The following is a 105,026-nucleotide window of genomic DNA, read 5'->3' as shown; positions in this document are numbered from 1 at the left end:
CTGAAAAATGATCTGCGGACCGTCCACCCCTAGGGGGAGACCGTCCACCTCACAAATTTTTGGAAGGCCGAAAAGTGTCCAGAAACATTATGGGTCGGGTCGGGTGACTAGCGGACTGTCCGCCCATGATGGGGAGACCGTCCGCACCCCGGCCGAGGCTCACCGGCAAGTTCGCTGCCGGCGATTCCGGCCATGGTTTGGGATGTGGTTTGTTTCTAAGGGTTCCTGGGAGTGTAGGGAGTTTATTTTGGTAGCTAAAACCCACATGCATTAAGGTCTCAAAGCTCTAGGCCATCAATGGTGAAAGTGCTCTAGGAGGGCTTCATGGCTTGCAACCTAGGCCAATGGGGAGTAGATCGGGGAGGGGATGAGCTTACCGGCGATGGGTGGGACACCGGCAAGGGCTTCAAGATGAGGTAGAGGGCTTGGTGAAGCTCGAGCTCGTTCTCCTTGCTTGAATCTTGAGGAAGAGGAAGGAGATGGAGGGAGAAGCTTGGAGAAGCTCCTAGCTCCAAGGAAGAAGATAAAGTTGAGGTGGTGTAGCTCGTCGGCGGCGAGGCTCCGGCGAGGCTCCGGCGAGGAGGGGCTTCAATGGTGGAGGAGAGGGTGGTGGAGCTTCTCCATGGCTTTGGTAGAGAGAGAGTGGAGTTTGAGTGAATGAGGAGAGAGGGAGAGAGCAGCGGGTGCTCTAGTGGAAGAGATGCTCGGGCTGACGCGTGGGCCCGAGGTGGGGGTACGTGGCGCTAAGTTTCTGCGCATTGGACACGCACGGAGGTGCCCTAGCGGACCGTCCGCGAGTGGGGCGCGGACCGTTCGGGGGTGTTGACGTGGCATGACTTGACTTGGTCGTGGTTGACTAAAAAGAGGGTTGTGCTGATGAACTGAGGACCGCCCGCCCTATAGGGGGGACCGCCCGCCCTTATAATTTTGAAAGGGCTTAGCCCTAAAGTTTATCACTCCTAAGTGCAATTTAATCATGGTTAATGCTTGATGATGCACATGATGGCATGCTTAACCTTTAATTAGTTTAGGGATGTTACACCATCCTTTCATATTTTCATTGTGAATGTGATATGATGGGTTTAGCAACTCTATAGCTTGGCCCCTAAACTTTGCCAATAGGATCATTTTGTTCCTCAAAGCTCCAAAAGCGTTGATTTGGTCCCATAATGTACGCACTTATTAATATAACTCAAATGAATGTGAAGATGTGGCATGACAGTTAACATTTAATGCGGATGCTGGCATTCCATTGTGTTTACTTGCCTGATCCATGCTAAAAAAAATCAAGGGGTTGCTTGCCTTCCTCTCTTTGCAATCCATTACAGCATCTACCACTCCACTACACATCCACGCCGAGTGCTACTTTTCATGAATTTGAGCCGTACTCCTATACTAGTATTTAGAGGCCAAACTTGCCATTTTTGAACATGGAGACCAAAACTGAGCAGCAGTTGGCACTTGGCAGTTGTTTACAAGATGAGAGATTCATCTAAGGATGGCAACGGGTCGGGTTCGGATCGGTGGAGTCTCCGTGCACCCAAAATCGAAACCCGAAATCGAAACCCGAACCCGAAACCGATTCGGGTGGAAATCCATCACCAAAACCAAACCCGCGGATACCCGAAACCCGAATGGATACCCGAAACCCGCAGATAAATATACACATATTCACATGAATAAACAAAATGCAACAAATAATAAATATTTTCATGACTCAACTTTCAATAAATTTAATAGTCTAAGTAAACAAATTATCATTAACATATTATAAAACATGAGTTTTAATTCCAAATAATTTATTTCGGATATCCATTGGATATCCACGGGTGGAAACCAAAACCCGAAACCGAACCCGAACCCGAACCCGAACCCGAACCTGAAAACCGTGGGCGAAAAACCAACACCAAACCCGAAACCCGAAAAACCGAAACCCGCGGATACCCGCACCGAACCCGATCCGCTGCCATCTCTGGATCCATCCGTACCGTCAACTTCCAGGAATAGCGAGCGGCACGAAGATTAATAAAACTGCGTGGCTGCGAGAAGAAAAGGACAGAGCGGGAGTGAGTTACGATGCGGAATGGTCAGCTCAGCTCGCGACGCATCCGACCGTTTTTCCGCCGTGGCCACCGCCGCGCGCGCGGAGCGCTCCACGCGTCCGTCCGGAGCCAGGCGTCCTTGCTTCTCCCCGCCGGCGTCCTCGTCCACCCGCGCCCGGGCTCCTATTGGTTCCTCCTTTTCCGTTGGTAAGGATCCCCCTCGCTTGCGTGGATGCATCGTTCGATCGTCTACTTCTGCAGAATCGTTTTCCCTGCCGCCGCCGCCGCCGCTACCCAGATCCAAATCTTTTTTCCCCTTCAGTTTCTGCTAGTACGGGCACTCCAATCCGTGCAGCTCGTCGCGGATTCATTTGCCGCGCGGCGGGATTACTGGCTGCAGCTGATTTTTCCCAGCTTCTTTTCCGAGTGTCAGGTCCTCGAATGAAGCGATGGCATCTGATGTAGGAGCCTCTAGCTTCCGGGAGCTGTACGGAAACATCCACACCCCCGCGGTGCTCACTGGCGCCGCGTTTGCGCTCGTCGCCCTCCTCCTCTCTCTCTCTCTCTCTGGCTCATCCTGCAGCACCTCAGATCGTACAGCAACCCAGCCGTAAGTGCAAGGGTTTTAGTACTTCTTTCCATTAGTACTTCACATCCCAAGAAAGTTGTGAACCCCTCTAGCCTGTCAGTTGTTCGGTGAAATGTCTCAAATGTAACCGAGGCTTATGGCTTTATTGTTATCCGTGTTGAAAAATTGCATTTTTTGTTTGTCCTTGCTGAAATTCTGCAGGAGCAGAAGTGGGTCACAGCTGTGTTGTTCATGGTGCCTGTATATGCCTCTGAATCTGTAAGTAGAAGCTCCACTTGTTCGTATGCCTATTCAAGTCGGGAAAATGCTACTGGTAGTACTAGGTTTGCATTCAACAGCAAACTATTTTGACAAAATGTCAAGTGTAGTTCTTCACGCTTCTAAAACAAAATTTCAGCGTCGAATGGACTTTTTTGCTATCTTGCTTCAACCAGGATGTTTTGATTTAGGATAATCCTCTTTTCCTTATACTTCATGGTACTGACATGAATTGATATCCCATTCCAGTTTTCAATTCTTTTCAGATAATTTCACTGTGGAATTCGAAGTTCTCTCTGGCTTGTGATATATTGCGGAATTGTTATGAAGCCTTTGCTCTGTATGCCTTCGGACGATACTTGGTTGCTTGTCTGGGTACTACTTCCTTATCGTACATTATCTGCGCCTATATCTCATTCTTCTTCTCTTTTAGAACTAGTCATTGTAGCCTTGTGATGATCAACTACATATCATGCTGCCAACTGTGTCATTCCTCTGAATTTGCTGTGGCATTGTGCTTCAGGTGGCGAACGGCAAGTGTTCAGGTTGCTTGAGAACAGAAAAAGGGAAGAGCTAACTGAGCAGTTGCTCAACGGTCAGGACAAGGCACAAGCTCAAAACCGAAGCAGAGTGCGCAGTTTCTTTTGTGACCCTAATGCTCTGGGAGAGAACTTGTATACAATTATAAAATTCGGTCTTGTGCAATATGTGAGCTCTTCTATAATATGTTCCCTCAGCCAGCACTGGCAAATAACGGCATGCCATAACCTTCTTTGACAAAATTGCAGATGATTCTGAAGACACTATGTGCTTTCTTGGCACTGATTTTGGAGCTTTTTGGAGCCTATGGAGATGGTGAATTCAAGTGGAACTACGGGTAATTCTGTTGTTTGGTTTTATGTGTTACTGAAATCAGCAATACATCTAGCTTTAGCAAACTAGAGATGGGGTCAGGTGATCTGTATAGAATTTTTATTGCATCACTTTCAGGTATCACGGACAGAACCTTCTTTCAGCTTTCCTCTAAAATAAATAAACTAGACTTCGCTTTTAAGTATTTTCTTTATAGTGTGCAAATATGATATGCTTCACTATTATGCAATTGTTATGTTGTTTTCTAACAATGTGTTATGCTTTCATATGCAGATATCCTTACATTGCTATTGTCATAAATTTCAGCCAGACATGGGCATTGTACTGTCTTGTCAAATTTTACAATGCAACACATGAAAAATTACATGCAATAAGGCCACTAGCCAAGTTTATAAGCTTTAAGGCCATTGTATTTGCCACTTGGTGGCAAGGAGTCGGCATAGCAATCATATGCCAAACTGGGCTCCTGCCCAAAGAGGGCAAAGTGCAGAATGCAATACAGGACTTCCTCATTTGCATTGAGGTAATCTTGTCACCTCACTGTGAACTATCTTTTCCTCTGTTACTTCAGCAAAGACTCTTATTGTTATTCTCATAGCTTTTCCTCTTTCACTCGAGTCAAAGTCTATTATTATTCTTGTAGATGGCTATTGCAGCTATCGTGCATGCCTATGTCTTCACTGTGGATCCATACCAACACATCCCTGTACTTGATCATGGGAAGGTCACATGTGAGGAGAGTAAAATGGAGGTGAAGGTAGATGTCAACGATGATAGGAACAGTACACCAACAAGTAAGAAGAAAGATACCCATGCTGAAGCTCCGGGTACAAGCATCAAAGAGAGCGTGCAGGATGTTGTTCTTGTTGGTGGCCACCATGTAATTGATCAGATATAATTTTTTTTATATGTTGGCTCCTGAATTCATCATGCGTAGCAGATAACCATTGGCTTGCTGTGCAGGTTGTCAAGGATGTTGCCCTCACTATCCCACAGGCAAATTGGACCTGTGGAGAAAGGTGTCGAGAAAGGCGTTGGGAAGATTCAGGAGAAGTTCCACATCTCACTGAAGCCAGGGGACAAGAAAAAACCTGAAGTTGATGTTGAGGAGCACATGACTGAGAATGTGGTGGATGGCAAACCTGTCACGGTCGACGCGGAGGTTGAAGTTGAACAAAAGGTGCAAGATGACAGCGAGGATGGCAAAACTGCTGTGATCGAAACCGAGGTGGAAATCCAAAGAACAGAGAAAGATACTAATGAAGTGTAGCCATCCTTGTTATGTACTGCTAACTCAAAAACATCAGAAGCTTGGTAGGAACTGGAAAGAACATGTACATAGTTTATGTACTCTTCCCCCTCTGTTTTGGGATTTGATCATCGTCTGTCTTTTAATACAGTGGTTAGAATTACATCCAACTTATGGTCCATTACTGCAAAATGTACATACAGATAACAGAGCCGTTCCTTGATCAAGCATTCAAAGTTAGATAAACACGTGATGCCCATCCTATACAGCAATAATGCTATTCACATTACCGTACAACACAAGCACACCGACTTGTATGCAGCGGTGCCCTCAGTTTGCCCCACCGCAGCACAGCTCCGAGCAGCACTCAAAGCATCCAAGGCACGCGAGGGCTGCACAGGCCTGCATCATGACAACTGCGCACTGATCGTTCATCTTGCTGCATGCCTTGATGAAGCACATGCAGCAGAAGCAGTCAGCCACGCGGCTGCAGCAGCCGACAGCCTTCTCAAATATCTCAAACTGCTCATGTGGTTTGATGTCTCCAAATCCTGTTGTCAGGTTCTCCCTTGTTGCCGTGACATCACCAAATCCAAGTGTCAGGCCACGAAGTGGCATCGCTGACCGCTCATCTGGGCTGCTTTGTTTTATTGGTTTATTCTTCGCCTGATCAAATACAGAAATATTAGTCACAGATTCTAGGGCCTGTCTAGCTTTGTTGGGCATAGAATGAAACATCAGATTGGTTCAAGAAGAAGTATGCTTCCAAGTCTCAGCATAGAAAGTTCGTCTACATGAGAAGGTGTGGATTTAAATCTTATGATTCTCAGTTCTTGGGAAAATTTTAACTTCATACAGCACAGTTGTAAGTCCATATTTTCAAATGGGCCAATTAAAATGTTTAAGAAATAGAAAATAAATGTCCTAAGCTAGGTTATGTACCTATCATTTTGTAGTTTGCATTCTTAATTAACTTGGATTGACAATAGCAAAAAATAAAAAGTTAGTTGTCAAAATATAACTCTTGTACAAAGCATTCTACCTGTTGTGCTGGATCTATTTTGTCCAAGCTAGTTTGAAGTAGGACCATGCGTGTGTACTCAGAAGGAAGGCTATTATGTATGCTTAATTTCACAACCTGTAAATTGGAGCAAAAGAAATGTGGAAAAAAATAATTATTATTAAGTGTAGAGAAGAATAAACAAACAAAAGGACATAACAATTTTTTGTTATAATATCTACAAAAGGAGGGTGATGTAACTATGTTATCCAGCAGCTTGCGACAGGCTGCAGCAACTATACATGTTGGCAGATTATAGCAGTGTATGGAACGGTTCCAGTTACATTGCATGGTGACCATATTTTGCTCTTGAAAAGAATGAAAAGAAGGAAAAAAAAGAAACAGATAAGGAAATAGCTGATCAATACAATAGTCGCAAACTTGCAACTCCATGATAGTGATTGCAAGGAACCATATGACTATTTCAAAGGATTAGCAGTTCAGAACTATTAATACCTTACATAAAGGCAATGGAAGAAAAGAATTATGAATGTTTCACAGGTAGATGTGAAGCTTGTCAAACCATCACCTTAGATAAACTTGTTAATGGCTCATAATTTTACACATGAAAATATTTATACGATGATTTTGGTCATTCTCTCACAGTTGTAATAATTTATTTTTTAGGATGTTAAACACTGCCCAAAAACAACCACATCAGTCAATCAAAACTTTGTACCCTACTTGCAGAGCTTCATTTAAGGACCTTGAACCGCTAGCTGATGTAATTTTAAAATTAGCCTGCAATAAATTCCATTACCTTTCTCTCGAGCTCCTTGTTCTCCGAAAGCCATGCTTTTGCTGTGAGAAGATCCATCTGTTGCTTTGCCAACAACTGAGATTCAAACAGCCAATACAACAATCACAACAAAGTCTTTGAGTCCCAAGCAAGTTGGGGTAGGCTAGAAGAAATCTGTTGTTTATTTCAAGGGTTAATCTCTCATGCCCACTGCAAACTTTAGTTCAAGGTACAATGGATATGCATAGAACTTCAGTTATGTGTCTAAGTGTGCCAGGAAAGGCAATGGTTTGAACAAATCAAGTCAAATAAAAAAACTACTTTTATTCATTTAGTGTTTCGTTTGGTTACCTTGGTTAATGTTGATATTGTACTAATCCTTAACTGGACACTTGAAATGATGCATAAACAGATGAGTAAGCTGCTTGCAATATTATGTTTACATTGTTACACAGTTACACTCTCAGGGTCAAGAAGCCACTTCAAACTGATGCAATTAAGTTCAGCCTTAATGTCCAGAAAAAAAACATTCTTTGTTTTGTACAAAGGTCTGTACCAGTAAGAACACAATTGAGAATCAAAGTTACTCAGCCACCTCTATTTGTGTATTTCATTGCCTGCTGTCCGTCAACAGCTCAGAGTAATTGTAAAACCAATCAACTGAGTGAAAATAACTAAATAAAGAGAATGGAGTATCTTACTTTGTCAAGAGGTATATCCTTTACATGGTGGACTTTCAGTTCAATTGATATCTCACTCATATCAGCCAAGTGACCCTTGGCGATAAGGGTCTCTGGAAGCTTGCCATGGTACCTTCCAGAAACACAGAGTGGATATTTCGCAGATACATCTGGAATGTATTCAGAATCCACCTGAATGGAAAAGAAAAGCTTGAATGTAAGAAACATATATTTTCCAGATAGGGTAACTAATGTCTTAAGATATAGAGACAGTTCACTCAACATTAATGAACTGCTTATTGCAATGATAAGGGCCTAAAATGCATGCATCTGCAAGGTATTCCTTGCTTCTCAAAATAGCTGCACAATCTATGGGATTCATTGTAGAATAGTTTACTCAGCTTTTTGCTATCCTCTTTCCAGCCTAATATATCAATTGGCATGGACAGTTTGTTCCTAGTTGATCTGTGTGCATGATGTAATTGAACTAGTCGATTTAATCTTACATCAGGACAACAGCAGAAAGGGTGGAGGACATGGATTGCTCTTTCACAGGCACCAACAGAACAGTTAAAGTAAACTAAAAATTACTCACCTCAAACTCTTGAATATGCTTTATAGCATCAATGGAAATATTCGATACTATTGTGTTTGAGGCTTTCTGGAACCATTGAACCATTCGACCCTCAATTGATCCTGAGGTGAAAAAAAAGTTTAGCTTTACAAATTTGATTAATCCCTATAATCTGTATAGTGTATTTCAGTCAGCATATTTGATATGCATTTAGTTTTGCTGAACAAGATTCGTTAATGCTTTTTATTTTGATCCTAGATTTGCTGAATTTAATGGAAATATAAAAAGATATCAGAAAGCACATTACACGAATAAGAATGGTAGTAATGTTGGCAGCCAATTAAATAAAAATATTTTTTCGCAACAAAAATCATTTTATCAGTAGCAGAATCAATCCAAACTTTTCATAATGCAATTACAAATCCTTTTAGTTCTAGCGAATTGGGTTAGGCCAAGTTTTGATCATGCAAGAGTAAAATAGTTTCCATAATCTTCATTTTTGCTCTGGAAGAAACCAAGATGGGGTATTTGAAGTTATGTTCATGTTATCTTCTACTGATAAGTGATACCTGATCATCTAGGCAAACTACAGCAGGGAATGTCAAAGAAGAAAGAAAACCTAAAAGTTAGGACAAAATAATTAGAGCATAATGAAAGTTTTGAATTTTCATTACTAGATTGTGTGTGCTTCCAAGATAAAAGGGAGAAACATGTAAATACCTGTATCAAATGCAGCAGCATAGTGACCCTTACCAATTGATGCCAACATCCTCAAGAAATAGTGGTTGCAATATGAACCTTGTTTCCGGTCAAATAAAATGATTAGAAAATGTATCAGACAAGTAATCAGCAATTATGTAATGAAATCAAATTTTATGCCCAACAAATGTAGAGAACAAGAAACAACATCATTATTGTGCTTTAGTTCCTTCACAAGAGTTAAGGACTACACTTAACAAACTTTAGAGACACAAAAGCAATCAACTTAAACAGTGTATATTTTGAATTTTGATAGAATAATGTTGGACTGCAGACTAATATCTCATTCACGACTCAAGAAAACAAACAAAGATTTGCCAGTATAGCTTAGCCTGACCAGTTGAGTGATACATAACCAGAAATAATATGAGATATTACCTAGTCCAAAAGTAGAAACACGAGGAGACTTAGGTCCTCTATTCACGAGCTGAGTTTTCACAGTATGGCAGATATTCCGTTCATCATCAACTGACCCGTCGGTAACGAGATAGATTTGTGGAAGAGCACCATGAGAATTTGATAGCAAAGTCATTGCCTTATATCCAAAAAAGAGGGAAAATATGAGCCACAATGGTGACATTAATCATATGACAAATGATAACTTGTTATAATCTTCATACCTCACTCAAAGGATGCATGATGTCAGTTCCACCCTGAGCAACAAAGTTTAAGTCCATCCATTGGATAGCATTTTCTATTGTTTTATCATTTACTTGCTCCAAACATGATGAGAATGAGTGAAGCTCATCATTAAATGCTATTATGTTGAAAAAATCTCCTTGAACAAGATCAGAGAGAGCAGTAGCCATGGCATTCTTAACACTCTCAAGTGGTTTTCCTTGCATGCTTCCACTTGTATCAATGATATAAACAACAGCCTTTCTGAAGACCTATCAGATCACTAAAATGAGATATATTGCACTAAAAGGGTAACTTTATGAATATAAAACGGGGGATCACATAATAAATCTTATTTCATATTGAATAAATAATTGTCCGCACCACTAAATCAAGTTACTGTGTCCAAGAAACGAAAGATTTCAAGCTAAGGTAAAAAATATATCAACATGTTTGACAAACAAAGCACCAGAAATTTAGAGCTATCTGTGTTGGGGGGGAAAAAAGAGGTAATTTTGCATTCAGCTTGCTAGAACATTGTACCTAGTACCTACTGACTTTACCTCAAGGAAAAACCATTTCTAACCATCAGCTGTTATCCACTAACAAATGTTTACACATGATGCTACGACAACAAGACAATAACCAAGGAAGAGCAACTACCTTTCTGTCCTCATTCCTTCCAGGTAAAAGAAAAAGGCAGAACATGTCTCTGTCATCATAATCACGCAATGTTGAGGGCTTCACGAGAACTCGACCAGACAAATCACCAGAGTAAACCTACAGGCATGACAAAAAGATAAGTTGGGTAAAACTAAAAGATTTCATTCTCATCTCCACTACAAGTATTAGTCAAATTGGAACAATCAACTCCGCAAAGCATCCATTTCAATATTAGCAGATAATTTTCTTTCTTGAACTGGCAGCAAAGCTGCCGTTATTGTATTATGAAGGAAAAAGGAGGTGTACATTGCCTTGTCGGACAAGCCAGTAAAGAACCAATAAAGATAGAAACCGGGAAACAAATAAACCACACAAAACTCACACAATACAAGAATGAACATAGCACAGGAAACCAGTAGACTTAAAGGCCTGGTCATTGATCAATAAACAGAATAAGGATAAGACTCTCACTGTATGAAAACATTAAATGACCTGCAAGTTATCATAAAATTAATTTTTTTTAAGAAAAAGGAGAGACCTTGCATGTAAATGTATATACCTGCCAAGAATACATATGCTCAACTTTACATACTGAACAGCAATCATAGCATAGCTTTGGTCACAGTATCAAGGTAAAATTACGTCAAGTATGCCATTTGCATAGTTGTTCTATTCAAACCCCAGAAGACATGCACGACGTCCAAGTCTTATGCTCATCATACATGGGAAGTTGATTAGAGAAGTCAAACTAGAAGTACTTCCAACTTCACATCTTAATAAATAAAACCCATTATGCTTTCGATATTTGAATGGCCACAGATACAGGACTGACAAAGAGGCAAAGAGCACAAGCATAAACAGAAATATCAAATAGGTATAGGTAATCCAGAAAAGGTGTGGGGTAACTTACAGTATATGTGAAGGTAAAATCTTTGGTTGACCAATTCTCAACAGCAGCTTCATGCAGGAAAGACAATTTCTCACTCTGCCTGCCTTTTTCCTGAAATTGCAATAAGAGGTCATTCTGTAATTATATGTTGCGGAGGTTCTCCTAGTATCAGCAAATAGCAGTAAATACTTGATTACCTTCAAGGGGTGGCTTGTCCCCTGCAAAATAACCTCTTTACTCACACCACTATTAACAGTCAACTGTATTTTCTCCTTTTTCATGAAAACCTTTGGCAAAGGATTCACAAACTGTGGAAAACGAAAAGGAACTTCAACAGAAAACTGTCCATTGTCATATAGCAACTTCTGTGACCACCTGATTGTGGCAAAAATATCTTCTCCGCCCCCGACCTTATCAAATAAAAAAAACAAATCAACAAAGGCCAAAGTGGCTGGTAGAAGCTTGAAACTTCACAAGGTAGCAGTTGTTGAAGTGCATAGAAGGTACCTGTGGTATTGTCAAGGAAAACAATTCCTGTTTCAAGAGACCCCCACTCTCAGGCATGGAAATCTTCACAGCACTGTTATCCTCGGTATCAATTACATGAGTATTGTACGATCTTTTTCCAACAGTAACCTCAGCGCCTAGAATTGAACCCTATTAGTGAAATTATTCTTTAGACTGTGACCAGCAGAAAATCACATGAAGAATTGTTTCAGATAATATAAGCATCGAAGACTACTGCCAATAAAACCAAAGTAGCAAAGATATAATTTTATTAATTAAATCATTAGATGTTTACAGACATGGCATGTACATTTCTTAATATTCAAGATTCTGCACAGTATGACTTCAGTGTACCAACATCAGAATGTAGAAGAGATATTATACCAAAGAGACATCAACCTAATAGGTTTTAGTAAATTTCCTGGAGAAAACCAAGCTTCTATCCAAATTAATAGTCCGTCGTATGACTTCAGTGTCTCTAAATTACAGTTGAAAGTGTGCATTTCGTTTAGGCAGAATAATGGATTCCATCCAGCAAAGTAATTGTCCAAACCCTGTGCTACAATAAGTAGCACCAAAGAATGCAAGTGACTTCGTCAAGTGAAAGCATCTGCTGGAAAAGGGTACAGGTGTACAGCGACAGCTATTCTTTTGCAAGTCCAAGCCGTTATGTCTTTCTTGTTGCTTATCTTCTCGCATGGAAAGCAAGGAATGGGTCTTGCTTTGTTGCGAAACTATGCTGGAATCCACTGGCAACAGAAAGGCAGAGCGATGGCCCCGTACAGCATGCCCAAGTGTCACCCCCTAATGCTCCAACGAAATGCAGCTCAGGAGTAATGACATGATGGCAGAGAAGTAGGTCCTGATATTTTTTCCGGGAGCACAGTCCAAATTGCATGATAGTGCACAAGCTAAATCGAGGGGCCCATCCACCAAACCGGAATCAAGCTGCCGGGGCGGGCACGAAACTCAATGCTAATCATTCCAAGGCCTAACCATACCCAAATCTAGCACAGCAGCAGCAGATTGAGGAAAAACAGATCGGTCGAGAACGAAAGCAGCAAGGGGTAGGAAGACGGCGGATGATGGACCTGGTGTCCCATGGGCACGACGACGCGGCAGTGGCACGCGCGGCTGCGCGTGACGCAGTGCACCCACCAGCGCGCGCGCAGGGCGACCTCGGCCGTGGCGCACCCCCCGGCGACGCAGTCGACGCGGAGGTCGACCTCCCGCATCTGGAGCGGGATGAGCGCGGGCGGGTCGAGGCGGCCGTAGACGTGGGGCTGGTAGCTGGGCACGTCGGGGCTGTCGACGGCGCCCGGGTCGACGACGACGGCGTACGCCATGGGCGCCGCGGGGAGCAGGTGCTGCAGCCACGCGCCGTGCACCGCGGCGGGGTCGTCCCGGTCCATGCCCTGGGGCGGGCGCGGCGGGGGCAGGCCCCCGCCGCCCGGCAGGACGAGGCGCTTGGTGAGCTTGAGGCCGTCGTCGACCGCGCGCGCGAAGGCCTCCTCCGCCATGGCTGGAAGCGGGGAGGGGGGCTCGGCGCGGGGGAGGCGTGGAGCAGGAGGTGGGAATGGCGGTGGGCGGGGGGGAGGTTGTGGATCAGCTAGCCGCGGGAGGGGAGGAGCGATGGCGGAAACGCAAGTTGGTTTTGGGCGTGGTTTAAGGGAGGTAAACTAATCCAGCTGGGAGAGTGGGGGAAGGAAGACGAGGCGAGACCATGTGGGAGCGGTGAGCTTACCAGCCGGGCATGGAGATGGATGGAGCCCTAGAGCTTACCATTGGCCCATGGACTGATGGAGACCTGTCGTTTTTCTCGTGCTCCCATGGATGGATGTCGTCCACGCACCCAATGCATGATGGCGCGATGGCAATGGGACGTTTTCGCAGCTTCTGCGGTGGACTGCCAAATAGCCTAAACTATACTCCCTCCGTTCCAAATTATAGGTCGTTTGATTTTTTTGACATTAAGTTTGACTACCCGTCTTATTCAAAAAATTTATGCAAATATAATCAAATTTAAGTTATTTTTGAAATACTTATATTAATAAAGCAAGTCACAACGAAATAAGTGATATTTTGCACAAATTTTTTAATAAGACGAGCGGTCAAATTTGGAGTTGAAAAAGTCAAACGACCTATAATTTGGAACGGAGGGAGTAGTATTATTCATTTTAAACCATAGTTTATTTTACTCTTAATATTCAAAAACATCAACTACTTTGATGTCAAATTAGTTTTGTCAACTTCACCAGAAACATACTCCGGTGATTTTGATATTGCAGTTGTTATCATGATTTTTTTATAAAACAGTTAAAGACAGAAAAGCTTAAACAAATGGAAAACTAAAGTGAAATGGAATAAGGCAGAAAAAGTAAATGAAACGCGGGTGTAGCAGAAAATATCTATCCATTAATGTGCATATTTAGAGAGGGCAAAGAAGAAGAAGGGTGAAGCTAGGGGAGGTGAGGTTACCAGCGGCTCGCGGTTCATTTCCCGCGTGCGGACAGAGAACGGGCAAATCTCGCTGGTCTTGGTCGAGCTTCTCGGTAGTACGTTTAGCGAGATTGCCCGTCGTCCACACAGCACCACTAATTTTATGCTCTTTTTTCCAGCGTGAGCGCGCGAAATATTGCTTATCGGATTCCGATTAAGATTACGACCGATGGATCAGAGAGTCATGGTTGCTTTAGAAACAATAGAGATAGAGATTATTAAATAAGTTTATTAAAATCCTCAGCTACTACAACATCAAACTAAGCTTATCGAATTTACCGTGAGCACGCGCTCATACTTCATTGTGTATCATTTGATATTGCAATCATAATTCTATTTTTTATAAATAGTTAAAGTAAAAGAAAAAAACTTAAGAGAAGTGCAACGCCGTTGCAGCAATATTCTATCCCAACGTGCACATTCGGAGAGGGGCAAAAGAAAAGCAAACGTAGTGCACTTGAAAGGGACGGTGACCGGTGAGGTTACCGTAGACCTATCATTTTCTCGCGTGTGGACGGAACGGAACGGAACGGACCTACGGCCCCGCCTCGCCTCCCGGCATCGCTTCCGCTTCGGCTTGCTCTCGGCCGGAGAGCGACCTCGTCCCGTCGGCAGGAACCACGCGGGGCCCAGGAACCCGTCCGCAGAGCTCCCCCGGAAGACCGCGGGCCACGTCACGCCGCCCTGGACGGATGCGGTGGCCGGTGACTGGTGATGGGCTCGCGCGGCCGGCGGGGGCGAGCAGGCGCAGATCAGTTATAACGGCTAGTTTGGTGGGCCGCGTGGCGCGTCCAGTGAGGCTGCGGTTTTTTTATTTTTTTATTTTCGTTTTTTAAAAAATATATATTCAATTTGGAAATTTATATGAATATACCCGGCAGCGGGGCGGCAGGGGCATTTCTGAAAAAAAAATTGTGGAGAAAATTGCGCACAGGTCTCTGGGGCAGGCAGCTGCGCGGCCGGCCCCCAGGCCGCCCGGCCGTAATTTTTGTAATTTATCCCTTTTCGCGAAAGAATTTCACATATGTGCTCTTTTTGTATCTTTTTGCAGAAATAGACCCTGAGGGTCGGCGCCGAGATAACACGTCTTGGCGCCACAGATCACGGCGCCGAGGTGCCACGCACGCACAAACAATCTAGTGAATCTTCGAACTTGCCTTTAATATTTTTGGATCTTTTCAGGAGACTAGAATACTGTGAACCACACATGAAATATAACGTTAAGAATTAAGAACTAAAAACTGCATTACACAATGTAAACTATAGGAATTACATCATAATACAACGTTAATGAAACACACATCAGACATGCAGTGGCATGGCAGAACACGTTGCAACTACGGTAAACAGATTCTGAACTAAGCTAACATGCCTTAGGTAATTTTAAAAAAAACACAACAAACACAACGATGCAGCATGTCACTAGCACTAGGTAGTCCTAGTAGCCATACCCCCACGTAGCAAACTGCGTTGAGCCTTCTTCGCAGTATCCACCCATTGCAGGTGGTGCAGGCGGTGGTGCCGGAGGGGCAGGGCCCTTCTTCTTGTGACAAGGGCAGTTGCAGTAAGGAATAGTGCATGGTTCATCCTGTGAAGCGGCAGCATTGCTGGTATCATCATCTTCGTCGTCTTTGTTACCCTCGCTCACTTCCTCGTAATGGTTCACCTTGCATTCCAGATCAAATATCTTTATCTGGAGGTACTCGATGAACTCCTGAATTGAATCAATTGGTGCAGGATCGACCCACCTGGTAAACCACAGTTTTCTGGAGCATCTGAAGACTGCAAAATAAATTTCATGTAAGGTGTCTCAATGAAGATAAAGAAATAAGACAACCGAGTATTACCCATGTGTGTGGGCATTTGAAGAAACGCCGACCGCCATCCATCCCGTCGGTGCACATCTGCACTAAACAGTCCTCACCATGTCTGCATTTTGGCCATGGTTCTCTACGTTTATCGTATTGTCGAAGAGGAGTTTCATTGGTAAATTCACTCTTGTGCTGTGGCGGAAACTCAAACACTGGTTCCGGAAAGGAATCAGGTCTAAGAGGCCCCTCCCATATTATGGGGTCTCCCTTTCTCCCCCATTTTCCTTTCCCAAAACCGTAGTAATTCTTCCCGCTAGACCCACCTCCAGACATTGGGTATACAATGAGCTTTGGTGTTTGAGTGCTGCTGGGAGTTTACAAACTTTGGAGTATTTATAGGCACATAAAGGTCTGATACCCGGAGTGTGGAGTGTAAATGCACTTGAAAAGCCTACATAACAACACAGTGAAGAGGCTAGCTGACTGAACACTGAAAAGGCTAGATTCAATTCTCGAACTGACTACTCGATGCATCTCTGTGCATGCAGAGCATCTAAGTGCATGCAGACTCACAGCACTGCATCGCTGCCGCTCGGTCGATCGTGCCTAGATGCCGTCTTCCCCACTACACACTACAGACCTTCGCCGTAGAATGACAGTTCCGTCGTCCTCGCCCGAGAGACTGCTTCGAAGGTGAGCTGGTGTGGTTGCTGTGTTGTCATATTTTTTTGAAATGGTGAAAGGGCACTGCTATTGGGTTGTCGTCTTTTGTCACGTTTGTCTGGGCAAACAATGCGACATATGGGAAACTCGTGATCGCCGTGCTGAGCAGTGGCAATCTGTTATCTCGTACTCGCAGCTAGATACACTATGGTCCCTATTTTGAGCTATACGAGCGTGTCACAAAATTTACTCTGTATGCGGTAGTCGTCATCATCGTCGGCGGGATCTCGGCCGCTAACTCCTCCTGCACTTAACTTGTCCTTCATTAAATCACGAAAAAAATTCGCAAGAACTTCCCTTATTTCACGAGAATTATAGAACCCACAAACATAACAAGTTCACATCAATAATATATATAGAAACAAATGACAAGTAAACTACCACAATCATAAACAACCATAATCCGAACAGTCGAAACAGTCCATAATAACAATAGAGAAACAAGTGCCAACAACTAACCACCCCTATCATTCCGACCTCTCTTACGTTGTGCGTGTACGTGATATGTAGGGTAGCTATGACGGTCTGGTGGCCTCATGTCTCTGGAAGGACGGCGTAACAAAGTCACAGGTGTATGCAAGCTGGGATCATCGTCCTGGGCAGGCGTAGCAAACAACCGTGTAAAGTCGTACAAGGAGGCCGCGTCGTTGTCTTCAGACCACCCTACAGATCAAAAAAAATAAGCAACATTCAATAGGTGAATGCAATTCCGTACAAATTATACTACGTACCCTATGTTCCAGGTGGTGGTGGTGGTGGATAGGAAGAAGCTCCTTCATATCCTCCTGGTGGCGGCATAGGGTGATACGAAGACGGCCCCACTCCGGTGAACTGTTGTGATCCTGAGTATAAATAATAACGTATGAGCCTTCGACCATAAAACATAAGCAAATAAAATTATGCACCACATATTTACCTAAAGTCCCTCCAGCTGGTGGCATAGAGGTAAACTGGGTTCTTTGAAATGGAGCCCCTTGCGAGGCACTTGGCCCTCCATAGGGCTGAGAACCGGGGTACTCGTACCCTGTGTGGAGTCGTATTTAAATACTGCACATAAACATACGGATCGGTAAATATCACACCATATCTTCGTATTGTCGGTGGTATAAGGGAGGCTGCTGTCATGCGGGACCACAAGAAACCGACGTCGACGCTTGCGACGATCCGTAGGAATCCTCGTACTCCGTCCGCGTACCAAAGGCCTGAAGGATGCCTCGGGCTCTATCACGTTGAGTGGTCCAGGCCTCGAGTTGTGCCGGCATGCTCATCGTAGACCCGCCATGAATCCTCATTATATTCAGTGAGCAATCTAATTCAAGCAACCTACATGCCTCGAACTGCAACCAAAAAAATTTAGTATACAAATCTTAAAAGATCGAAAATGCCGTCAACATTTACTCACCGCCCCCAGCTAATGCCTCATCCCTGTGTCGTGCATAGCGATCCTGCGAAGTCGCAACATGCGGGTGTAGATGCATGTCAACATACGTCAAACGTCAACGAGTCTTCGGTTCGTACTAGGTCAGATACGCCCGAAACGAAGGCTCAGTGTGTGGACCGGTATCCTCAGCCAACTGCTCGCCTGCATCATCCCACGCAGCCACCCATGGTTGTAATCTAGTGACCCCCATTATCGAGAAAGGATGTCCAGCCCTTGATAAACTGCACGTTAAATAGAAATTAGTTTCATATTATTAGTACATGGGGACTTATACATTTTTGTTACCTATGATCGTGGCGCTGAACATGATCCAACGCTGAAGACACAGGGAAAGACTGGCGTCGACCGAACTGCATCATGACTCTATCCGGGTAGTGGGCCTGAACTGCAACGTCGTATATCAAAGCCCTGGTCCTGTGTGCACACCGAAAATATCACAAGCGGTGCACGTGCGGCTATAGCCGAAAGATTGTATGGCTCCCACACAATGTCTTCTGGGGTCAATCGATCAAATTCGGCAACAAACTCAGGATAAAACCGCCGGGTCTGTACATGTGCCCATGTTTTCTGCAAAAATAAAAATTATGTGTCCATAAGAAAGGTATTGAGGGAACAATGTATGACCATAGTATGCATAGAATATAAATTTTTATCGGGTCCATACCTGTCGAGAGTACCAGAGAGTCCCCATGGTGGGTCTGTCGTCTTCCGTGTCACCGTACATATCCGGCTTGTACGGTGACTGGTCAATCATGGGACGACCAATAGCAATCCTCTCGTAAGACCAAAGCTGTAGCAAAATTGGGCACCCCGTTAGGACAGCATTCCTATCATTCTGCCGTGATGCCTTGCAGAGTCCACGATATGTGCATGCAAGAACCGCTGATCCCCAACTATATAAGGATATGGCATCCTCATCTGCATCGGCGATCTCCTGTGCGTAGGGCAGAAGCACCATATCCACACAGTGGCCGTGTGAGTTGTTGAACATGATGTACCCAAACAACCACAACAGGTATGCCTCGAGTGATCTAGTCACGCTGTACTCATCAGCATCGGCTGCCAACAGATCCGGCTGCAATGAAGTACGAACATTGAGAATAAGAAACACATGAGGTATTTCAAAGCCATAAAATACATCAACATATCGTTTTGTACGAAATTGTACCTGAAACTGTAGGAGCAATGACTTGGAAGGGCCTTTCGACTGTGGGTGCTCATTTAAATCTTCAAGATCAATCGTGGTGGCAACACCTGTAAAACGTTCCTCAAGATCCTCCAGCCACGTAGAAGGTACCACGCGGGGCCCGACAGCGTCTCCGGTGATAGAAAGACCAAGCAGCATCGCAACGTCCTGCAAGGTCGGTGCCATCTCCCCACAAGGGAGGTGGAACGTGTGTGTCTCAGGTCTCCATCTATCAACGAGAGCTGAAAGTAGAGACCTGTCTAGCTTCACCAAAGCACTCTCAGCAAGACGAGCCACAGTGAGAAGACCTGCCTCGCTCAGCCTGCATCATATAGTGCACAAATGTTAATATATTATATAATGAAATGTATAACGGATAAAAGCAGAAAATAGACGACATATCACCTGGGCACCCATCGTGGGTCTACAGGAACTAACTCTGCAGGTGGACGTGGACGCAGCACGTTTAGTTCTTGGTGCCGAACCTTCGCAAGAAAGGACCAGTGACCCGAGTCTATTGTTGGGTCTAGCAACGCAGGAGTAACCCCGGTCATACCTACCACGTAAGATCAAAACAATACAATACAATCACACACATCTAAATATTTCTAATAGTTCTTTATATTTCCTAAATAATTTTTAAGATTTTCTAACAATTTATAATAATTTCTAATTTTTTCTAACATTTTATAAATTTTCTAAAATTATCTTGCAATTTTTAAGACTTTCTAATACTTCTCTAACAATTTTCTAGTATTTTCTAATATTTAATCTAGCAATAATCACTACTAACATTAATTAATTAGATTGCTAATGTACTATATCAACGCTAATCACTACAAGTAACTACACCTAAATGTACCACTAATTAGTGCTAATAATAATTAAACTGATTGCTAATCTACTGTTTCAACAAAATAGTTTCTATAATTTTCTACAATTTTCTAACATTCTCTACAATTTTCTAACATTTTCTATAATTTTCTACAATTTTCTAATATTTTTTACAATTTTCTAATATTATCTTGCAATTTTTTTGATTTTCTAATACTTCTCTAACAATTTTCTAGTATTTTCTAATACTAAATCTAACACTAAATGTACTATATCAACGCTAATCACTATAAGTAACTGCACCTAAATGTACCTCTAATCACTCCTAACAATAATTAAACTGATTGCTAATCTACTGTTTCAAAAAAAAATTACAACAAAATCTATTTATAAAATGTAGAAAATTTTAGTTACCTACAGTCGCCAGCTTGAAAATCCGGCAGAGCTTCGCCGATTTGACTCTCCCTCACCCCTCCTCTCCCTCTCTTTTCTTTTTTTCTGGATTTTTAGTGAGGCAAATGAGGGAGTGAGGGGCAGCCAACACCTTATATAGGGTTGGGGAGCGGTCGCCCCGCAGCCGGGCGGCCAGGGCCGGCCGCCCCGCTGCCGGGCGACCGGCCCCAGGGACCTGCGCGCAATTTTCTCCGCGAATTTTTTTTTCAGAAATGCCCCTGCCGCCCCGCTACCGTGCGGCCGGGACCGGGCCGCCCGGCAGCGGGGCGGCCAGGGTATAGTCATGTAAATTTTCAAATCGAAAATATATTTTTTGTAAAAAACAAAAATAAAAAAAACCGCCAGTGAGGCTGGCAGGAGAGCGAGAGCCTCCTGGACCCGGCCCCTCGCTCGGGAGAGCGAGAGCCTGCCGCGACCGCGAGGCAACGGCCAACCTGGTCGAGATCAACCCGCAGCTGCTGGGGCGCTCGACCACGTGCCGGCGTGAAGGTGAAGACAAGTACAGGCTGTTTCTTTCTTTGCTTTTTATCAAAAAGAAAGACCATGCGCAGAAGGCTGGCTACAGCAGGCCGGCGTTGCAACCAGACCCTGTTGATCCGGGAGGCAAAGGCAAATGATCAAGCTCTCCACCGTTACCATTCCTCCGCATGTGCTCAGATGGCCTGGCCCTGCGCCCTCACCCACTGACATCCATCTCCATCATCCAAGGCCCCGCCTGCTATACTGATGTGGGGATTCCCTCCTCATCTCTGCTATCCAGAAATTTTAGAGCCTTTCTGGTTTGTTTCAGCCACGCCTCGCGCTCTCGTGAAATGCAGGGGTTCAAAATAGAATATCACTTTGAAAAAGTAGTACAAAATCTTGAATTAAAAAGGATTGGAGGTGCGCCTAAGGGTCACCTCTTTACACCCCTAGTGAAATGAATAAATTTTGTCTCCGTACAGAGTCATATATAGAAAGAGCTAGCACAACATATATATATATATATATATATATATATATATATATATATATATATATATATAATCATAATTTCTTCATGCATGCGACTTCGTATGAAGAGAAAAAATTGTATAAAAAATAATTAATCTCGATGAAATCTATCTATAACTTTTGACCTTTCTTGAGGCAGCTTAGTTATTCACCTGATTCAGTCATTCTACATTTAGATGAAAAAAAAAACAACGCAAATTTGGCAGATACATGTTAGAAACTTAGCTATAAATGAAAATGAATTAACGAGGCAACAAGCTTAAGACTCAAACTATGCAGCCTCATCTGACAATGCAACAACGCACCAACTGAACCGTTGGGTTCCACCTCTCCTTGAGAAATAGTAATGCGCTATCAAGCAGTAAGATGTGGGTCTGATGTCACTGTTGTCTTAGAATTAAACTTGGACTATACTACTGTCAGATTTCTTGGACAATAGTGTGGTGACCTAGCCATACAAACAAGGGCACTTGGTTTAACGACATTCAGAAAGGATGCAAGTAAAGACACACATCGAAAGTCCCTACTCAAACTCTTGTACAACATTTAAAAGCGTCATCTTCATGCTAATGGCAATACTAGTTTATATATATGGGTTGCTCCTGTAAATTCAAGACATAAGACTGCATTTACTACTACAGAAAGGAGTTTTGATCCTTTACATTTGTCCCCGCAAATATAGGACCCGAAGAGCCCTTTAGTCCCGGTTCCAAAGGCTAGGGGATAAAAGGGCTCTTTAGTCCCGGTTGGAGCCACCAACCGAGACTAAAGGGTCTAAGTATTTAGTTCCGGGTGGTACCACCAAACCGACCTAAAGGGTTCTCTATAGTTTAAACCAAAGTGCATAGTTTTTGGGTAAAATAAATCAAACAATAGTTTAGGGGGTTATTCAGACTTTGACTATAGTTTAGGGAAATAATTTAGATTTTTTTCCTTATACCTTATTCACTAAAGCTAAGGTACGAAAAAGTTTAAGCACAGTTCGCAGCCTTTGGATGAACCTTAATAATGCATGTATACAATACAAGCTGTGACTCCATTAGTCCCAATCCCATTGCCTTACCAAATAAGAGTAAGCATGTAGCTGTATTGGTTTTTAGAGTTTTTGGAACAACAACGCCAGTTTCGATGGATTGCACCACGACCAAAATCATAAAACACAACCTCTGAAATGTAAATTGTGGCATCACATCACATCAGTGGCGGACCTAGGATCGGAACTTAGGGTATGCCATGTCATAACTTCAACATATAATTCGGTATTCGGTATAATCTAAAAAAATCGATACACAACAAAAAATTCCACGAACAATTCGGTATATAAGCACTTAGATTCAATACTTACATAGATTACAATATAAGTAGTAGAAGCACACTAAGTCCTAGAAAAACATAAAATAAGCTTACAAACCTATAATAGTTCAAAGAGATTACCTAATTTCTTCTTATCAGGCTTACGCTTCTGTCGGTGTCCTGACCCGGGGGGTCCGGATCCCGACAAGTAAATGCCGCGTGTTTCCTCGTCCCAGATATTGATGCAAGAGGCAACACAGTAATGCACGGGTTTATCCTGGTTCCGGCCACGGGGCCGTACGTCCAGCAAAGGGGGTGTGCGAGTGCACTGTATTATCTTGCACCCGGAGTGCTTGTAGTAGGGGGTACAAGCGAGGTGAGAGAGGGAGGGAGGCTCCCAAGTCTCCGCTAGAAGAGGGGTTTGAACGTGGTGAATAACGATGTCGGAAGCTAGGAGCAGGTGCGTGTGCTCTGAGCGGTAGATGTCTAGAGAGTCGACCGACCTTTTTAAGGGATGCCCGCCTCCTCCTTTTATAGACACAAGGAGGGGCGGGATACATGAGTAGGGGAACACGGAAGTCGCCGTCTTCCCCCGAATCGTGGGGGTGCAGTGGTCAAACACTGTAGAAAGTACACTATGGGGCATGGCGTTGGGCGTGGCGATCGTCTTGGCCATCGTCCTTGGTCTCGCGGAGATCGCGCCGGCGTCCTGCCAACCCCTATAGGCGGAGTGGTCATCGCTGTAGGGCGTACAGTTCTCCAAATGTGGCGTTCCGTGGGCCCTGCGGGTCAGGATCTTGCGTACTCCAGCAGCGGCGGGGCACGCGGTGGTCCCGGACCCCCTGGACGGAGTGCTGTCGTGCACACTAGGAGGTCCGGGAGACACGTGGAGGTCCCGGACCCCTCGAGGGGGGGAGGTCCGGGCTCCTGGCTACGAGTGATGGGCGTCCCTCTCCGAGGGGCTCGTGGTGACACCGGACCCCCTCCCAAGCAGGAGGTGGTCCGGGGCCATACGTATGATGAGGTAGAGTCCGGTCGGCCGGAGTTGGCAGAATAGTGCGGGGAGCAGTGCCGGGCACGCTCCGTCCCGCGTCGCAGGTCTCATAGTATCGCCACAGCGCCCGGGATGGCGGAGCAGCGACCGGAGTTGGCAGATGGAACTCCGGTCACAGCCATCGTGGGAAATGGCGGTCTGACACCGTCTATCCTGAGCACTGTGAAAGAGTGGTTGTCACTTAAAGCCTCCGTACGACGGGCGGGTGAGCTGCAGGGCTGTTTGTCCCTTGCGCTGAGGGGTGGCCTCGAGCGAGGCGAAGATAATTCGCCCGCTCGAGGGTAGGTTCGCTACCCTCGAGCGAGGCGGAGATGATTCGCCCGCTCGAGGGTAGGTTCGCTACCCTCGAGCGAGGCGGAAATGTGGGGCGCAGTTGAGGGGTCTCGATGGGAGCCCTCGAGCGAGGCGGAAGCCACCCCGCGGTCCGAGGGGAGCGTGGATGGGCCGCACCGTGTCGGTGGGCCATGTGTTTGGGTTTCTTTGAGTCCTTTCCTTTCTTCCAGATCAGAGGGAGGCCGTGGGCCTTTGTGGGCCCAGTTGCCTTAGCATGTGTTTGCATTTTAAAGCGGTCTTAGTACCCCGATTAGGGTGTCCCTAATCGTGGTACCCGACAGCTTCTTAACTATTAAGTTGTATGCATCAATCAATTCAACCCAAAAGCTTAAATTGATGGGAAGATGTGGACAATTCACTTATACTTTAACACTCTCCCTCGCGTGTAGACTCTGCTATGCCTCAAACGTGAAAATAAGAGTCGGTTGCAATTATTTTATTTAATCGCACCTGCTGAGGTTTGAACTCGAGACTGTCAGACCCAGGGCAGCGGGACTGCTCACAGACGTGGAATATTCTAGAGTAAGGAATAACACATAGATACACCTTACCTTTCTTGTAACTACTCATACGGCAGTAGGACTAGTTGATGTACATGGAAACTACTCGACCTCATTGTAGTAGGACTCTAGTAGTACTCGGCTAGTACTTTTCTATATAACCCTGTCCTCCCAGACTATATAAGAGCGGGCAGGGATCCTTCCAAAACATCTCAACACCTAAGGCAATACAAACGACCACACAGAACGTATGGTATGACGGTCTGAAACTGTCTAAATCTTTGTGTTCCTTGCACCATCGCGTTATGATCTCGACGAGTCCGTGCCTAAAAACAATCTCCTCGAAATATACCTCGGAGAGCTTGGCAGTAAAACACCGACAGAGACCTCTGACTCTGATACCATATTAAATTGCATGTACCAACCAATTCAACCCAAAATCTTAAGCTGATGGGAAGAGGTGGACAATTCATTTATGCTTCAACATTAAAGTCCATGAAGTATTAATTATATCATCTTCATCCACTCGAAGAAGATATCTCACTTGATGAATGTGTGTAGACAATCATTCAAAAGACTATCTCCCATCTTATTTCTTAGCTTAATTTTTGCTAAAATCAATGACCAATTTTAAAAGATTATAAACCATATCATAAATCTTATTTCTCTCAGTTTGAACTAGCTTAACTGAGAGATAACCATGATTGGTCAAACATTTGAAGTTGTTCCCATGTCTACTATCACCAATATAATTGTTAAGTTGCAATTTGAATTTGATCAAATCTAAGTTAAAGAAGTCATTAGGGTAAAAGAGGGTTGGCTTAGGGTATGCCACGGCATACTCTGGCCACCCTTTGGGTCCGCGCATCACATCGAACATGTTTCAAGCATACATCCACCCAAAGCGTCTAAAGCTCCATTTGAATCCAAGTGCTAATAGATGAAAGTGTTTAGCTAAGAATCAAAAATTTTAATAAAATTATAAGTGCTAATAGGTGCTAAAATTTAGCACTCAATTTTAACACCAGACGAGAGCCCATGAAAACAGAGGGAAAAGGGAGAAAGGGTCGATTGGACCGCCGGTTCATTGTGGGGATTCAGTTCCTGCTACAGTATTTTTGGCTCATATTACAATGTCGTTTCAAAGGGCCAAGGCCCATCATGACCATGGCCCAATTACTCAATTAGCCCAGCAGCTCCACACGGATTCGGCGGCGACGTCGATTCTCACTAGGCAGAGGCGCGACAGGCGGGCCGCGGCTCCGAGGAAATCGCACCTGGACCGAGTGGCGGACGAGCTCTGACAAGATTCAGAACAGTTCCCGGCAAGGCGGCAAATGGAGCCCCAGCCTCTCCAACGCCTCCACCTCCAAAACCCACCGATACGCATGGGCTCGAAGCCCGGCCCATATTAGCCCGACTCGAACACGGCACGGGCACGATAGCCGGGCCGTGCCAGGTCTCATTGTCAACCCATGGACGCGTCCAAACACGGCCCGAAAAAGGGCGGCCCGATCGGTCCGATGGGTAGCACGATAGGCCCGTTTGAATACTATGTTATCCATTATCAAACCCTATTTAAACATTTTCGGACCGCCGGGCTGCCGGGCCAAACGGGCCGGCCCGACCCGATTAAATCAATTTCGGGCCATGCCTGGGCCGGCACTTCAGCCCATGGGGCAGGCACGGCACGACCTGTTAATATTTTCGTGCTTAAACGGGTCGTGCCTAAACGGGCCGTGCTTAGACGGGCCCGTGCCGGGCCGGGCCGGGCCGCCCGTTTGGCCACCTATACTGTAGCGCTTTCCTCTCCGGCCTCGCTCCCAAAGCTCTCGCTGCACCGGGAGCTCATCGAGGCCGGCGATCTCCCCGCTGCACTGCTGTGCGCCGGCGTCCCGCTTGTCCTCAAGTCCGCCTGCGCCATCTTGGCAGCGTCATGCCAGGGCACGCACGCAGGCAGGCGCGCATTGCCACGACCAGGCATTGTCCGACGACATGCATGCAGTCACCACCAACACTCGTGACACGGAAGCTAGCTAGACCAAAAAGCAGGCACACTGCTGACTGCCAATATCCATCAGAATTCAGAACCCATCATCCCCATTCATCATCATCAGGGGTAGCAGCATCGATCGATCTAAAAGCAGCACGCGCGCATGCAACCAAAAAAAAAAAAGAAATATGCTCTATAAGTCTCTCCTCTCCGATCGTCATCATAGGCACAGGCAGCAGCGCGGGACGCAGCACGCGCCGCCGCCGCAGCTGGGGCAGGCGCTCGACGACGAGCAGCAGCACCGCGGGCAGGCGCAGTCGCACGAGCAGCGCGGGCACGGCGCGCAGCACCCGCCGCCGCAGCACCCGGCGCACACCACGCGGCACCGGCAGCAGCAGCAGCAGGAGCAGCACGAGGCGCAGAGCTTCCGCAGCTGCGCGCCGCCGCAGGAGCAGCTCGCCGCCGGCGACGGCCTCATCGTCTTCAGCTGGAACGGCGGGCACCCGCCGCCACCGCAGCAGCAGATCCACGACAGGTAGCTCAGGCAGCTCTTGGCTCTGCATATGCGAGTTCATGCAACGCGGTTATTACGTTGTTGTTAGTTAAATGGTAATAACCCAACCCAAGCGACGACAAACAACAGTTGGTCCATGGAAATCATGATTGTGAAAGACAAGTTCAGGAATCATTGAGCTAATTATGGTAACGCGCGCTGAGTTGCTGTTTCTGAAAAAGTATCATGTTTCATTAGCTATAAATCAGTGCATGCAGGCAACGACAAGTTCAGCAATTATTAAGGTGATTTGCTAGTGAGCTGATCGTTCTGTCAGTGTGACATTGATGACGACAATTAAAGTAACAAAAGGACAAGTTAATTGTCAAAGTCTGTACAGTGGGGGGTGGGGGTGTGGTGTTGCAGATTATACTTGAGAAAAGCTGGCAGCGATAATCTGATAAGGCTGTTCTTAATTCTAATGCAAGCTTTTTGAAACGATTTTTTTTAAACGAAATTCTAATGCAAGCTTAATTATAAGCTGGTACAAGCTGCTGCTGCTGCTTCTAAAACGCTGGGAATCATATACATTCGCAGGTGGCCTGGCCAGAAACTTGATACAAATTGAACTGAATATGCACTTGCCTTTCAAAAGATGGACACGTTGTTTTCTTACTGAACAACAGATATAGGTACCATTTTTATGCTTTCTTTTTTTCAAAAAAATAGCTGGTGTTAGTTGTATATATATGTCTTATGCGTATATATTTTTTATGCCTTCTGCTATCTAATAATGATAGTAGAATTAGTAAGTACATACTGATAGTAGAATTTGTTGTGTGCCAATTTAATTGTTCCTTTTCATCTGAACTGATAATTAACATGATTATATGCCGCAAGAATGAACCAACAATAATATTTTTTATGCGAACAATAAGAGCCAACAATATTAAGAGCTGGGAACATAGAGGGTGTGTTTAGTTCGCGAAAAGTTTGCGAAAAAGTTACTGTAGCACGTTTCGGTTTTATTTGGCAACTATTGTCCAACCATGGAGTAATTAGTCTCAAAAGATTCGTCTCGTCATTTACAACCAAACTGTGCAATTAGTTATATTTTTTAACTATATTTAATACTCCATGTATGTATCGTAAGATTCGATGTGATGTGCGTCAGTGAAAAATTTTGTGAACTTTTCGCGGAACTAACCACAGCCAGAAATTATTACCTGAACTTCTTCAGAAACTGCTGAGATTGCTCATTGCTTCGTTTCTCTGCCTGACTGCTTTTAAAGAGAGATAATAAGAAAATGCACCATTTATGCTAAGCTAAAGACAAATTCTCAACCTGAAAATCCATACATCGTTATGAATGGATCGGGGTTTCTTCCCACAAACTCATCAACCCTGCAAAAAAATATCAAAATGCAATTAGCAGATTTGACTTCTAGTTATTTAATTTTATAATTCAAATAAAACTAACGGCAATATATTTTTAAGGAATTATAATCGAAAAATTAACCCTTCATGTAATTTGCAGTGAAAACTAGCTAGCTATATTTTTGCTCTGAGCTTCTGCTTGTGAATCGCTTGCACCTAACATGGTTATCTTGCGTCTATCTAATCCTATGCATCCACGCATAGACTCACTTGAATGGAGAATATGCTAGCTCCGAAGTGTGATAAGAAAATTCATCAATTCAGCCCTGATCTAAAAGTAGTTTTTCTTGTGAAAACACTAGAGGATCCGGAGTAACATTTTTTTTTTGAAAGCATCCAGAAGCACTGAGGAGTCATGTAAGATTTTTGGACGCTCATGCTGACCGGACTCAACGCAGACGAGGCTGCCCGAGTAGTCTCGGAACACGCCATACCGAGGACGCACACCACCACACACGCGCACACACCCAGCACACATGCACACAGCCTCGATACCCAGGTGCGGACGGGGGCTCGAACCCCCGCCGGTACGCTCCCATAGTTACCGCTACGCCAGAGGCGCATCCGCCGGAGTAACATTTCTGCAGCTTAGGGGTTGTTTGGTTCCAGAGACTTTTTTTAAGTCCCTGGAACTTTTTAGTATTTATAAGTATTAAATAAAAGTTAATTATAAAACTAACTGCAGAACACTGGGGCTAAATTGCGAGATGAATCTAATGAGGCATATTAATCTATAATTAGCGGATGGTTACTATAGCATCACTGTAGCAAATTATGAATTAATTAGGCTCATTAGATTTGTCTCGCGAAAAAGCACTCAGCTGTCAAAAAATATTTATAAACAAATTTTATTTAATAATATAAAATAATAAGATTCCTTTTGATGTGATAGGGACTTCTGAAAAAAGTTTGGTTCCAAACAGGGCCTTACTCTTTGCAGCATCTGGAGGCAGCGTGGACCCCCTCAATGGAACTTATTTCACCCTGCAAGGAAATTAAAATTAGTGTTAGCTCCGGTATAATAATATTATAGTATTGGCAATATAATAGTAACACTGTGCATGCAAGTAAGGGGTTGTTTGGTTCCAGGGACTTTTTTTAAGTCCCTGGAACTTTTTAGTATTTAGAAGTATTAAATAAATATTAATTATAAAACTAACTGTAGAACCCTGGGGCTAAACTGCGAGACGAATCTAATGAGGTATCTTAATCTATGATTAGCGAATGGTTACTGTAGCATCACTATAGCAAATTATGAATTAATTAGGATCATTAGATTCGTCTCGCGAAAAAGCACTCAGCTGTCAAAAAATATTTATAAACATATTTTATTTAATACTATAAAATAGTAAGATTCCTTTTGATATAATAGGAACTTCTGAAAAAAATTTGGTTCCAAACAGGACCTAAAAGGCATGTGTGCAGGCTGTCAACTTTTCAGGTCCTGGGATATTTTAGACACGCAGCACACATTCAGTCAAAATAAGCCCGTGTTTAGATGCAAAAATCAAAATTCCAAATTTTTTTTCCGACACCTGCATGGAGACTTAAATCTAGACGAAATAAAAAACGCATTGCGACTGCTGCCTGTAAATCGCGAGACGAAACTAATGAACCTAATTAGGCTGTTATCAGATGCTAAATTGCTACAGTAATGCTACAATAAATAACCTCTAATGACGGATTAATTATGCTCATTAGATTCGTCTCGCGATTTACAAACGAGTTCTGTAATTATTTTTATAATTAGTCTATGTTTAGTACTTTAAATGTAGAAAGATGTCTTTTTAAAAATTTTACAGAGCGCAACTAAACACGGCCTAAAGCCGAGCGACGAAGAAAATCAGAAGAGATGCTGCGATCGATCTTTACGGCCATACGCCAGCATTCGCATCAATGCGACAGCGTTCATATGGAAACAGCATATATTACCAAACAAAAGACAGACCAGACTGCTGATGACTATATGTAAGAGCAAACTATAACAAAAAACACTAGCATTCGTGGTGGATGGAGCATCGATTGCTTGTACTATTTGAATAAAAATTTGCAGCACATTAATTAATCACTGCCATACGCTGATGGCACGTAGAGATGGCCCCGGCATGCAAGGCTGTGTTTTTGCAGGCTCATCGGGCAGTAAATAGTGTGTTAATTAACAATTATTTTGCAGGGCACATTATTTTATACACCCCAGAGACAGTGAGCAGGATTGGCAGACGAGTAGTAGTTGGCAATCTGGAGCATAGTCCCAATACAAAATCTCACAAGCAGCTCAGTGTCGTGCAGGATGCGCTGCTGACCGATCGATCAAGCAACTTTACTCGTCCCGTGGAACACACAAATACTCCGTTTAATAGATTAACATTACGGTAATGGTAGAATTGCAGAAAAAATGGGTTGCTATAAAACTCATGTTACCAGAGTCAAGTACCGATATTGCAATTATTATTTCTTTATATTGCGCAATGGATTGCATGAAACATGATGTTAATGTTGTGGTGAGAATTTTCCATCCCCGAATTGGATATCAGAGTCATTTATATACATATTTTTCTAAAAAAATTGCAAGAGTAGATTATCGATGTCATTACAACTCTTACTCCCTCCTTCCCCGTTTATAAGGCATGGTAGAACATGACACGGTCTTCTAAACAACACTTTGACCATTTATTTATCATATATTATATCACTTTTGATTATAAACTTATAATCATTGTAAACTATGTTTGATTATGAATCCAATCATATGAAATTTGCATTATAAAAATAAAAATTTAATAGTCAAATTATTGGTCAAAGATGAGAAGGTTTGAATCTTGATATACGTGTATGCCTTATAAACGGGGAAGGAGGGAGTATTTATTTAACAATTTTTTCTGATGTTGCATGAAAATTTTTGGGTACCTCCTGTGTACAGTATAGTATCTCTAGAACGTAGCGGTCACGCCTACATGATTAGTCAAACCGGCTGCCGGGGGCCTAAGCTTAATTTAAGGAAATACAGGTGGGATTATTAATGCATGATCCGAAATCAGAAGACCTTCTATCTTCTTTTTTTTCTTCTTTTGGAAAGACCGACCTACGATCTTGTATCTTCTTCCTCTTGTAGATCGATTAATTAATCCCAGCTAGTATATATAGAACCCTTAAACCCTAGCGAGAACAAAAAACTTGCACTCCTCCAAGTAAAGGGTCTCCAAGAGAGATGCATGGGCGCCGTGGAAATGGTACTAGTAGTAGGCAAAAGGAATAAAAGGAGCAGGGGTTAGCCTTGACGCGCGCGCAAATCCATGGTACGATCCGCACGTGCCCAGAGGCGGAAGCCCCAAGCCATTTGGTAGATTAAAATTAAACTAACATTTGGAGCTAACGGTCATCTCTCAGCTCTCGGTCCCTGGAACGAACTAGTAATTTCGTTGACCACCACATGCTGCTTTGTTTAACTATATATCTACTATCCATCTCCATTTTTATTTTTTATAAACCAGAAATGAAAAATAGTTATGCGGCGGAGCAAACTAGTATAGGAACACGGACACACAGCATTTGGGGACAGGACTCGTCAGGAGCCGGGGAGGACTGAGGAGGGAGCGGACACACAGCATTTGGGGACAGGACTCGTCAGGAGCCGGGGAGGAGGGAGGACAAAGCAGGCATGCAAAGATCGGAGGAGGGCGCAGCAGCACAAGAACACGAGCATTATTGTTGCGTGGTGTGTCGCAGTGTGCGTGATCGATACAGTATTCCCAACTAGTGTCTGCAGGCGGCACTATATATATATATATATATATATATATATATATATATGTGTGTGTGTGTGTGTGTGTGTACCTCGAGGAAGCCGATCTCCCGGTGGAGCGCGTCGACGGCGAGCTGCAGGCGGTGGCGGCCGCAGGGGTCGGGCGAGGCCGGCGGCGATTTGGGCCTGGGCGCGGCCGCCGTCGCAGCCATCAAAATAAGTCACTCCGCCCGCTTCGTGCTGGGCAGCTGCCGCCTGCCGGACGGCCGGCCGCCGGCAGATACGCAATCGAGAGGGTGCGGCCGCTAGCTAGCTGCTGGATGGAGGTGGACGAACGAAGGACTGGCCGGCCTGGCGAGCGCGTGATCGATGATTGATGGGGCGACTGAGAACAAGGGGGCCGGGCTAGGGAGGAATGATGATGGAGCTAGCTAAGCTAGCAAGCTAGCTGCCGGCCGCCGGCCTGTATGCCTGCTGCGAGCAGCGAGGCGAGGCGAGGCGGGATTAAATGGCGGTGGTGGAGCGGCGAGCTGCAGGCGGGCACATGGAGGGAGGGAGGGGGAGAGAAGAGAGAGCCTGGTGGCTAGCTAGCTAGCTAGCTGCTGGGGATGGTGGATGGCGGGTTGCCGTTTCGGGCGGCAATGATGGAGGGGAGAGGAGGGGAGGGGCAGCGCCAAGCCTACTTCGTTCGTTTCCGGAATACTAGCCTTGGCGGAAAGGAAGGGAGTATTGCGACTCAGCGAGCTAGAATCTAGCACGATGAGAGAGAGAGGAAACGTGAAGGGTGGCAGAGGAGAGAGAGGATGGGGCTTCAAAGATTGTCGGGGCCGGATAAAGACCGTCGACAGTGAAGAGAGCAAATGAAGTAGCAAATGTACTGTTTGGCACTGTAGACGCACTGTAGACAGTAAATATGTGAGGGGGCGTGGGAAACGAGGAGGAGGAGCAAATTTGCTCTTGCCGTTGTGGATAGCCTAAGAGAGACTAAAACTAACATGACACCATTTATGATATTTCGAGTGATTTTGGTGATCGATTGATAACACAATCAATGGGACTAATATAATTATTAAGATGATCATTCTTAGCCTTTTAGGTTCAAATGATGACAAAGAGAAGATAGACAAAGTTAGGCCCGAAGGGCCGCCCCTACGGGGGTTCCGCTACCCGGTTAGCGGACGAGGGTCGAGGGGGAGCCGCTCCTTGCGGGTCTCAGGGTAGTGCCCCGAAAGCTCTTCGGTCCAAATGACAAGAATTGAAGAGACCGTGAAGAAATCCAAATCAAAGGAATCAAGACAGAGATACTTCAGTAGCACCGGAAGAACCGATGCTATAGGCATCGATGCATCCGATGTTTGTCGGATGATCCGATGGCTTGGCTTTTGATGCAAGCCTGTGAGGCACCAGTTGAACCGACGGATCCACGAAAAGCATCGGTGCATTGGGCATACTATGTTCCAGAGACGATGTAAAGTGCCCAGAAGAAGATTCTTCAGCACCGGATGAACCGGTGATGCATCGGAGCAAAACACCGGTGTAATGACGTCAGCAAACAGTGCGTCAGAAGCTAAACGGCTACTTCGGGTCTGAGAGTGACCGGATGAACCGACGCTATCCCAGCCAGAGGCATCGGTTCATCCGATGATACGCATATTTTCTGCTGACGTTGGAGCAACGGCTACAAGACTTGGTGGCCTATATATACGCCTCACCCCGGCCATTTGAAGTTTGCTGGAGTTGCTGGACATCCCACACACACCCAAGAACATCTCCAAGCCATACAAGAGCATCAAGATCATATCCTTAGCTCTTAGCACACTTTGAGAGTGTTGTGTAAAGGTTAGCTCTTAGTGAGTGTGATTGCAAGGCCTTGAGCCTTTGTGTTGTGGTTCTCTAATGAACCAAACAAGAGCTTGGTGCGCCGGCCTCCTTGGAGCTGCGAAGCTCGCCGGCAACGTCATCGACGCTCCGACTTGGTGTGGAGCGGCGACGACATCTTTGTGCGGGGGACGTGGAGACCCCCATCCTTTGTGGAGAAGTTCCTTAGTGGAACCCGGAGCCAAGGTGACCGTGATTGTGTTCACGGAAAAGATTTGGTGGCCGAGTAGCAATACTCTTAGTGAGTGCTACAACAACGTGGATTTATGTGTGCTTTTGTGGCTAACCGAACCACGGGATAAACACCCGCGTCAAGAGTTTGCTATCTCCTATCCCGCTCTTTAAGCTTCCGTATTTAATTCTTGCAACCTTTGTGCCTTTACTTTCATAGAATAGTTTCTTGTTAGGAAAGACTATAGGGTGCATAACTCTTTTGGGATAGTGGTTTCACACTAGAACAACCTAGTTGCACATCTAGATAGCTTGAATTAGTTTAAGTTTTGTGCAAACTAGTTGGCGCCATAGGTCAAGTTTTTATTAGTACCTAATTCACCCCCTCCCCCTCTTAGGTTAGAGCACCCGATCCCTTTCAGAGCCGGTGGCGGATGGACGGGCAATGCAGTCCAGGCCGCGCCGGTGGGCCGCCCCTCCCGGGGACGACGGTGTGTGTGTATACTGCTGCTAACCCAGCTACATGCGGCGCCTTCAAGATTGTCTATCATCTTTCAAAAAAAAAATGATGGTTTGTCATCTTTCAGAAAACAAAGTGAAAGTGCATTTAGGCCCTAATGAGTTTTGGTGAATTGAATGATAACATAATTAAAGGACTAATGTTTTATTTGAGATGTCATGAGCAGGAATTTATTTGTATTTCATTATGTGTATTGTCTCATGTATCAAGGAATTAAATAAAAGAGAGCTTATTATTGAAAGTCAAGCATGTTGTGATGAGAAATGAGAAACAAGTATTCATGCAATGACAATATACGGTTTCTATTCATGGCTTGAGATATTTGAAGAATATGTGAGATATAAAATAGTTGAAAGTATTATTTCAAGGCTTCATGGAGTTAAACAAAAAGAGATGTGCTACATATTGGTCTTATATTTTGAAGCTTGCAATGCTTGGTATATTATTATCAAATCATGGTTACAAAGCAAGACAAGCACATTATGAAGCAAATATAGAAACAAGTGCTCATGCATTATGTGATGGTTTTTAAATATGGCTTATCCAAATGAAATATGCTTTGTCTCAAAGGATCAAAAGTTCTTTATTACAATGCAAGACAAAGAAATGAAGATACAAGAATGAATTATGGAATTCATTGTTGATGTGCAAGCTTAAACTCAACATGGCAAGGGTAAGTGATGAAGAAGCTAACCGAGATGACTAGTACGAGGGACTAAGCAAGCTTTGGTGAAGCGACGGCTTACCATGTGTGCAAGTGTTAAGGTGAAGTGCTAGTATCCGTGGGGTGTTCGAAGTATCATATCCAAGTCTTGATTGAGAGAAGCAATGCAATGCATCAAATATTTTATTGGAGTGACTTGAGTATTTGAAAGGACCTTAAGATGCCTAGAGGGGGGTGAATAGGCAATCTGCAACTCAAAAACACTTAAAAACCTGTCAGACGCAGACTCAGCCCGGATACTCTGGGTATAAGCCCGGATACTCCGGGTTTTGGGGTCTGGAGTATCCGGAGCTATAACCAGAGACTCCGGGTAAGAACAAGCTGAAAGGAAACTGCAGAAATTAATGTATGAAAAGTAGATCGAGCTATAAGACGAGTACCAGGGGTTCCTTAAGGTTGATATCCAACAAACAAAACTCACTAGAAACTCGTAAATGAGTAGATCGAGCTCAAACCCTAGAAAAGAAGTCTCACAAGCAAATAGCAATGAAATCAAGTAAATTAACACGAATGAGACAAGGATTTGTTTCCCGAAGTTCACACCCGAATGTGCTACGTCTCCGTTGAGGAAGGATTCGAGAGACGGTGCTCAAGAACCCCTATGCTCCTCTCCCAAGGGCGAGATCACCTCTCAAGCCCAAGGTCACTTACTATGGATTCCTCGACGAGGAATAGAGCTTAAAAAATTCTTGTGCAGCTCACAATCGAGATCGAGCTGTCACAAGCACGACTAGCCGTGTAGGAACCCAAGGCTCCAAGAGTAACAAACTTGAATCCACGGGCTTGACCAAAACCAAGTGCTCAAGAGGTGGGAATGAGGCTCACTAGCACGAATCCTTACTCTTGCTTGCTTCTCACTCAAATCCCTCAAAGGAATCACTCGAGAATGAAGAGAGGGGAGTGAGAGAGCTCTCTTTTGGCTTTAGGAGAAGTTCAGCTCGAAAGAATGGCAAGAGTCAGAGAACTGAAGGAGGGGAGGGAGTATTTATACCCCTTGACCCAAAAATAGCCGTTGGGCGAACAGTTACTCGGAGACTCCGGGTATATGCCCGGAGACTCCGGGCAACCCTAATTTTTTAGCCAGTGAACAGCACCCGGACACTCCGGGCAAAGGGGTCCGGAGTATCCAGCCCTATACCCGCAGTATCCGGGTTAGGTAGGATGAAAACTCATGTTTTGCTCTTTTGAGTGTATTTTGTGGCTAACAGGTGTTTGTCTAGGTTCTCTTGAGCACAAGATTTAAATCGAAACCCTTGAATCAAGTCCCTCTTGATAGTACGGCATCCCTATACTCAAATTTCAAATATAAAATCTAATATCATGAGTACACTTAAACACCGCATTTTCATTTCCTTTTTGGGAGGCTATACGTCATCACTTGATTCACCTATACATATTCATCACCTGCACACATGCTCAATTACACAATTAAATATACATGTGTTTTGTCATTATTCACCAAAACCCACTTAGGGGCCTAGATCACTTTCAGTATTCAAGGACAGTTTTGCAAAATGATTTGGAGCTCTAAGTCACTAGCTCAAGTATGGATTTGCTCAAGGAAATGTTGTGCAATGTTGGAATCCCCAATGGTGAAGAAAATCAAAGTATGGCAAAACTGAAGTAATTCAAAACTCAAGTGGTTGAATTGTGTTTGATACTTAATCTTGAGTGTAGGTACGCCGTACTATCAAGAGGGATGCAACATTGATTGATTGACATGGTCAAAAGTGCTCATAGGTCACCCCAAGTGAGAATCCTGAGAGAAAAACCCCTGAAAACTAACTTTGTGCTAATTGCATGATCAAGTGTAGACTTGGTAGACCAAGTAGAGTACATTAACATAGGTTTGGGCTTCTCTGGCCCAGACCGGTCTGACCAGTCTGGGGGACCGGTCAGATCGGTTTGTGGCTAACGGCTAGTTATTTTAAACAGACCTGTCTGACCGGTCTGACCGGTCTGCCTGACAGTTACAGCGGCTAGTTTCAAAGTGTGGGGTATTTGTACCCCTCAACCCCCTCTTGCGTGGGCTGCTAGTTCCCTGACCTTTCTTGAGCTCTTAAAAGCATTTTTTGACCAGCTAGCTCTCCCCAACACTCTTTGTGAGTTAAGCCTTCTAGATTGCATATCTTTAGATTGGGTTGAGAGATTGAGTAAGTGTGAGATTGTAGAGCATTGTCAGAGCTGCATTTTGAGCAGCAAGTGAGCAACCATAGCTTGAGCACTCGAGATTTGTCAAAGCTTTCAAAATTCGCATTTGTTATTCTTGGAGGTTCGCCTCCTAGACGGCTAGGCGTCGCCGGCTAGCTCCCAACGTTGTGGTGAGCAGCGGCAAGTCTGTGCGGGCGTAATCTTGCCCCCTTGGTGGAAAGGATCAAGATAGTGGAATCGGAAAGTGGTTGAAAGAGACTCAACTCAAGGGATCGAGTTGAAAGAGACTCACACCCAACGAGTTCCTCAACAGAGACGTAGGATTCACGGCGGTGAATCTGAACTTTGGGAAATAAATCTTTGTGTCTCCATTGTGGTTTGCCTCACTACTTTGTGTTCTAGCAATTTGTTTTATAATTCCGCATCGATCTACTTTGGTGTGTTGTTTCTGTGTGTGCAGGGACTTGCAATACATTCATAATCACCTGTAGAAACACTACATCAAGTTGTATTAGTGCTAGAGCTCGAGGAGGGGAGAAACTCTGATATTTGTGCAGGTTCTGCAAGTGACCGGTCTGACCGGTTGGTCTATTTGTTCAGCATCCAAGTGTTAGACCGGTCTGACCGGTCTGCCTGACCGGTCTGTGTGCTGACAGTTTGGTTTAAGTGTTATAATTTGTAGAATTTATTGAAACGACTATTCACCCCCCTCTAGGCGACATCCAATGTCCTTTCACAAAGATATGGTTTGTCATCACACGGTTCCTTACTTCCTTTCGATCATCTCCGTCTGTTGTGATTCCTATGACTACAGCCAGGCTTTTAACAAACTAAAATCCACAAAAACCATTTTTACTTAGAAAACTATGTTTTCTTTTCTTTTCTCTAGCTAGTTTAATTAGGGATAAAAAGAACTGGTTACTAGTAAACTCAAAATAACATGCGTCAACCAAAAATCTGAGCCACTTTTAAAAAAGAGTAAAGTCCATTGGCGGTCCCTAAACTTGTACCGCTATGTCATCCCGGTCCCTAAACTTGCAAATCGACCGTTTAGATCCTCAAATTTGTTCATCTGGGTTATCTCGGTCCTCAAACTTGTTTGACTATATCACCTCGGTCCATAAACTTAGAAATCACCCGTTTAGGTTCTCAAACTTGTCCAGTTGTGTTATTACGATCCCTAAACTTAATTTTGAGTCTCATCTGGTTAAAACAATACGATTTAAAAACTTTATATCAGAAAATAATTCATAATTTTTTTATATAAATATTTTTATAATTGTTTAGGGGCCTAAATATTGTTGTAAGTCTATAGATTTTAAAATTTAAAATTAAATTTTGGGACACTAAACGACTCCAAATAAAAAACTTTTCAACTATAAAGTTGTAGACTGTGTCGAGGGCTATAATTTTAACATAAAACTTATCTTCATTCGAGTTCATATGAAAAGTTATAAATTACTTTTTAATATAGAGTTTTTAGATCACCTTGTTTTGACCCAGATGAAACTCAAAAACAAGTTTAGAGACCGGGATGACACAACTGAACAAGTTTGAGGACCTAAGCGGGTGATTTCTATGTTTAGGGACCGGGATGACACAGCCGAACAAGTTTGAGGATCTAAACGGTCGATTTTCAAGTTTAGAGACCGAGATGACGCAACCGAACAAGTTTAAGGACCGGGGATGGACTTTACTCTTTAAAAAAACTTGTGTTTCTCAAGTTGAAGCTAGCTTTCCTCTTTGTTTGCAAATATGGTTCCTAGCTAGGTTTGATGATGATGATGATTCATATGCACCGTGATCATAAATAGACGATACAAAAATCAACAATAAAGAATAACTACTGGGAATAGGTTTAACTGAAGTCCTCATTAAATAAAACTCATTTTTTGTAAACTTGGTTTATAATCTTAAGATCTGTAGAAACCACTTAGACATCTCAGCCCACTCGCATAGTAGTTATTAGCTCTTCACCACTAATACATGACCCACTTGTCTTTCTCATAAAGTTTCTTGATTCTTGTGTCACAGCGGCTGTAAGCCTATAGCCCGCATCTTCTCTCTCCTCCCCTTCTTCTCCAACTCAGTATTCAGTCTGCTTACATCCTGTTATTATTTTTTTTTGAAATAGAAGCAGGAGCACTGCTATGTCATATTAGAAGAAGAAGAAGCAAGCCAGTTCAGTACAGTGTTGTTATTACACAAAGCAGTAGGAACTCGAGACTCTAAGACCCTCTAACAAGCACTAAGAATGCAATTATCATGAAAGAAAGGGAATCACTGGCCCGCCACAAGTGAGCTTCCGAACTGAAGACTCCACCTTGATCTCCTGCAGTACCCAAAATATGTGTGAGGAAGTGTGCTCGAAAATGCGCCGGTTTCTTTCTTTCCATAGACACATCTTGTTATTATACTTGCTCTAAGTATGATATGATAAACGTCGGGGCCAGTATTATTGTAGCAATTGACCTACATACTAGTGCTTCTAACTCGTTCCAATGAAATGAATTCTTACCTTCCGCGTACTAGGATATACATCTATTGGATAATATCTGTCATCATAACTTATTTATCGACACATCATGTGAAGCTTTAGAATCAAGATGGTGTGATAAAGAAAGGAAAAGCCGTAGAAGTAAGCGGAAGAGCTTGGAGAGGCGGAAAGTATATGCATGGAAATGGGGAAGATGTTATGTAATGTACGGGCGCGCTTTGCTAGCGCGTACTCTAGCTTTATCTTTGCGAAGAATCTTTCTTGGTCTCGGACCGTACGTCCGTACCTCTCTCTCTCTTTTGAGGAAAACAATAACCAATTTACCTTGTTAGATCTTGTCGGTTAATACCCTTCACTAGGAAATTGGGAGGGATTGGAGGAGTTTTGCCTTATTGAGTTATTTGGGATTTGATCCCTCCCAACTCTCTCCATTAATCCTCTTGGATCCTCTCCAAACCGAACGAGCCCTTAGTTGTGAGATGGACACTTGATCGATCAGGAGAAGTCTACTCATGGGCTATGTGTGGTTCGTATATTTAGTCGGGAATAATGTGCCTAGTACTCCTCGCCGTGACCACCTCTTCTCCGTGTCGATGTAGAGAGAGAGAGACCCTGCCCTCGGTATGCGGACTGCGGTGGTAGCTTGATTCACACCATCGATGCCGTTCGAGGACAGAGACAGCACAGGGGAATCAGGTCGAACCTGAAACTAAGGCCAGATGATCAGTGTGGTGGCCAAAAAAGCCAAAGCAACTTAACGGGGTCAGCTGGCAACAGATCGATCTAGTTGTAATATATAACGGCTGGCACTGAAAGCAGGCGAGGTGATGACGGCATGGCATGGCATCTCCCGGGTCCGGCTGCGGGTGGTGCGCAAGCATTCAATGCACGCAGACAGACTCCAGATCCCGGTTCCATTCCATCGGCTGATGATCGGGGGGCCGCGCCGGCCGTACTGGCGCGCGCCCTTCGATTACCGGTAGACGTAGGAGGAGTCCTAGTAGATTTCTGAAGCATGAGCATGCGTGCCCGTACCTGGATGGAACTGCAGCCATGCCTGACACTGACAGCCTGCCGCCGCTAGCGCGGGCGCGGCGGATCCTCGTTGCTAGTCGCTCCTCCGGCCGATCGCTCGATCCACCACCAAACTGTGTCACGCACGTGACCCGACGGTGCACGACGCTCGCTCTCGCTCTCGCTCTGAACCCCACGTCGTCGTCCCCACCACAACACAGGGCTAGCCACTGTAGCTAGCTCGTTATTTGTTCCAATTTCTCTATCTATCGAAATAATAAAAAGAAAAACCTTTACTTGACGACGACAGGGAAAGAAAGGAAGGGGGAAAGTGATGGAGAGGGGGAACAGTAGTCGTGTCGTGGCTTCCGGCGGCTTCCCCGTCTTTTTTTCCCGAAAGATCCTGAACCTTGCGGTTCGGCTTATATTAATAAAAAGAAGAGAATTGACTCTGTTTATAGATAAACCGGGCCCAAAAACCGCACAAACGAAATACAAAACCTACAACTACAGCACCTACAACTAGCAATACCGGCCGGTTGGATTGGGACATCAACCGGGCCACACTCGACTTTGGCTCGTCGGATTGGGACATCGACATGAGCCACAACAAGGTCGGATTGGGACATCGACCCGAGCTACCACAGCTTGCACTCCACCCGGTCGGATTGGGACATCAACCCGAGCTACCACAACCTACACTCCGCCCGGTCGGATTGGGACATCGACACGAGCCAACACAACCTCACATCGGCCGGTTGGATTGGGATATCAACACGCGCCGAGCTCAACTCATCTCCAACAACTGCTCGGTCGGATTGGGACATCGACCCGAGCCTCAACTTACTCTGCCTTGTCGGATTGAGACATCGACACGAGACTCACCAAAAAACCCCGCTCAGTCGGATTGGGTCATCGACGCGAGCCACCACACAACCACCAACTCTTTTTTGTTTTTTCAAAGTTGAAAAGGAAAGGAAAAGAAGAAACACCCTTGATGCAGCTAGCCGGAAGAAGGCGAACCACCATGTCGGAAATGCCTAGCGTCGTCTTCAGGACGAGCCACAAGGGCACATCGACGCCAGCCCAAGAAGGGTTAGGTTTTCACCCGCATTAAACATGGCACGGAAGGATGGTGAGGTATGAGAGAAGACGCCTCCAAGGAGGGAACGGTATCCGCAGATGTCGTCGTCCAGGTTTTCACCTTGAGCTCTCCACCGATCCCACCAGAAGCCGAGCAGAGATGAAAGAGACGACCGGCGCCGCAAGCTACGCCACCACGGCGCCCAAGAAGCGCCTCCGTTCGGTAGATATCAGCCACATCACCATGATGTCTTTGACGAACAACCGAGCAAGCCGCCGCCGGCCACGTCACCACGACGTTACCAGCACATCTCAGCACGGGCAGCACAGACTGCCGGAAGAAGCGGCTAGGCGCCGCCACACCGTGAGGCACGGAGCACTCGGGCACCGCCGCCACCGTCGACGTGCGCCGCCATCTAGGCCTATGCTAAGCAGCCGCCGTGTGGAGGCCCGAGCGGCAGTCGCCCAAGGCCTGCACACCGCCGCCGTCATCCAGGGCCACAGCCGGCCCCGCCCACCACCGGAGCCACGTCAGGGGCACCAGCGACCCCCTCAAGCAGCCGAGGAAGGCAACGAGCGGGAACAACCGGAAAACGCCAGGAGAGTGCAGATCCGGCCGCCATCCGTGCAGATCCGGCCAACTCCGGCCAACTACCTAGGTGGTGGAGGCCTAGCTCCACAGTCTACTGTAGTAGGACTAGCGCCTCTGCCCCTGCATGCATGCGAGCAGATCAGAGGCGTGCTGCCCGTTCCGATCCAACGGCCGGCCGGGCTGACTGTTGGATGCGGGGGCGGTCGCCGTAGATCGCGTCGTCGTCGCATGAGGCGGAGGCGGAGGCGGCCTGCGGGGATCGATACGAGATACTGAGATGGCGGGACGCAGGATCCTCTGCGCGCGGGATCGAGGGAACGCGCCCTGCTTGCGCTGCGACGAGGCCGTATGTATAAGGCCTCCTCCAAAGGTTGAGTCTGCTTGTAGCTACAATAAAAAATCGGTACAGTACCTCAACACAGTACATTGTAACCTGTACATGAGAGAGAGAGAGGGGTTGTCTCTCGCGCTAACCGTTGGAGGAGAACTAATAGGAGCCGCTAGAGCGTTAGGTTATCTCCAACCATTCCCCCCATCCAAATCCCTCCAAACGTACTATTTACTATATTTTACTACCTCCCTCCAAAAGATTCCTCCCCCTATAACTCCTTCTCTCCAACCATTCCCCCCATATCTATTCCCTCTATATACTATCACTCATTAACTAACTATTTATTTATCGTTTTTGAATTTAAAAAAAATCATACAATATTTGTACTGTCATAATACGCATTATCATCATGTTACGGGGCTCAAACAAGATTAATATCATGAAGAAACGGTGTGATTAGAGATATAGGGGGAGTTGAAACTCACTCTATATATGGAGGGAGTTTCAACTCCCCCCGTATATAGGGGGAGCTGTGGGGGGAGCCGTTGGACCGCTCGCTCCCCCCAAAGCCCCCCCTACGTAGGGTGGGGGGCGCTTTACGGTGAACCGTTGGAGCTAGCCTTAGCCTCCACAAATAAGAAAAAAGAAAAATAAAAAGAGAAGGGTATTGTGGTCATTTATTTTTTTTGTATTTTAACAACTAGATGAAGCTGTTTTATTAAATATTTTTTAAAATGGCTTCAGTTTTATCAGAGAAGCAGCTCCATTCGAAGAGCTAGAATCAGAGTCGTTTTTGGAGCTGCCGGAGCTCCGCCAAACAGACGTAAAACGAAGACCTGCTGTGTTTCCGGTTCCGGGTGCTGGAGTCGAGATCATCGCCAGAGATTGATATCCAGCTCTAAGTGCGGTGCGGTGCATGCGCGCGCTCCCTGTACGTCCCGCCGCCTGCTCTCCTGGCCTCTCACACCTGAGTACCTGACTCTCCCCGTACGTACGTCGTCTGGCACGTCGCGACGTGGAGGCACCTCCCGCCGCACGCCACGCCGGCCCAGCTCCACCTGCAAATAAAACCATCATGCATGTGCAGGCTCGCTGCCCGTTCTTCCGTCTTTTTTGTTTTGCTTCTTTCCCTGTGTCGCGGCACTAGACGTACTACGGATCCAAGTCGTACCGTATCTTTTCCTGGCACCTTCCGGGCCCAGGTGATTTGGACTGCATGCATGTATCTCCATCACCATCCATCACGCGCGTTTGGACACATTGACTAAATTTCAATATTTACTAGAACAGAATGCAGACTAAAGTTTAATTCCACCCAACTAAATTTAGCCCATTATTAGTAGTTAATCCATAAATAAAACCCATCTAATTTGGACTAAGACAACCTGCAAGTTGTGAAAAGACCAAACTACCCCTCGCTATGTGTACATGCACATGCAGGCATAACAGCAGCGAAATTCAAGGGCAAAATTGATGTTTCAATGTGTGCCGATCCTATCTACGTACATCAATTTTGTAAGATTTAAAGTTAAATCCATAGATCTAAAATGGTATGGATTAAAATTTAGTCGACTAAAATTTCGTTCATCAAACGAGGTCTAATAATGAGCTGCTGGTAAAGTAATCGAGTGGTGGGCACCTGCACTGCACCCACTGCTCCCCGTTTGCCCCAGCTGACTGACTCCTTGGCCGGACGTACTGTGCGCGTGCCTGCCCCTATCTAGCACCCGCTGTACTGCAACAAACGAAAACGACACAAGGGTGCCTGTACTTCGCCTTTTCCATGCATGCATAATTGCATCTGCTGCTTTGCTAGTGTTTTGTTTTGGAGGATCTCAGCTCACCACCGTGAAAACAAACAGAGAATGGGTCGCAGTAACACCAAAAGAAGAAGAACTACATGCTAGGAGAAGAAAAAGGAAAGGAGGCCAAGCCCGAACGATATATATATATATATATATATATATATATATATATATATATATATATATCAACCAAAATATTAATAAATAAAGAAAACCAAGGAATTACAGCCTCAGATTGCGGCAGGGGTTGTGCAGTATACGTAATAGAATCCTCAACCCCGTGAACAAAAAATCACTACGTAGTGTCGTACTCCATCGACGACATGAATAATCTACCACCTAAATTTACATCTCGAACGTTTTTAACACGATCCAACCGGGAACCAGCAACCCATGCCCACACGCACACCGTTAAGAAAAATGAAAAAAAAAAGACTACTACAGGCTAGTACTCCTATTTAATTTACCTCGCTACGCCTACGCTTTGGGTTGCGCGGGCATGTGCCACTCCCAGAACTCCTTGCTCTGCCCGGCCGGCGGGCGCCTCCTGGGGACGACGGGGACGGCCGGCCTCTTCGGGGACCTGGCCACCGGCCTGTCCTGCTTCTCCCTCCGCTCGCCGTCCCTTCTCCTCAGGGGCGAAGCTCAGTTAGACACCGTGGTTGCCTAGGCACCCAGGCAAAAATTGAAAAAGCTTGTTAGCAGCAAAGTTTCACCGTTAGTGCACCCCCCGTGGGCCACAAGCAGGCACCCCCCCATGGACCAATTAGTCAATGAGCTTTCAGCCACAGGCCAAGGCGCAGACAGCAAGGCCCAAAGCCCACCAAAAAAAGCAGGAAGAATGCTTCTCGAAGGAAACTGGGCAGAATACGGAAGGACGTATCTTGCTCTGTTCTTGCGCTTGCAGATTGGCGTCTTTCTTCAGTTCTTCTGGTGCTTTCCTTTTCGCCAGCCGCGCTCGTCTTTTCGCCTGCCGCGCTCGCGCGCTTGGCCGACACGCGACGCGGTGCGGCGACCTCGACGCAGGCGCAGGGCACGCAAGCCGCACGGCCGCAAGGCAAGCCCGCAAGCAGCACTGCAGCACGCAGCAGCAGGCAAGGCATCGCCCGGCCGCCCAGCGTCTGCAAGGACAGGGGTCAAAGGGCGCATTTGGGAGTAAGCAAGAACTTTAATCCCTCATCTTTTCTCGCTAATTTTGTCCCCAAATTGAGTTTGGATAATTCCTATGTTGTGTTGTTTACTCCTATAGGTTTAGGAACAGCATGTTACATTTTAATCTAGGGTTTCTTTTTTCTCGGTCATGACAGCAAGCAACTAAAATCCGATTGTTCTTGCAAATGATAGGGAAATCATGGAGAAGTATTTTAAAAGAAAAGCACCAGAGCTAGATAGTAGCATCAATCCACGAAATTTATGTGTGGAGGATATAAATTGGGAAGAAGAGATTAAATATGATCCGGGCTTAAGGAAACAAATTGATTCTTATCATCCTAATCAGAGAGAGAAGGTGAGAAGAAAATACTTAGAGAACGGGCCTTGTCAGCCTCGCACATGCAACTTTCCTGTTTCATATATTGGAGACAAGCCAAGAAGATTTATTCCGGAATGGTTTGATGAGTTTGGAAGTTGGCTTGAGTATAGTGAGTCCAAGGGTAGAGCATACTGCTTTTATTGTTTCTTGTTTAGAGAAAAGAAAGATGCAGGATATGAAGCATTTGTTGTTAATGGTTGGAATGGTTATCACAGGAAAGATAGGCTACGACTACATGTTGGTGATGTTGGTGGCCTGCACTTTGTTGCAATGAAGAAGTGTGATGATTTGTTAAGGAGGGAGCAACACATAGATGTTGCTTGGAATCACCACTGTGAAAAAGCTAAGAGGGCTTATTTTACACGGTTGAATGGATCAATTGATACTGCTAGGCTATTGCTGAAGCAAGGATTGCCTTTTCGTGGTCATGATGAGTAAAAAAACTCCAACAATAAAGGGAATTTCTTGGAATTTTATCATTGTGGCAACCGTGAGAAAACATAAGGGCATAAGCAATTTTTTAACTCGGATTTCAATGTTGTTAAATGTGGTGGGTGGTTCAGCAAAGAGAAGGGATATGATTAGAGATATAAATCATGAACAAGTGAGGAAGGCCTTGGGTTGTGGGCAACTTGAGACGGGGACAGGGTTAAATCAAGAGCAATGCCTTCAAAGACCCGGAGATACTCGTTGGAGCTCGCATTATAAAACTTTTAAAAGTTTGGTCAGCATGTTTCCTACAGTAGTTCAGGTGCTAAAAGTTGTGGAAAAAGATGACAAGGATTGGAGAAATAGAGATCAAGCATCAAATCTTCTAGTCTATTTTCAATCTTTTGACTTTGTCTTTTATTTGCATCTCATGTTAACTACATTAGCAGCCACAAACACTTTGTCTTTATCATTGCAACGCAAGGACCAAGACATTGTGAATGCCATTGGATGTGTAAGATCAACTAGACACCATTTGATTAGCCTTAGAAGAGATGAGTGGGGTAAATTGTTAGATGAAGTGAATGAGTTTTGTGCCATGCATGATATTGGTACATTGCAAATGGAAGATACATACATTGATCCCCAACAACCTAGGAAAAAATCTGGAATTACAAATAAGCATCACTATGAAGTGGATTGCTTTAATGAAGTTATTGATTGGCTAGTCCAAGAGCTTGATAGTCGTTTTAATGAGACAAGCTCTGAATTGCTTGTTTGCTCGGCTGCATTCAATCCAAGAGATTCATTTGCTGATTTTGATGTGGATAATTTGATGAGATTAGCAGAACTATATCCTGATGATTTTAGCTTTGATGATTTGAGGGAGCTTAGACACCAATTGTGCCTTTATATTGCTGATGTACGAGAAGATGGTAGATTCTCCAACTTAAATACTATTGGTGAGCTTTCCCAGAAAATGGTGCAGTCAAAGAAGCACCATCGTTATACATTTGTTTATTGGCTCTTGAAGCTTGTGCTAGTATTGCCTATCGCTACTGCAACGGTAGAGAGATGTTTTCATGCCATGAAGATTGTGAAGACTTGCTTAGCTAATCGCATGGGCGATGAGCACTTGAGTAATAGGCTTATTTGCTATGTGGAGAAAGAAATACTGAAGAAAGTTACCAATGAGGCTGTGGTTCGACGTTTTATGAACATGGAAGGAAAAGATCGCAAATATGATATCTGAAATGAAAGGTATGCAACGCATATATTTTCAATGGACAATTCTATAATTTCTTAGCTACAACTTAACTTGTTTGTTCTCTTTTATTTAGGGACCGGGATTTTGGAGTCGGATCATATATTTTGGTTATGATTATGGATTTATCAAATGGCATGATCAATATCACTTCATTTTGTTAAATGGTAGATAATACTATCACTTATTCATATTTATTACCCTATCTATGTTGAGCTATTGATATCAAATGTTTGGTAATTATGCCATATAGCTATGATATATTGTTTCAACCATAGCCGCATGTCAATATATCATCATGCTTACGGTAAAAATAGTGCAATGGTGCACCCCCCACAGATTCGCTCTAGCTTCGCCCCTGCTTCTCCTCGCCCTCTCCTCCTTCCTCGCCGCCTCCTCCTGCGCCGCCGCCGCGTCGCCGTCGCCGTCGCCGTCGCCGGTGACGGCGAGGAGCGGCTCCAGGTCCTCGACGACCCGGGACATGTCCGGCCGGCTCTTGGGGCTCCCGCTGAGGCAGCGGTAGGCCACGAGCGCCGCCCTGTGGGCCGCGGCGGCGGGGTATGCGCCCTCCAGGGCCGGGTCCATGACGCGGCCCAGCTTCTGCGGGTCCTTGAGCCACGCGCGCATGTGCTCCACCAGGTGCCGCTCCCGGCTGGGCCGGGCCTTGTCCACCGCGCGCCGCCCCGACAGGATCTCCAGCAGCACCACGCCGAAGCTGTACACGTCGCTCTTGGCCGTCAGGTGGCCCGTTAGGATGTACTCGGGCGCCGCGTACCCGTGGGTGCCCATCACCCTGGTCGACACGTGGGTGTCGTCCCCCTCCGGCCCGTCCTTGGCCAGCCCGAAGTCCGACAGCTTCGCCTCGTACTCCTGCAAAACCCATCACCATCATCATCATATATTTTCAAAGCCATCATCATAACTAACGTTGTGTTTGGATTAATCTTGGGCTGATTTAAGGCGCGGTACACCCCATTCCGCTGGGCTGCAGCTATCCCGCCCAAATCACACTGTGCTTCTCTTTTCATTTCCTTTTAAGATAAGCAACTTTGTGGCACCTGAAGACTTTTCCAATTTAAAGGGAGGTGGTGGTTGGCACTGGCAGGCACACACACATGGAACTAACAAAAGGTGAAGAATCACATTTGTAGCATTGTGAACAAGCCGCAACCGGCCGAGACTCAAAAAGGGAGGACTGGAACCACCCAACTGCTTCTCTGTATCGCTGCTGATCAATTCTTCTTCTTCTTTCTCGCAGAAAGGAAAGGTAGTGTGAAAGGATGTCAAAAGTAGCATCTTCAAATTTGCGGTGCAAATGAAAGGAGGCTGGCTCTCTGATCTGATCTTGTCAGCTAACTCCCACGACCACAAGTGACCTCGCCGCCGCAGTTGAAAAGTAGCAGCGGACAGTCGTCGCTACAAGGAGGGTAGGTTTACTAGTAGTACTAGGAATCGATCTACCAGGTCAAACTACTGACGCAGCAACGAACTTGAAGGCTCGTTTTGGACTTTGATCGATGGGAGTTGATTCATAAGTCAACGTACATGCATACGGCTAGCTATAGTTGGTGCCTGGTGGCTGATGTTGATTCGTTGTGAGAGAAAAATACTGTTGGCTTGCTGGTGGCTGGTGCTGATGTATTGTGAGAGAAAAGTAGTGCTGGCTGGCATGTGGCTAGTGCTGATTTGGTGTGAGAGAAAAATACTGCTGATTGGTTGGTGGCTGATACTGATTTAATGTGAGAGAAAAACATTGCCGGCTGGTTGGCTGACAAGCCAGCTGAATAAAGTGATATTTTTTCTCAGATCCGAGAAGAAAAACTGTAACTTGTCCCATCTTACTATTACTAATTGAAAGCTCGTTTTGAAGCCTTCTGGTGAAGCCACCCAGGATCCTAGGTGGACAGTCTAAAAAAATAGAGAAATTCTACAAATTCTCACAAAAATCAGAAACATCCGGCCATCAATTCGGAAACTCTAATCATAATAGCTATTGGATCTGTTATCATTTTTAATAAATTACCCACCTTTGTCATTATGAAAATAGACTAAAGTAACATCCTAAACATGTATCTAAATTACCCACATCTGCCATTATAAAAAAATAATCTAAAATAACCCCCTAATCTTCATGTAAATTACCCACTTATACCATTATAAAATAATATCAAATAACTCCTAAATTTTCATATATATTATCCAATGATAAGATAATAAAAGTTAAAATCAACCCCAAATCTGAAACAAAATTATGTTATTATAATAAAATCTTAAAGTGCATCAATATAAAATTCTAATTTACTATTCCTATCATTATTAATACATTATTTATGTTATTATTTATATAAACATATATACTAACCATAAGGTGTTTGTCACCATATATCATATACAAGAGAAGAGATAAGAATACCAATTTTCATGTTGTTCACGTAGCTCAAACAAAGTGTTCATTTAAACACATATCAAACGTATATATATAGGTGTGATGCAAAGTGAGAAAATTGTTAGTAACTAAATCTATCACATTTATTACAATTATATAATGATAAATATGTATCTTTGCAGTATTGAATTAGAATATTTAATTGGTTAAAAAGAGCGTGAGATAGATAATTATTAGATATCTCTAACTAGCTCGTGCAAGAGCACGGGTTGATAGACTAGTGTGTCTAATTAAAGACAAATTAAATTATATAGCAGACGGGAGATTGTATATGCACATATTCAATTTTATTTACTTACGGGGTTGAGCAGGATGTTGGATGTCTTGAAGTCGCGGTAGATGACGGGCTTCTCGGCGTCGTGAAGGAAGGCGAGGCCCTTGGCGGCGCCCACCGCGATGTTGAGCCGCGTTGACCATGACAGAACGGGCGGGAACTCTGAAAAAATAAATGCAGCCAAATGTCAACGGTGCTGCGCATGCAATCTTCACTAATACTCCCTCCGTTCCAAATTATAAGTCATTCCAAAAATTTTGAAGAGTTAAAGTTTTTTAAATTTGATCAAAATTATATGACAAGATAATAATATTTATGATACTAATTAAGTATCATTGGATTCTTTGTTAGCTATATTTTCATAGTGCACCTATTTGATGTTATAAATCTTTATATTTCTCTCTATAATTTTGGTCAAACTTTAAGATGGTTTGACTCTCCAAATTTTTTGAAATGACTTATAATTTGGAACGGAGTGAGTACGGAGTAGTTTTTTTTTTTTTTTGCCGTTGGTGTTCGACTATACCACAAATGGATCGGTTAGAGAATGCACGCACCAGGCACGGCAATTTACTACGGCAGCGGCCATTATTACGAACATGCGTGCGTTAACAAAATAAATATAAATACTAGAGCAAAGGCATAGTGTACTAATTATTAATGCGCGCATGGTTGGTGTATGATGCAGGAAAATATATGTTACACATGGAGCAAGCTGCGACACCGATCGATATGTATATCTTGCTTTCTTGCGCTGTCAACTGTGATGCTTGCTTGTCCCCGTGCAACTATATCGCTAGTCTACTAACATAGTGTTATATATAGCAGCCAAGCGTCTGGCTCAGCTTCGACATCTACCTCACCCATCTCGCTAGCTCGTGTGTCATTTCAACAGAGGTAGTTTTATACGTTTCAAAAAAAAAAAGAGTAGTTGTGGACTTGTACTAGGAGCTAGCAAGAGTAGTTAATTGGTGGAGAGGAAAACGGAGCGTAGTACAAATGTGAAACCTAGCTAGCTTGTCCACGGATTCCTTACCAATTTCTTCTTCGTCGCCGTCAGCGCACAGGAATGCAAAAAAGGCAACCAACTGATAAAGGCCCACAGGAATTAACCAAGGGCGGCCCCAGCAGGCAAACGCCGCTGTACACGCAGATAAAGTCAACAGGGGCTCGCCCCGTTCGTGCAGGACTGGTCAACCACCACCATCTTCTTCTCGATCGATCTGGTACTAGTACTAGCTATAGCTCTCGTTTGGTCCGTCGTCGTCCCTCTCTTCATTTCTCCGCTCCCCCATCGCTAGCTCTCTCCTTATTGCACGCACGCACGCCCTCTTTTATTTATTCCAAACAGTGCCTGCGTGGTTGCTTTGTTTGATTTATTACCAACTAATGATCCACCGGTCGGTTCAAATTAGCAGGCAGTGCGAGCTAGCTGGAGCTAGCACACACACATGAATGCGTAAAGATCGTCGATCCGTTGGTCGATGAAAGGCTATTTTTTTAGCCGTCCAACCATCGTTTCCGTTGACAACGTGGTCAAAATTCAAAAACAACCGGCTAAGCTAGTGCAGTACAGCCAAGTAAGCAAGCTAAGCTGGTCTAATCAGTTGGGTGATGCGTGCGTGCGTGGCTCCAAGCCTACCTAGTTTAATTTCGTCAGCTTGCCTGCTAGCGAACGGCGTGATACATACCATGCATCATCCTCCGTTCAGCTGACGTGGCACGCATGGCCCAACAACGGACAGTAGTTTTAGTTAGCTAGATAGATAATGAACCGTACCACTGCTGCTGGTTGTTAATTATTTGTTGATGCATAGTGCTAGCGATAGGCTACCTCAGATTAAGGGTAGTTTATATAATACGCACGGATTAGTAGATGCATTACTACTCCTATATATGAGTAGATGCATGATGATACTGTAATACTACTACTACTAGATTACTGTGTTACTAATAACCGATACTGCTAGCTAGATATCAGCAGGGGGCAGGAATAGTCGATCGTACAGAAGGAATACTAGTACTCACTCTTGAAGAGGTGGTTCTCGAGGCTGCCCTTGGGCATGTACTCGTAGACCAGCAGGCGGTGCTCCTCCTCGCTGCAGTAGCCCACCAGCTTCACCAGGTTCGGGTGCCGGAGCTGCCCCAGGAAGATCACCTCCGACTGCAAGCACGCACGCACGCCATTGTTATTGCTTGCTCCTTCCGATCCTCACACATCATACACAATACAAGAGCACGTACCAGCCACTCCTTGTGGCCCTGCGTGCCCTCGGGGTCCCAGAGCTTGACGGCGATCTGCTGCGCGGGGAGCCCCGGCTTGGCGCCCTCCGCCACGGCGCCCCTGTACACGGGGCCGAACCCGCCCTCGCCCAGGAAGTTGCTGTCCACGAACCCCTGCGTCGCCGCCTTGAGCTCCCCCACCGTGAACACCTGCAGGTTCGACCCCACCAGCGACACCGACAGGTCCTGGTCCGAGCACGTGCTCATCACGTCCGTCACCGACAGCCGCTGCTGCAGCAGGCCCCCGGCCGGGGACGACGACTGCTTCGCCGCCGCCGTCGGCCGCGGCCTGGGCCGGACCTTGCTGCCCCCGCTCCCGGCCGCGCCGCCGCCGCCGCCGCCGCCCATCAGGCACCCGCCGAACAGGAACCGCCACGCCGACAGCTGCTTCTGCTGCTGCTGCTGCTTCTTCTTCTTCGCCGACGACGACCTCGCCATGACTGATCTATATATCTCTCTCTACCTTAATTATATATATCTACCACCACACCATGCAAATTCGATTCGAGCTCGCTCGCCCCGATGGATCGGATCCCACGCCTCCTCCTCAGCTGATGACCAGCGCGCCGCAGCGCTCGGCGATCGATCCGTTGCCGAAGCAAGCAAGCTAATAAATCTGCAGGCGCTGGATGGAGGCCGGATCGACGACGACTGGAATGGAGTAGCAGTCGAGAGCTATTAGCTGCTGGCGGGGGGAGTTGGGAAGAGGCGGAGGAGTATTTGTAGAGGGGGGCGAGAGCTAGCTACCAACCCTGCCGAGTAAATGGACGACGACGACGCGCGACGAGAAGAGAGACCATTTCTCCCGCGCCCGTGCTGCGTTCTCAGCCACCGGTAACACGGGATGGCATGGACGGATACGGCCGGCTCTCCCCGCGTTGAGGTGCTCGAGGATCGATCGGCTTCCGTTCCGTTCCGTTCCGTTCCCCGCCGGGCCCCGGGTGACATGTCGCCGCGCTGACCGTTGACCTGACACCCAACGCCTGCTTGCAGGCATGGATCTAGTATTCCCATTTCCTTTTTCTCTTGTACTTTTCTCGTTTCCTTTTTTTTTCTTTTCTCAGAGCGCTTTTCTTTTCGGCTGCTGGTTAAGTGGGGTGTTCCTCTCTCTGTCTCAATTCTACCAGATTTATATTAGTCTCGACGTTTTAACGGAAACTTTGAAAAAGAAAAGGAGAAAGTGCAAGCAACCACGTCAACAAGGCTATTCTAGTACCACTACTAGGCCATGTTTGGATAACATCATAATTTTTTTTTTCACAAAAAGACGAATGCATGCATGGAGTACTAAACGAAATTTATTTGTAAAATCTTTTGATAGGTGTAACTTTTCGAGACGAATCTAATGAGCCAAGTTCCATCACGATTGGCTACAGTAACAATGCTACAGTACTTCCCCCTTTTTTTCAAGGCTGTTAAATGCTTGGTGATAATCTTGCATGTTGATGGGAAATCTGATGTTGTTACAAAACCTTTCCTTTGCAAATGTATATAGAAAAAATATCCACATTCAGCAGCCACTCATCGATCCTGTCCTACCATACAAGCTCAACTTGACGACGAGAACTACTAAATCGCAGTAGCCAAAGTCTGCAACAGAAGCAAGTTTATGTGGCGAATTCGTTGCCATGAATATAAATGTGCCACATGGCAAGTTTACCTTAAATCTGTTGAACCAACAAAAAAAAAGTCAAACCAAAAACAGGGGGGACTTGCAGCCTCAACAAAACCACCAGCCATTTTTAGGTTTGAATACTTCACAAATGCTGACAATTACTTTTTCAAAAGAATGAAATACTGACAACTAGTATCTTCTTTAAGAAAAACATTTTCTGAATAATGAATCTTTCTAAAAGAAACAATCAGCAATGATCCCATATTATGATGCTGAAACATGCTATATGCCCCTAGTATATGTAGGAGTGCAATGTGTTGGCTCTTTATAAGAAGGAAGAAACAACCTTGTCCGGGCTTCGCTTTTCCACAATTTTAGTCAGCCTACAAGATACAGAAGCATCATGAGGATCAGACGAGATCAAAAGCAAATCAACCGCAGGGCAGACTGTAACACCCAAGTGTTAAACTTCGGTTTCACTAGCTAACTAGTGACCAAATTCTCTCGGTTACAAGTTGAGTCACAAATCGATTCAAAACTCGATTTCAAATCCTGGAGCCAGCGGAACCCGGATACTCCGGGTATGAATCCGGAAATTCCGGATTTACCCGGATACTCTGGATATTCTTTCGAATACTCCGGATCTGGAACTTTATATCTCATTGTTTTGGTCTTTTTGCTGTTCCTAAATGTTATAAAACGTTATTTCACTCTCTCCCGTGCTCCCTCTCACTCTCTCCCGTGTTCTCTCCCTCTCTCTCGTGCTCTCTTTCGCCCCAAACCCTAGAGACCCAAAACCCTCCCTCTACCCTTGATCCAAGGCCAAGAGAGCTTCAATTGGGTGGTGGATCATCTCTCACGCGTGCTCCTTCCCTGGGCGGCTTGAGTTCAAGCTCTTGGTGCAAGGAAAAGCTCGCCCCAAGGTAAATAAGCTAGGGTTTGGCAAGTCATTTGTTCTAGTGGGTTTAACTCGATTTCCTCCGGTTAGTCGTCTTCTTATGAATCACTCTACTAGGGTTTAGGAGGGTTTCGATTTTTTTGGGTTGGTTTTGCTAGAAATCACGATTTCAGTTTTTGGGGCGAAAAATGTTGTCGGGTCCGGAGACTCCGGGTATAAGCCCGGATACTCCGGGTTTTTGACACTCCAGGCGAAACTCCGGGTATAGCCCCGGAAACTCCGGATTTGGGAATCCGGATATTCCAGATTTAAATCCGGATATTCCGGTTTTTGCAGAGTCATGAACGTCGGGTTGTATGGTTAGTAGTATTTGTAATCGGTTAAGGTTTATTTCAAAGTTTCAAATTATATTGCATACATTCTCATATCATATGCATACGTATAGACACCGCTGCTGAAGGAGTCATATACGAGGTGGTTGCGGAGCCACAGGAGCCGCAGGGGTAAGCCCCGCAGCAGGAGGATCGTGGGGAGCAAGTCCAAGGCCTATCTCACCCTAGCACTGAGCCGCAGACTCAAGGCAAGCCCCGGTGCACATCCTAATATTTTAAATTATGTCATCTATGTATATGTCTCTAATATTTGTGCATTAGGTTTAGGAATTGGTTGAAACCTAGTTGCATGATTCCTAGTTTTTCTTGGGCCTCATACTATTATGAATAGGTCGTTAGCACTGCTATGCTTAATAGGGCTCGATAGAAGTCGAGTGATAATTCTGTCACTCGCGAGATATAGGATGTCACTCCTACAGTATGTGCTTTATTATATTCAAGATGGAAGGTAAGGGATGGGAGACCGGATGGGGGAAGGTATAGCCCCATCTGTGTTGATTAAGGACCGTTCCGTTGTTGGCTGTGCTGATCGGGGATTGAATTGTACTATCCGCATGCCGGGAGTAGGAGGTAGTCGAAACCGGCAAGCCGAGTACTACCTTACTTCGAAAGTACAGAACTTCATCACCACCCATTAGGGCGAGTCGAGTAGTCGCGGAGAAATGGGATGCATATGTTTACTTTTGGTGGTCTCACGTTGAGCTCGACTGACTATATGTAGGTGGGGCGGTTCTGTAGTTCGTGGCGGGGAGGGGAAAGGTTGGTGCGTGGGGTCCGACGGGGCTTTTGCGTGCCGTGTTGGTTAGGTTCACCTTGAAAGGTTAAATCGGATCGATTCGCCGTGTCTCGCGGTCATGAGGGCTCTGATCTCTTGGTCACATCGTAGCAAGGAAATTGGAATAAATTGAGATGAGATGTGGACTACTATTATCAAAATTAATGGTTTGCTCACCATGATTGTTGTAGATTTGCAAAACATTGGAGCTTAGTAAATTGATTATTCTATATTGAAGCTAAAACTTGGGAATAAGGACTCACTTGTAGTTGCGTTTTTCCGCAAAAACAACCACCGGCCAAAAAGCTTTGCATGTCTAGTTATGTGGGCTAAGTATACCCAATGGTCGGGTAAGCCTTGCTGAGTATTAGTATACTCAGGGTTTGTTGCCACCATTATTTTCAGGACAGACAGAAGTTGACTTTTGCCCCTGCTGTACTAAGTTCATCCGCCGGGATGCAGAGGGGTGGGAGGTGGTGGAGCGAGACTGAGACCCCTAGGTTAGGAAGTGGTCGGTTGCACACTTTAGGGCAGAGTGTGCAGCTCCTCAATTTTTGTGACTGACCGGTCATGATTAGTCAGGGCTTTTGAGGGCTACTGTAGTTGTAGGTCCTAGTCTAGTTGAATTTCAGTACATCGGATGTAAATTTTGTAAATTATGCAACTTTTGTAAATTGTGTGTATATTTGAACTCGGATTGTAAAACCTAATGTTTTATACTCCTATAGTGTATGTATTTTTAAGTATCATGTTGTGCTTGTACCATCTGCGCCCTCCTTCGTGTGGGACTTCCGGTGTTGTTTCGATCGGGACGTGGGTTGCGAAAGAATCGCCAAATTAAGCCGTTAAGGTAATGCGTCCGATGTGTTCAAATGACAGCCATTACGCTTAATTAGAGTTTTAATTTGACGGTTCCGTCACACAGACAGCCAAATCTAGACCTTGAATTCCCCATCTCGCATAAGCTACACACAGACAGACAGACGTACTTGACTGCAGAAGTGGAGGTCCATGTCAATCGGAGCCCCGGAGAGGAATTCAGATGCGCAACCAAGGTCGTTACAGAACAGAACAGAGCGCCCGCCATTGCTCGATCCCGCTGCTCTGTTTTCCCCTATCACTTCACGAAGCGACGAGATGCTCGTGGCGCCTGGATCTCCACACGCGCACGTAGCGAATTTGGAGAGGAGGAGGAAGAGATTTTATTTGGAGGGAGAAAGTGACAGGTTGCCGTTCGTTGCGCCCAACCCTGAAATGGGAGGTGAATTAGGTTTCCAGCAAGAAACCGTTTGGGAACAAGCCAGAGAACGGCTGATTTCTACGGGTTTCTAACCTGTCCATCCATCCATGATCCGTCTCTCTCTCATGCTGTCGTGCAAGCGTGCGTTGTTGGGAATCGCCCCCTCGCGAAGGTGGTGAGACCTAAAGGTCCGCCGAAGAATGTGATGCCCACTAACGATCAGAATCGCCGTTCCCTTTTCTCTGTTGAAAAATAGGGATGCAAACCAATCTTAGAATCCGAAGATTCCGGGGATTGATCGGAGCCATCTTCCCGAAGGATATGACAAGAACATTAGGGATGCGGCGGGCGGCTCGGAAGTAGAGAACACTGAGGGCGATGCCATACGAAGCCTACCGAAGGTGCCCACCGAAGGTCGCCAAGTGTCATGAAATATGTGATCTAGGTAGGAGTGTACAAGTTGAACTGTTTTACTTAGGAAAATTACCAAATACCCCTGATGTAATCTCTTAACCTCTGAGGAAACCGGAGGGGCATTCTTGGAATGTTATAATAAGGTTGTGGGTATAAATACCCCTTTCCACCCAACATTGTACTGAGAATTATAGTGGAATTTATTCCTCTGTGCTCTCCACTTTGTCCGAAGCTTTATTTAGGGAGTTTCATGGGCACAGTTACCTAGACTGAGAACTAGATAACTGTGCCAAATGAGTTTTATGGTGATGAAACTCTCCTCATATCCCATGAAACTCTGTCATTCTCTCTCTTTACCATGTCAGCAAAAATAATAATATTTAATGTCATGAACAAAGCACCGAGCACATTTGATGGTGTAGTTCATTCAATAGCCGAGATGGGCCGCGGAGAATTCATCATCAATAGAGAAAAGGGCTACTATTTGGTCTGCCGTCTATTTCCATGAACGATCCAAGCTCCCCCAATGTCTTACCAAAGACCAAGACATGTAAACCTAGGGTTACCTCTATTATATTCATGTGTTTTATTCATTATTAATTATGATGTCAGAGCACCCTCCATATTTCTGTCTGCCTTGGAATAGTGATAGAGCAAGCGCTTTGGTAGGTGCAACCACAGCTCAGACTCTCTCTCCTGTGATCTCACTGATGTAGTGATGCTAACCACACATGCTATTCTAGAAAACAGTAGTTCTTTAAATAAACCCCCAAAAAACACAGGAGGAACATAGTACGCGCTCATCATACCTTTTTTTTTTCCAAGCCCCAAATCCTGATGCTTAAATTTTACTTGGTCTACTTATATTCCCTTGCGTCAGCAATGCAAGCTATAGATATATCATCATATAATGGACAAAAATATGTGCAGGGAGAATGGAAGGAAGATTGTTGACTTTCGTATCCTTTATGAGTTTGTTAAATTGGAAGTTTGGAACACACCAATGTCGTCAGTGATGTTATACATGCCTGCTGATCAGCACCAAACTACTGTATTTTTTGTCCCATTTTGCCGCCTAGAAGCAAGCGCGCTTGAAAATCTTCGCTGCGATTTAGTCAACCACTACCCTTCTGCTTCCATGTTCTTTTTTTTTCCCGGTAGGCACTAACTAGTAGTTTTTTTTTTTGAGCAGTCGCACTAACTAGTACTTGATAATAGCGTATATGAACCCATGAGGAAACACCCCTAGTCACGCGCAACTTTTCTTTCACTTGACTAATCCCAAAACTAACGATCTACTTGGCGTTTAAGCCTTCAAGGTCTCCGTTTCAGTTTTCCATTGTACTGTGCGCCTATAGCTGAGGAGCGGATCGGATAGGCTCTATCTTGTTCAGGTAGTACAAAACAAAAATATCAGCATGGCCAGGAAATAAATCATCAACTCGCCTGCCATTTGGACTTGTGTGCACAAAACTAACGACTTTTTTTTTGTCGAATGCGCAGGAGAGCTGCACATCTTTTTTTTTTAAGGCCTTCCGGCTAGCTTCAATGATTCACTAGAATTGTTACATCATTCACCAGAAGTTGGAGAATAGACGGAGGTGGCTCCTCAGCCCAAATTACAGAGTCTTTCAAAACCATAGCTAGCCTAGCTAACTCATGAGCCACTGAATTACTCTCTCTATTACAATGGCTAATTGAGATAGCAACAAACTCCTTCCAAATCTGTGAGCATTCATCCAAAATTGGAGCTGACGCCGTCGCCGAGAAACCACCATCTAGCATTGTATTTACCACTTCCAAACAATCCGCCTGAACTTCCAGTCGATAACAGCCGATTTGCTGAGCTAGTAGGAGGCCATCCCTCAAAGCAGAAACTTCAGCCATAGCTGCATCTAAAACATGAGGCAAGAAGCTGTGAGCAGCTGCAATGAATCCACCCGAAGCATCTCTAATCACAGCTCCCGTGCTTCCCGAGCCGGTGGTCTCCTGGAAAGAGCCATCAACATTTAGCTTCAGAAAACCCACCGAAGGTTTCACCCACCTCTGATTAACAGCAGCATTCTTCTTTGGTGCTAGAGCATTCTTCTTTGTTTTACAGAACTAAAGACTTGCCTTTCATGCTTCAATCATCGGTTTACCCTTAGCCGCCGTCACATAACCGCCGCCTCTGACTATACCCGTCAGGCCGTCACTTTTTTCTCTAGACAATACTATCGACTATCGTTAACGTGTGCCTACGTGCGTGATCGTTGTCATGCTGTTGATTCAGTTTTTATGGCAGATAGTCATGCAGCATCTTACTATTATTAATTGGAGACTCCTTTTGAAGTCTTCAGGTGAAGCCACCTAGGATCCTAGGTGGACAGTCTAAAAAATAGATAAATTTTATAAATTCTCACAAAAATTAGAAACATCTGGCCATCAATTCGGCAATTCTAATCATAATAGCCATTGGATCTGTTATCTTTTTCTAATAAATTACCCACCTTTGCTATTATGAAAATAGACTAAAGTAACCCCCTAAATATGTATCTAAATTACCCACCTCTGCCATTACAAAAATAATTTGAAGTAACTCTCTAATCTTCATGTAAATTACCCACTTATGCCATTATAAATAATATCAAATAACCCCCTAAATTTTCATATATATTATCATTTATCAATGATAACATAATAAAAAGTTAAACAAACCCAAATCTGAATCAAAATTATATTATTACAATAAAATCTTAAAATGCATCAATATAAAATTTTAAATTACTATTTCTATAATTATTAATATATTATTTATGTTATTATTTATATAAAAATACTAACCATAATGTGTGTGTTACTATATATTCATGTATAAGAGAAGAGATAGAATATCAATTTTCATGTTGTTCACATAGCTCAAGTGTTCAATTAAGTACATATCAAACATACATGGTGGTGTGATGCAAAGTGACAAAAAATTGTTAGTAATAACTAAATCGATCACATTTATTACAATCACATAATGATATACATGTATCTTTACAATACAGAATTAGAGTATTTAATTGGTTAAAGAGACCACGAGATAGATAATTATTAGATGTCTCTAACTAGCCCGTGCGGGAGCACGGGTTGATAGACTAGTATTAGGTCAATGTCCAAGAAGACTAGTGCTCACTGGAGTTAGGATGCATGGTTTAGGAGAGAGGGAGAAGGAAGAAATAGTGCGGCGTCAAGCTATCCTGATTCCCATTATTTCACACAGATCGGTTAGAGAGCACCACTTTGATTGTTCTGTAGCATTGTGGGACGTAAATTTTTAAGCGGTCAATTGCCACTACACGTTCGTGGAAATATCTACCAGAGAAGTTTCCTAATTAAGTTGCTGAATTGACTAGAGTTCGTCTTTGTCATTGTCAGTATGCCATCTCGAGAGATCGTTTACCCCGGTCCTTGCTCCTGCTCTCTGATTTTTAATACTATACTAATTTGGATCACAAACAAACACCTTGCTTCAGCATGCAGAGCTTTCTTTTTTTGTGTGCTCTCTGCAAATTGACTGCATAAATATGTTCAAGCATCAAATCTTCAAGACAATTCTGAATAGGAAAGACAGTTCTGAATCTGACCTGTACTGATGTTGCTAGAGTTTACTGCGTACTTTTCTCAAAGAACGGAGTTGTCGATCCCAGGAGTTTTGATTTACGTTGCAATGCACTACACAAACCCTGAAACTTCGAGACATTGATTCGAGTCAGCAGAGACGGAGAGACGATAGGGGAAAAAAAGACAGAAACTTTTAGTTAGCTTCCCACTCGCACAGAAATATGCCAGCAGCGTTTCATGATTATACGAAACACCCACAGCGACGTGGATGCTCACTTTCGAACTTTTGGTGTGCATGCTTTGCTGACGTGGATTGTATGCTCGTATTTTGCACGCTCTACAGGACACACAAACACAGGAACACATCAACACCGTAGAGGTCGTGGGTTGGGTCTCTTTTCCTGAAAGAGGGCGAGGCAAACGTGTGAACGTTCAAATGGCAGAAAAGGGGCGTCATTTTTGGGGACAATGCAAATAAAGTCGCGAGCTAGCCGACTACTCTTCCGGGGAATCAAATAAAAGCCACTGGTTAGATCGAGAGAGCATTGGAGCTGGCCGACATTCGAAGCCGAACCTCTCAGAAATTCAACCTGACCGGTCGGTCAGACATCAATGGTCCTGTGGCTCTCGCTGCAGCGCAACAGTGAAATATCTTTTCAGGTAACTTTTCTTTGCTGCATCTCTCTGCCATCGAGAAGGCCAACACGCATGAGAAGAGCCCGAGGCTCATTTCTTTCGTTTATCACGAGCCGGAAATTAAAAGAGAAGAGAAACCTGCGTATGAATGCGCTCTTTGAAAACCACGGCTACAGAGAGAGAGAGAGAGAGAGAGAGAGAGAGAGAGAGAGAGAGAGAGAGAGAGAGAGAGAGAGAGAGAGAGATGCAAGTGGATCGGATCAGGACTCGTTCCTAAGTTCTTAACTTCGAGATAGTCGCACGTAATGACAGATCGCGGCCAAATTATTAAAAGCTTGCGGCAAGAAGGGGTTTCGTTCTAGCGCCCGGAAATAATATTCCAATTGCAATCATATATATAGTGTATCATACAAAATGTACTTTGCATCAACGAAGTAGGAAGTTGGCTGCTGGACTGTATTTTAGATAGCTTGATCTTTGTCCTTGCTGCCTGCTCTTTTGTGTCTGTCCAACAAATCGAAGTTGCCACGGATAAGAGGAGGGGGTGCCGCTGTCAACGAACGAACACGAGGTGTGAGCCCGGCGGACCAAGTGGGCTCTAGAATTGCCGAGCGACCGGAATCTGACAAGCAGCAAGGAGCCGAGGGAAACAGCAACAACAACAACAAAAGCTGAAAACTGCTGCACCTGAAAAGGAAGGCAAAGCCGGCCGATGTTTCCGTGTGCACACTCAACTTTACGAATTGACCGTGCTGCGATCACCCGGAAAATCAAAGGGGGCAAAAAGAAGAAGGTGCCTTTATCTAGGATAACCTTGATCAACGAGTGCAGGCTGCTCGTGTCACCACGAGTGGCACGCGCCAAAGAAATTCAGTGACACTATCTATCCTACGAGAGCGAAGACCTGCCGCAACGCGTACAAACTTATGCGTGCAGTTAGAGCGCTGAACTTGAGGATCCGTTGACGCTCCCGTTCTCATCAAGTTTTTGAAGGATGACGCGCAGCTCTTGAAAATGCAGGGAGCCCTCGCAACTCCACCGGGAACCCGGGCGGAGGTTAATATGAACTCTGCAGTTGACAATAACTAGCAGGAAACGTGATCCTTGGAAGATCGGCGCGTGGATGACGCGAGCCACATCTGCTGAGGATCCGTGTCCTCTCCCCGAAAAGGCAGGGGGGTGTTGACGACGACGGATCATGGATCTCTGGACTCTCTGGTGCGCGGCAGCCGGATTCGTCGCCGGCGACACTCGCCTCACCCCGTGATCTCATCAGAAATTCAGAGTTCGTCAGGAGTCGACTCAACTGCACGTAAAAGATTGCCGCAAGCAAGCAAGCAGCGCTGGCAGCTGAACTTGTCAACTATGTGCGACGTGAAACGGCGCCGCCGCCGTCCTCGCCGGAGGAGGACGATCACACGGTTCCAGGCTTACGCTCACGTTACCATCAGCATGACATATACCTATCAACCTATGGCATGCATCACACTGGGCCGGTTAACCTTTTTCCTTTTTTTTTGTTACCTGTACTTTTTGCTACTCCCTCTATTTCAAATTATAATTCGTTTGATTTTATGATCATGAATTTAGCCACTCATCTTATTTAAAAATTTATGTAAAATATCGATTTTTCATGTGGTAGTTTGCTTTATTAATAAAAGTATTTTTAAAATGATTTAAATTTATTATGTTTGTATATTTTTCAATAAGACAAGTGATAAAATGTAGGATAAAAAATCAAATGAATTATAATTTGGAATGGAGGGAGTAGTATTTTTTTTACACTTTATTAATTCTCTGCTTCTTTCCCTTCATTTATTTCATCATTATTATTACGGCATATGGAGAAAGTGCCTCGTGTATCAAAGTTGGCACGTGGATTTGTCCGTGCCGCCATACGCGCTCTGTTTCGTAATTCTCGGTCAGAGAAGAAAGCCTAGTAATTCTCGGAGAAATTCCACCAGCTGCGTAGCTTTTCCTCTACCTTTTTTTAGAAAGCTTTATCCTTTGGCTGCATCTTCCATTTTTCGTCGTGTTTCAGGCCCAGAATACTGAAAACAGCAACAGTCAGAAACATGACGCCCTGCATTTGTCACAGAAACGTCTTCTGAAGCACAAGGAAAATACGTAACAGTTTATTTTTTTCTTCTGAAAAGCTAAATACGTAAACGTAACAGTTTTGAGTTTGACGTTCCGGTTATTAAAGCAGCATTCAATCAGTGTGGAGGACATACTAAATTCTGGCCCAGTCACTTGTGCCGCCCGATGTACTTTAACTGAATTCTCAGCCCATTGGATTGTGCATTCCAAGTTCCAAATAGGAGTAGGTCCTAGAACCATACGAGAATGGTTTAGTGGGTAAAGTTCTCCAATATTGATAGTTCATGGGCCAAATGTGAAAGGTACAGGAGTCCAAAGGCGCAAAACGAACTAAATGATTCTTTCTAAACTACTACTAGCTGCATTTTGCGGTGGAACTCTAAAGGTTGGGCGGAATAGAATAGACATGTGGCCTAGGACGGTCATGATGCAGTGGAAGCATTCTAGTAGAAAAGTGTTGGATCAGCATAAATTACAAACGTGAGATTAGCAATCGAAATAAGCTGAAGAGCAAGCGCACTGAAAAATAAAATAGCAAAAAAGCCAAAAAAGATGCGCGACGCCTGAGAGATTCGAACTCTCGCGGGGAAACCCCATGTACTTAGCAGGCACACGCCTTAACCACTCGGCCAAAGCGTCGCTTGGTGTTGTACCATTCCTCGTACTTCTATACGTTTTGTAAATCAACGAACCATCTTCGGTATCGACTCTCCCTGACAACCCCACACCCCCGAAACGAAGCGGCGAAACCCCACCAGGCACAGCCGCACCAACCATGGACGCCGGCGGCGCACGTCCATCGGCACCGTCGGCCGCCGCCGCCGCCGGGGCCGGGGCCGGGGGCGCCTCCGTCGCGGACGAGCCCCGGGACGCGCGGGTGGTGCGGGAGCTCCTGCGCTCGATGGGGCTCGGCGAGGGCGAGTACGAGCCCCGCGTCGTGCACCAGTTCCTGGACCTGGCCTACCGCTACGTCGGCGACGTGCTCGGGGACGCCCAGGTCTACGCCGACCACGCCGGGAAGGCCCAGATCGACGCCGACGACGTCCGCCTCGCCATCCAGGCCAAAGTCAATTTCTCCTTCTCGCAGCCGCCGCCGCGCGAGGTACCAAACCCACCCAGAATTCCACCCTCGCTGTACCCCAATTTTGGTAAATGGGTTGGATCCTCCGTTTAATCTTCCTCTTCCCGCGCGTAATTGTTGCTCTCGGCATAGACTGTTGTTACCACGGTTGAGTCCACGAACCCTAGTTGTTGTGTTGCCCGTGTAGTTGCAGCTTAATTTTGAAGTAGTTGTATATTGGTAGATTAGCGGGCAAAAGGACCTGTGATTTAAATGGTGCCTTCTGCTTTTGTGAAAATTACTGACGAGATTACCCACCCACCCACCCCACCCCACCAATCTCTCTATTGTTGAAGTTATATCTATTTAGTTTGGATGAAATCATGTGTTGAAGTTATATCTATTTTATAAACTGCCCCCCCTCATTTCCATGGATAGGCGGAAATTTTATCGCACTGCATAGGTTCAGATATATGATCAGAAAGAGGATGCAAGTACTTAAAGCCACATAGATCAGAGACGACAGCGTAATGTCATAAGAGAAAATGCAGAAATTCTAGATGGGACCATACAATCAACTATTACAAAAAGCCATGTTCTATGTTAAATTGTTCTATGAATGTGATAGTAAGGTTTTGAGAACTGGTACATCTTCGTCTAGTCTAAAATAAACTATTTCTTTCCAATATGAGTTATTCTTTAGGTATTGTTTGCCTGTTTATGAGGTTTCCTGTTGAGTACTCATGTCAGTGGAAATGTGGGATTGTGCTTGTCATTCGTGTCCTGCATTGTGGAGTATGGTAATTTTTCTGCTTCCTATATTTGCAAAAATTTAAATTACTAAAAAAATACTGGCCTTACAAGAGGAGCATGTTGGCTTGAAGTCCTTCAGATGAGAGAATGCCAATTGCTATATAACATGCTCATGCTAGATTAACTTAAATGGTGTAGCTCAAGATGAACTGACCATACCTAGTAAATGTAAGTTCCCCATGTAAAGTTGAACTATTCGTAATCCTTTAAGAGGTATAGGTGCCTTTGCTGGTTAATGTGAGCCGTGATAACCTAGTCCAAGACTAATTATAAGTTGGCATATTCCCATCTAACACATACCCATCCAATTAATTGCATTTCTAAGTTTTGATTGATGTCGATGATGCCTAGATCAATATTGGGAGGATTGAACCTTTATGATTAATGCACACATGTTTGAATGCTCAGCTGCATTAGAGTATTCTATTTTGTTTGTATTTCACATTTTCCTCTGTTAACTTTTTTCTGTTGTATATTCACTATGGTTATTGAATTGCATCTTGATACAGGAAGATTATGACTAACTAAAAGTCTAAAATCATCTATCTTTTAATGATTGCCTCTGCATCCTTAAACACCATCAAAGACTAATAATATGTATTATATTCACTACGGTTGTTGAATTGCATTATGATACAGGAAGATTATGATTAACTGAAATCATGTATCTTTTAATGACGGCCTCTGCATCCTTAAACACCTAAGCAGCACGGATACGGATACGTGTATCGGTATCGGAAGGATACGGATACGCGGATACGGCAATTTTCTAAAAAACCCGATACGCGGATACGTTTTACTATTTTTTTAAATAAATAAATGAAGAATAATACATATCAAACAGCACGTTCGGCTGGACTGAAAAGCAGCCAGCTGAGCTGTTGGACGGCAGTAGCTGCAGCTACAACCCAACAAATAACTCACCCTTATCTCTCTCACCCTTATCTGTTCCTCTTCCCTCCTCACTCTCTCTCACGGTCCCAGCACCCTCCCTCCCTCCTCGTGTCTCTCTCTCTCCCTCCACTACCTCCTCTCTCCTTTGCTCCTCCGCCTCCTTCTTCTCCACTGCGGTAGGCCAAGCAGCAGCAGCACAGGCGGGGCGGTGGTGCACGGGCGGACCGGCGGACCGCGACGCGAGGGTGGACCGCGGCGGGGCGGTGGCACTAGGGCGGATCAGGCGCGGCCGGCCGGCCTCGATTCGGCCTCTCCGGCGAGTGGCTGCCGGGCGCTGGCGAGGATGGGCACGGGTGCGGGCTAGCGAGCCGGCGCCGCCGCGCGCGGCCAGGCGCAAGGGGGCGGGGATGGCCGATCCTCCTCCTCTCCGCTGCCTACCCTCCTCTCTGCTCGGCGCGGCCTCCGCCGCCGCCGGATCTCCCCCTCCCCCGCTGCCTACCCTCCTCCTCCTCTCCGCTCAGCGCGGACGGCCATGGGAGGAGCGGAGCAGCACGCGGCCGCGGGCGAGCGGAGCAGCGCGGACGGACCGAGCAGCGCGCGTGGCCGGCTCGTCGCCGTTGGATACGTATCCGTTCGTGAGTTTCTAGCATCACTGTTTAGGGATACGCGGACACGCCGTGGATACGTATCCCGGCCGTATCCCAGGCGTATCCGTGTCGGATATGTATCCGACACGGGATATGCCCCTTCCCTACCGTATCCGTGTTTCTGAGTTAAACACCATCAAAGACAAATAATATGTAGAATACTAGAACTGCATTGGACTAGTATGCTTATCATTTTGTTGGATTTGTAATTCTGCCTCTTGGTTATTTCTTGTGTTCCCAGATCACAGCAAATGTATTATCTTCATCATAAACATATGACAATTGACAATGCTATTTTTACCTTTTGTTCAGGTTCTTTGATGAAAAAAACATTGGCTGACCAATTCCTTTTTTATTTGTCAGTCAACTATCTAGTAGATATCAAAGATCATTTTACTATAATATTGCCTGTCAATAAGTTCCTATGAACCAACAGAATCGAATGCTTTTATCTGGCTATTCATTGATAAAGTGGCATTATGGATATGAACTTAGGCCTAATTCCTATTACTTTAGCGGGATTATTCGTGACTGCGTATTTGCAATGTGTTTTAGGTACATAAAAAATATACTATCTTTTTTAATGCATTTCTGGAATATTCATGATATCAACCACACATTTGATTTTTATTTTTTGTTATGCATCATAAATGGCATCACTGAAGTAAGGATACTTATTGTCGTGGATTGAAAAAAAGGGAGCTTGGAAAATATCGAACTAACATTTGAAGCGAGTAGCTTAATTTCATTCTTGCTTAGCTCATAATGAATACTCCCTCCAGTCACAAAGGAATGTTTTGGGATCTGCATAGTCAACAATTCAGAACTTTGGCTAGCAATTTCATTATCTATATTTGGATTGGCCTTGAGAAGATGGCATGTGAAGATTTGTTTTTAAAACTACTTTAATTCTATTATAATTTGCTAAATTCAATTGGTATAGTAACAACAGAAAGTAGTGTTTGATCAATTTTTCTTACAAGGCAATTCTTCCACAAAGACAACTTGACCTTTAGGAAACAATCTCTAAATTTGGGAAAGAGTTCTCATCAGATACAGAGCAAGAAAAGTATAAACATCAACCAACAGCTGAACCCCAGCAATCAAAACAATCTTTTTGCTGTCAAATTTAACAAACGCAAGTACAAACTTTTTATCTGCCTGAAGTCAAACTTCTATGCAGTCCAAAAAATCGAATCATTGTTAGACTCATTCAAGTTGTCCTAATAGAAAATCCGGAGCACTTCAGTCGATCTTTAGAGTTCCCATGGGTCATAAGATATTACCTTGTTTCTATTTTCTTGAAACGATAACCTCAAATGCCACATTATGTTAGTTGTCCAAGTATCTTGGGGTGTTAGATATGTTCATTTGCCTTGAAATAAGATGTGATGCTAATACACCATATTACACTGATCTCATTTGTTTTCTTATGTTCCTAGAACAGAGAAAGCCATTATTAATAAATCTAGTTGCGAGTCAAGCCTGTAGTTCTGATGTGATATTCTTAAGTTATTTCTCCTGTGTCTTTCTGTGTTGCAGGAAGTGGTTGTTGAATGTCGTAAGTTGAGGGTTTCGATGTGTTAAACCAGATGGGCTGCTGGTAGTTCCCTTGGTCCTATTAAAGCCCTTCATACTGTAGTGCAATCAAGATGAAGTAGTCTTCTGGTACCTGACACTGTGTTAACAGTCTGCGCAAAGACTTTGTAATTTCTTTGTGATCTCGTAATGAGATTCAGATTCGCCTAATCTGGAAAAAGAATTGAAAGCTTACTAGTGTTGTAGTGAAACACTGGAACTCATGTTTTGGTGTTTCTTCTGTGGTTATGATCTATTTAATATTTTGACAATTTGATAATAGGGTTAGTATTAACCTTTACTTGTTTCATTGGACTCCTGAAAAATTTAGCTGACCTAGTGTTATATGTAGAGTACATATGCACAACAGTGGTTTAGGCTAACAAGTGATTTCCTATTCTTCATAGGTTCTCCTTGAGCTGGCACGCAACCGGAACAGAATCCCGCTGCCTAAGTCGATCGCTCCTCCTGGTTCAATTCCCCTGCCACCAGAGCAGGACACACTGTTGGCTCAGAATTACCAACTCCTGCCACCATTGAAGCCGCCACCTCAAGTTGAGGAGACAGAGGATGACAACGAAGAAACCAACCCTAGTCCAACCCCAAACCCTGGAAATTCCAATCCGAACTACTCCCAGGATCAGAGGGGTAATGAGCAACAACACACTTCTCAGCATGGTCAGAGGGTTTCTTTCCAACTCAATGCCGTGGCAGCTGCCGCTGCTGCGAAGCGTTCTCGGATGACCATTGACCAGATGAACATGGGCTAACCGTTTGTTGTCAATTGGATCGTAGCATCTCTTTTCTCTTTCTACTAGTCTGCTTTTTTTGAAATTAGTGTTACATTGGTATGTTCTTATTGAGTAGCCACGAGATGTGCAGTACAGCAGCTGCACAAGTTTTCGGCCTGTAAGCACGTCGCCTTTGGAAGGGAACTGTGCTAGTATTGTATGCTGTACCTGGTTCACTACTCACTAGTCACTAGAGGTTAAATTTCTACTGGAATGTTATCTGGGCCTGCATGCTCTTTGCATCGCCGTTCTTCTAAGTAAAATTATCTCAAGAGGGCAAATCCTCAGTATTGCATGCCATGTTATGACGGCATCAAATTGTGATTCTTATCCATGAACAAGAAAGAACAATTCTAGCACCAATTAGACATGCAAACCGAAGTTTTTTTTCACTAATAACTATTTATCTAATAACTTGCCGGTGCTGCCATACTTGCTACATGTGTTGTCACATAGCATTGTTTATACTTCAATACTCTCCCTCGCGTGTGTAGACTCCATGGCTCAAATGTAGAAATTGAAATCAGCTGCATTTTTTTATTTAATAGCGTCCACAAGACCTCTTTCGTTGATATGCTGCATAAATCAATTGGTTCATCCTCAAAGCTTAAACTTATAAAAAGGTTGACAATTAACTTAAGCTTTAACGTGTTACTCTCTCCATTCGAAATTACGGGCCGTTTTTGTTTCTCTAGATACATAGTTATTGCTACGCATCTAGATATATATACATAGAAAAATTTATACACCTAGAAATGCTAAATTGGTCTATAATTAGGAACGGAGAGAGTATGCTTTAACTAGTGGTAGGAATGAGATTATATTATGCTTATTAGGAGGCAGCACCCGGGGCCGGGAGAGACCTTGAATGTTCCAAACAAGTTATTGTTGATCGAAGTGTGCAATCCAGTACTGTTTCTCCATCTCCATGTACAGTACAACACATGAGAGTCCTTTTTGTCGATCGACGGTTCTGTTCAGCGTATATGTACATGTAGTACTGACAGTTAAATTAACACTATTCGATCCAGGCAAGCAGATTAACACGGAGCACTGCAAGCACACCCGCCGTCGTACTTGCTAAACTGGTGATACTTCAAAAATGAGGCGTGAAGTGCATAGGGCAGAGAGAATCAACAAAGGAATCGTCGATCTGTACAAAAATGGCCACTGACAACTGCAGTAGCTTTCTTCTTCAGAAACAACGGCGAAGGTGCTCGACTGATTTCGCCGTCGCTTCCCGTACACCGCCGCCGGCCGGTGATGCCTGAGACAGTGAGACTGGCCCGGCCATGCAGGCGACATCAGCAACGTTCGTTCCCTTGCACCTCACGCGCTGCCACAGTGCACGGAGGAGATGATACGTCGTGTCGATGTCGATGCCATGGAAGCGCAGACCGGCTCCAGAGGGCGGTCCGTCAGCCGCTGCACGCCGGCCGCCACAGCGAGCAGAAGGACACCGGCTGCCCTTTCCACCGCAGCGCCACCGCGCCCGACGCCGACGACATCTCCCACCCGCCGTCGTACTTCCTCAGCAAGGACTTGGCCGACTCCACCGCCTCGCCCCCGAACGCCGCCTCCTCGAACCCGGCGGCCGCCATGCGCTCCCGCCACACGTCCCTGCCCTCTCCCGCCGCGTCGGCCGTGACGGACGTGCCCGCCTCCGCCTCCAGCAGCCGCCTCTCCTCCCCGTCCCTCCCCTTGAACGCCGCCGACGTCGACTCCAGGAACCGCCACAGCAGCTCCAGCCTCGCCGTGAACTCGCCCGCCGCCGTGCCGTCGCCCCCGGCGTCGAGCTCCGACAGCACCACCAGCTCCGGGTTCAGGCCCCGGACCTTGCTCAGGATGTCCGCCCGCTCGTCGGCGGTGGCGTGGCCGAGCCGGAACTGGAGGCACACGACGAGCGCCTCGCCGGGGCCCGCCAACCCGCGCACGGAGTCGAGGGAGACCGCGCGGCTGATGGCGAGCTGCAGGTTGATGGACTTGCCGTACCGGATGAGGTGCGGCGAGAAGTCGTAGCCCGGAGGCGCGGCCGAGAAGGGCGCCGGTGGGGTCGCCGCGGGGCCCGCGACGGTGAGGCGGACGGAGGGCGGCGCGCGCCCGCCGGGCAGGCGGGTCAGGGACTCGAGAAGCGTCGGCCACTGCACGCCGTGGGAGACCCCGAGGTCGACGACGTGGAGCGCCCGGGGCTCCGCCGCCGCGGCGGCGGCCTGCGCGATGGCGGCGTTGGCCAGCGCGTTAGGGAGCGCGAACCACGGGCTCACCTCGTGGAACCTGATGAGCGACGCGCGGAACAGCCGCGGCTCGGCGCCCGCGAACGCCGGCGAGGGGCACTCGCAGGGCGGCACCCGCACGGACGCCGCGGCCGCCGCGCCCACGGCGGCGGGGAGCCGGCGGGACAGCGCGCGCAGCCCGTGCGCGGCCAGGCGGTGGTTGGCGTCGCCGGAGAAGGAGGCGAGCTCGCCGAGCACGTAGAACAGGTGCTGCGCGCGCGACAGGTTGCCGGCCTCGACGGCGGCCGCGCACGGGTACAGCAGCTGCTCGGCCCACCTCGTGTCCCGGTCGGATCCCGCTCCGCCGCCCTTGGAACCGCCCTTCCTGCCGCCGCCGCCGCCACCTGGCCTGTCCTGCTCGGCGCGGCGGCGCTGATTGCTGACGCTATTGTTGGAAGCTTTGTGCGCCGGAGACTTGCGCTTCTTGGATGGAGGCTCCGACGGCGACGACACCGGCGGAGACGCAGTGCTTGGGGAGGCGTGCGCCAGGGGCGAGCTGGTCGTCGTCAGGGGCGCCGGCGGCGAGAGCGTCTGCGCCACGACGCTGCCAATGTCATCCTGCTGCGCCTCCGCGGGATTAGACCACCACCCATAGCCGCCGGCGATGTCGACATCTGCGGCGAGGAAGGAGATGGAGTCCTCGAGCCAGTCGAAGCCGTTGGTGCTCGTGGCGGCGGCGTTCTCCGGGTGCTCCTGCTCGTGGCAACTCATGGGCTTCATGCATGCAACCTTGCAGGAAGATATGTGCATGGACATGCAAGCTTGGAGCACTGAATTGTCTTGGATCTTTGCTTCTTAATCAGGCCTCGCCCTGATTTGTGGAGCTTAATCTAGAGGCTGAAGAAATTGATTGGAGGTTAAGGGGGTGAGGAGCACAGATCAGTGGGCTTTGTTTATGCATTTGTGAGATTATTTTAGGGTTCCGCCCTCGTGGAACTGACATATTCCCTGCGTTTTGGTAGCATACGGCTCTGGGGTAGTGCACCACAGCATCTCTCTCAAGATTCTGCGCTTGCTGCAAGTAACAAAAGGACCCTGGGATTCTTCTATTAACTTAAGGCTTGAATTTGAATTTTGAACTCCAACTTCTTGTGCTTCTGAATTACTCGTATGCTTGCCCAGGCAAATATGACGAGTGAAAATGTAAATAAGGTCATGAAAGAAATTTCCTTAGTGCTTCATGCTCTGATTCGTTTCCATTTCTCCAAGTTTGACCTTTTTTTTTCTATGACTAGGATCCATTCTAAAGCCTTTAGCTGCCTTCGGTCTTAAAAAGTTAAAAAGGTTTATAGTTTTGACTGAGATACCTCAAGCCTCAAGATATATGTCACAACCCTTGATTATTGGTTGTTCTGTGACGATTGTAAATTTGCATCTGTTGAGACATCACAGCTGCTGGGAAGTGTTGAGACCGCAATGCTTGACAAGCAGTTTAATGACGTCATTGCCGTCCCCATTGGATGGGAGCTCAACAAGGGCGGCTGTCACAGCATTTCGGTACAGGGATGAAGAGTTTTGGTTTGGAGGGCGACAGGAACGACTGCTAGTTGTTAGTTGGTATGCCTATAGCTACTTGTTCATTGGATCCATACTGAATCTCAAATTATTGGGATCCAAATGACACCATCACAGGTGCATGTGGCCTGCAGTGGGGACACCAATCGCTGCACTGCAAAGGCTTATACTGCTTCTGCCTTCAGCGATCACCCTTTGTTTACTTCTTGATGACAGGCGGGATGATCTCACATTGGTCTATCAGCGGTCGACAGATGTTCATCCGAATAGCTGCGTTACGTATTTTAGTTGAATCTCGCTGTATTCTTGTTGATTATTGATACGTCTAGACCCCCAGAATTAAAGAATAAAGCCCTTCCCAGAGTCGTGACTTTTAAGCTGGAAATTTCTGCTTTCGTCTGAATAATTTTTGAAACGCAAGAGCGCTCATTTGATGTCTGAAACTTAGAATAGCAATTTCTCTTCTAGTTGTTATGCAAATACAAGTGCGCGCGGCAAATGCAAACGCGCGCGTTTGAAGTGTTCAAAATAACTCTTGTTCGCCAGGAAAGGCCGCGGCTGGACTCTTTCAGTGCTCGCAATAGGTTACTGCAGGCTGATTGGTCTTGTCAGAAACACAAATATCAGCGAGCTGGACAAGACTTTGTTTTCTTCAATACATACAGTCCACTAATACTTATTCAAGTGTGAAACTATGCGGATGGTGATGGTGAAATTGTCATCGAAGATGCACACAAGCAGTAGTGCTGTACTATTCAGACGGCAGCATGTCTTTTATATTGATCCGTCCCAGACTTAGCTTACTCCAAAGTCCAAATCCATCTGCCCTGTGTTTTTGACACACTGGATACTGTACTCGAAGACAAGAATTTCTTTGTTGTATTATGATGGATGCAAATGCAATGATAGTTATTACTATAAGCCAGCAATTTTATCCATACGCCTGGCTCCAATTCCCTTCTTATCATCTTCTCAAATTTCCTCATTGAGTATATCTAGTCCAAAAGAAACTTGCGAGACAAAGTCATGTCTAGGTGTTTTGAACAGTAAGGAAATTGCATATAGATATGCAAATTCTGATGGTGATAATAATCATCTAGAGCTCATTGCAGAAACCAGTAATTCAATATTTTCGCAGCTTTCAGTGGCTTCACCTCTTCCATTTCCAACTCCCACTTTGGGGTTGTTGACCTATCAGTGTTCTTTTCCTTGTGATGTGATCAATAATGCAATATTCCAATATGCTAGTAATTGAACTGTTTTATTTCAAGTGGCCTTGTCGATTCTAGATATTAGTTAAAAATATGGTATTTGCGTGTGTTTTAGCTAATGCTCTAGTTCATGTAGTCACCAAATAACCGATGCTTTCCTTTTCTGATTTGCAGGAGTTTGCTCAGATCTAATTTGGATTCTGACAGAACGTATCTAATCTCAGCACATCTGGCACAAGCTTTAATTCCCAGGCTAGTTGCCTGTTCTTATATTGTGAGTCCGAAAGTAGTGAACACTTAGCAACTTGTATGCAGTTAAAAAGAGCCAGGTGACAGTGATATCCTTGACTCTTCAATTTTGATCATTTCAGTAACATGCTAACTATGCACCTTCATGCAGGTTACTTATCAAATCTTCGGTGTGAAGGCTTCGCATTAACTTACAGCGCACTTTACGTTTACCTATCATTTCCTGTTTCTGTCAAACCTGTTGTCTATCTCAGCTCCCCATGTTCATATATTAGACTGAACTGAGTCTTCATGCTATCCAAATTCAAGGGAAAAAATTAGATCAGTAGTAAGAACTCAATATGCCAATGATTCGTCGAACTTAGACGCAATAATGGTGCTACGATTAAACAAACCATGTCCTTGTCCATATCTTAAGCATTGAGACAACATCACACAATTAAATTGGACCCCAGAAAGTAACCGCCTCGCATATTTCTTCCACTCCTCGCAATCATCCATGTCATTGCAGCCTTGGCAGCAAGGAAGCTCCTCCACTTGAAGTCCAGGACCACATCTATGAAAACCATACAAAACAATTCTCATATAATAATCTCCATGTTGCGTTGGGCGAATGCGAGGTTGGCACACAAGACACCATCAGCTTAGTGTAAGCAACAAGCTAAATTATTCAAGATTCTTGCGGTGACGTAGCGGGCCAGGAATATACCCCCATCAAATCCCTTGTGCCTTAATAATAAAAATGGAATTTGGTTTCAGAGCAGCAATCTTATATCTTGATGTTGGCGATGTGGATGTGCCCATTGTTTATCAAGTGTACTATATAAGTATCCGAAAGAGGAAAGAGATGGTACTTTCCTTCCCTCATGGCTCGATCGATCTAGATTGGAAAATCTGCAAATTGAAGCAATTTGTCAGTTGTGGTGACATGTAATCAGTTAATAAGGCAAGTGTAGTACAGCTTCGCAGCAAGTACCGAAACTGAATCACAAGAAGCTTGTACTGATGAAACCAGAACAAAAGTAATAGGTTTTATCAATGGACAAATCTTTGTAAGGTAGACAGCTAACTAGTAGTGTTCAATTTTCTCAATTGACATTATATTTCAAGTAACAATTCAACATGAGCAGTGAGTGACACCATCTTGTAACTAACACAAGTACGGAGCTTGCAAGCTACTATCCTAGCAAAGCAAAATATTCATCATCTATTTCTGACTGAAAAACATAATTCGCATGATATCGCCTCTTGAAATTGGATATGTTTAATCCCCCTCTCGGTGCGTACACACCAACATGCAAATCGGACCAGCAAGGCAGCAATGGCGGTTGTTTTCTTGAGCAGAAACATCAGTTGACATCACAGGGTTAGCTGGGGTCAGCAGCCCATGAAACCGACAGAAACCATAACCGATGAACGCTGATGCCAGGCCAGCGAAGGTCAGACTGACCCAGGATGGGTGAAAGCAAAGTTAATTCGTTGGAACGACGGGGGCGGGGGGGGGGGGGGGGGGTGGCATTCATGATTCGCTGCATGACCATGGTGTAGTTAAGCAAGCAAGCAGCTACGGCGTTTCCTTCTGCATTTCTCTCTAGTTAACAATGACATGGGCGACTATCAAAAAAAAAAAACAATGACATGGGCGAGCAATATCTGAATCTATCATGTTTCTTGAACCATCCTTGTGATGTTGCCTTGTAGTAATCAGCACTGAGGCACGCCCATAAACATCAAGAGATGTCGCTGTTTGGTAAGGCATCTTCCCCCATGTCATTGTCAACTCATTGTCTAAACAAACAAAATGGCTCTGGACTGCTTAATTATTGTGTCATGACTCTATAACAGCAAAAGCATTCAAGCTGCATGACCAGCGTAATGGAAACTCCAATCAAGTTGCGCCTTGCCCCTCTTGCTGTTTGTGATTTACAGATACTAGCCTATCAACTCGTGCTCCCACATGAACTAATTAGAATTAATATAAAGATAAAACTTATAGCTAATAATTATAATTATCTATCTCACACCCTTTTTCATCTATTAAATCTTCTAAAACATACTCTAAAAATAAATATTTATCATTATCTAGTTGCAACAGATTTAATTTTGCATCACACCTTCCATGTGTGTTTGATATATATTTAATTGAACCATTTGTTTGTGAATTGATATTTTTGTCCCATCCATCATATATGAATACATGGTGGCACATATCGTGGGTAGTATTTTTATATAAATAATAACATAAACAATATATTAATAATGATATAAATATTAATTTAGAATTTTATATTGGTGTACTTTAATATTTTTATAATTATATAATTTAGGTTAATATCTAGGAGTTAATTTAAATTTTAATAGAATATAATTTAATAATTTATATAAAAATTTAGGGGGTTATTTGCATTATTTTCATAATGACATAGGTGGATAATTTACATAAAGATTAGAGGGTTACTTTAGATTTTTTTATAATGACAGAGGTGTGTAATTTTCTTATTTAGGGTGGGTAATTTATTAGAAAAGATAACAGATCCATTGACTAATATGATTAAAGTTGTCAGATTGATGGCTGGATGTTTTCGATTTTTGTGAGAATTTTTAGGATTTATCTATTTTTAGAGCATCCACCTAGAATTCTAGGTGACTTCACATGAGGCTTCGATTATATATTTAAGGGGTTATTTGTATTTTTTATAATGATATAGGTGGGTACTTTACATGAAGATTAGAGGGTTATTTTAGTTTTTTTATAATGGTGGATGTGGGTATTTTATATACATATTTAGGGGGCTACTCTAGCCTATTTTTATAATAGCAGATGTGGGTAATTTATTAGAAAAGATAATAGATACATTGACTATTATGATTAAAGTTGTCGGATTGATGGTATATTTTTTAATTTTTTGTGTGAATTTTTAGAGTTTCTCTAATTTTTTAGAGTGTCCATATAGAATTTTAGGTGACTTCACGTGAGGGTTCGAAAGGTGCCCCCAATTTATAATAGTAAGATGACCCTTTCCTGTCCAACTCGTTGGGCAAATGGTATGTTCATCAGTGGCCGCACAGTCACACTACTGATGGGCTAGAAGAGGTTCTCAGGAGTCAGGAGAGGTGATGAATCTTGGGCAGTGTCACCAATAATGTCATAGCATATAGTGGCTGAAGCTGCATTCTGTCACACCCGGTTTTAAGGACAAAACCGAATGCATAGCTATATGTATGCCAGGATCAAGTTTCATACATATAGAGACATCATAAGTGAATAATCAGTACAGTATCACGAAAAAGAAAAACTAAAACAATTAAAAGACTATCAGAGTTTACAGCTTATCTTGGAAATGAAGGCTCCAAACTTCACAGGCAATCGACTAGGGGTTGCGTACGCCTAGAACTCAGCAACATCTTCAGAAATCTTTATACACCTTCTCCTTCTGAGCAGCAGTAAGCAAGGGTGAGTACACTTATGGTTGGTACTCAGCAAGGCCACAAGAAATAACCAGAAAATGATTTAAATCCATCTTTAAGTTTATTAATCATGTGAGGGTCCAAGCCGCTCTTGACCGTGAGCACGGCTAACCAGTTAGTTTTAACTCTGCAGAGGTTGTACACTTTCACCACAATTCGCGTAAAAGTTCCGAAGAACTTTGAACCCAACCACGCAATGTGCTAGCTAGGCACAATACCACACTTCTAAGGTGTGATTGCATAGGGACGCTACGAGGCTTTTCCAAAGAATCACTATATGTACGCACTGGTCCTTTTTTCTGCGGTACCTCAGAAGTCGAAGCTTCCTTCACCCGCTCCTCAAAGCACGATAACCCGAAAAATCCACCAATCACCGCCCCAGCACGACATATAGATCATCTAGTTACTTAACCAAGACCAGAGCCATATAGTATTGTGGTTGTACGATTTTCTTGGGTGGTTCTCCATGTTCCAATTAAATCATATCATCTTGTAAATAAAGCATAGATAGAAGTATGGTTAGGGTCACTTGCCTTTCTCCAACGAAAAGCTACTCTTACTGCTCTTCAACTCTTGCTCGCATGGAAAACTTGATCTTCAATCTTCGAACGGCGATCCTTCTACTCGGAACAATCATCGGGCAAACATACAAAGCAAACAACAAGATACAACTAAGAACAATACACCAAAACAAAAGAAAAGCTTTAAAAGAGCGTACTAAAGGATAGGGCTCACTGCTATGGTTATGGGAGCGCAAGAAACGCGGAAAACGGAACTAAAACGGCGATTCTATGAGATAAACGATGCTTCAGGGATCTAGTCGCGATTAACTATAGAGTTAAGAGCTAACAGAAAAGATTTGTAAGACACAACAAAGTGTGCTCACAGAGGATAAAAAGGTTACAAAGCTATTGCACACGTCACAAGGATCACGTGAGCGCAAGAATCGCTGAAAACAGAGTTGAAACGTGAAAGATATGGCTAAAACAAGATTCTAGGGACTTGTTTGCAATAGATTTAAACTTTCAGGGGCTAGCTCTAAAGAAACTAGGGACTAAAATGAGATTTAACCTAAGATACAGGGGCTAGCTTGCAAAACAACGCACTAAGGATGGTGGGTTCTATTTTGGAAAAGCTCAGGGTGTTTTCCGTAAAGATTTGGACTAAAACAGAAATAGTTTTGAACTGCGATGGATGGAGGGTTGATTTTAGAAAAACGGAGGAGTTTATTTGCAAAAATGACCACGGTTGAACGGTACTCGGGTCATATTAGATCTGGGCCGCTGGATCTAAATCGGACGGCGGGAGTGGATTGGGGTGGGCTGGCGGCGGCGCAGAGCTAGAGCGGGCGGAGCGGAGCTCGCGGCGGCGCATGGCGGATGGCGGCGACGGCGAACAAGACCGAGCGGAGCAGAGCGAGAGAGAGGGAAGAAAAGACGGAGGAAGCTGCTCACCGGAGAAGAAGGAAATCGTCGGAGTCGAGGAAGAAGGCATGGGGTCGACGGCGAAAAGGCGACGACTCACGAGAAGGAAGACACCACGACGAAGAGGACAACAAGCTGAGCACCGGGGTGGCGTCGGATTTCACCGGAGATGCACGAATGCGGAGGATGGTGGGATTCTGGGGAAAAGATTATTTTAGGGATTCCCAAACAAGGAGCCTCCCTACGGGTAGTCTATATTTTTGTGTGGAGTTGCCATGAGAGGTTGGTTTAATATATAGAGAGAAAAGTCTCGCCATCCCACATCAACTAGCAATGTGGTACTAAACCTCCCTCCCATGCTAATGGGATTTACGTGCCTTTAGCCCATTAGGGAACACATGAATGGGCTCTTGAGGTCCATTAGGGATTTATGCACTTTTGATAGACTTAGCCCATTTAAAATTTCGGAATTAATTATTTTCGAAATTAAAATAATTCTAGAAAAATCTAAAATTCATATTTAAAGTCCGAAAAATATTCCAAATGGCCCGAAAATTCTAGGAAAAATCCTAGAAATATATTGGGACCTAACGAACTCAAATAAAATATTTGGAGCTCATGAGAAGATTTGGAAGAGCCTCTAAAAATTAGAGTTTGCTCTAGGGAAAATGGGAAAAGAATCCAGAAAAATCCGGAAAATTCCCGGGAAGAATTTTTGATGATAGAACATGTTTTGAAAGGTTTTCACACTCAACAACACTATGCATGTGACATGAATGCATCACCAGAAGAACAACATCATTTAATTTGTAAAACAACCAATATTTATTTTCTTTTACACTGAATTCTCTGTGAAGAAAAATAAATGTTGAGAAAATTTTAAAATTTTGAGAAAATTGTTGTTTTATTTTTAATTTTAATCACATCCTGAAATTCAAAAATTTCAGGGTGTGACACATTCTGATCGTATTAGTTTCTCTGTAAACTGGAATTCTCATGCTTTGATCGTATTAGTTTCTGTAACATCCCGAAAATTGACTAAAATAAATCATGCGCTAAAGTTGTGTTTCGTCGTTGAGCTCGAGATCCTTCTAAATCCCTAAACCCCAAATCCCGAGATCATTTCTCTGTCCCGAACACCCGTTGTCCCATCCTCCTCTGCGCGCGACGCGCGCGTGGCCGACCAGCCGTAGACCATGCCGCGAATCCCGCCTGCACTCGACGCACGCGACCGTCGCGCGTGGCAGGCCGGGGCGCATCGCGTCGGCGCGAATCCCGCCCTTCCTCTCTCTCTTTTTCTTTTCTTTTTCCCATTTTCTTTTTCTCTTTTCTTTTCTCTCTCTCCTTCCTCCTACCCCGTGCGCTCGGCCCCCTCCCTCTCTGCTCCCGTGCGCCGCCCGGCCGCACTGCCCCTCCCCGCTCCCGGTCGCTCTGCTCCGCACGCGCGCTCGCTCCGCTCGGCCGCACCAGCTCGACGCTGCCCCGGCCGCACGCGCCCGCAGGGGCAGTCCCGCGCCCCGGCCGCCCGCTGCTCACCGCGCACACCGCCCCCGGGGCGTGCCCACGCGAACGCCCGCGCACACGCAGGCCCGGGGCTCACCACAACACCGGCCGCGGAGACGAGCCACGCCGCCGCCCGTGAGTGCTCACACCACCACCTCCCTACTCCCTGTTCCCACGCGTTACAAGGCAGCCCCGCGACCCGAGCCGTGCGCGCGCCCACGCCACGCCGCGGCGCCGCCCGAACCACGCCGCCGGTCCCGCTCGCCCGTACTCGCCCACAGCACCGGCGACCTCCGCACAGCGCCGCCTGCGACGGTTGACGCCTGCGCCGAGGCGTCGCATCACCTCGTCGCCCGCACGCAAGCGCGCCCCGCCGTTGACGCGCCGCCAGTGCTGCACAGCGCCCGTGTCGCTGCTCGCCGGCGCGCCCTGCCCTCAACCGACCTAGGTCGCCTATAAAAGGCACCCCAAACCGCCCTCCATCGCCATCCCGAGCTCGCCAAAGCCGTCCTGCTCACCTTCTTCCTCGCTCCTCTGTTTTCTCCACGAGCAGAGCCACAGACTCTTCGTCGATCTCTTGATCTCTCCAACCAGGCCACCTTGGTTCAATTCCTCTTGAGGTAAGCACCTCCACACCCTGCTAGACCATCCCCAACCCACAGCCTCCCTTCTCCATTCCACCAGTGAGCTCCCCACGAGCTCGCAGGCCGCCATCCATGGCCGCCCGTGGCCGACCACCTTCCACCCGCTCACCCATGACCGGAGCCACCAAAGTGGAACCCCCTCACCCTCCTCTACCTCCCCATGCCCTCGGCTTTGTGAATAGAGGCCGGAAGCGCCGTTTAGGTGGAGCTCAGAGAGCTCGTGCCCATGGCGGCGCTGAGGACAGGGACGATGTCCCTGTTCCGTTCCATGAAGCCGTGACCCCTCCCTCCATGTATATCCCTTCCCGTGAACTAATTAAGGCCTATGGGCCTTGCTGTCCCGTTGTACACCCGGCCCAGGAAAAACAAAGAAAAAAAAACAACAAGCTTAAGCCACGTGCTTCCCTGGTGCATTAAGCCGAGAAGCACTCCTCCTTTTTGTTAAGTTAATTTTCGGAATTAATTAGCGTCCAAACTTTATACAGCCATGCCTCAATTAATTTAACTCCGATTCATCTTATTCTTCGTTCTAAATTCCTATAAAATCATATACTATCCATTCATCCTATTTTCGTCTCTTCTTGAACCCCGGTTTAGCCCTTAAACACCTCCTTAACATATCATTTCATGCACCTAACGACCTCGGATCTACCCAAAACTTTACCACGTCTCTCTTAATGTAGTTTTGACCATGCCATTAGAAGCACACCCAAAAATATCACTTCATGCCCTATATTTCATGTGTCCCCGTTTCGAGCTCGACGACAAATCTTTATTTTGATTGTGTGCTTGTTTGTGTGCGCTGTAGACCACGGAGTGACCGAAGGAGAGCCCGTCAACAAGCCGTACTGTGAGCAGGAGAACGAAGACCAGTTCCGCGACCCCGAGCCCGAAGGACGGGACTTCCCCGAAGGCTTTGAAGACGGCAAGTTCAATCCCATCCTTTGATGCATGTTTCTGTCCTAGTTTTTATGAACACAACCCAATGGCCTGTTTTATAAATTGCATATGTTTTACTTGCATGAAAACACGGTTGGATAGCCACCCCTTGATTTGTGATGACCATTCCTTGACCACCTAGATTAATGTCTGATTTTGTTTGGACGTTAATCGATATTAGAATGCTTAGGACTTTACTCATAATACTATTTGATTTATAAAGAAAATGTGTGCGTGTGGGAAGGGATAAAATGTGGATTTTCGAAAGATGAGTATGGGCGAGATGGACGGCATTTCTGTGTGATTTGCCGATTGGTGTGCTTATGCCTGTGTGGCTGGGCAAAGAAGGGAGATATCCATCTTGTCGCGTCTAAGGACCGAGTTGGTGTGTCATCTCACCTAACTCCACTATCGTGCAAACCACTCGACCGTTGTATGGGCAACGGCGTAGCATAAACCCCACTAGTTGGTGTGATAGCCGTCAGGAGAGCTGAGAGCAGCGGGTGACTAAGGAGAAGGGATAAGCCCAGAGGGACTTATGCCCGGTTATACCTAAGTGAATGGTCGATGACCCCTTGGTGCATCCCGTGATGGCTAGTCAGGCTTAGCTATGGTGGGTAATGGCTATGTTGGGATCTACACCGACACGACGGTGTTCGAGTTGTGGTATCCTACTTGTGGGTAAAGTTGCACACCTCTGCAGAGTTAAGAATCTATTCGAATAGTCCGTGCCCACGGTATTGGGCGAGTTATGGTGTGGTCACATAACTAGTGTTTCTTTGGGATGGGCTGGTGTGAGTTGTTTTGGAATTGGTTCCGGCAGTTGTGCCGTGTGCTACGACGGACGGGGAGTCCGGTAGCAGTTTAAAACCTGAACTCTGTGTTACTGCAAAAACTGATTTCTAAAAGTTTTTTTCGTAAAATAAACCCCTGCATAAAATGTCGTTTTTCTGCAAATTAAACCGTAACCTTATCCTTGATTTACCTATGCATATTATTCTGTTATAACCCCCTCCGTGGGTGTGGTTGGACTTGCTGAGTACGTTTGTACTCACCCCACTCTTACTTTTTACAGAAGAAGACCCGGACTTCGTACCAGACGACGCCGAGTAGGGTTATCGTTCTACACCCAACCTTGCCTGTGGAACCGGCCCTGTTGAGATGCCTCCGCTGTCGCAGTACTCTGAGCCCGTAGTAGACCCTATGTGGTTCGCGGTCTGGTGTTATGTCGTAACCTGGTTAATTATTATTATCATCTGTATCGAGTGTCCGCCAAGGTTTGTAAGGTTTTGAACCATCTGATGTAATAAATGTGGCATCAGCCTCCTGGGACTGATGTTTTGTATCACATTTAAGTCTTCTCTTATGAGGGGACGCTTCAGTTTCTCTGTAAACTGGAATTCTCGTGCTCAAAGCTTTTGCCTGTTCCTAAATTAGGTTATGAAGATGGACCACGAACTGTAATGAATGCTAGAGCTGATTTGGTCCAGGAAAAGACAGACCATCTTGGGCAACCATCTTGTACCAGTAAAGCAGGCCTTTGTAGCACTAGAAATGAATAAAAGTGCTACCGGGTAACATATGAATAAAGGTTTAGGCCCAGCGTCATTGACTGATATGGGCCGACCCAATCCATGTCAGGAGTTTTTTTATTTTTATATTTTTTTTCGTCGATTTATCAAAAATATATGTGGGTATAATTTTTTTTCAAAAATGTCACCCTGCCGCCGGATCAATTGGCGGTAAGGAGCTACCGCCGTTTGATCCGGCGGTATCTTCCATGGGCCGTTTTATTATTTTATCAATTGACTCATGGAAATGACACCAATGAGTATGCGTGTCTTCACCAGCGTACTTTTGCAAACAAGAAACGATTCAAAATTAATAAAAATAATAAAAGCATATTTACAAATTAATCTATACCTGTGATGTTGCACCTCTTTTTTGGACTTCCTCGATATTCTTGCAACACCAATATCTCTGGCCAAAAGTCTCGTAATCACGAGATATGTTCGGAACACAACGCATTTGGCAATAGCAATCTGGTGGCTCTACACCTTTCGGCCATACCTTGCAATCTGTAATACATCTATTGGGATCGTTAGGAGAGGGTCCTAAATTAGCCTCCATTTCCCGACGGAAAGCTGCCCGAGAGAATGAGGAGCTCATAGCTGTTTGGTTGGGCTAATTAAAAAAAGTGGGAACTGAATTGCAAGTCTGTGCTCTCAGGAACCACAAGGTGCTCTTTTATAGACGCAGGGCTGCTTACATGTCCAAGCACTTTGAACACAGATATTATCTCTCACTGCTCCATAGTCGTCCACGGTTCTGCACTCGCACGCTCCACAGTGCGCACTCATTCCACTAAAAACAACAACAGGACCTCTCACTGCTCGTACCATCAGCACTCGCACGCTCCACAGCGTTCACTGCTACCACTTTAAACACGGATTATTGCATCGACCTACTCATCGCATCGCCCACTTTAAACTCGTCGTAGTGTCACTGCATCGACCTACTCGTGATTATTGCACTGCCCTGACACATCCCAGCGCCCAGAACACTACACGGTACCGGCGTAATCGTCACAATGTTAACCATAGGAATTACATCATAATACAACATTAATGAAACACACAGCAGAAATGCAGTGGCATGGCAGAACCCGTTGCAACTACGGTAAACAGATTTTGATCTAAGCTAACATGCCTTAGGTAATTTAAAAAAACACAACAAATACAACGATGCAACATGTCACTTGGACTAGGTAGTCCTAATAGCCGTACCCCCACGTAGCAAACTGCGTTGAGCCTTCTCCGCAGTATCCACCCATTGCAGGTTGCGCAGGCGGTGGTGCCGGAGGGCCAGGGCCCTTGTTCTTGTGACAAGGGCAGTTGCAGCTATGGCGAAGTTCTGATATCGAATTACGGGGTACGTCTCCGACACCCTTGCGGCCTCGATCGGAGCCTCTGGTGGAACGTGCACGACACGTGTGCGCGTCCTCGACAGGTACCACCGTAGGTAGTCCGCGAACGCCTCGTTGCTGTGCGGCCGATCCTCGAAAACGACGTCGTGGAGGGCCGCGGCCCAAGAGTCGACGTAAGGACGGACCTTGTCGGCCCACCGCGAGCCTGGTGGCTGACCCTGCCGTGTCCACCTATAATAGAAAGTTTGAGCGATTCAATGCTAAATGGTAGGTTAAAAAATGAATAATTATTAACATAACTATTTATTCGGTACCTGTGGACATGGGCCTCCACTGAGTGCACAATCGGGACCGGGGTCTGCTGGTAGAGACCGAACTGCCTCATAACCCGGTCAACGTGGTACTCCTCGACGTGGATGTCGTAAAGGATCGGCTTCCTCGTCATCCAGTACTCGTGATCTCGCAAACATAATGACGAAAGACCGCTCGGTGCCCGGGCGTAAATGTCGGCTGCAGTGTACGGAGTCCACCTCACGTCCGTGTCTACAAGAGCGTCAAACTGACCAACGAAGTCGTGGTACGACTTCCTCGTCTGCACGCCGACCCAAGAAGGCTGCACAATGAAAAAAAAGTTAACCAATAAATCGTACATTTGTGCAAGCATGTAACAATAAGTAAAGCAAACGATGTTACGTACCCTCCTGAGGTACCACAACGAACCCATCGTAGGTCTGTCGACGTCGTCGTGGTCTGCGGACAGCTGGACGTACGGCTCGAAGTTCATCTCTGGCCTACCGACGGGAAAGCGCTCGTAAGACCAGAGCTGTAACAGTAGAGGACACCCAACAAAAATGGGCTCCTCTGCTGAGACCTTCGTCACGCCCGTGCAAAGACCCTTGTAACTCGCAGCCAAAACAGCAGAACCCCAGCGGAACTGTGGCATCTCGTGAAGTGGAGCGTCAGCTATCGACCTCGCCAAAGGAATGAGCTGTTTGGGGGCACGAGTCACCCTGCGAGCTGCAGAACATGACCCAGCCGAACAGCCACAATAAGTACGCCTCGAAGTGCCTGGCAACCGTAAAGTCGTCTGCGTCTGCCCTCATGTAGTCCGCCTTCAAAATGGTACGAGTCGTCAATGCAAATACATATCAATATAAGTACGGAAAGAATCAACATTTATGTACTCACACTGAACTGTAGAAGCCACCTCTTTGTCGGTCCGTGTGCGTGGTTCGCAGGCAAGGGCCGGTACGGCAACGCTAGCTCGTTGCGCTGAACCCCGGCGAACCGAGCCAAAAGGTCGTCGCGCCACGAGAGTCCCACGTCCTCTGCACCCACAGCTCGTCCAGCACACGGCAAGCCTAGAAGCATCGCCACGTCCTGAAGAGTAGGGGTCATCTCACCAACCGGGAGGTGAAATGTGTGCGTCTCCGGACGCCAACGGTCGAGAAGTGCCGCGAGGAGGGACATGTCGAACTGGAACCGTGGAGCCCTATCCCTAGGTCGACGTGCAGGGTCGGCCATATCTCCCTCCACAAGTCGCGCAATCGGGAGAAGACCTGAAGCGCGTAACCTGCATCGCGAAAATGAAAATCAAGTTAGAACAAACGGTTAAGGAAACAACTAAAATATGTGACAAATGTATTCCGTACCTAGGAACCCAGCGACGGTGTATCGGCATCGTCGACATGGGCACACGAGCCCGAAACGTCCCTAAGCTGATGCCACGGACCGCAGACATGTACGACCAGTGGCGCTTGTCGACGAGAGCATCTAGCAACTCAGGGGTAGCTCCTTCCTCGTGCGCCATACCTGTATAATGAGATTTATTACAAACAATTTCAGAACATAAATAACAATATTAAGCATAATAACATTAACGTAAAAAAATACTAAATAAAATTTCAGAACATAAATTAAGTAATACAACAAATTTTTAATAAAATACTAAATAAAACATAACATAATAAACTTATAAATGATGCACAACAAATTACATATTATATAACTTCAAATTCCAATTACAGCAATAAAGTTGAACATATATTTGGGGCACATATTACAACAAATATTCGTACGCCAAGACGAAATCAGTTTACGACATATTAGTTCTTAATATTACATAATTTAACATCGAACATGATTGAATAGCGACTCGATCAAATAAGGCCATCGTTGTTAGGACGGCGGCCACGACGACTCGTTGCCTGCGGTGCCGGATTTGGAGCAGCTTCAGATGGGCCCGCTCCATCTGTGCGGCCACCATAACTCAATGCCGTACAATACTTGTACGTATGACCCGTCTCATGGCACTTCGAGCAGAGGCGGACATCTCGACCAGCCTCCGAGCGATCCATGTTATTTCTAATGCGTTTCTTCTTGCGTCGGCCCACCCCTTGAAACATTTCTGGATCTGGATCTGGAATGTAAGTTGCATTGTGTCCAGGATCAGTTATGAAGTCTCCAAGGATGCGAAACCCATATATCTCGTGCCTCCAAGTCATCCAAATAGTTTCCTTCATGAAGTAATTTGAGACATACATACGAGCCTGTAGTCCACCAGCTTCAAAACAGGCAGCAATGACATGTGTGCACGACAGGTGCAGCAGCTTTGGCTTATGACATGAGCAAATACAAGCATCAGGATGGAGAACACACTCATGCACATGCTTCTCACGCCGGCCCCCCATTCGGCCTTTGTCCCTACACATCACCTCGTACCGACGTTCCATAGAGCCAACTGGAGTCACCCGATATAAACGGGTCTTTTTGAAAGCTTCCTCCATATGCTCCGTAACCTTATATCCGTAAACTTTGCGATTATCGAGCATATCTTTCTGTGCCACAGCGTAACGGTCCCTGAAGTACTCGCAAGTGCGATACAAGAAGAACTCCACGATCCCAACAAGTGGCAATGATCTTACACCACGCAGCACCCAATTGTATACCTCGGCTAGGTTCGTAGTCATTAAACCGTACCTAGCACTTCCTTCATCAAACAGTAAAGCACATTTCTCTTTTGGTTCGTGCTCAATCCACTCAGAGAATGTCTTAATTGCCTTTCTCCTTTTGCGCCTGACATTCGGACCGTCGAAGCCCACATCTTCAAGCGAGACCTGGTCGTCGTCCTCTGTATTGACAGATCTCTTCGCTAGCTCCGCCGTTTGCTTTTTTGTTAGCTCATCCAATTTTTTCCATAGGAAGTTGAATTTCCTTTCCTGATTCTGGCTGCATAACCGCTTGAATAGCTTCATAAGGATTTTGTTCTTGAACTGGGTATGAAAGTTTGCCCCCATATGCCTCATGCACCACCTACTCTTTAGGTCCGGCCAAAGTGCAGTCCTACTACGCTCAGTAGAACCATTCTGTATGTCATCAATTGCTTGTAATATACTCTTGTGCCGATCATGAATCAAACACACGTTCTCTACATCTTTAACAATCATCTGCTTCACCCTCTGCAAAAACCAATACCAAGTATCCCCTGATTCTTTCTCCACAAAGGCAATTGCCAAAGGCAACAATTGTCTGTTACCATCAGCTGCAACAGCTGTGAGGATTGTGCCTTTATACCTTCCTGTCAAAAATGTCCCATCTATACAAATGACTGGCCGGCAGTGCGGAAATGCCTCAATGCAAGCGCCCAAGGCCAAGAACGACCGTTGGAGTACCTGCTTTCCCGGCTTCTGGGCACATGGATACGTTTTCAAGTCGTAGTAGCTACCAGGATTTCTAAGACATATAGTGTGCATCAATGCCGGTATATTGTGATACGAAGCTTCATACGTCCCCCACCTCATCTGCAGCGCTTTCTGTTTCGCTCTGTAAGCTTTGTTGTAGCTAATTTTATATTTAAACTCCTCCTCAACAGCACAAATGATTGACTTAGGTTCATAACTAGGATTGTCCACGATCAAAGGGTACATGTAGTTAGCTATGAAACCTGCACTGAGGTTGCGGTGCTGTGGTTCTAATTGCTCAAGCAGGAATGTGTGCTCCACAATTTTTTTAACCTCCCAGAAATCCTGCCACTTGCCCATAGAAGCATACACCCTGAAAAGACATTCGCTTCTCACACAACGCACGTCATATGTTCTCGGACTGCTCTTGAGAACTTTGAACTGTCTTTGCAAAGAGAGAGTCGACCAACGTTTTATAGCTTCCTTCATGTTGTCACTGTTAGCATACATCGAACCGATGCATACCTCATTTTGCCTGTACTCCCAAGACACCGCTTCACCTTCATTTACACTTAATTTTGAAAATTCATAACCGGACCAATTGTGTGGGACATGATAATCTTCGTCGTCATCATCATCATCATCCGAGGAGTCATCATTCATTGCATTGTGCTGTTCTTCACTCTCCCTCTGAAACTCTTCAACTATCTCTGGAATGTTTTCCCCTTCATCAGCCTGACCAGTTGCTTGACGAGGTTCGTGTGCAGCATGTGTATCATCTTCTAAAATCTCAAGTTCACCATCTTCTTCATGAGATTCATGCATCGTCTCAGTTTCTTCGGAAACTATATCTCCCTGGCCTTCATGATCCCCGCCCGCTTGAGTTCTAAAACTAATCTTCTCGAATGCTTGAACAAACAACACAAGCGGTAAGCCTCGGCTACTACTTATATTGATATAGTTCCTCCAGTTTTGCGTCCCTTCAAGCGGCAATAGCTCCCAAAATACTGGTTCCCTTCGACTAACCACTGCCATGACAGAGATCTCATGTTCATCTCGACTAAGGCCGAAAGCTTTAAATAGTCAATTGGATATTGAAATCCAAGTCCTCTCTCTAGCTCGGGGTATTTTTTTTGTGATCGAGCTAAACTCTGACAAATCTACCCCTTCAGGACCATATCTAACTTCTCCAGACCCATAGAACACTTGAAAATACAAATCATCTGACATGCCTGTCAATATTTACGACAATAATTACTCATCCTTAGAATTTAATCAACGCTAAAAAATAATTCTGCTATTCTTGCATATATCTTAATTATTTCTTTACAATTTTTAGTACTGACAACAATTTCTATTTTTCTGTAATATAATATTAATTAATATTATTTTTTATGCGACAAATATGTCTGTTTGAATTCATTAATATTTTCAATTGTATTCGTATGTAAACTAATATTTTTAATTACATGTTCTACGATTTTATATCGTAATAATTCCTACATATAAACTAATATTTCTACATATAAAAAAATAATTTCTACACATCAAACTATACTCAAATAATTACACGCTAAAAACTATTTCTACACATAAAACAATATTCAAAAACACTAATATTACTAATTCTAATCTAAAAACTATTATTAATAAAATTAAAATTGTACCTGGAGCGGGCGGCGGCGTCGCGGGCGGAGCGCTGCGGGCGCCGGCGCGCGTGCGGGAGCCGCGCGGGGGGTGGGCGGGGCGGCGGCGCGGGCGGAGCGGGCGGGCGGGCGGCGTGGCGGGCGGAGCGGGCGGGCGGCGTGGCGGGCGGAGCGGGCGGGCGGAGGGCGCGGGCGGCGGCGCTGGGGAGCGGGGCGCGTGGTTTATAAGGGACGGGCCTTACCGCCGGTTCAACCGGCGGTAGGTGCTTACCGCCGGATGATCCAGCGGTAAGGCTCGGCCCACCACGGCCCAGCGCGGATCCACCCTACCGCCGGTTCATCCGGCGGTAACAACCTTCCGCCGGATGAACCGGCGGCTGGGTGACATTTTTGAAAAAAAAACAAGACATATATTTTTGATAAATCGAAAAAAAATAAAAATAAAAATAAAAAAAATTCCCATGTCAGTCTGTCACTGCTACAGTGCTACTGGGTGTGATGGCATGTCTTGCTACAACCAGCAATATTTGGCTCGCAAATCGAATTTAAATTTGGTTGAACTGCGACGAAAAAGAAAAAACTCAGACGTATGCCGTTCACTCCTTACTGTCCTTAGAGCTTCCATGTACACTATATATACAGTACCAGCATCAGCAAGAATAGCGAAATCAGAAACGACTCTTGGTACCTCTGGAGTTACAATCAGTGGAATCTCTGATAGAAAAGCTCTTACTCAAACTCAATATACCCTCCATGTTGCAGCAATACATACACAAGTACATCTAGAGATAGCAGCAAAATTTGCAAAACAAAAAAGGACACAAGAGAATGTACACTATACACAGAAGTAGCAGAAACTCCAAGACTATAAGGAAACCTATGACCATGACATTGTCTGGTTGCTTATTGCTCTACATACTTTTTTTTTGAGGGGGCATTGCTCTACATACTAGTATCTACTTAGTAGCAATATCACATATCCAAAATGCGAAGGTAGGTTCTACTTCTCGTTGCAGGACATGTGCTCAAAGGCGTCCTTGATTGCTGCAATGGCAGCCAGGTACTTGCTCCTGCGCTCCAGGTACATCCCCTCTCGCGCCAACCGCTGGGCGCTGTCATTCATCTGCAGCAGCGCCTGCTGCTCCAAGCGATCATCGATGAACAGTCGCGCGATGAGGAATGAGAAAGAGGCCGCAGAGTGCATCCTGCGGAATTGCTCAGCCTGATGGTCTCCCCTCAGTTTCTGGTTCAGGTTCAGTTTGTCTGAAAGCATGGCCACATTCTTCAGGTGCTGCTCCACCTGCTGCATCAGGCTCCCAAGGTCGTCCTGGGGCTCTGAGCTGGGACGGTCGTTCAGCACCTGGATCCTTGCAACAACATAGGGCTTTGTCCTGACAATCTCGATGACCCTGAAGCGATCTTCGCCTACGCAGGTGAGGAAGTACCGGTCATCGATGAGCCTCTCGCACTCGATGGCATGGACGATGCACCCGACATCAGCCATCCTGCCATTCTTGCCGCAGTAGATGACCCCAAACTTGAGGCCTTGCTGAAGAAGGGTGTGCATCATTATGCGGTACCTGAACTCAAACGCCTGCAGCTGGAGTGTGGCGCCAGGGAAGACCACCGACGGGTACATGACGATTGGGATTTCAGTGGTCTGGTCTTTGGGGGTCTGAACAACCTCGTCCATGCAGCCATGCAGATTGGCTCTGCATTTAAGGACTGATGTGGTTCTCTTCTGGTGCTTCTTTGCCGTGGTCCTTGTGTCAAGTCTCACTGGCGGCTTTGGCTGGTACTGGTTAGAAGCTGAGGATGGACTGAAGCTGCTTGGCCTTGCCAAGTTAGATGGAAGTTGCAGTGTATTGAGGGCCATATATTTGTGCTTTGCAATGAGTGCGACCGGCTAGCTCTGTTCACAAACATGAGGAAAAAAAGAGAAATTCATATTCAGCATCATTTGGCAGTAACAGGAAAAACATTTGTATGCAGTGACAGTACAGTTGTCTGAACACTGGGAGCCATGAAACATGAACAAGTTTGAGAGACCAAAGAAAGATTTGTAACAAGCATACAAACATCTTGACAGGCTGAAGCAAAAAATAATTATGTCTTGTATTGTATATTTATATATAAAAAAAACAACCAGATACGGGGTTGCCTGCAATATTGGAGAGTAGAAGTAAAAAAAAAAAAAACATGAGAACATCCCCGCCATGGCAGTTTAGATTTGAGCCTAATATGCAGTGCCCTTTCACGGAAAAGTTCCCTTGCGCCTATCATCGTAAGTGCTGCGGTACCTAAAAGCGGCAGGTTGCAAGTGAATTCCAGTTAGGTGGGGGTGGATAAGGACTGGGCCTCGGATGATGATCGAGACGGTGGACTGTGGGGTAGGGTAGGTAGCAGCTGCGGGGCTCCCCATAGCGCCATGACTCGATGCCTCTTGCTGATTAGTGATTAGGAGAGGAAGAATCCAAGCGATCCATTCCATGCGTGTCGGGCTCAAGGGAACTCAGGAAAGAGTTAAAAAACACACACACACCGTTCGTTGTTTTTTTTCTCACCGTCTCTCTCGTGTAAAACTAAAACCCTCCGCTGCAACTGCAAGGATCGGGGATCCGGGAGCAGATGCTGGGGAAGCCGCAGTCGGAACCTAGGCAACCGGCACCAAAAGTCACACGCCCGCACGCGGCACACCCCAGATAAAAGGGGAGGAGGCAATCATGGTTGGGCTATTACTGTTGTGCGGATGAAGTAAAGGTTGGGTCGGAGGGCGGTGCTGGGGGGTTGCTACCTTGGTGGATGGCGGCGGCGGCGGCGGCGGCGGCGGCTCCTCCTCTTGGGCGCGGGCGCCTGGCGAAGGTCCTGGTTCCGCAGCGGCGGCGGCCGGTCGGTCTGGGAGGGAGGACGAAGACGGAGTGGGACTGTGGGGGAAGGGGGAAGGCACAGCGAGCGGCGGGGGCAGAGGAAGAGGAAGGCGAATGGATAGGAGCAGAGGCGGAGTGGGTAGATAAAGGCGCGCGCTTATCTGGGACTGGGAGACCCCAATCAGTGGAAGATTGATGGATCCCGCCGGCGCTTAAAGTCACTGCCGGTGGGGTCCCGCCGGCGCGCTCGATGGACTCCGACGAAGGGTGCGGCGCGGGAGTCACAGACTGACACGGGCCTGCCCTGCTCCACGCCCCCACGTCCCCAAGCTAAAACAAAAAAAAAAAACACATCACCAGACATCATTACTACGTTATTTGCAACTTGTGTCAAGAGTCATCAAGACATAACAGATGGAACAAGGGACGGGGGAAAAAAGCGAGACGCGAAACTGTGTGCTGCTTAAGTTCAAAAAAAAAAAAGAAGAAGAAAGAAACTGTGTGCTGCCGCTCTATCTGTTGGCGCCGTGCTCGTCCAATCTGAGGGGGGAAAGAAAATAGAAAAACAGGACAGGCAGGGGTAAGCTGCCTTGCCTAGCTGGCCTATGGCACCTTGTTACTAGTTTTTCCGGCCCCGTTCCATCCCGAGTTCCTGACCCAACTCGTGGATAAGGACGACTGCCGGGTGCCGCGTGCAGTCGTCAAGTCAGCCCTCGCCGCCGCCGCCGCCGCCTCCAATCCATCTGAACAGCGAGGGCGCCGCGTGCGTAGCACGGGTATGTAGCACCCGACCCCCTTGCGGTTGTCCGCTCCCAAGGAATCAATCCCCGCCGCGGGACAGCAAAAAGCACCGCGTCGCGCTCGACACTTTAGCAAAAGCATCGTCAAAAAAAAAAGTAGCGATCTTTTTCCTTCCCCCCTTCAGTACTGCTGCGCGCAAATATCTCCAGCACACGCATGCAGTGATATTTGGGCGCCTGCTGATATTTGTGCGCCTGGTAACGACGTTGGAAATGGTGACAGGATAGATACACTGTTTCTTCTCATCTTCTTCTCTTTTTTTTTTCACTTCTTCACCGTAGTCCGTAGGCAAAGCCGCCAAGGTTTCTCCTCTCCGCCTACCTCAAGGGCCGCAACAAGGGACACACAGCTACTGCGGCACGCAACGCTACCGGTAGTGCGGGGAAGAAGAAAAATAGGAGAAACTTCCGGCCTGATTATCGCACCCATTTCAGCCTATCTTAATTACTGTCAACACTTATGATGGGGCGAATTAAGTGCCAGAGGCCAACACATTCGGCCCGTATCTCGTTCAACCCGTCCCGCTCTTTCAGATTTGGGCCGAACTAAGGCCCAACCTACCAGCCCAACGGGGAGAGCGAGCTGAGGAATAAATTAAAGCGGACGAGCCGCGGAGAGCGATAGGGCGTGATTGGTTTTTGTAGCAACGAAGCCTGGCTCGCACCACGCACCGGCTCTGGCCGGCCAGGCTCACCAGATGCCACTCTTTTGTTTGGTTCAAGTATGTGTACAGCCAGGTTTAGGTGAGAATGTCTTTGGTTGGCTGTCCAGCCGACGCGAATTAGCTTTTCCCTCTCTGCACGCCACCCAAGTACTGACCTACTCGCACCACGCCAGCCAGGCTCCCGCGAAACGAGCAAAAACTCCGCATCCCGGGAGCCAGGCCCAGGGGCGGTTCTTGCACCGCACGAACCAGGCTAAGTGCCTCATGCATGAAACCAATCACACGTATGCTGCATCTAGCGGGTCTGGATGGCGTAGATGCGGGCAACCAATCAGCCTCTATGGCCCTGTTTATTTCTGTTTATCTCGATCTCGCTTTTCTGATAAGCATGATTCTGTGATAAGCCAGCTGTCTGGAGAATCGGCTGTCTACATAAGTTGGGTGTTTGGCAATCCTAATTATTTTAAATCGATTCTCTGAGTAGAGTAGTAAAATGCCTGAAGTGCCCGCTGATAATATCTCTTTTTTATACTGAATATGAGCAAAAGTCAATAATTCTTCTATTTTTTTAGTATCTTGACGATATAATTATATTATAATTAGATCAAAAGCCACAAACGTTACCTAAAAGTAGCAGCAGTCTGTTATATTTGTTCAAAAAAACTCTATTTTAACTCTTTTTAGTAAGAGAAATTTGGATAGTGTCAATTTTACGAAGTCAATTTTAATAGTGTTAAAGTCGCGAAGCCACGCTAATAGAGTGTCAAAAATCCAAATTCTTTCAGTCTTTTAGGATATATCATAGAAATAGAATGACTTTTTCTACACCTTTTTTAGAAGGAAAATGTATTGATCTTATCCAAACAACGAGACGGTGCCTCTCGTAGACCGCCGGTGGCCTGCTCTGCCTCCCTGTGCAATCCAGAGGGCACCCAGACCTCCGGCGCGAAGGCCGCAGAGGCTTTTCTCCTGTTGCTCAGCATCTGGCCGCCGTCGCAGGATCGCAGCGGACGTGCAGGTGGAGGGTAGGGGTGGAGGCGGCGTGAATCCTAGGGCGGCGCAACTCTTCGGAGCTCGAGAAGGAGGTGGCACAGAGTAAGGGCCGACCCTGAGATTTTGGGGGCCCGGGGCGAAGTAAAACCAGAGGCCTAAGACAACAATATATATTTATTTCTATTGTGAAATAAACTTCAATTTACTGTAAGAGCATATACTACTCCCTCAGATCAAATATATATACGATGCTTAATCAATCATTGCTCTAAAAAATATTTAGTTTAACAATATAAAAGTAACTCACATGCATAGATTTGTCTTCAATATCGTTACCATAATCCCATAATTTAGTAGACATTATAACTCTTAGTATAAAAATCCTGCTCAAAGTTGCATCTCGAAGATCAGAAAAAGTGCGAAATGTCATGTTTCTTTACCAGAGGAGTATTGGTTTTTTAAGAATCCAGTTGTTCTTTTAGAATTCTAGCAAGTCATTTACTCATTTTCTTCTTTTTCCCACGTACAGATAAATACATTTGAGGGACCGAAAAGGCGACCAGGGGGTGTGAATGGGAGCCAAATAAAAATTTCACCACCGGAAACGACTTGATCGAGTCCCAAGTGTACACACAAACCCTCGAGTCCTAGGTGACGTGTGGAGTAGCTATGGAGGAGATACACCAACACTAAACACCCCTAGGAACAAAGCGTGAACAAGTGCGGAAGCATACGCGAAGAAACAGCGCAAGACACAGCACGGTATAACTCACCGGTTGATCCGACGCACAGATTTGAACAACGTCGGTTCAACCGATGAGCAGAGCCGACAGCAGAGAGAAGCGAGCACCGGTTGATCCGACGTGGAGATTGACACGGTGTCGGTTCAACCGATGTTAGCACACACCGGATGATCCGGCAAAATCAAATCCAATCGCCGGTGCAGTTGTCCAGAGGGACTGCAAAATGACTTAGAGGTCACCGGTTAAATCGTCGTGCATAGAGAGCACATCGTCGGTTTAACCGACGCGCAGAGTTGCACAAAACACAGAACCAATCACCGGTTAAACCGATGAGCGACAAAAGGAACTCGTCGGTGCAACGGCTCAACAACAAAAACCTAACGCATGAGAATCCTACTCACCGGTTGAACCGACGCGTACAACTTCAAAGCGTCGGTTCTTCCGGTGCTAGGAAGAACAGAGTCCAGAAACGCTTTTCAGCCCGTGACCTTTGGAATCTTTGATGATTGGAGGGTCAAATCAAGTCCAAAGGAGCTCAAATATTGCAGGCATGATCACAAAGGACTTGTGAACATGTCCACGGAAGGAATCAACGAATCACTCCATGGTTTGGGAGGAATCGAAGAATTCCGAGCAAAAACAGGGGTTTTCTTTAGAACGCCAAGAACTTCGATTCGAGTGAACTCGTGATTCCAGGGGGATTAGCACTAGGTTAGATGTATTAGAATCACTACAAAGAGTCACTCGATTATTAGAAAACCACTCGTCATCTCGTGCTCAAGATTCATCGAAGGAAAATCGAATTAATCCAAAACAAAGCACAAATCGTACGAGATTGAATTGAATTCAAAACCCCGGAGGGCACAAGGAGGATTGGGCCTCCTTTCCCGATCAATCTCTATACAAAAACTCAAAACTCCATGGTTCCAAAACCTACTCTAGAGACGAGAGGGAGGAGGAGCAGAGAGGAGGAGAGGGGGGCGCCAGGGAGAAGGGTGTGACGGCTTGGTGCTGGTTTGTCTGGTGCACAGAGAGAGAGAGAGGAGAGGGTGAGGGGTATTTAACGTGCCCACGCAGGGGTCCAAAATACCCTCGACTCAAACTAGACACTAAAACGCCCGTAGGGGCAAAACCGGAAATATGTACACGATCTCATCCGACGGCGGAGTTTCATTCTTCGACTCGAAGCCTTCTCCGCGATGCCGCCATGTCGATGAAGATCCGGTTCACGGTTTTGGGGGGTCCGAGAAACCCGGGTAGGTGGCCGGTTTTGAGAAAACCGTCAAAACTCCACGAGCGGGAAGATTCCCGCCTCCACGCCGTGGCCCTAGACGCCGTTCCTGCCTCGGCCTTCTGACAGCCCTAGACACCGCCCGACGCCCGTCACCTCCTCGCCCGCAGCGAGGCCCTAGACGCTGTCGACGCCCGTCGCCTCCGTCAGTCCCGAGACCGACGACCGTGCCTCAACGACTTGGCGTCTTCAATTGCCGTCCGCCTCCTTGGTTTTGTGGCGCAAACCAAGAAATCCGTCTTCCGTCGCCGCTTGCGCTCTCGATCCAGGAGTGGACGCCACAGCTACCGCCCGGCACGAGCTCCGGTCCCGGCTGCCCTTCACCGCCGTCCACCGCACGGTCCATCGGCCACAGCACCTCTACGGCAGCTCTCCGTCGACACTTGACGCCCGTGTACCTGCAATCCAAAGACCAAACACACGATCACACCGCACGGTTGACAATTCACTCATCACAAGCAGGATAGAATACTCAACATTCCTCAACATTTTAGACATACCAATTGTTCTACATGACGTAAGAGTTATACAATCAAGAAACATGAACGCGTAAATTCAATATTCAGTTGTGCATTGAAGTGGTAAGTAAATATTTGTGTCCATCTGCAGAAGGTGTTCAAGAGGCATGAGTCTAGGTGAGCGTAACAAAGCAGTGTGAATGAAGTATTGGTTAACAGCGAAAGGGGAATAAGTACCTGGTGATCGAGATAATTTGTTACCGCAAATGCTTTAATTAATACGCCAGCAGCCCTCTCATTCAAGAAAATTGATCCAAGTCTACTCATTACCCCTTGTTCTTGAAAATTGAACCAAATCCCCATATTGTATATACAAGATTTTGGGGCCCTCGGTCAGCACGGCCCAGGGCGGTTGCCCCACTCGCCCTGCCCTAGGGCCGGGCCTGCGCAGGGTCTGCGGGGAGGACGGGAGGAAAAGGAGAGGAAGCAGAGGGCACGGGAGGAAAAACAGTCTCGCTTAACTCGATCGGACGCGCACGCGGGGTTGGCAACGCTTACGAGAGAATCAGAGTTCACAATGTTTCGTTGATTCTCAGCACCGCCGCTTCATGCGTAATCGAGAAATAATCCAAACATTTTAGTGGGATTTTAGGTTTTTTCCATCTAGAATCCGCTTATAGCTGCTGGCTTTGCCTTTGCGTGGCAAGCTGCTTGTACGTACGGTACGGTACGGTACAGGGGCGGCGGGGCACGCATGCCTTAGCTTGACTGGCCGCCGGCCTGTGATCCGACCATCAGCCGCCCGCTGCTCTTCTGTTGTTGCGTGCACGCTGCGTGTCCTGGATGGTTTCGGCCTCTTCTCCGATTTCGATTTGCCTCCCGAGTCATCACCAATGACAGCTAGCTAGCTATCCCGGCCGTCCTTATTTCCAACAAACTCATGTTAACGTACACCTGATCCAAAACTCAAAGCTCTACTCTCTCTCTCTCTATAGATTCTCTCTCCACTAATTCCCTCTATATGCACACGCCATATGGATGAAGCAATGGACAAGTTATTTATTTATTTATTTATTTATTTATTTATTTATTTATTTATTTATTAGGGGCTCATCTTATTACCTACTTTTGTCCGTTGACATTGTCAAACTTTTGACAACAACTATCTACTTTCATTAGGACCTACCTTACGTACCGATTTGTGAAGATACATTGCTGATGCCTTTAGCTGATGGAACGTGGTGTTGAGTGTCTCTGATACCAACATCAGTTATTCAAAAGGCAGGTACAAGAACGTGACATGCCCTGAAAATACAACATCATGGGTATTACAACATCGTAACGGTAATCATTTGAACCGATAGCAGGAAAAGGACATGACATCCTTACAATACGATATTTAAGTACTTTCCGTGCGTACGTTCTGCAAAAGAACATGAAAAGAAGGAAATAATTTGAGTCTATTGATAGCAGCTGGTGCGACCATCAATTATGTGAAACGGACTGATAACACCGTGATAAGTGGTAACAGTGCATATAGTCGATGATAGGACGGTTGCAATGGCAATTATAAGTACAATGCAAAAGTATTTAAGAGCCAAACGATATATTGTTGGAATATAAGTGAATTGCCCATCTCTCCCCATCAGCTTAAGCTTTTGGGTTGAATTGGTTGGTGCATGCAACTCAATATGGTATCAAAGCTAGAGATCTCGAGTTCGAATCCTGATTAGCGCAATTAAATAAAATAATTGCTGCTCGCTCCTATTTCACGTCTGAGACCTGAGGGAGCCTCCACGTGAGGGGGAGTGTTGGAATATAAGTGAATTACCCACCTCGCCCCATCAACTTAAGCTTTTGGGTTAAATTGGTTGGTGCATGCAACTCAATACATATTTTTTTCAGTTTCTTCCACACATCACTAAATCGTACACAAGCTGCTGCAGATAAACCGAGTATGTCTCAAAATGACCGATGGTGGAAGAAAATTTGGAAAATGGACATCCCTCCAAAAGTTCGGGTCTTCTGGTGGCGTGTGTTGTTCCTAATTTCCTTCCATACAATCAAGAAAAGGCATGTTCTTTTGGAAGATCACCGTGGAGCCCGTGGAGCATATAGGAGTTACTTTATTACCATGTGGTAATTACATGTCCAATGGCGTCATGATTCTGGGAAGGTGTCATCAAGAAGCTGATTGGTGTCAAGATCCCGGAGATTCGTCCACATATATATACATGGGCTAGGGATATTTTAATTGGAGTTTGTATGCAACTCAGCTTCTGTCAACACAATCATTTGTGGAGCTTGGTCGCTATGGTTGGGATGGAATGCTAGGAGATATGGCTGGAGGAGTTGGGAGTCGCGAGCTATTGTACGACATGTCTCAAACATGTTGGATAACCTGACTTTTTGAAGATAAAAGTTAAACAAGTGCAATTACAGAAGGGAGACTTAGTGCACCAAAAGAGGGATGGATGAGCATATGACGCGGTAACATGTGAGCGTAGGTACTATGAACGAAGGGGGTGTGTCAAAGGTGTGCCAAGGCGGACTATATTTCTAGTTGAAACCATTTCTACATCTAAAATCATCATATCTTTCATGGCTAGAGGGTGTATGTATCAGTCAATGTCTATCAACCAGAGTATATCCTAGTAGTTCTTAGTAACTTCATCACCCTTGTTTGGGCTAACAAACCTCGATTCTAAACTGCTAATAGTTTATTGTTCATCAACACATGATCGGAAGTTCTAGCAAACAAAAAAGTTTGGTTGCCACATGAAATGCTACAACCTACAGGTATAGCTGCCGCTAGCCAGCTTATTGCTAATCAAAATTTGGTCGAAATTCCGCCCAAAACCGTTAGCACAACGATCAAAATCTAGTCGGAACCGGCGTCGTCTGAAACTAGATATGATCCAGGGAGATTCACTACAGTTAGCATAGCAGCACCTACCAATAAGGGGGGTGTTTGGATACATGGGCCGAGACTAATTTTAGTCCGGGTCACATCCATCCAAACACCCCCTAAGCAGAATCGAGGTACCAAGGTGATACTGATATGGATAAAAAAAGCATCCCCCATTTTAACCAAACAAGTTCCAAAATGTAAATAGAGATGTTACATCCAGGTGATCAGATTAAACGGGAGAGTAACTATCTCAGCACTTGGTCTCATCAAAGTCTCCCCCCCCCCCCCCCCTCCTCCCTCTCTCTGGTTTAGCGCCCAAGCATTATGGGTTCAATCAACTCGTTGAGGGGAGCCAGCTCTTCCTTGTCGATCAGCTGGAATTCCTGCCGGACAAAAAAAAGTTATATTACTTTCCAGTTTGCATGATTGCGGTTTTTTTTCAGATAAAATTTTTTCACTATTGCATAACTGAATCACAGCAATCAGGATAATTCACTTATTATCAGGACGGATGAATGAATGTATAATCTAGCTACTGTTGGATAGAAGGTCATTCTTGTAGGGAAGTCATGCGACAAATCGAATGTTCTTTCATCTTTATCGACAACTAATCGAATGTTAGTGTGTCCCTCTAACAAATATTTACACGCTGAATTGAATGTGACAAAAGGACTCCTGGAAACTGTAATTTGCATTGAGGTGGATATAGAATTTACCATTATGAAGAGAGTGAAGTGCTTGAAGCAAGTATTGAGATGCTTCACTTCCTCGAGGTTCATAATCATCTGAAAATGCGAGTGGTAGATGTGCGCATACACCCTAAAGAGGCGTTTCAAGATCGTCTTGACCACATCACGGAAGTTGGGAGGGAAAGGAGCCCCTGTTGCATCACAATTTTCAACAAAACACATGATCTCAGATTATAATGACGACCCAAATCAATGTGCAGTTCCCAGTGTGTTGTGTGCTTCACAATGAACAAGCAAGTTACCAAAATGCTGAGGGAATATATCTGCATCATCCAGCTGGGCTTCTATCCAGTCCATTAGGTACTCCACGTACTTTGGTGCAGACACCGCGATAGGCCTCTTGACCTTGACTCCATCAGCCCACCTGTACTCATACCTGTGGAGATTTCATTTTCGTCAGAAAGTTTGAAGTGTGACACTTCCTTGTATGATAGTCTGACAGATCCTTATATGATTATCTGTCTGGCAATTGCAACACTGCATTTGTGGGTACGAAGAAGAATAAAAAGAAAAATAGTGTACTTTGGCCCAGCAGACATGATCGGGCAGGTAGCAGGCGTGCAGACCTCCATCAGGGTGCTGTACAACATGTTCACATTGTTGAAGAAGTCAACAGCTGCCATCACAACATAAGCATCGAAAGTTATGGTCTGTTTGGTAGAGTCTCATCTGATTCTAATTCTCTATGTGTGCTGATTCTCCGAGAGAAGTGATTATGGGCTGGAAGTGATTCTCTTTAATTCTCTAGCATAAACTCTTAAAATCAGGATAGAGAATCACATCATAGAATTAGAAGAAGCTACTTTTTTAGCTCCCCGTCTCTTAGTTCATTTCACAGAATTACTTCATAGAATCAGCAGAGAGAATCGCCTTGTCTCAACAAAAAAAATATTTGGCAGAACTCGTACTGGATTTAGTAGAGAATCAGCTCTAGGAGCTCTGCCAAACGCACCCTTAGTAGTACTAGTACATACGACACTACCACAAACTTTCAGGTTATATTAGTCTAAAGCGCTGATGAACGAGAATACACAACAAGAGTCATGCATGGCGCTTGTTAATAATCTTATTGTGTAAACACAAAATAGGTTTCTGTATTTCTTTGCATGGTAGATTAAGAACTGAAATTGAGGATCTAGAATTTACTGTTGACAGCCAGCCACTCGTTGAGGTCCTCCCCGATGGGCAGACGGACTGCCTCACGCAGGTCACCCTCGCCGAGAGTCTTGTCAATGTACCTCTTCAACTGAATGCCCTGGAAATTAAAGGAGCACAAACTTTCAGATAAGAATCGAGCATACAGATAGAGATGCAATGATGCATAGCACATATATACTAGTTGTGAGAAAATA

General features: G+C 45.5%; 8 protein-coding genes, 1 non-coding gene and 1 pseudogene across 13 annotated transcripts in view; 3 read left to right on the top strand and 7 right to left on the bottom strand.

The window, feature by feature from the left end:
• Positions 1–2,259: 2,259 nt before the first annotated feature.
• Positions 2,260–5,181, top strand: LOC120652099 (annotated as a pseudogene).
• LOC120652098 lies at positions 5,057–13,178 on the bottom strand. Its single transcript, XM_039929814.1, has 13 exons — positions 12,592–13,178; positions 11,501–11,650; positions 11,191–11,403; positions 11,015–11,104; positions 10,105–10,221; positions 9,444–9,713; positions 9,202–9,358; positions 8,785–8,862; positions 8,086–8,186; positions 7,512–7,682; positions 6,832–6,906; positions 6,054–6,149; positions 5,057–5,677 (listed from the first exon to the last, which is right to left on the bottom strand). Exons 1-13 carry the CDS (start codon positions 13,018–13,020, stop codon positions 5,342–5,344), a joined length of 2,283 nt encoding a protein of 760 aa, XP_039785748.1. The 5' UTR covers positions 13,021–13,178; the 3' UTR covers positions 5,057–5,341.
• Positions 13,179–26,674: 13,496 nt separating this feature from the next.
• Positions 26,675–32,992, bottom strand: LOC120648780 (guanine nucleotide-binding protein subunit gamma 3-like). Its single transcript, XM_039925443.1, has 5 exons — positions 32,378–32,992; positions 29,475–29,527; positions 28,466–28,510; positions 28,333–28,386; positions 26,675–27,170 (listed from the first exon to the last, which is right to left on the bottom strand). Exons 1-5 carry the CDS (start codon positions 32,495–32,497, stop codon positions 26,834–26,836), a joined length of 609 nt encoding a protein of 202 aa, XP_039781377.1. The 5' UTR covers positions 32,498–32,992; the 3' UTR covers positions 26,675–26,833.
• A 12,242-nt stretch (positions 32,993–45,234) lies between these two features.
• Positions 45,235–58,245, bottom strand: LOC120652095 (serine/threonine-protein kinase RIPK-like). 2 transcript variants are annotated; one of them, XM_039929808.1, is made up of 6 exons: positions 57,900–58,245; positions 53,240–55,276; positions 53,024–53,159; positions 51,021–51,157; positions 48,643–49,145; positions 45,235–45,682 (listed from the first exon to the last, which is right to left on the bottom strand). In XM_039929808.1, exons 2-6 carry the CDS (start codon positions 53,714–53,716, stop codon positions 45,529–45,531), a joined length of 1,407 nt encoding a protein of 468 aa, XP_039785742.1. In that variant the 5' UTR covers positions 53,717–55,276; positions 57,900–58,245; the 3' UTR covers positions 45,235–45,528. The 2 variants fall into 2 exon arrangements, with proteins under 2 accessions (XP_039785742.1, XP_039785743.1); XM_039929809.1 differs by having other exon boundaries at positions 57,948–58,245.
• Positions 45,687–48,584, top strand: LOC120652097. Of its 3 annotated transcripts, XM_039929812.1 has the most exons (3): positions 45,687–46,206; positions 46,396–48,271; positions 48,352–48,584. In XM_039929812.1, exons 1-2 carry the CDS (start codon positions 45,809–45,811, stop codon positions 47,018–47,020), a joined length of 1,023 nt encoding a protein of 340 aa, XP_039785746.1. In that variant the 5' UTR covers positions 45,687–45,808; the 3' UTR covers positions 47,021–48,271; positions 48,352–48,584. The 3 variants fall into 3 exon arrangements, with proteins under 3 accessions (XP_039785746.1, XP_039785745.1, XP_039785744.1); XM_039929811.1 differs by lacking the exon at positions 48,352–48,584 and having other exon boundaries at positions 46,396–48,333; XM_039929810.1 differs by lacking the exon at positions 45,687–46,206 and having other exon boundaries at positions 46,259–48,271.
• A 7,248-nt stretch (positions 58,246–65,493) lies between the features above and the next one.
• Positions 65,494–65,575, bottom strand: TRNAS-GCU. Its single transcript has one exon. It is a non-coding gene; the product is annotated as a tRNA-Ser (tRNA).
• Positions 65,576–65,640: 65 nt separating this feature from the next.
• LOC120652094 (transcription initiation factor TFIID subunit 9-like) lies at positions 65,641–71,019 on the top strand. Its single transcript, XM_039929807.1, has 2 exons — positions 65,641–66,038; positions 70,336–71,019. The coding sequence occupies exons 1-2, from the start codon at positions 65,712–65,714 to the stop codon at positions 70,696–70,698; spliced, it is 690 nt and encodes a 229-aa protein (XP_039785741.1). The 5' UTR covers positions 65,641–65,711; the 3' UTR covers positions 70,699–71,019.
• Positions 71,020–87,576: 16,557 nt separating this feature from the next.
• On the bottom strand, positions 87,577–88,953 carry LOC120652092 (protein MAIN-LIKE 1-like). 2 transcript variants are annotated; one of them, XM_039929805.1, is made up of 3 exons: positions 88,524–88,953; positions 88,079–88,444; positions 87,577–87,983 (listed from the first exon to the last, which is right to left on the bottom strand). In XM_039929805.1, exons 1-3 carry the CDS (start codon positions 88,679–88,681, stop codon positions 87,971–87,973), a joined length of 537 nt encoding a protein of 178 aa, XP_039785739.1. In that variant the 5' UTR covers positions 88,682–88,953; the 3' UTR covers positions 87,577–87,970. The 2 variants fall into 2 exon arrangements, with proteins under 2 accessions (XP_039785739.1, XP_039785738.1); XM_039929804.1 differs by having other exon boundaries at positions 88,060–88,444; positions 88,524–88,946.
• A 3,948-nt stretch (positions 88,954–92,901) lies between these two features.
• LOC120652093 lies at positions 92,902–95,646 on the bottom strand. Its single transcript, XM_039929806.1, has 2 exons — positions 94,992–95,646; positions 92,902–94,109 (listed from the first exon to the last, which is right to left on the bottom strand). The coding sequence occupies exon 2, from the start codon at positions 94,071–94,073 to the stop codon at positions 93,198–93,200; it is 876 nt and encodes a 291-aa protein (XP_039785740.1). The 5' UTR covers positions 94,074–94,109; positions 94,992–95,646; the 3' UTR covers positions 92,902–93,197.
• Positions 95,647–103,233: 7,587 nt separating this feature from the next.
• Positions 103,234–105,026, bottom strand: part of LOC120648779 (MOB kinase activator-like 1A) — a 2,895-nt gene continuing 1,102 nt past the window's right edge. The window contains exons 3-7 of the mRNA XM_039925442.1: positions 104,821–104,929; positions 104,197–104,290; positions 103,917–104,050; positions 103,642–103,805; positions 103,234–103,308 (exon numbers count right to left, since the gene is read on the bottom strand). Coding sequence (XP_039781376.1) covers positions 103,234–103,308; positions 103,642–103,805; positions 103,917–104,050; positions 104,197–104,290; positions 104,821–104,929 — 576 coding nt within the window. The remainder of the gene's footprint in view (positions 103,309–103,641; positions 103,806–103,916; positions 104,051–104,196; positions 104,291–104,820; positions 104,930–105,026) is intronic.

Source organism: Panicum virgatum, chromosome 9K (genome assembly GCF_016808335.1).
Source record: "Panicum virgatum strain AP13 chromosome 9K, P.virgatum_v5, whole genome shotgun sequence".
Lineage (NCBI taxonomy): Eukaryota > Viridiplantae > Streptophyta > Magnoliopsida > Poales > Poaceae > Panicum > Panicum virgatum.
Note: the sequence above shows the minus strand (reverse complement) of the source record. Positions and strands in the feature narration are given on the sequence as shown.

Excerpts from the sequence above, each read along its gene's own strand:
- LOC120652098 (XM_039929814.1), bottom strand. The coding sequence starts at position 13,020 with ATGGCGGAGGAGGCCTTCGCGCGCGCGGTCGACGACGGCCTCAAGCTC. Across the intron at positions 10,222-11,014 it reads ATTTTACCTTCACATATACT|GTTTACTCTGGTGATTTGTC; the intron begins GTAAGTTACCCC and ends TCATGCCTGTAG. Across the intron at positions 5,678-6,053 it reads AAATAGATCCAGCACAACAG|GCGAAGAATAAACCAATAAA; the intron begins GTAGAATGCTTT and ends GTATTTGATCAG.
- LOC120648780 (XM_039925443.1), bottom strand. The coding sequence starts at position 32,497 with ATGGCTGCGACGGCGGCCGCGCCCAGGCCCAAATCGCCGCCGGCCTCG. Across the intron at positions 29,528-32,377 it reads GGGAGATCGGCTTCCTCGAG|GGTGAAATAAGTTCCATTGA; the intron begins GTACACACACAC and ends ATTTCCTTGCAG. Across the intron at positions 28,387-28,465 it reads CCCGATCCATTCATAACGAT|TCAGGCAGAGAAACGAAGCA; the intron begins GTATGGATTTTC and ends CTTTAAAAGCAG.
- LOC120652097 (XM_039929810.1), top strand. The coding sequence starts at position 47,010 with ATGATGAGTAAAAAAACTCCAACAATAAAGGGAATTTCTTGGAATTTT.
- LOC120652095 (XM_039929808.1), bottom strand. The coding sequence starts at position 53,716 with ATGGCGAGGTCGTCGTCGGCGAAGAAGAAGAAGCAGCAGCAGCAGCAG. Across the intron at positions 51,158-53,023 it reads CGAGAACCACCTCTTCAAGA|AGTTCCCGCCCGTTCTGTCA; the intron begins GTGAGTACTAGT and ends TTATTTTTTCAG. Across the intron at positions 49,146-51,020 it reads CCAACATCCTGCTCAACCCC|GAGTACGAGGCGAAGCTGTC; the intron begins GTAAGTAAATAA and ends TGGGTTTTGCAG.
- LOC120652094 (XM_039929807.1), top strand. The coding sequence starts at position 65,712 with ATGGACGCCGGCGGCGCACGTCCATCGGCACCGTCGGCCGCCGCCGCC. Across the intron at positions 66,039-70,335 it reads CGCAGCCGCCGCCGCGCGAG|GTTCTCCTTGAGCTGGCACG; the intron begins GTACCAAACCCA and ends TATTCTTCATAG.
- LOC120652092 (XM_039929804.1), bottom strand. The coding sequence starts at position 88,681 with ATGGCGCACGAGGAAGGAGCTACCCCTGAGTTGCTAGATGCTCTCGTC. Across the intron at positions 88,445-88,523 it reads CACCGTCGCTGGGTTCCTAG|GTTACGCGCTTCAGGTCTTC; the intron begins GTACGGAATACA and ends TTCGCGATGCAG. Across the intron at positions 87,984-88,059 it reads GGTGGCTTCTACAGTTCAGT|GCGGACTACATGAGGGCAGA; the intron begins GTGAGTACATAA and ends ACCATTTTGAAG.
- LOC120652093 (XM_039929806.1), bottom strand. The coding sequence starts at position 94,073 with ATGGCCCTCAATACACTGCAACTTCCATCTAACTTGGCAAGGCCAAGC.